Raw genomic sequence first — 141,946 nt, 5'->3', positions numbered from 1 at the left:
CTCTGCTGTTGTTTCAAACGGCCACCTTTTCCCTCTCACTCTCTCTCCATCCCTGTTTTATTCAAACTTTCCCCCGTTCAGTGTCTCCCCCTTCTCAATATACTCTTACTATTCCATTCCTCGGCTGCCTCATGTGAAAGAGGTGCAGAGCTCTCAAATATTCCAAAGGATGTGGATTCCTCAACTATTCCCTAGTATTTCACTCAAACTTCTGTTGTTGTTTAACACTGCCATTTCCCCTTCAATTTTTTGCATCTTTGCTTAAACTTTTGTTTCAAACCACCACCCTCCCTCCCTCAGTGTCTGTCCTTCTCTTCTTGCTTCCATGCCACAGCCCTGCTTTTGTGGAATAAATCTTCACTTTTGCTCCCTTATCCTGCCCTGACTTCATCCATATCTACCACCAAGATGAGGCACTACAAATCCTCCAATGGCCGTGCGGTAACATTCTTACATTTTTATTACATGAAGCAGAGGTTTTCAACCCTTTTGAGTCCACGGCTCCCTTGACCAACTACATTCTTTCTGCGGCACCCCTGTGGGGCTCAGGAGCCCAGTTATGTCCCTCCTTGCCTGCAGAGCTGACAGCTCCTCACCCTTTTTCAAATGCCCTCCCTTGTGGAGTGCTCCTTCAGCCTCCTCTCCTCTCCCTTCTCCTTGGGAGTCCTCTGGGCGGCTGCTGCCGCTGGTCTCTGAGCTGCTCTCCCCTGCCCCAAAGACAGGTGCCTCCTCAGGTCACCCCACAGGGGCCTGGGAAGAGGATGCCCCCAGCCTTGGTGGCCTAATGGAGCCTGGCCAAAGGTGAACGTGAGGCTTCACAAGCCCTGGGGAGGCATAGATGCGAGAGGGCATCAGAGGAGGGAGGGAAGGAAAGAGGGACAGAGGCCAGGGTTGCTCACAGAACCCCTGACCATCATTCAAGGCACCCCAGGGTGGTCGAAAACCACTGACATAGAGATAAAAACAACCCTGAGAGTACACTGGGAGTGGCCGCTGGGACCGCATAACACCGGTCCTGAGAGATTTGCATTGGCTCCCAGTACGTTTCCGAGCACAATTCAAAGCCTTGGCGCTGACCTTTAAAGCCCTAAACAGCCTCCGTCCTGTATACCTGAAGGAGCGTCTGCACCCCCGGCATTCAGCCCAGACACTGAGGTCCAGCTTCAAGGGCCTTCCGGCGGTTCCCTCCCACGAGAACTGAGGTTACAGGGAACCAGGCAGAGGGCCCTCTCAGTGGTGGCGCCTGCCCTGTGGAACGCCCTGCAACCAGATGTCAAGGAAATAAGCAGCTATCTCATTTTTAAAAGACATCTGTAGGCAGCCCTGTTTAGGGAAGTTTTTAATATTTACCATATTTTTCGCCCCATAGGGCGCACCAGCCCATAGAGCACATCTAGTTTTTTATCCCCCCCCCAAGCGCGGGGCTGGGGCGGGGGAAGCCCGACCTTCCCCCGACCCCAGCCCCCAGAACAGGCTGCTATCCGCAAGCCGTGGGAGCCCGGCGGGAAGTTGCGCCGGTCTCCCCAGCCTTGCGGATATCTGCCCGAAGCCCGGGGCGTGCTCATCAGCGCGCCCCAGGCTTTGGGATGCAGGCAGCTCTCCGCAAGCGTTGGGAGACCGGCGCGACTTCCCGCCGGGCTCCCACGGCTTGCGGGAAGCTGCCCGAAGCCCGGGGTGCAGATAGCTTCCTGAAGCCTGGAGAGCGAGAGGGGTCGGTGCGCACTGACCCCTCTTGCTCTCCAGGTTTCAGCGAAAGCCTGCATTCGCCCCATAGGACGCACACACATTTCCCCTTCATTTTTGGAGGGGAAAAAGTGCGTCCTATAGGGTGAAAAATACTGTAATGCTGTACAGTGGTGCCCTGCAAGACGAATGCCTCGCAAGATGGAAAACTCGCTAGATGAAAGAGTTTTCCGTTTTGGAGGTGCTTCGCAAAACGAATCTCCTATGGGCTTGCTTCGCAAGACGACAATGTCTTGCGAGTTCCTGCGGTCCCCTCCCTTTTCTAAGCCACTTATCAGCTGATCCGATAAGCCGATAAGCCGCTAAAAGCGCTAATCCGCTAATCCGTCAATGGGCTTGCTTCGCAAGACGAAAAAACCGCTAGACGAAGAGAATCACAGAACGGATTCTTTTCGTCTTGCGAGGCACCACTGTATTGTTTTTAACACTCGATTGGGAGCCACCCAGAGCGGCTGGGGAAACTCAGCCAGATGGGCGGGCTATAAATAAATTATTATTATTATTATTATTATTATTATTATTATTATTATTACACCCACCCGTGGAGTCACTCATAAGTCACACGTGTTCTCTCTCTCTCTCTCTCTCTCTCTCTCACTCTCTCACTCTCTCGCTTACCAAGTAGAGCAGAAAGGTGTGAAGACCCGTTCCAAGTCCCACTGAGGACAGAATGCCTAAGCCTACCCAGTAGGCACACCATAAGAGCTTCTTCTCCAAATAATGCACATACTAAGAGAAAAGAGGGTGGGGGAGAGAGAATAAAAGGTTACACTTTCACAAGAAGGTGCAATGCTTATTAAATCCTTCTACAGCATGCCACTGAAAAGCAAGTAAAAACACACAGACATTTCGAAAAATTACTTTAAAACCAGTTTTAAGGATGTGTCATATGACTGGCGCTGCCTGAACGCCTGAGAAAGACAACCATTTCCATGGCGCCAAAAGGTCGGTGCTGGGTGGGTCTCCCTGGGGAGAGCACACCTTAAAGGGGATGGGGAGCTCTTATTGTGAGACAATAGCACACATCAAAAATAAAACAGAATTCTGTGCAGTTCAGAGAAAAGGAGGGCAGCGGCAAATTTAAAAACCTGCAGTGCACAATGCTTTGCCATTTGGTGCTAATGCAGAATTTTGAGTCCTGCCTGGGCTGGGAACCTCTTAAGGCAAGGGTGGGGAAGCTGTGGGCCCCTCCAGACATTGTTGACTCCAATTCCCATCACTCCCAACGTGGCAAAAGGTCAAGGATAATAGAGATTGCAGTCTGGCAACATCTGGAGAGCCACAGGTCCCCTAACCCCCACTTCAGGTGCTGACATCTGCTCCCAGAAAGCCAGATCTGGAGGAAGAACCAAAAAGCCAAAGGCCAGCACACAGAGAGGTGAACCTCACATGGGTGCTAGGAAAAGCAATTATTTTACTTATTTCTATATCAAAAATTCCAATTGCCCAACAGGTTTCAATTTCAGCATGCATATCATCAGAATGCAACTGTCACTTCTCTAAGTCCCTAACGGGACGTTTTTCAAAGTTTGATGTTTTATTATGTTTTCATAGGTGTTGGAAGCTGCCCAGAATGGCTGGGGAAACCCAGTCAGATGAGCAGGGTATAAATAATAAAATTATTGTTATTGTCAGGAGTCTGGCTGTTGGATCAGGCCAGTCAACTGCCTAGTCCAGAATCCTGTTCTCACAGTGGCCAGCCAAGAAAAACCCGCATACAGGACTTGAGCACCTTCTCCCTACTGGTGATTCCTAGAAAGTGGCCTTCGGGAGAAGTAGAACACAGCCATTGTGAATTTGGTGGGAGCAGATTCCATAGCTTTAACTGGGAGCACTATCACTTAGACAGAGAAGAAATTCCTTATTTGGAGGATACAAAGCGACTGTCTCTTCCACTGATGCCCATTGTCCAATTCTGGGCATTTTTTCTTTCTTTTTTTTAACCTGCTGGCCTACCGAGAGAACACATGCAAGCCCTCTGCACGTCCTGAAAGCGCTAGGCCCTGTTTGATATGTAGCGTTACCTGTTGATGTGCGCCTTCGATATAATACGCGGATGTAAGCAGTGCCAGCAGCAGTAAGAGAGACACCACGATCCTTCGGCGATGCCACAATCTTGGGAGGGGGGAAATAAATAAACTGCTCTTAGAATAGAAGGACCACACTGACACACACTGGTACCTCCCTCCCTGCCCCATTCATATTCATATTTCAGCCATAACAACAACAACAATTAAGGGAGCTGGGCATGTTTAGCCTGGAGAAGAGGAGGTTAAGAGGTGATATGATAGCCATGTTCAAATATATAAAAGGATGTCACATAGAGGAGGGAGAAAGGTTGTTTTCTGCTGCTCCAGAGAAGCGGACACGGAGCAATGGATCCAAACTACAAGAAAGAAGATTCCACCTAAACATTAGGAAGAACTTCCTGACAGTAAGAGCTGTTCGACAGTGGAATTTGCTGCCAAGGAGTGTGGTGGAGTCTCCTTCTTTGGAGGTCTTTAAGCAGAGGCTTGACAACCATATGTCAGGAGTGCTCTGATGGTGTTTCCTGCTTGGCAGGGGGTTGGACTCGATGGCCCTTGTGGTCTCTTCCAACTCTATGATTCTATTATTTTTATTATTATTAATACTCCACCCATCTGACTGAGTTGCCCCAGCCACTCTGGGCGGCTGAACCTGATAACCCCCCTCCCCCAGCGAGCCCATAGGAATATAGGAAGCTGCCTTGTATTGATCCAGACAAGCTATTCCTAAGAATTATAACGCAATATTCCAGAACAGGCTCCTGAGATCTTTCGAATTTGCAGGAGACACCCCCCCCCCAACAATTATGTACCATGACAAAGGTGCAGTTCTTTCGCCATGGGTTGGATCCTACCCCATTCCATTAGGTGCACCACATTCTAGCGTCAGGGGAAGGGAGAGAAAAAAATCTCCGACCTCTTGGACTAAATCAGGACACAATAAAATCTAGGCTTTGATAAAGGAGGTAAAGGCAGAGGGGAGGGGAGCTGGGGGTGGGGGCTAGTGAGTGCCTTTCAACTGGACCCAGACCCATTTGGGAGAGGAGGAGACACCCGATTTTGGGACCCCGTGGTTTAAGAGTAAAAAGTTAAGGAGAAGTAGGCCTTTACTTTATGGTCAATTCTTTCAAGTTTAATAATGTTTCCAGGAAAAAATACTGCAAGGTAATGAGTGGCTTCTTCCAGAGGACGATATCCAGGCGCGCTTCTCGTTCTCTCTTCTTCTGTTCGCTTGACGGAGAAGGCTCTGCAAAGAGGAAGGAGGGGGTGGAGGAAAAGGGGAGAGAGAAGAGCTATGAGAAACGGCAAGCATTGTCAGCCCTGTGAAAGATTTCACCCTCCGAGTGAAACGAGGAAATTCCCTTCTGGGTATGAACCCAATGTGAGGCCATCGACAGCCCTGGGGGATTCCTCACCCACCAGATGGTTGCTCAGCTGGTTGCTTGTTCCAAAAAGCAAAAGGGCTAATACAGGGGCGGAGAAGTGGAGGTCTTGGGGGTCAAATGCTAACCTCCAGATCATTCTGCCTGGCCGCTTGGAACTCTCTCAAAAGCACACCCCCAAATGGTCTTGCTCTCAGCCCTCCTTGAATGTTTTTGCCTGGCTGGAATGTGCCCTTGAACTCTGATCATGCTTCTTGTCTGCCTGCATAGCATGGACCATAGAGAGAGGTGTTTGTGGGAGCAGGTGGTATAGAAAAGCAAGAAGAGAACGCATTGCGCAAAATAAGACTGGCTAAGCAGCACTTCTTCAGCTTATATAACAAAAACAGGTTGCAGTGTTCAGCTTTTTTGGGCACAAAGTGCTATGTGACTTCATAGCCTGTAGCACCGAGTAGACACAGCCTGGTCCTGAAAGCCTTTTCAAATGGGTTTTCAAAATAGGCTTGTGGCTCGATTTGCATTTTATTGCAAAATGGGTAAGGAAGGGGGGGCGCTTTAGCTCAGTGGAGGAGCATCTGCTTTGCATGCAGGTTCAATTGCCGGAATCTCCAGGTAGGGCTGGAAAGACCTCTGCTTGACATCTTGGGAGAGCCCCTGCCAGCCAGTGTTGACAGAACTGAGCTAGAATCAACCCAGTGGCCTGAATCTGTGTCAGTCAGTTTGCCATGTTGCTGGACTCCAGCTCACATCAGCCTCAGAGGATGAGATAACATCAAAGACCCCAAAAACTGCTATCAAGTACAGCAGGACAGTGCTGAGATAAATCAGGGGTGGGGAATCTACCTGAAGTTTGATTTTATAGTTTTAACTGATTTCTTGTATTGCATCTTTATAGTTAAGCAGTACATCAATTACCTAAATAAGTAAAAGTAGGTCTAACACAAGCAATCAGAATGAAGTAACTCAACTGTCACCTCAGTAGTGTTCAGATCCTCTCAACTAAAAGTATCGAAGCTAATACAGATATTTACTGAAGTTTAAGATCTGAGAAATTTCCTCCTCCTGCCACATCCCAATTTCCTTTAGTGTCATGACCGTGGTGGGTGGGGCCAGAAGCAAAACAAACAAAAAAACAAAACAAAACCAGGGCAGAACAGCGATGAGACTCTTATATTTGCACAGTAGGCTACAATCCAACCATGCAAAAACAAAACTAAACTATGGTTTCTATACCCCCTCCCTCAATATACATGCAAGCAAGCAAGAGGCATTATCCCAGTTCACTGTCTCACCTGTGAAGTTTCCATTGTGCTGCTCTTTGCTCATTGCCATGCGCCTCAGGTCTGTTCCATTCTCTGCCATTTCATAGATCAGTCACTTATGGGGACCTACCTTCAAAAGAGACAAGACGCAAAACTCACAAAGCTGTTAAGCCAAAAGTTGCCTGACAGCAAAAACAAGACTCTAGCGTGAGATGATTCGGCCAGGAGTCCACATTTCCACTTGACACCCTCTCCAGAGCAAGGAATGTAGCTCAGTGGGGGAGCATTTGCACTGCGTTCAAAAGGTCTCTGATTCAATATCCAAAATCTCCATACAGGACCGGGAATTTCCCCAGCTTGAAACCCTGGAGAGACACTGCCAGTCAGTGTAGACAATACTGGGGTCGGTGGATCAGTGGCCTGTATAAGATGACTTCCTCTGTTCTGATTTAAATCAGCCCTTAATTCAGATCCGTGAGGACCGGCATCTTCTGCAAGCTCAATTGGGCTACATGTTATACATGGTAACCACCAGAGGGAGCCCTTATCCATATATTGTATGATCAAATATCCCAAGTCTCATCTGAAAAAGGGTCAGTGTAAAGGTGAGATACACTAGTCCTCATGACAGCACAAGACCACCTGGAGAAGTAAATGTAAGGCCAAAGTTCACTATGTTTCCCCAACTCATGCAGTGTCTAAACCGGGGTAGGCAACCTGGTTTAGGTTGGATCAAAGCAAAAAGAGCTTTGAGAAATGCAAACCGTCAGGTTTAAGGGAAGGGAAATGGACTTTCTGTTCAATGGTGCAGAAAAGAGGCAGGGTGCGCTTCTTCCTGGACTGATCCTTGGACTGCCACTTTGCCAGAGCAAAACCCTCCAGAGCAGCAGCAACAGCAGCCCAAACTAGCAAATTGCAGCTTTTCACAACACAGAATCATTTGCTGATGGGGGCTCTTAAAGTAGGGTTGCCATGTATTCTTTTTAGGGATCCCCCAAAATTGTGGAGCGTTTTTCTTAGGGAAACCCAGAAAACAAGTTGCAGAGTATCTTTTTTCAGACAAACCCCAAAAATGCAACCCCCCCAAACACCCCATGATTTTTCTATTGATTGCCTAAGATCTAAGACGTGGGTAGGCAAACTAAGGCCCGGGGGCAGGATCCCCCGATCTGGCCCAATCTCCTTCTCAATCCAGCCCGTGGACGGTCCAGGAATCGGCGTGTTTTTACATGAGTAGAATGTGTCCTTTTATTTAAAATGCATCTCTGGGTTATTTGTGGGGCATAGGAATTCATTCATCCCCCCCCCCAAAAAAAAATATATATATATAGTCCGGCCCACCACATGGTCTGAGGGATTGTGGACCGGCCCATGGCTGAAAAAGGTTGCTGACCCCTGGTCTAAACTTCAAATTCCCCAGCTCAGGCACTCTGATGGGAGTTGCACCCGAAGGAGTGCAGAAACTGGTGGAGGCTGAACTAAGGCTGAGAGCAGAAAGTCACACGAACCAACTACTTTCTGCAAAATCTGATCATATACACCAGAAAACACCTCCAGATCAAACTTCCCAAATCGAACGTCTTACTCCAACCACGACCTCAGGACTCTCTAAATCAAAGTCCTAATTTTGCGGGTGCCAATTGCCGTGCAACTTTCTGGTACACGGATAGCTGGCTTTATTCAACAGCCAAGATGTGCTATATCGGTGTGCAGGGAATCCCAGGTTGAAATCCCCACCGTGGACCTGTTGGGTGGCGGCGGGTAGTTCCACAAACAAGGCTGCCCTGAAAGAGTTTCTCGGGTGATGAGGACACCCAGAGGAGAGTCTCATTTCCTGACCTCAAAGACAGGCAAACATGCTAGTTTGCCTGGAAACAAGATTCCCTTTCTGCATCAAACATCTCCCGACTTTTCAGCTTTGCCTTCCAAATCCCTTCTGGTTGCTTCGGAAACCACTAAAAACAGAGAGCCGCAAGAGGATAATAGCTTTCCACGAGTAACCCATATTCAGGGCAAAGACTCGGGGGGGGGGGACCTTACTTGTAAGCATATTTCTATAGCATAGAATAGAATTTTATTATTACAGTCACAGACCAGTTCCGGCTCACTTACAATATCAGGAAAATCATAAAACACAACAGGAATACATTGAATTGCAATTGGGTATAACAGAGACAATTCAGGTATAGCGGCAATTAAAAATATACCGGTATATTAAATCTTGATCACTAAAATATAACCTGAAATTATCATTTAAAACCTTAATGATTTTGGTAGTACAGCTTGTTCCCTAAGTTTTATGGCAGTCGCACAGAATTTGGCCACCCTTAACGTGATCTCTAGATCCTTGTCCTCTACCATGAGTTTTAGACGTTGAAGTTCAGACCCATTTGGAGATTTCTGAATAACAGGAGTGATAAATACCGAGCGTATATCCCCGTAGAAACGGCAGCGTAACAAGACATGAGAGACAGTTTCTACCTCCATCAAGCTGCAGGGGCAGACTCGTTCCATGTATGGTTTACCCTCGAATCTGCCCTGCAATAAGGCAGATGGCAGCACGTTGAATCTAGTGAGGGTGAATGACCGTCTGTATTTAATTCTATAGCATTAAAAAAAAAAAAGCCCTGTCTTTCAGGGAATACGCATGGACTCATCCACCAGGGAACCCCTTTTCCACATTGCAGGGGGTTATTAGGAAAATTCCAGGGGAGGTGTGGGGGACCTGTGGCCCTCCAGATGTTGCTGGACTACAACTCCCATCATCCCTGCTGGCTGGGGCTAATGGAGTCCACAGGTCCCCCCCCTGAACAGGCTCCACTAGCCCTTCCCTTTGGCTCTGCACAGACCACCACCAGCAAGCACGTTATCTCCCATGCCATCTGTTCCACCAACGTTGGTCTTCTTTTATAGCAAGCTTATCCAAGCAAAGTTGAAAGAACCAAGTGGTTTACAGCAACTTAAAAAGCAGAATTTTCTTAGGAAACAAACCGTCTTATCACTAAATCCATGTTTATCACCAAAGCCACACTTTAAAACAAGCTGAAATACAAGTTCATTAAGAGAAACAAACCAACCAACCAACCAAGCAAGAAAACAAACAAACAAACAAACAAACCACCAACACCCCAACAATGTACTCCCTTCTCCCCCACACTCCCAGCAAACCGGAGGAACATTTCAGCACTTTCAGCGGCAAGACCCAAGCAGATCGAGCCCTAACCCTTAAAATTCCTAGGCATGTTTTTAGGTGCTTGGCTGACCAGGCAATTGAGGTCTCCTGCCATCCTTTCTGCCCCTGGAGTAAACAGGCAGACTTTTTAAAAACATAATTGCTGCATTATGAATATAACACCAGATAAATTCAACCCCAAACCGAATAAACCAATTTTCCCAACTGAGCCTTAATATACCTCTTTGTGCCTTTGCCCGTCTTGCTCTCAAAGGAACGAAACAGCCCAGGGTCTGTTAAGTGCTGAAGGAAAGTTCTACGAGTTCCAGAGAGAGAAACGAAGCCCACCCAGGACGCAGTGTAGAATGAACACCAGTTTTACAAGGTTGAGACATTAAGTTTCTTCAGACAAACTATTAGGGTGGTGTGGACAGGGTTTTTTTATTATTTAAAAAAATCCTTGTATATTTTTAGCACCATGAACACCCAAAAGGAAACATTCAATTAGAACAAAAATTTAGGACAAAAAATTAGGACATCCTTGAAAGGCACCCAAAAACTGGCACAACACAACTTAACGAAGAAGTTACTTTGGCAGCAAAGGGAGCGGAAGGGCTCTCTCTCTCTCTCTCTCTCTCTCTCTCTCTCAGGTACGGCTGAATGGCTGAACCCATCAAACAAAAGTGAGAATTGTAATGCCTCCCGGATGATTTTGGACTCCAAATCCCATCAGCCCAATGGTCAAGGAGCCGCACCATGTACTTAAAGGACATACAATCCCCATTTCAAGCGTGTGACACCCCTCAAAGAATTCTGGGATTCCCCTTCATAGAGTGCAATTCCCAGCATCCTGAACAAATTACAGTTCCCAGTATTCTTGGGGTTTTGTGGAGTGGCGGAGGGGAGAAGCCATGTGCTTTGAATGTGCACTGGATCACAGAATCGCACAATTGTAGGGTTAGAAGGGATCCTGAGGATCATCCAGTCCAAGCCCCTGCAACAGCAGCTGTCCCATATGGAGATTGAACCTGCAATCTTGCCTTCATCGGCACCGCGCTCTAGCCAGCTGAGCTATCCAGGCTGTGCTTTTAAGTGTGTGACGTGGGTCTTCTGGTAGTCCCAGAAACGCCAGAGGTTAATGCCCCCTGCTGTAAACAAGTCTATGTGCTTCCTTAAGGCAGGGCTGGGGGGGAGAGAGAAGGGCGGGGGAATTCTCCCCGAACACCCAGAGAGTCCTCTTGAAAATAGTGACAGAGCCATCTCCCTTGAAGAATGTAAAATCCAATCCCCTTAAGCTAAGTAACACTTTGAAAGGGCCTCAGGGATGTCAGATGTCCTTAGGGGATCTTTAGGGAGAGAGAACAGGTGGTCGTCTGGGCCCAAGATCAGCTGGCAGAGATGTTTAGCAACTGACGGGCTCATGTCCTGCTATGTTCATTCCCCCCCCCCCCCGAACTGTAACACAACCAAGAGACATGGCAACATAGTTTAAACATTACATTATATTTTAGTTACTGGAAAAGCAGGAGGACCCACAATCATTAGCTCATTGTACAAGCACCGATTGCACAACAGGACACATTCCCTGGGTGGCGCCTGCTTAATCTGGCCCAAATGGGGTGTCCTACTTTTTGTTTTTGTTTTTTATCAGGTCTGAAGCTGGCGGTTGTATGGGTGGGGCTGAGAGAATGGGATCCAGCTCTGGCAGGAGACAAGGAGGTCAGAAAGAGAAGGAAAGGTTAGTTTGTTTCCAAAGGGATTCAGCAAAAGCTATTCGCCTGGGATGAAATAAAGTTCACCTCAGGTGACCAGGTAAGCAAGCTTTTGTAAAACTGAAGAGGGCCGCTTCCTTCCCACTTTGGGCCTTTTGCTGTGACCAATGTTACGTAGATATATGGGGACTGGCAGGCTAGGAAACTTGAACTGGACTTTAAAGATGAACCCAAACAAAATGTGCCATGGAGTGCTCCTGTTCGGCCTTCCAGCAAGCCAGTCACACCCTTTCCCAAGATACTCCATTCCATTCCCCACAAGGCCAACTATCAGGAATGAGAGAAGTTATAGCCAACTGGAGGATGACACGTCCCCTGTCTCAGGGAAACGCGATATAACTTTAAGCATGGCAAAGGAACAACATGTTAGATTTCACAAACCCTTTGACCTCACATTATTCTTCAGGTTGTTGGTGTCACAGATGGTTTTCTTCAGCTCATCTCCAACTCAGAAGTTCACTTTCCCCAGTTCTCTCAAGAAACCATGTTTAAGACCTCGAGAAGATCTTTCCAGATTAGGCCAACGGGCCTTGTAGTTCCTACAGTGGCCAGAAATATGTTTATGGGAAGTCCACTGTGCTGTCATGTAACACACCTGTTGATGGACATAACCCCCCAAGCATTATGACCCAGATCCACAAGGCTGACCAGATCCTACCCTTGACCAACTTCCCGTGGGCCAAATCAGGCATCATTACGACATCAGGTGACAATTCCAAAGCGGTTTGCCAAAACCACCAAGCAGTTAGCTCCTTGGATGTTTGTTTGCAGGTGCGGTTTGGGTTCAGACTGGACCTGCGAGTGGGCAAAGCAGGGCTCACACACACCTTCAAAAGGGATGATAAAGCCGATCAGCTGGTCCGTGCTGACAGCGAGCTGCCCCAGCTCCACTGGTGCAGCTGATCTGAGAAGGACTTGCCTTCTGCGCCAATCAGCAAGCCCTGCTTGCAAAGGAACAACTTACATGCCCCCCCATCTGACACTGCACATGGCATCAGGCTGGAGACGGAGACAACGGAGAAACGGCCTCAAGGGCAGATTCATGCCCACACCTGGTCTAACTCCTTTTTTAGGAAAACACTGGCTCTCAGCTTAGCTTTCAGGATTGTGTCGAAAAGCTCAGCCAGATCAGACCGAAAGTTCACCTTCTCCAGTCTTTCACACCCAATCTGATGCCCTCCACAAGTGTTGCTGGAAATACAACTCCCATCATCCCTGGTTGCTGGGCATGCTAGCCAAAGCTGACATAGTCCAAAGCAGGCATCCCCAAACGGCCCTCCAGCTTTTTAGGGAAACCCCCCCAAAAAAAATTACAATTCCCATCATCCCTGACTACTGCTCTGGTTAGTTAGGGATGATGGGAGTTGTAGTCCCAAAAGAACTGGAGGGCCGAGTTGGGGGATGCCTGGTTCAAAGCATGTGGGGGTGGGGAGGCCCGTCTATTCCCTGTGGCAGAGTCTCCTTAAGGTCTCAGGAAGAACTTATTTCCAGGTTCCACTTCCTCCTGAGCTCCTTTCAGCTGGAAATGCCAAGGCTCTTCTGAATGCATAGCATAGCACAGCTACGATTCCCCTTCCCAGCTGCCTGGCTGCCCATTGACAAGCCTCCTATGACTTAGCAAAGGATCAACAGATACGTCTCCCCCCCCCCGTGGGCTTGGGGGGTTGCCAAGCCGTCCCATCAATCCACCCAACCTGTCCCCCCTCCCCTTCTTTCCCCGCCTTCACTCCCAAGCTTTGGGAAATCCCAGTTTGGAACCAGCTGCTGTCAAAAAATAGAATATTAAACCAGGGACACCGCCGGCCTGACTATTATACGCTGTTGTCAGGGGTTCAGGAGCAGAGGCGAGGGCAAGGGAGGAAACAGAGAGCGAGGGGAAGGAGTCCGAAGGAAAGATGAGCGATGACGACGACCCGAGGTCTCCGAGTCTGTCCAGTGAATTGGAAGATTCACAGAAAGGAGCGCCAGTGACCAGAGCAAGGGGGGAGCTTAGGGGGACACCCCAGGAAGAAGGGACAAGAGGGGGTTCAGAGAGCAGCAGTTGGAAATCGGGGCCAACGTCCCCAACAGAGCGCAGTGGGGAGGAAGGGCGCCAGGCATCGGGATCCGGCGGCTCGCCGCAGGGGGGAGGGCATGAGTCAGGAGTGGCCACGCCTCCATCGGAGAGCGAAGAAACGGTCAAGCGGAGAGTGGAAGGTTGGGCGCGCGCGCCAAGTTCAAATGCACAGGAAGGCGGCACAGTAAGCAGCCCGGAAAGGGAGCCAGGTCCTAAAGCCCGCCGCAAGGAGACAGAAGGGTCCGGGGGGTCAGCGTCAGAAGAGTCCCGGAAGGAAGAGACCACGGGGGGCAGAGGGACCCAGAGAAGAACGGTCAGGCGGAAAAGGTGGAGTAAGGCTAGGGTATTAAGTTGATGTACAGGAGGCGGGGACTCAGACGGAGCTTCGCCGGTCTAGCTTAGAAGACGTAGGGCTGCACGCTGCAGCTTGGAATTGGAAACTGTAACTTAATAAAGACTTTTATAAAGTGAACGCTGGCTAGCGTGATCCTCTGTGAGCTGGGATCTGGAAGCAGCCCTGACAGCTGTCCTTACTTGGCTGAACAAGAATAACCTGGAAAACTAACAAGGGGTGAAAAAATAATGGCCTGCTGTATCATTATCAGTGACGGCTAAAGCAGAGACACTCACTTTCATGGATTTATTTTCCCTTCCAGACTCAATAGTGGTGAGATTCCTCCGTTCCAGAGGCTGTTAGAAGGTTACACAGCAAATGCTTCATTCAACAGGCAGTGATGCGTCATTTGTAGCCAGACCATTGTTCCACCTAGCTTAACACTGTCTACCCCAGGGGGGTAGAGAACCTTCTTCAGGCCAAGGGCCACATTCCTTTCTGGGGACCTCCTCGGGGCCACATGCCAGAAGCATAAGCTTTACCTTTTGTCCAGTAAGCTAGTTTCAGCGCACACACTCCTTTCCAGGCAAGCAAGAGGAACGATCACAGACACATTCTAGCCAAAGAAAAACACTCAAGGAGGTCATGAAGCAGCACTGTTCTACACTCCTAGGTCTTTTGGCACTTCCACATAAGGCTGAGAGAGACTGCCAGCCCGTGTGGACAACACTGGGCTCGATGGACAAATGTATCTAAGGCAACTTCCTCTATTCCTAGGTATGACTGGTTGGCATGCAGGATTTCAGGCAAAAATATTTTTCCAGCCCCCCCTTTGGAAACGCCAGAAATTGGATTCGAGACCTACTTTATGCAAGCAGATGATCTATCAGCAAGAATGGCTCTTTTCCATGCTGAGATGTCCACCTGATGGGGCCATGGTCCAAATGAGTCACACTTAAATCATGTCCCAGGACTCACAAGCACGCACCAAGATATCGCTAATCTCCAAATGACTTTCTGCCCTGGCCTTACCTCCTTCCATTTCGAGTGGAAAATTCTGCCCCATCTCTACATCAACTGGATTTGACAACTGCTCTCAATGCAGAAGGGCTGCAGAACTGCCAGCCGTGAGCAGGAGGCTGTCCGTTGTGTCTCTGCATGAGTCACAGGAAGGAGGCGACGCATGAGCAATTGGACTCAACTGGGGTGAGGGTGTTGCCCAATTCCATTCTGCCCCTGCACTGGCTGTGAACAGATCATTCAATCACTTCTGATAGAGAAATATAGCCAGCCCTGAAGAGAATGCCTGCTGCTACATTTTCCCTACCCGCTACATTTGTGGGTTATGAAAGCTATGGTTAATGATTTACTGGGAACGTGCGGATTGCTTCTGTTCTGCTCCTCCTTGCTAGTGACTCAGAGCAACAAACCCCAGTTCTTAGAATCCTTAGTCCAGCATGACATCAAATCTGATTTGCTTTGCTCCAAACTAGGATGAAAAGTCATGGCTTACCAATGGTGGCTTGTAAAAGAAACCGCGACTTACGGTTTGGACCTAATGTGAGGCCGAGGACTTTGGTTTGCTGCTCTCATGTTGTAAGGGGAGGAGGGGGAAACGATGTAGAATTGATCAGCACGTTCAGAGGAAACCATTAACCATGGCTTAGCGCAAGGTGCAAATGCACCCAAGATCTCACTGTTTCGTGCTTGCCTCTTTCCAATCAATACTCCAAACGCAGCCCCCAGTTTTAAACCACAGAAGGAAAAATGAGGGCCTCAGCGAGCAAAAGCCAGTGAAACCCAGCTTCGAAACCAAGGGGCTAGTCTCTCGCTTCATCTCTAACCCTCCAACTCAGAGGAGGCTATATTTAGCTCACAAATTCTGCTCCTCGCAAGTCAGAAGCTTTAAAATCCATCACACTTTCCCCTTCTTCAACCCCCAGCAATTCTACCCGCCAGTCCTATGGCAACACATCTGCTCATGAATGAACATGGTGCCTCAGCAAAGGGAGAACGAAAACACACACACCAACCGGTGTTAGGAAATGCAAGGTCTCCTGTAGCTTTGATTCTCACTCTCATAAATGAGTTTGAAATGAAGTGAAGAAATCCTCACTACATCAATCAACTTTAAAGACTGACTGAATAACCTTTCCCCTTATTATGAATGGATTGGGGGGTGTTTGGGGGTGGGAGGAACTGGAATAAGCGTATAAATGACAAAGATATTATTAGAATGGGAAACAAAAGACGACCTAGTTAAAGCTTCAGTGACGCACTGGGCAATAGATATAGGACACAATATAGATCTTAACCTCTGGGAGGAACTTTGGAAAAGCGACTTGAAATTTACAGCATGTTATTCTTTGAAAGGGAAATATTTGAAAATGATTCATAGATGGTATTTAATTCCGAGTAGGTTGGCTAAGATTTACAAGACAGAATCAGATAAGTGTTGGAAGTGTAAAGATGTGGAGGGAATGTTCTTTCACATGTGGTGGACATGCAAAAAGGTAAAAGAGCATTGGGAAATGATTTACAATGAACTGAAAAAAATGTTTAAATTACTTTCCCCCCCAAAAACCCCAGAATCCTTTCTGCTGGGGATAACCCAGACTGAAATCCCCAGGTGTCAGAAAAGGTTAATTCATGTATTCAACAACTATGGCCCATGTTTTGTTAGCCCAAAATTGGAAAGTGAGAGGTCCCAACTAAAGAGAATAGGTAACTCAAGTTGACAGAATATGCATAACTTGCAGATTTAACATATAGAATAAGAAAGCAAGAAGAACATGTCTTTAAAGAAGAATGGAAAATGTTTATTGACTATATGGAAAATAACTGTACAGCTGAAAATGCCGGCAGGATTAACACAAATTCAACATTCAGCAGAGTAAATAATTCTTGATGAATGTAATAGTGGAAAATTGATTTGAATGGCTATTGTAAAATATGCAGGGATGAACCATGGTAAAATGAACCACGGAAAGAGAAGAAGAGAAGTCATTGGATATTTTAAAGTTTGCAAAATGTTTATTTGAAATTGTAAAGCAGAAAATGTAATAAATTTTTTTATTAAAAAGAGTATAAATGACAAAGTTTGGGATGCCATTTCTGAATCTTACAGAAAGCAGGAAGAATAACATAAGAGACTTACTGGAGCAGGATTACTGTTCTGTAAGTGATCTGTTAGCTACCCGGACAACACACACTTATAGTGAAGGTGCAGGATATAAATCACACTAATGCAGATGGGGCTGAACCTGAGGAAGATAGAGGCTCCCTTGGCCAAAAACACCCAGAACAGATCCACATCATATATTTAAAGCATACCCAACACACATTTAAAGCACATTACTTCCCCCAAAGAATTGTGGGAACTGCAGTTCCACCTCACAGAGCTACAGTTCCTAGCACCCTTCACCTACTACAGCTCCCAGTATACTTTTGCAGAAGTCACGTGCTTTAAATGTGTGTTGAATGTGCTTTGACTGTTTAGTGTGAATCGGCTCTTGGTGACTTTGGCAAGTTCCTACCTGAGGAGAGATCTGAACCGGCTCTTAGCTCACAATCACCACCACAATATTTTTAATAAACACAGAAAGCGCGCAGGAGGGAAATGGCAAGAATGAAGGAGTTAACAGATAGCAAGATACATCGTTAGTAGTAGTGGTATTAATTAAATTTGCGTACCACATTTCATCTGAAGCTCTCAGCATAAAAATATCAAACGAGAACACAAAATTAATAATAATAAGAATAAAAGCAATAATCCCCACCTACCCACAAACACATTTAAAAGGCCACAGAATATTCACTCAGCCAAAGGCCTAGTTATCGAGAAAGAACAGACAGAACCAGGTTATCTTTGAAACCTTTGAGTCTTAAAAGATTCAAAGTGAACCTTGTTCTCTGTGAAAAACCACACGAAGATCCAATATTAAGCCTTTTGGACTCTGTCTTGAGAGAGACTTTGTACCAACTTTGAGCAATTACTTTTTACAATTATATCCTCTCACTGGCGGCAGTGTATTTCGGATAGACAAAGCCAGCCTGTCAATTAACAAAGATAACAAGATCAATGAGAGAGATCCACAGCACACACAAACGTAAGCAATGGCTTATAGTCGATTTCTCACATTTTTAAACGCCACTTCCTGGCAAAACTCCCAAAGCGTTTTTCCACTTATACACACACTCACAGAAGTATAATGTGCAAAGCGTTAAGAGGTCAATGTTGTGGACAGAAGCATGTGGCCACAAAGGCAGAGGGCTGCCCCATTCAAATCTTGCCTTTGCCAGGTGACTAACAGAACACTCTCAGCTCTAGTTCTGCATCCACATACAGTGGTGCCTCGCAAGACGAAATTAATTCGTTCCGCGAGTTTTTTCGTCTAGCGAATTTTTCGTATTGCGAAGCACGGTATCGGAAAAGTTTTGAAAAAGCTTCAAAAATCACCAAAAACCTCAAAAAAGGCTACCACACCGCGTTCTATGAGTTGCTCCTCAAAGTCAAGTCGCAACTGTATTAACGGTGTTAAGAAAAAGGAAACAAACTTGCAAAAAACGCAAGACGTTTTTGTCTTGCGAAGCAAGCCCATAGGGAAATTCGTCTTGCGAAGCAGCTCAAAAACCGCAAAACCCTTTCGTCTAGCGAGTTTTTCGTCTTGTGAGGCTTTCGTCTTGCGGGGCACCACTGTACTGGGAAGAAGAAAGCTAACTAACTTTCAGGGCTGCTTTTTAGATTTTACAAACTGATCAAAGACTGAAATAATAGGACTACAGGGATATTGAGACAACTGCAGCAGGGGGTTTAGAAACACGGTATACACCCACAAATTGTACCTTTTAAAATAAATAGACAACAAAACTCATAAACAGAAAGTGATCTTGGAAAACCTTGTCTATTGAAACAGGCAGACTTCACTGTATGTTTTAACTGCTTTATACTGATAATTTTATTGCTTTCTTCATTTTGTAAACCGCTTTGAGGTTTTATTACAATTAAGCTGTATATAAATCTTGTGAAACAAAATAAACAGCCGGAAACAGTTTAAAAATACAGGAGGTTTTGACTTTGAACTTATCTTCCTTTTAATAATTTTGACCCTGTTTTGATGGCTAAAGTGAGGAACTTAGCTATATTTTCTGTGACGTCAGGGTTGGAGCCTGACAATCAAAAACAGAGAATTCATCTCAGTTTCCCAAGTGTAGAGAAAGTACTGAGATAAGCTTGGATATTATACCTAAAAAAATTACAGTACAGTGGTACCTCGGGTTACATACACTTCAGGTTACATACTGTCAGGGGTTCAGAAGCAGAGACGCAGAGAAGGGTGGAAACAGAGAGCGAGGGGGAGGAAGCCGAAGGGAGAATGAGTGATGATGACGACCCGAGATCTCCAAGCCTAAGCAGTGAGTCAGAGGACTCCCAAAAGGGAGCCCCAGTGAGCAGAGCAAGGGGGGGATCCGGGGGGACACCCCAGGAGGAAGGGAACAGAGGAGATTCAGAGAGCAGCAGCTGGAAGTCGGGACCCACGCTCATAACTGAGGGCGGCAGCAGCTGGAAGTCGGGACCCACGCTCAAGACTGAGAGCAGCAGGGAGGAAGGTAGCCAGGCATCGGGTTCCGGAGGCTGTCAGCAGGAGGGAGGGCACGAGTCAGGGGTGGTCACGCCCTCCTCAGAGAGCGAGGCAACGGTTAAGAGGAAAGTAGAGAGTTGGGCGCGCGCGCCAAGTTCAAATGCAGCGGAAGCTGGAGCAGTAAGCAGCCCGGAGAGTGAGCCAGGTCCTAAAGCCCGCCGCAAGGAGGCAGAAGGATCAGGGGGGTCAGCGTCAGAGGAGAGTAGAAGGGAGGAGGCCCAGGGGGGCAGAAGGACCCAGAGACGTAGGGAGAGGCGAAGGAGGTGGAGCAAGGCTAGGGTATTAAGCTGGTGTGCAAGAGGCGGGGACTCAGACGGGTCTTCGCCGACCTAGAGCAGAAGGTGTAGAGCTGCACGCTGCAGTTCGGAAATGAAACCTGTAACTCAATAAAGACTCTTTTAAAGTGGACGCTGTGTGGCGTGGTCCTATGTGAGCTGGGACCTGGTAGCAGCTCTGACAGTAAGACCCGTCTCTTTAAAGCTTCAGAAACCTGAAACCTCGCAGCGGGAGCAGAAGCCGCTAGGGGAGGAAGAGGGGTGTCTGTAAGCGAGCTCACAAAGGTTAGCAAGATGACGGAAGAACAGAGGATCTCCGCGCTGCAAGAGGCAGTGACCCAGTTGTCCTCAGAGGTATTGGCTTCCAAGAAACGGGAGGAGGAGACTACAGCCGCCTACAGAGACCTACACGCCAGGTTTGAAATGCTTGTTAAGCAAGGGCAACCGGGACCCAGACCGGAGGGCGTGGGATTGGCACGGAGAGCAGGAGGGCTTGTGGCTCACTTCGATGGGACTTTGCAACAGTACCCTAATTTTAGAGCAGACGTAATGTGCGCACTGCAACTGCTGGCAAAAGACTTTAGAGATGAGGAAGAGAAGGTGGGGTTCATATTGTCCCATTTGCATGGGGATGCCAAAGCCTGGCTGCGCAATTTGTGGAGGGATAAAGATCCGGCGCTTCAGAATGCAGATGCCTTTATCAAAGCGATGGATGCGTGTTTTTTGTCTACTATTGATGTGGATCTTGCCAGACGGGAGATTCATGGACTAAAACAAGGGAGGGCGAGCGTCCGGCAGTATCAAGCCCGATTTTTTGCGCTGGTCAGTGCTTTAGAATGGGATCGGGATTCGCCCCCTGTCAGAGACCTCTTCTGGGAGGGTCTAAGTTCAGCGGTTAAGGATGAAATTGCAAGGGGGGAGAGGCCCCGAAGCACGCAGGAGGTGGTCCAAAGGGCGCTGACTGTGGGGGTGAGGCTGGAAGAACGTCCATGGTGCAGAGATGAAGGACGTGGAGGGCGCGAAGCAGCGAGAAGTTTCTATTTCGTTCCGAGGGAAGCAGCGCGTGCGCAATCCACACCTCCGCCAGGAGGGGGAGGGGAACCGATGGAGGTTGGAGGTGCAAGGGCTCAGTCAGCAGCCAGAGCCCTAGCACCGGCAGCAGTGAAAGCGAAGCCTCCTAGAGGGAACAGGAAGTGTTACATCTGCGAGGATCCAGGCCATTTGGCGAAGGAGTGTCCCCGGAGGCTCCACAAGCACACTGCAGCCTCAGCAATGGTGACTGCAGCAACGCAGCAAGGAGAACCACAGCAGGGAAACGACGATGTCTGGCTGGAGACGGAGGCACTGGGGCCCAGCCAGACGCATCTGTGAAGCAGTCCCCAGCAATCTTGCAACCCACGGATCCCCTCCCACCCAAACCAGTAGTGCAGCTCACAGCATCTCTCCAGCTACCCGACGGCGTCACTATCGAAGTGCCGCTTTCTGTGGATTCTGGAAGCAACGCAGACTTTATAGCGCAGAGCTTTGTGGAGCAGCACGCTATACAGCTATTGCCTGCCACTCTGCCCCTGCAAGTCGTCACAGTGGATGGCAGAGAGTTGCTAGGGGGGCAGGTGGTGAAGCAGACGCCACCGATGGTGATGCGCCTTGGCAACCACAGGGAAGTCATCAGTTTTAATGTCACCCAACTGTCGGACACGCCCATTGTGTTGGGCATGAGTTGGCTGGACAGGCACAGTCCGACACTGGCTTGGTACCAGAGACAACTGATCTTCGGCTCCTCTTATTGCGCAGAACACTGCATCCTGCCCCGACGGGAGGGAGAGGAGGAGGAATCACAACTGCAGTTGGGAACGTTGCAAGCGGTCCCCCACAAATACGCGAGCTTTTTGGAGGTCTTCTGCGAGAAGGAGGCGGACAAGCTACCCCCTCACCGGCCATATGACTGCAAGATTGACCTCCTACCGGGGGCGACGCTGCCGAAGGGGCGGCTATACTCCATGTCTGAAGATGAAATGCAGGAACTCAAACAGTTCATCGAGCATAATCTGGAGCGTGGCTTCATCAGAGAGTCCAAGGCAGTGGGGGGCAGTCCCGTTTTCTTCGTGAAAAAGAAAGACACGCCCCAAAAAAGACTAGTTGTGGACTACCGCCTTTTGAACCAGATGACCAAACCGTCTGATTACCCCATGCCCAGGATTGACGACCTCCTCGCGACGGTGCGCAAGGGACGCGTGTTCACCAAGTTGGACCTGCGAGGGGCGTACAATCTCATCCGCATGCGGGAGGGCGATGAGTGGAAGACGGCCATGTTCACACCGCTGGGCACCTACGAATACAGAGTTATGCCCTTTGGATTACAAAATGGCTCTCACTGTTTTCAAGCTTTTATGCATCACGTGTTGGAGGGACTCCTCTACAAGACATGCGTCTGCTTCCTGGATGACATCCTGATTTTCTCTGACTCGCAGCAAGCTCACGACCGAGACGTGAGGGAGGTGCTCAGCAGGTTGCAACAACATAGACTGTACGCCAAGCTGGAGAAGTGCCAGTTCGACACGACGGAGGTGGATTTCCTGGGATACAAGTTGTCGGACAAGGGGATAGCCATGGACAGCACCAAGGTTCGTGCGGTATTGGATTGGAAAAGCCCGCGCAACCGGAAGGAGGTCCAGCGGTTTGTCGGCTTCGCCAACTTCTATCGCAAGTTTATCAAGGGGTTCGCGATGCAAACGGCAGCAATTACGGACACGCTCAGCTCCAAAAAAAAGAAATTCATCTGGACGGAGCAGGCGGAACAGTCCTTTCAAGCGCTCAAGCATCTCTTCGCATCGGAGAAGCAACTGCTGCATATCGACCCCAGTAAACCGTTGAGGGTAGAGACAGACGCGTCAGACAGAGCCGTGGGAGCTGTCCTGCTGCAGCGAGACCCGCAGGGGGTGTGGCGGCCGGGAGCGTTCTACTCCAGAAAGCTCAGCAAGTCGGAGCAGAACTACACCATCTGGGACAGGGAGTTGCTGGCCATTCATGCAGCTTTCAAGGCGTGGAGGCACTTCCTAATCGGCGCCAAGCACACGGTGCAGGTCTGCACGGACCACAAGAATCTGGAGCACTGGCGCACGGCTCAGTTCCTGAACCAGAGGCAGATACGTTGGGCGGAGTTCTTTGCTGACTTCAATTTCCGAATAGAGTACGTCCCAGGCGACACCAACATCATGGCGGATGCACTGTCCCGAAAACCGCAATACCTAGAAGAGGTGACGCCAGCGGCGGCCATGCACATCTTCGCACCGACGGCGTGGGCGTGTGCCTCAGCTACAGTAGACCTGGATGCGGTGCGACGTGCATTGCGGGACGACTCATTCGCGCAAGACAAGATGGCGGAACTGCTCAGAGGCACGGCTACCACGGACGAGTTCCAGGTGCGGGACGGCTTGCTCCTACGCAAAGGGGCTGTCTATGTACCAGGAGACGACCTTCGCGCCAAGGTACTGCAACAGTTGCACGACGCACCCACGGCCGGTCACTTTGGCACAGAGAAAACGATGGAATTAGTCGCGAGAGACTTCTGGTGGCCCAAGCTGAGAGGAGAGGTCGCGGACTACGTCGCGAGGTGCGACACCTGCCAGAGGGCCAAGCCGGTACACAGACCACCGGCGGGACTGTTAGAACCGCTGCAAACACCGTTTGAACCGTGGGAGAGGGTGGCCCTGGACTTTGTGACGGATTTACCCAACTCGAGAGGCAAGACAGCTGTGCTAGTGGTGGTGGACTTGTTCACCAAGATGGCACATTTCATTCCGTGTGCGAAGGTGGCCACGGCGGAACAAACCGCCAAACTGTTCATAGATCACGTGTTCAAAGTGCATGGCCTGCCACGGTCTATCCTGTCCGACCGCGGACGCCAGTTCATCTCGTCTTTCTGGCAGAAGCTGATGGGTTTTCTAAATGTCAAGGTCAATCTGGCATCAGCAAGACACCCGCAGACCAACGGGCAAGCAGAGAGGGTCAATGCCATCATGCAGCAGTACCTGAGATGCTATGCCAATCAACAGCCTGCGACGTGGGTGGATTACCTGCCGCTAGCCGAGTTCGCTTACAACAACACGAAGCACGTGTCCACAGGAGTGACGCCGTTCTTTGCCAACAATGGGAGGAATCCCAGAACCTTCCCGGGACTGGAGAGAGTGGGGGAAGGAGAACCACAGACGGCGGACGCGTTCGCGTCAGAGCTGCAGGCGGTCCACGATCAACTCAGACGGCAGCTGGAGCTAGCTAAGCACGCCTACAAGGTGCAAGCTGACAAGCACAGGCGGGTTGGCGAAGTGATCCAAGTGGGAGACTGGGTCTGGTTGGCAGCCCACGCAGTGCCGACCAGGTCGCTTGCCAAGAAGAAGTTGGGGCACAAGCAGATCGGTCCGTACCAAGTCGAAGCGCAGATCAACCCGGTAGCCTTCCGACTGGCGCTGCCGGAGGGTTCCAGAATGCATCCGGTGTTCCACAGGTCGGTGCTCACTCCCTACAAGGCACCTCACAGGTTCCAGGAGCCAGGGACGGCGCCAAGTCCGCTCCGGGAACGGACGGAGACGCGGGAGGTGAAGCACCAGGACCACATCAACGAGGTCACGGAGATTTTGGACTCCAGATGGGGGGAAGAGGGAGTCGAATACCTCTTAGCCAGAGAGGGCACCCGGGCCAGCGCCAATAGCTGGGTACCAGACTACGCTTTGGAGGAACCCCTGCTCAAGGACGAGTTTCATGCCCTCTTCCCACACAAACCCATGCCAGCGAGCTTCTTCGACGACTGGTTGTTCACACCCACACTTTCTTCCAGCACGTTCCATGGATTCGACTCAGAAGGGGAACCCGCACGGAGCACCCGTTCCCCAGAAGGTTCACCGGCAGGTTCGGCATCAGGCAACTCGTATTGGTGGGACGATCGACCAGAGGAGCGATGGCGCAGGAAGTGGCTGGAGATGCCAGGTCGAGCGACCGACGCAGAGACTGACATGGACGTGTTCGGGGAGGACCTCGGGTTCGAGCACGGCGGTACAGAGATGGAAGAGCAACAAGTCAACGTCGACGACCGCGAGGGGGAAGACTCGGAGGTCTTCAGTTGGCGGCCACCCACGGGGAGCGACCTGTATCCAGCATTCCCTCCCATGATGATGGAGCGCCCAGCACCCACACCTGACAGCGGGGAGGGGGGAAGGGGGGGCTTCGAGGGGGGGATGGATGTCAGGGGTTCAGAAGCAGAGACGCAGAGAAGGGTGGAAACAGAGAGCGAGGGGGAGGAAGCCGAAGGGAGAATGAGTGATGATGACGACCCGAGATCTCCAAGCCTAAGCAGTGAGTCAGAGGACTCCCAAAAGGGAGCCCCAGTGAGCAGAGCAAGGGGGGGATCCGGGGGGACACCCCAGGAGGAAGGGAACAGAGGAGATTCAGAGAGCAGCAGCTGGAAGTCGGGACCCACGCTCATAACTGAGGGCGGCAGCAGCTGGAAGTCGGGACCCACGCTCAAGACTGAGAGCAGCAGGGAGGAAGGTAGCCAGGCATCGGGTTCCGGAGGCTGTCAGCAGGAGGGAGGGCACGAGTCAGGGGTGGTCACGCCCTCCTCAGAGAGCGAGGCAACGGTTAAGAGGAAAGTAGAGAGTTGGGCGCGCGCGCCAAGTTCAAATGCAGCGGAAGCTGGAGCAGTAAGCAGCCCGGAGAGTGAGCCAGGTCCTAAAGCCCGCCGCAAGGAGGCAGAAGGATCAGGGGGGTCAGCGTCAGAGGAGAGTAGAAGGGAGGAGGCCCAGGGGGGCAGAAGGACCCAGAGACGTAGGGAGAGGCGAAGGAGGTGGAGCAAGGCTAGGGTATTAAGCTGGTGTGCAAGAGGCGGGGACTCAGACGGGTCTTCGCCGACCTAGAGCAGAAGGTGTAGAGCTGCACGCTGCAGTTCGGAAATGAAACCTGTAACTCAATAAAGACTCTTTTAAAGTGGACGCTGTGTGGCGTGGTCCTATGTGAGCTGGGACCTGGTAGCAGCTCTGACACATACGCTTCAGGTTACAGACTCCACTAACCCAGAAATAGTACCTTGGGTTAAGAACTTTGCTTCAGGATGAGAACAGGAATCGTGCTCTGGCGGTGTGGCGGCAGCAGGAGGTCCCATTAGTTAAAGTGGTGCCTCAGGTTAAGAACAGTTTCAGGTTAAGTACGGACCTCCAGAACGAATTAAGTACTTAACTCGAGGTACCACTGTATAAGACAGACTTCACCAATTTTGGACTACAACTCCATGTGCTGGCTGGGGCTGATGGGAGTTGTAGTCCAAAGCATCTGGAAGGGACCAGGTTGTCTGATATAGGATGAGCCCAGCTAGCATCTTGACTGAACCTATACATGAATGCTAAGTTGTACAATCATCAATGCCAAGAACCTCACAGCTTTTCTGCGAAAGTGTGCCAGCTTCCTGCCTCTCCAATACCCATCAGAAACATCTTCCATAAATCAGCATTACAGCCTGATCTTAACTGGACTCACAGGACTCCTTTCTTCGAAAGCAGGCTAAATCCAGAGGCTAGATGAGAACGATGCTAGATTCAGACACCAGAGGGAGCAACGGGAACACGGAGAGGGACTGTTCTGGTGTGAAGGTCTTGAAGAGCGATTCTACCTCAAACTGACCTTTTGAAAAAAGAGAGGGCTGCAGTCGAGCCTCAATTTGAAAACAACAACAATAAAAAAAGAATCTAACCACCGATTTCCTCGTTCTAAAGTTTCACTGCTAGCTTGCGAGACACTACCCAAACACTGTCAGCCAGGGCTGGGATCAGGGGAAAGCCAGAAAGAAAACTGATCTCTTTTATTACTACCAGAAACTGAGTCTGAAGGGCACTTCTGGCCTGTTGCTATTTTCGGCTGGGGTTCAAGTGCAAACAGGCAAGTCCAGGTTGCGCAACTGAAGGCGACCGGGAGGTCTTGAGCAACAAATCCGCTTCCCAAAAATTCGGGGCTTTTTGCAATAAGGAAAGTGATGGGAAAGTGTGGGGGTAATGCTTGCTTTGAAACAACATTGTCTAGCCTCCCTGCAAGCAAGTCAGAATGACATGAAGTCATGAGGAGGCACCCAAAGTATTATCTAAGGTGAGTGGGTAGAAAGGGGCATTAGCCTGGCTGCTCTTAACAGGGCAATAAGCTGTTGCCACCTCAGTGAAGTGAGGAAATCAACATTCCTGTGGGAATGTTGTGGCAATGGGAATGTGTGCGTGCGAGCATGTGTGTGACACACCCCAGAAACAAGTTGAATATTTTGTTCAGTAAACTGGGGACAAAGAAGAAGATAGAGAGGGTAGTAGCATCATCACTATCCCATCTGGGTGTTAACCAGAAGGTTGGTGGTTCGAGCCCACCCAGGGACAGCTGTGGGCAGGATTCCTGCATTTCAGGGGGTTAGCCAAATGACCCTATTGGTCCCATCCAACTCTACAATTCTATAAATCACTTTTGTAAGACTCCTAAGAAGAGACTGCCATTATCATGTTTCAACTTCACAAGAGATCTCAGGTGGCCAAAAGAGGGAATTTCAGCAGGTGCACATTTTCGAATCCTTAACAGTATTGTGGCATGACAAGCCAAGGCAGCAGAAATACTTACTTAAAAATAACAACACAGCAGCTATCCAGCTGCTCTCTCCCTGTGCCTCATGACCCACAGCCTATGTACGAGTGTCTGCAGGAATTTTTTGAGGCTGTGGGGAGTAAAACACTGAAACCCAGGGAGCGGGCTACACACGGTATCTGTATATTTTGCCTTGCATCTCAGGTTCTATAAATGCCAGAAGCTTACTCTTTTTTAAAGAAAGAAAGTGGTGAGCCTGGGGATAGAAATGAAAGCAGTGAGCCTGGTTCATGGAAGGGGAATTGCTGCCCCTCTTGCCCCACTAGCACCCCATGGCCTTATGGCTCCCCCCCATGTGACGGGAAAATAAGTGGAATTGTCTCCCAACGTGCATTCATACTTTCAGAAAACCAGTTGTCCAAAATTTTAGATCTTTAATAATTGGAAAGGCTGTTCTCTCCTTGATGACACTCTGACACAAGTTGCACCAAAGAAAAGCTCCTCTTTCCAACTGTTAGGTGACAACTGCAACTGGGTTTGGCTGCCCTACTAACACGCAAGTCCAAAACATTCATTTCCGTTAAGTAATCAATAATTGAAATCCTTCCCGCTCTACACTCAATTCTTCATACCAAACAGAAACGATGTCTCAGTATACACAAACACATGTGCCAATATTTCAATCCCTGCTGTTAATGTGTCTCTAACACTCTCAATGTTTAGTCGGTAAGCTCCTTGGGGCAAAGACCTGTCCCCTTTAAAATATCTACATACTCCAAAATACAGAAGATTAAATAAATAAGAGCTTCCATGAAGAGCCCATGGACATTGAGAAGATAATCGAATGTATATAAAATAAACCAAATTAAAGAAAAAACTGATGCTGTAACTGAGTAGAGACTCGGCTACCCGGGAGTAAGTCCCACTCAACTCTATGGGGCATACTCCTGAGTAAGCAAGCATAAGTTTGTACTACGAATCATACTCAGGGCGGACCCATTCGCTTTCAAGGAGATGACTTGCAGTACAAATCTATGCCTGTACACTAAGAAGTTCCACTGTCCTCAATGAGACTTAAGTCTGCAATCTTATACACACTTGGCATTAAGTCAGATACAAGCTTAAGTAGTTACTTAGATTTCAAATACAAGTTAATAGAGAGCTGGTCTTTATTTTTATTTATTTATATAAGAAGACTGCATCCAATCTTAGCCATGCTTGGATCAAGCACATTGAGATCAATGGACATGCCTAACGTGCATCCATTCATTTCACTGTGTCTACTCTGAGCAGAACTAACAGACAGAGCTAGTTGGATTCCAAGGCAGAATTTGAACCCGGCTCTTTATTTCTTTGTCTCACCCACCAACCACTGCCATTCACACTGGAGCCACAAGAAGGGCCCTTGCCTCAAAATGAAGAAGAGAGCTGGAAGAAGAAAGAGAAGCCCACCCCCATCCCCCAAACAACAGACGCTGCCCAGCTCCCGCCTACCTTCAGAGAAGACCCACTGAAATCAAAGGACACGACTAGCTCAGTCGGTCGAGCAAGAGGCTCTTAATCTCAGGGTCGTGGGTTCGAGCCTCGCATTGGGCAAGGGGGTTGGACTAGATGACCCTGGTGGTCCCTTCCAACTCGACAATTCTATCACTAACTCAGGTCCATTGGGTTGTATCCGGCGCTGACCTTTCTCAGGGTAGACCCATTGAGAGGGCGGGCTGAGAGCCCGCTGGTTCCAATGGGTCTACTCTGAGGAGAACTTGGGTTAGGCACAGCCCACGGGCAGCTCTGAAACCGAAGGAGGGAGAACCGTTTGAGAGGGGCAGCCTCCCCACCCCAAGACCACCGCCGGGGTCCCTCCCTGCCTTTCCTGACAGGATAATAAAAGCGCAGGAACGGGGGCGGGGGGGGGGGGAGAGACTCCGCGCTCGCCTTGCCTGCCCCGTGTCCCTCCGGGGGACCCGTAGGCAGCGTAGGCCGCCCCCCCCCTCAGACCCCCGCCGCTTACTTCGCTCGCTCTCTTCCCACAGGCGCGCGGCAGCCCCGGCTCCGTCCGGCTTCTTCCTCTCCTCCTCCGTCTTCGCCTCCTCCTCCTCCTGCCGCTCTTGATGTTACCTCCGGGCTTCGGGCCAACCCGGAAGTCGGGGGAGGGCTCTCCGCTCGGCCCCGCCCACCGACCGGAAAGCCGGTCTCTTCCTCGTCGCTTCCGGGCGCGGCGACGTCATTTCCTGCACGGCGCCGGTTGGCGGCGGCGGCGTCTCCTCACGCGCCTTCCTTTTTCGGATCTCGTCTTTCTCTTCTCAGCTTCATTACAGAGAAAGGAAATATTTTTTTAAAAAAGGGCGGGAGGGGGTTGGGAAGAGAGAAATGTAGACATCTATTTCAGTTGGCAAGCGCGCTTTCCGATTGGTCGGTGTATGTGTGGCGTCACGCAAAGGGGCGAAGCGATTGGCCGGCCGTCTTTTGACGTCGCCCACAGGCCGTTGGGAAGAGGGGGCGGGGCAGCCTTCGATAAAGGCACGCGCGGTGTTGCGATTGGCTGGCCGTGTTTGTGACGTCGACTGCCGGCCCGCATCGTGGCTCCTGCTCTGAGGCTGGTCGGCGGCGCGAGTGGCTGGTGAGGAGATGCGGAGGCGGCGGGAAGGGGGAGAGAAAGGGTGGAGAGGGTCCCAAGGAGCGCGCCTGTGACTCAGGTGAAGATTTATGCAAATATAGTGGGGAAGCCAAAGAAGTCAGTTCGGACTGCTAGGCCTCTCCGACTTAAAAAAAAAGAAAACTCACTTGCATCTGCAAATTTACTTTGATGCTGACCGAGAAAGATGGGGTCCTTGAATGAAAACTCGAGCCGATGGTATATTTATTAGTCTTATTTTTACTATTTTTAATTAATTTTCTATATCGCCCTTCACCCAAAGACAAAAGGGCGGTTTACAACTGAAATATACTCAGAGTCGAGAGTGGATTTCGTTCTCTTTATTCAGCTCATAGTGGGGAGGAGGAATGGAAGTTCCCCCAGAATGTCTGCTTTATATACATTATTTACACAATGGGCCCCACGTAATTGGCTAATTCCGGGATTCTCCTGTAGTCCAATCAGGTTGCGGATTCATAGGAACAAATGAAAACGCAGACCCATTGTAAAGGAATGGAAATTATTAACTTGGATCCATTCATTTCAGTGGGATCAGCCTCCTAGTTAGGTACAACCCATTTGATTTCTTCCACCCCTTTGTCCCACGATTTCAATACTTTATATAAGAGTTAACCTATATGAATTGAGGACCCTTGGCCTACAAACCCATCGCCTCCCCACCCCCCGCCTGAAAATATTCTGTGCTCCAGATGCTTTGGACTACAACTCCCAGCACCCCACCTGACCCATGGCAAGGGATGGTGGCAGTGGGAGCTTGCATCATCTAAAAGGCACCAGGTAGGTGAACGCTGGTTTACTCCCTAAGCTTTCAGTCTTTCCCAGATACAACTGCTTTGAACTTGGTACCTTCTGCATGGTTTTGTTGTCGTGAAGGCTGCAATTTCTATTTTCCTGAGCACTCCTAACATTCCTCTTGTCTTGTCGCTAGATGTACTATGGATTACCTTTCCAAGCCCGGTCTCTTCAGTATAATTGCTGGTGTTGCCTGTGGGGTATGCCTGGGCTGGAGCATTCGTGCCCGGTTCTTGCGACCATCCAAAGCCAGAATGACCCAGCTTGCCAATGAACTGGGCAATGAAGCCACTGTCATGGGCGAAAGCGGCGAATTCAAGATGGTGATTGTCGTCCGGAATGACCTGAAGATGCAGAAGGGCAAAGTGGCAGCCCAGTGCTCCCATGCGGCTGTCTCAGCCTACAAACAAATCCAGCGCCGAAACCCTGAACTCCTGAAGCAGTGGGAGTATTGCGGACAGCCCAAGGTGGTCCTCAAAGCTCCTGACGAGGAAACGTTGCTTCAGCTCCTGGGCGAGGCCAAAACGCTGGGCCTGACAGTGAGCTTAATCCAAGATGCGGGCCGTACGCAGATAGCCCCGGGTTCCCGGACTGTCCTCGGCATCGGACCGGGACCAGTGGAGGTTGTGGACAAAGTCTCTGGCCATTTAAAACTTTACTGAATACGGAGCATCTAGCCCAGAGATAATGATATCAACTATAGATTTAAAGCAAACAACCCCTTAAAAACAGTGATTATTGAGCAGGATCATGGTTTATTTTTCATTGCCTTTCAGTATTTGGAATACATAAAAATGCAACAGGTTATCTGTCCACGCTCTGCTTCTTTGTTGTCAGCTGGTTAAACATGATCCTTGAACTTACTGTCCCAGGAAATTGTTGATAGGAGGAAAAAAATTAAGGGCATGTATAGTAAGTACAGGGTGAAACCTGCTTCTCTGGGGCAGTCTGTGGATTTATTTATATTTTAAATAGAGAATTGGCTCTTTGAAAATGGTCGGTCTGAAGGGACAGTTCTTATGAATATGGACATTGTTCCTGGGATGAGGAACTTGTCACTCCTTAGGTTTTTCTGGACTCAAACTCCCATCCGCCTCATCCAGCACAACCAGTGGTTTGGGATGATGGGAGTTGTAGCCTCAGTTAGCCAGACCACACTTGTTTTAAAGACTCAAATCTGAGGTGAGGAGTGTAGAAGGTGGCCATCCTACAGAGTTCTTTAGTTGTCATTCACATATGCCTAAGTATGATCTGAAAAGAGTTAAAGGATATTCCAGCTGAGCAAAGACTTTGTCTGTGGCCTGGGGAGAGTTCCAAGGGCCAGATGGAGAGGCCTGAAGGGCCGCATTTATTGTTGCTGTCTTAGCAGCAGCATCCTGATATTTGCAGCAGCGTATCTTGCCTTCGTGACAAAACAAAATCCATCTGTTAGCTCAGTCTTCGATTTCAATGAAGCAGTAGCAGCACCTCTGCTGCTTGTAGCCGGACAAGATTTTTAACTTGCCTTTTATCACCCATTAGAACAGCCCTCTGAATTAGTAAAATGCAGGCAAGGAAAAACTGCAGGTTCTTAACCTTTGGGGGCTTAGCAGTGATTCTGTGTTAAGTGACTTGTGAGTGGATCTTTAGCAACAGAGCATGGAGAGCAACCAGAGCCATAGGCCAGGACTGTTGTTCCCCGACTGCTAGGAGGGCCCTAATTTCCCTGGAAGCAAACCGGAGGCACATTTCTACAGTCATTTCTACACTTGTCTTCATCTTCTCCTAGAAGAAATGAAGCACACTTCCTCCTCCACAGCTGCGGGCTCTTCATATAGTAACAGAGCAAACCTTTGCATATTTTCATGGAAGAAACCACAATGATGCCCAGCTGGGCCTCCAAATTCTGGGGACTGTTGATGATGCTGGGAATTGTAGCTCTGAGAGGGGTAAGCTACAGTTGCCAAGATTCTTTGGAGGAAGCTGTGTACTTTAAATCCATAGTGTGTACTCTGCCAGAGCAGTAGACCCAAACAACATGGTGGAATAAGTTTTCAAGGCCTGGCTGATCCCATTGTGGCATGATTTGGGAACTGGCAGCTCTAAGGCAATGGTGGTGGGGGCTTTTCCAGCCTAGGGGCCACATGCTTTCCAACAAGGGGATTTTTCAGCTTAGTTCTTTCTCTGACACCCAAGCAATCACTATCTGGTATATAATACAGTAAAAACCATCTTAACCTAAAACCAAAATTTATATATATGAAAATACAGAGATCAAGCAGGAACACGCAAACATATGGACAAACAGGCAGGTTTTCAATGGCTAATATAGTGTCAGCTGGAATTAGTGGGGAAGGGTGTTTCAGATATGGGGTGCCACTCTAGAAATGGCCTTGTCTGCTAATCTGTGCCCAAAAGAGGAACATTAAGAGTTAACACATAAAGCACATTAAGTCACTGTACTTGCCCGGCTCATGTGCTCAAGCCAGAAAAGCAAGTTGCTTTTTGGCATGAAAGAGGATTTATTCAACCATGCAGGCAAAGAGATGAATCAAGGGTGGAGTTAGCCTTTGAACTGGCAGTAGAGATGGATGTAGCAATGCAACTCCCCACCCCCTGCAGTTAAATGTACAGCTGTTACTTGGGAAAACACTAGTCACTAATACTGTGACTATGAATCCAAAACTCTATCTTTGTTATCTCCAGGGACACCCTAACGAGTTAATTAGCCACAAAGGCCAGGATAACTTTGCTATGATAGTTTATTGCAACTGCCTCATTGTGTTATTGGAAATCAATTAATGTTCTCCTTTTTAAAAACAAAACACCATCTCAGCAGTGCTGAGTACAAGATCAATGTGCTGGTGTAAGAATGCTGCACCAATTTCACGTACACTTAGCTCTGATTATCACTAACTGCAATGTTTGCGTTTTGTTGCTACTGAAGTTCCACCTTACAATTGCCCCCTTTTATAATACCTTCCAACTGAGATTTCACTTCATGCCTCTGCCAAAATGGGATTTAGTCCATGATGAAATTTGAGCCAAAATAAGTTTGTTAGCCTTTGATTTAAAAAGTACCCACAAAAGCCAAACTCTTAATTATTCCATCTTGCCACTTCCATTGGATGGCAGCAGCTCGAGGGTAGACAGTTTCACCATCAATCAGTTTGAAATCATGGAGAGTCACTACATGTCAGCATACTAGACAGTACTGCCATGTGTGTGTGTGTCACAGAACTTTCCCCCCGTATATGTGTGTGTGTATAAAGTAGAGCCCTGGAAGGATGGAGAGGGTAGCTTCTAACTCTAACCCTTCTCCATTCCCAAATGAGAATAGTGTCTATACATTTTGCCTCATATCTCAAGTTCTACAAATGCTATAAACTTGCTTTTTTAAAGAAAAAGCTGGAAATCTTGGGATTGTGGTCTATGCTTGGGGAGCGGACACAGCCCCCTTCTCCACCCCTGCTCTCTCGTGGACATCCATAGCTAGAGGGCCAATGGTCTGACGCAGTTTCAGAATTCAAGCCTTTTTATATGGACCCATGAGGACTAGAATCTTGCTTCGTTTCTAAGGGAAAGGCCGCAGGTCTGTGATATAGACTACCTGGATTTGAATGCCTCTAGGTTGCAGCCTTTCAGGTGCCCATGGGGGAATAAGCAGAGCAACTTCAAAAACATAGAGCTGTTCGGTTAGCAACTGCTGCTCCTTGAAATATCTATGCAAGAGCGCAAGTGATGCAACAGCATGTAAGTGACATGTTGTGATTGCACCTTCACAGCCTGTGATCAATGCCTGTTTATAAAAGGATGGAGAAACCTGAGCAGGTGCTGCCCTCTGGTGGACATTTCATCCAACAGCCGAAAACAAGTGTTTCTCTGTGTTGCAGAATTTTAATTTCATTCCTTGTTTAAAATTCCCCAGCATACTTTATTTGCAGAGCAGTCTAAGTTGCATAATTATGTGCAACAGTTTTTAACACCTCTCTGGTGTCAAATATATTTTCATAACTTTATGTCTCTTTTTAGTGCTATCTGATGCATATTTTATATGGGTTGCTTAAAGCAGAGATAGACAAAGATGGTAGATTCCTACCATCACTGGTCTAGCAGAGGTGGGGAACTTGTGGTTCACCAGATGTTGGATTCTCAACTCCCACTTTTTCTAACCATTGGTCACTCTAATTCGGGCTAATGGGACCTAGAGTCCAAAAACTGCTAGTCTTAATACTTAAACCAGCCAAGGCACACTCTAAGCTTCAGATGAGGCTCTGGGGGGAGCTCAGACACCACTCTTATGGCACAGTATGGAAGAAGTGTCTTATTTTAAGCATAAAATCTATTAAGGATATGATGGATTTGTATTGTTTATGGTGGAGTTCAAGGTGGTGGGCAATTGTTCTTTTGAGGAGGGACATTGCTGCTTTGTACATTTTAATATAGGAGACGCTCAGCAAAACATGCTTCCAAAAATTATGTGTGGTTCTATTCATACAGAACAGAGACTGACTTAATCTTTGCTTGCTGGAGAACCTGAGAATTGCAGTGTGTGTGTGTGTGTGTGTGCGTGCGCGCAAAGGATTGTCTACTTCAGCCACTTCTTGGAGGGAAGCTGTATTAACATGACAACATCAACATGGTTGTTGTGTAGCACAGTTGCCAACCAGCAAATAATCTTAAGATATGTCTACTTTTGAGTAGAGCAGGGTGAGGAACTGGATATGGCCAGTTGCATCTGCCTTAAGTTCTGCTGAGTAGAGCCATAGAAAGTGATGGAGGGAAGTTAACCATGCCTGTTAACTTTAATGGGTCTGAGAACTTATTTGAAAACATACCTATGGCAAGGTGTTGTTTTTTAAGAGTAATCAAGGCACACTCAAGTGACCTTTACAACAAAAAGGCAGGCTTGCAAGCTCTGGTACAGACAGGAGGAGTTTGGGTGGACCAATACTGGTTAAGATCACCAAAATGGATTTGTTGCAGGGAAAATATGTAATACAGGCAGCTTATTTTTCGTAGTTTGTTCTCGTAGCCGCTGCACTGAGAACCCTGTAGGCGTTTTGTAAGTGGCTATACAGTGGTGCCTTGCAAGACGAAAGTAATTCGTTCCGCGAGTTTTTTCGTCTAGCGAATTTTTCATCTTGTGAAGCACGGTGTCGGAAAAGTTTTGGAACAGCTTCAAAAATCACCAAAAACCTCAAAAAAGGCTACCACACCGCGTTCTATGAGTTGCTCCTCGAAGTCAAGTCGCAACTGTATTAACGGTGTTAAGAAAAAGGAAACAAACTTGCAAGACGTTTTTGACTTGCGAAGCAAGCCCATAGGGAAATTCGTCTTGCGAAGCAGCTCAAAAACCGCAAAACCCTTTCATCTAGCGAGTTTTTCGTCTTGCGAGGCATTCGTCTTGCGGGGCACCACTGTATCAGGCTTTATTTACTCTTGTCGCTTTTAAAATGGCAAAAGTCAGATTGTTACCTATATTGCAGTAAACCAGACAGGTGTTGCTTTGATTCTTGTCAGCACCCACTCCTCCTAAATATCTGCTCCAGGACCTAGAGAAGACCCAATCCAGGACAGCCCAGCGAGTTGCTAGGTGGTTTGGTCACATGCACCACCCCACCATGTGCAGGCAGAAACTGGACTCTTCCAAGCCAGCCAGCCTTGCCAAGCAAGTCTGGTCTTCCTCCAGCGGCTGGGATCATCATTTTGTACATGCAAACATGACAGTAATTCGAAGAGTGTTTGAACATTGAAGTCAATTTTATTTTGAAGCTAAATATATTAAGGCAACTTAACATACCTATAACATGATCTTTTTATTTTTTTTTATTTTTTGTCAGATTTAACTGGAAACACTCAAAAACTACAACCCTAAAGAGGTTTTCATCACCTGGTTAAAAGACGCTGTCGCTGGCCCAGCTGCAGCCACCTGTTGAAAAGTGCTATCATCTCTCCCCTTATTCCAGTATATAGTCCCCAAACATCTGCCTCACACACATCTCTGTCTCTCTCTCACACATAATCTCTTCAGTGCAAAGTCACCTGCCAATATAGTCTGGTCTCCATAGTAACAATTTGGTATTTTTGCTAAGTTGCTGGTCCCCTCTCCCGTTTGACCGTGAAAAGCACTAACCTTTCCGTGTTTTGCTTTTCAACCGAGCACATACATCGTAAAAAGAAGCTTGAAGAGAGATGCATACTGAAAAACTACCATAGAGCATGTCCACAGTCCAGTAATTTATTATTATTTTTCCAATTTGAGTCATTTTTAAATTGCACAAACAAAAAAATTGAACAGCAATTGGTTTTCTTTTCCCCCCTCCTGCTCTTCTGTTTGAATTCTCTCTCTCTTTTCCCCCCTTCTCTCTTCTGTACACTCAGGAAAAAAATATTGATCTTCAACACCACAATATCCAACATACACGAACCGCAGGGCAGGGTTAGGTCAAGTACACGCACACTTGGATTCATGGTGCTCCCTCCTTGTTCCTCAATGGAAAATAATAAAAAAATGGTCCCCACAAGAAAAGCACAGGGTATACAGTAGCACGACAGAAGGGTCATCATCCGTTTACGTATGGAGTGAACACACAATAGCATTTTCTCTAAGACTAAACTGGAAACCTGCATAGGTTAAAAAGGGGGGAACTCTACTAGGTTTGCCGCTGTTGTTTTTTAAATTCAGGAAAGGTTGTCTGTACTCATGTCTTTTATTTTTAAAGAGCTAAGCAATCCAAGCGGGCTAGGAGATGTTGGTTTAGTGTTCCAACTCCCAAATACAAATCCTTCTCTTGGTTTAAGCTTTTTCTGCCGCCACCCCCCCCCCTCTTCAGAATATACGACGAGACTTTTAAATGCATTTTCCCCCCCTTAGATAAGACGGTACATATTTGTAAAGCTGCTCACATACACTGAACTTTAGATTCGATAGTAGAGTTTAAACGTTTACAGAGTGCAAATTGGAAGAGTCACAAAGAGACCGGGGTTTAATGTCAAGAAGCAAGTCTTGCAAAAAAAAAAGAAAGAAAGAAACCAAAAAGGGGGGGGGAGTCCACTCAAATATTCCCATTTGGAAAGAAAAAAAAAGTCCTTTCTAAGTGACATGGAATGTGGAAAAAAGAAGGATTATGCTTAAATGGGACTGAAAAGGTTTGCGCTGGGGACGGGGAGAGAAACAAAAATACAGTCCTTCATAAAGTAAAGGTTATAAGGGGCACAAAGCTTTTTCCCTGTCGAGCTGAAGTGGGACGGTGGAGTTTCAACAGCAAATCGATGCTAGCTCCAAACAGACTTGCTTTTCTTACATGGTGTATCCGAAACCGGGCTGAGGCTGCCCATAGGGAGGGGCAGTGTAGCCGTAGCCAAAAGGTGCTTGTGGGGGGACTGCGACGCTGGGCCCAGCCGTCAACATCAGCTGGGGCTGGCCTAGGGGGGAAAGGAAGCGGGAAGAGGAAGAACAGTTAGTGAAAGAGTCAGCGCTCCATTCAACCCATGTTGAGAACCCCTACAATTATTTTTTATTTCATTTGTTTAATGAGAACTACCAACTCAAAACAGTTTACAAAAAGCAAGCAAGCAAGCACTGTTCTGAAGCAGCAGCATTCCTGGCTTCTAAATTATATGTCTGTGCAGACTTGCTGAAATAGAAGGCTTTATATACAGTATTGTGTATTATGCCTAGTGAGGGCGTCTTGCCTAATGTAGACAGGCAAGGAGTTCCACAATATAGATGCTGCCAGACTGAAAGGGGGTTTTTCTCTCACAAGTGTGGAAAGTGCTCAAAGTGGCGCTTGCGAAAGGGCTGAGTGGGCACATTTGGGGCAAGGCAGCCCTTCAAGGAAACTGCCATCAATTCCAGCCATCGTGAATTATCAGCATATACAGTGAAACCTTGGCTTTCGGACGTCTCCGTTGCTAAACGCTTCGGTTTTCGAACGGCGGAAACCCAGGAATAAGTGCTTCCATTTTCAAACACACCTCGGAAGTTGGAACGGCTTCCGCTGTTTGTATCTGTTGTTTTTCACAATTTTCTCTAATGAATTGGCAGACCACCCTTTGCGCCTCGGTTTTTGAATGTTTTGGAAGTCGAACCATCTTCTGGAATGGATTGCATTCAAAAACCGAGGTACCACTGTACCAGTATTTAGCTGCTGATGTATCACAATGTTGAAAACCAACTATCGCCCAGCCCTAGCACCTTCAGAGAGGGGATGCGTCTCCTGAAAATTGCCCCTCTTTCCTGCAAGCTTGTAAGACTGCTTCATTAATAGCAAAGTTTTAAATTTAAATCTGCTCAGTACCCTACAAATAAGTTTATTTGATTAGAATAAACTCAACATGGCAGCTCTAGGTATCTTCCAGAAGCGCAATGTACCAGGGCAGGGAACCTCAGGGGCCAAAAGAATATGGTCTCTGGCTGCCAGCTGCCGAACTTCCTTAAGTCCCGTTTTAGAACTAGCTGCTACAAAGTGTGCCCATTTCCTCCACCCAACTGCACATTAAGCCGCAGGTCGTTACCATAAACAATGGGCTGTGTTTCCGTTGCCTGCTCTTCCTCTTTCCTCAGAGACTCTGAGGCGTCCAGCTTGTCCACCTAGGAAGACAGAAGAACCCCAAAGAAATCAGGCAAGGCTGCGCTGCAGAACCTCAACTCCCGTTTTGTTTTCTGGCAGAGAAGTGGAAAAGCCTTCAAGGGGCGTGGAACGCAGTCAGAGGAACGAGGTCGCTCCCAAAATGAGGTTTCGGGGGCTGGTGGGCGTGGAGTTAACGCTGGGACTCTTACAAAGACCGCCTCAACTACATTGGACAGCCGTTTGGAGAAAAGACGTCAAGGAGGTTCTGCCGATAAACCTTCAGAACGGAGGGGAAAGCCTGACACCTACCGCCAAGTGGTTTTCCCAGTTATTCATTCCCCAAGCCTAGCCTGGACCTGTCAGGCTCATTGTCTCTAGAGGCTGCACTTGGGGGATCAAATGACCACATCCAGCAATAGGTTTCTAGGCAATTTGTCACACTGCCATCCAACCGATTTGCCACATCCCCAGCTTGCAACGTGACCTGCAATACCTGTCTATTGAGCCTCTACAGGCCCCACCTGGACTCTTACTACTGTGGCACAGGTTTGGGTGACATGAGAAGCACAGGCGCATCTCTTTAAAAACAACAGGGTTGCAGCCATTTGTTAAAAAGCAAGACTGGAGGACGTCTGTCTGCCATCCAAGCTTCTTGCTTCTCCATAGCATATGGCTGCCTTTGACAACCTGGTGCTCCTTGGGTTCTAAGGGACTACAACTCCTACCAGCCCCGGCCGGCAGGATGCGAGTTGGGAGTTCAAAACACCTGGTGCGCACTCAGGTTGGCAGAGGCTGATCATATACAGGAGAAAACAACCTTTACACTCTTCAGAAGTGGGGCAGGAGACACAGCAGAGCACTGGAACTGTGCCAGGTTGGAGGAAGGTTCAGCGCCCTCCCACCTCACCCCAACCTGAATGAGGTGCCCAGGATGGAGACATTTTTTGTTCAGCATCCAAAGGATCACAGCAGAACCTCCCACTAATCGGTGTGTTATAGGTGGATCGCAGAAGCATGATAACGGGTGAGTCCTAACTCCAGTGCCACAAATTACAAGACTACCTTCTATGATCTGGAAGTTACTCTTGGACCTGAGGAAGATGCCTTCCATCAGGTCAAACTGAATGTCCATCTGAGCACACATTGCCTCCTCTGACTGGCAGATGCTTTCGAAGGCCTTAGCCGGAGAGATCTTATCCTCACCTGTCACTACCTGATCCTTTCTGGTTTCCCCTTTTTAACGGGGAATGCTGGGAACAGGTTCTACATGCCAAGCAAGTGATTTGCTACTGAGCTGCAGCCCTCTCCTTACTGTTTAGTAAGACTGCTAAGAACTTAGGCCCTACTGGGTCAAGTTAATGGCCCACCTAGTCCAGAATCTTGTTCTCACTGCGGCCGACCAGATGCCAGTGGGAAAGCCGCAAGCAGGATTCAAGCAAGAGAGCCCTCTACCATCCTGCGGTTCCCAGCAAGTGATATTCAGAAGTGTGGCTACCTACAGCCGTGGAGGCAGAGCAGAGCCCCTATCACTAGGCTGGAATCCATCTCTAGAGTAATAGGGCCAGGTATGCAGTTTCCCCCACACCCCCTGGTTGGCTTCCCGACGAAACACAAGGGAGATTAGGAGAACACACAAGGGGGCGGGGGGAACAAATGTGGAGGGGGGGGGAGAGAGGCAAACGAGAGCATCCAGTCAACCTTTCTCAAGCTTCATAGCCTGCTCTCTGGGCGGATCGTGTTACCCCTACAAAAGACAACACTGCTCCTGCTGGGAAGCCTGCGGCGATGAGGAAGAACCAGAATAAGCTTGGGCTTGTGTGAGGTTACCGAAGCAAAGATCCAGACAGAGAAATGCAAGCTAAGCAGAAGAGGCAGAGTCTCCGCAAGGCCCAGGTCAGTTTCCGGACCAGACCGTTAAAAAAAACACACACCAAAAAAAACCCTGTCCATTAAAAATAAACTTTAAACTCTACTCAGGTGGCTCTTACTAAACACAAGGGTTTAGAATATACTCTGCAAGCTTGTTAAAAAAAAAAAAAGAGGGAAGGGGAGAGAAGCTGCTCTTTACATGAAAACCAAACTACTGGACACTCCCTGCTGATAGATTTCGTTAAGTGCACAGAACTGCATTTTTTTTAAAAGAAAGGCTTTTCCACGGAGACTGCGATAAAGCTGCAGAGGGGGGAGAAAGAGTAAAAAAGAAAAAAAGAAATCACATGCGGTCAATGTTTTATATATATATATTTATCTATATATTTTTGGTGCCATGTGTGTGATCATGGAAAAAAGGCAAAAGAACTGAAGCAGGGGAGTGAGGTTGGAAAGATGGCGGCCAGACAAGGCTCCCTTTCCCACCCCCACCTCCCCAAAAAAGTTCACGGCACGCAGCACCCCGCCCCCGCCCCTCCCCATCACCCACAGCAATGCGCTTTGCAGCTTCAGGGGAAAGTGAGATGTAACATCACAATGACTGTTGAACATGCTCAGTTCAAGAAAGCAAAACACTGCAGTTCATTAACCTTTTTTCACACCACACTTTTCTTTTGGGTTTTTTTTTCCAACCGACTCGACTTGCTAGCTGCTGAAGGACTTTTAGGGATAGCGTTTTAAGACACAGATCTGAAACAGGTTCCAGAAGCTGCCGCAGGGGGGTGCTCAAAAAAGGAAGAAGAGGCAGCTTTAAATCAACGTCTGATTCGCAGACTTTTTGGAAGATGGCTTTTTAGCATCCTCTAGAACCCACCAGCCAAACGGAAAGGGGTTTAACTTATGGGAAAGGAAGTTCTTTGAGCATCAATTCAGGTTTAAAGGAAATGCTGAGAACGTCTGGGAGGGTTTTTTTTTGTAAAGGTGAGAAGGGTTTAAAACCAAGAGGGCTTTGGCTCAGGGAACGAGCTTTGGGCTGGAAGAAGAGTCGGCTGGAAGTGGGAAAACTGGACGCTGAGTTGGAGGTGAGAAAAAAACACACCAGTCTTTAAGCAGCTAGCTGGAGCATTCTTTGGTTTTGCCTACTTTCAGCGAGACACATTAGTAAGACTCGAGGATCAGATGTTGGATCACAGTCCTTTCCAAGGAGGCAAAAAAGATATTGCATTAAATGAGGGAGAGGAACCCAGATTGCCAGCCTGATACTCTCTGGGGGTGGGGGGAGAGGGTGGCGCCACTAAAATGATTTGCAGCCACCTGCAGGGCAATTTATTTTGAAATGTTTCTTGGGGAGCAGGTTCCCAGGGCCTCGTGGTCTCTCTTCAAACTGTGATCCAACTGATTGCATCCAACCTTCCTGGGGGAGTCTATTAGCCAATTAGTGTCTACTGGTTGGTCCTACAGCTAATGACTATGGTTTTAATTTGCAGAGGCTTTAGTGAGATTTCTGTTCAAGGGGCTGGCGGGCAGAAAGCAGTAGCAGCAGTGTAGTAAAGGTAGGAAGGGGGGGAAGAGGGGGGAAAACTCATGCAGATATATATCCTTAGACTTAGGCCTCCAGACTTAAAGATGGAAAAGAATCAACTTTCACCTTTTCCTTTATTGTATCAACCTGCAAAGGAATTCAGAAGGTGCAGCTTAGAGGAAAAAAACTCACTCCATAATAGAGCATTTCTTTTTCTTTTAAAGGTAGATTAAGCAAAGAGCAAAGAAGGGTGGGGTGGGGGAGTTAAAACCTTAAAAAACCCAAAAACATATTGGAAGTTATCTGCTGCTGAAAGCCAAGTTGGGCTTCCGATTCCAAGGCCAGGCCAGGAATTATACACAATGTACAGAGTGCAAATGAGTGCAGGATGTTGCTATGCTAAGATCACTGCCCCCAGGTTAAAGGAACAAGGTTACTGCTGCCGCCACCGAAATTATTTCTTCCTTAACTCCTGCATGCTGGGTTCAAGTCCTTTTTTTGACCTGTGACCCTGTGTTTCTGAAAGGAACAGAGCCTTGTGGGCTAGGGCTGGGATCCAGTCTAAATAGTTCACATCCTAGCATACACAGAACCACCTAAGCTCAGCCTTGGTCACCCAGTTTTCTCACACTTTCAGGAGCAGCAGGAGTACGCTTCTAGGAGTTTTAACTGTTTTCGGAAGGTTATTCTAAACCGTTTTTAAAAAGGTTTATTGTTTTAGCATTGATACATTTGCCGCCCTGGACTCCTTTGGAGGAAAGTGTGGGATATAAATTCAATAACTAAAATAAAATACTCCCATTTAAACGATTATACGGCTACTGAGCAACTTTCATTGTTTTTAATCGAGAGCTATTTGCGGTGAGCACCACAAGCTTCTGGATAAATCTTTTGTACAGAGCGATCAACTCATGAATCATAGAATCATAGAGTTGGAATAGACCACAAGGGGGTTGGACTCGATGGCCCTTGTGGTCTATTCCGATTCTATGATTCTATATGCACCTTTCCATAAACACAGGAGTGCTGCTTGTGAGTTGGGGGATGGAGAGAGAATTCAGACTGCCTAGAACTAGGAAGGGCAACTGCTGGGGTCATTGAGGCACCATTCTTTCAGCGAAAGGATTGCTGAGCGTTGCTGAGATCACCCAAAACATTTTGGAACTCTTGAAACACTCAAATTTTAAGCTGGTGCTGCAACAAGCAAGTGGAAAGCCAGCCTCTCAAGCGATAACTCTTTGAAAGCATCACTTGGGCTCAGTCAAGAAGACCAGAAACCCATTTTCATAGCTTGACCAACAAGGGAGGTGGTCAATATGGCAAAGAGCAAATCACCTAGCGGGGACTGCAGCACTCGTTGCTGGACAGATTGTTCCTGAGTGGGCAAAGTTTCCGACCACCCCTGAAGAAGATCCACAGTGGATGATAGAAACAGACCCTTTCTGGCTTGGTACATACTTCTGCACCGGGATGTCAGCTCACGTAAGGAGGAATTGCAAAGATCTGGTTGCATCACAGTAATTGCAAATGCCAGCATATGCGGGAAACACGACGTTCAATCCTTCGTGGATTTAAGTCTTACGGATGAACCACTCTTCATTACCCCCAAAAGTGGCTTCCAACCTGCAGGAATTGGTCTTGCTAGATTGCTAGATTGATCAGGGGGCTCCAATTCCAGGCCCATCCTCCAAGCTCAGCAATGGTAGAAGTTGTGGCTGATTACACAGTATCACCTGCTCTGGTCATGGACCTGATCTGGGGCTGCTTCCTGGGAGGAACTGCTCTTTATCAAGACAGCCAGAACCTATTTAACTATGTTATAAAAACGGTGACTTGAAAAACTTGTGCTCAAGCTTGCTTTCCCCTCTTCCCTCCCATTCCCTTTTCCTCTTGTGCCATGTCTTACTGATCAGGGGGAAAAGTCTCAAGAAGAACAAGTGCCAACGAGGACAGAGACTGACGCTCCAAGAAGCACAACGCAGGGGTTAGTCGCACACATAACACACAACTGATTGTGTTCATGGGGAAACAGCACGGCAAGCAACCAGCAGGGAGGCCTCTGATTTATTGGGGTGGGTGGGCTCCGAGGCCCTCCTTACCTTGCTCAAATACTCCTTCATGACCTGGATGAAGTAAGGCATGGCAAAATCCATGATATTGTGCCTCCAGGCCGTCTCCAGGACAACATCTGGCCGAAGGAGGTCATAGCAGGTGAAGAGGCAGGCCCCGAAACACTCCCTCTTGCCCTCCTGCAGGAACCACTGCAACAACTCTTCCGCCAGCTCAGTGTCTTTGGACTCCGAAGCGTACTGCATGGCGTCCTGGGAGGGGAAGCAGGCGAAAAAAAATCAGAAAATGTGCCAAAAAAGAGGAAAAGAGAAGAATGTGTCAAGCAATGATTTGTAACTGCCCTACTGCTCAAGAGCGGCCTAGCCGGTGCCCACCTACATGTTTGGGGCTACAAATCCCATCAGCCCCAGCAATGTTTGGGACTACAAATCCCAACAGCTGTGTTGGGAGCTATAATCCAAAATATCAGAGTGGGGGGAAGGCTGCCCTCTCCACTGTGTGTTTTCCATCTGCAGTAGCTGCTACTAGGGCAACGTTTTCAAAAGGAATTATGTTACTAGGGATCTTCAGAATGTTCTTCACACGTTTATGAAAAACGCCTTTTTAAATGTTAGGACAGGAAGCGACTTTTTTTTCCTCCCCCAAAGTAGAATGCTATGATTTCCCAGAGAGGTTCAGCAGCCTAAGTTTGTTTCATGTCACATGCAGTTTTAGACGGCTATCAGCTTTATGTATTCCAAACTTGAGCTACTTTTACATGAATATGCGACTGATGAGCTGTTTGATGATGCCCCCTTTCTTCGTGTATTGCAGTTGTGGAATCTATCATATCTTTATTCTATTGTGTCTGATTTAGATGTTTAGTGACGTGAAGCTTCTCTGGAGCCTATTGGTGAAGGGTAGGGTACAAAGCGCTTGAACAGATGTATTTCACATGGATGTGTCGTCTGCTTCTTTAAGAACACTTGTTTTCCAACAGCTGGGTGAGCAGATCCAGTTACGTGAATCTGAATAATCCATACAATCTCGAAGGCAAGAAGCAAGAAGAGGAGGACAAACTCCATGTCATGGAGGGTTGCAAGCACAGATCGAAGGGCCTCGGAAACTCTTCTGCAAGCAAAACTGCTTTGCCCTCATCGCTGCCTCCTGGGTACCATGCTGGGCACCCTCCCGATACAGGCAGGCAGCGCTCACCCCACCAGCCCTGTCACCTTGTATAGCCTGTCTTTCTTGCACAGCTCCACACTCTGCTTCCAGCGGTTGTTGCCTTTGAAGAGATACGCAGCGATTCTCCTGAACTCAATCAGCTCGTGCTTCTCCAGGCGCTGAGCAAGGGAGATGTTGTCAAAGTTGTCATAGGCATCTATCGAGGTCCTGAGAGCCTGGACGGGAGGGAGAAGGTTTTAAAATGGCGCTTTCGGGCCAATGAAGGCAGGGTATAGGTATAAATATAATAAAATAATATCTCAGAGAAACAGAGGGTGTGGTTTCCAAGCAAAGATGGTATGGAAGTTTCTGATGCACAGAGACAGAATTGAAGAGGAGTTTTAGCATCCTGAGAACATGTGACACCCTGAAACCGTTCCTACCTGATAGTCTTCTTCTATAATGAAGAGGTTGTTCAGAGATTCGTTCACCGATTTGTTATTGTGGTTCTGAACGGAGCGCAAGTAGGGCTTCACCAGTGGAAGCTGTTTAACCTGTGAACAGGGATAGGAGGTTACTGCACGACCCAACCAAGCAGCCAGGGGCTATTTAATCATTTTTTTAACTGCCTTAAAGTTGGGGGGGGGGATCCTGGCCAATACACAAGTGGCTGTGCTCTGATCTGTGGCAAGGCCACTTCCAAATTAAGGAGGGGATGCAGATGGAAGTTTCCTCCAGAGAGGGATGACCCTACCTTGCTGAAGAAGTTGACCGCACGCGTGTGGTCCAGTCGGGGAGACAGAACCATCAGCAAGTCATTGAGCAGCAGAGGTTTGAACTCCAAGTAAAACTGGATCGCTTTGTAATACAGCTCCACGTTGGCCACCTGAGGGAAACAAAGGCGGGTTAACTGGCTCCCAAACATTTGCAAGGGTGGCAGGGAAAGCTTAAGGTCACAAAGGCGCAATTCTGGCTATCCCCGGCACAACCCCTCCTTCGTTCTGGCACAGTTCCCAACAGAAAGCCACTTGCTCATCCACCGCATCAGTGGTGCAGGATCATGAAGGTGCTTCCTGTTCCAACAGCCAAATCAGAACACCAACACAGATATAAAACCTACCAAGGGGAATTCACTGAGAAACAGGACAGTACCTTAGTGATGATGTCTTTGAACTGCCCTTCCTTCCAAGCATCTGTCGGGTGGTTCATCATGGTAATGATGGCGTTATCGTATTCTTCGTATTTGTCGTACAGGAAGACTAACTCGGCCCAAAGATGGGCTTGTTCAGCTGCCCTCAACACCTTCAAGAAATGAAAATGGTTTAGAATAGGTGCTCACAAACTATGGTCTGCAGGAGTCTGTCAGGTCAACCGCAGCATCTGTGAAGAACACTTAGAGCCTTGAATTGTATGGAATTCGAATTGTAATACAATATAGAAATCACACAGCATCTAGAGCAGTGCATCACAATTGCTACAAAAGGCAGAAAAATCATTAAGTGGTCCACCAGGACCCTGAACAACTTTCAGGTGATCCATGGAGGGTGGACCACTGGTTTAGTGTATTACAACCAGTCTAGAACAGGCTGAGAGACTTCCTAGCTTAGACTAGCACAGCATCTGTGTTCAACAATAACCAACCAGATGCCTCTGGGAAGCTCCGATGGCAGCCTTCCTCAGTTGGTCCTGACCAACTGGAATTCACAGGGAAGCAAACCCCGCCTCCCAGTGCCCAGAGCTACTTGGCCATTATCCTGTCTAATAGCCATCAACAGGTCTACCGCCCATTCAGTTTGCCTGACAGGCCCATGGAGAGCGCTGTTCTGCCACAAGTGTGCACTGTTGGAGCCACTGTTGCCTCTGGTGCTACTGAACTTCATTGTCTGAGCCAGAACGGTGGCAGCATTTGCTCCTTGACCACATGCTGCAGCGCCTCCCAAATTGCCTTGAGAAAGAGGGAGTGTATGAGCGAATTCTCCTCCACCTTGACGACGCTGTGAGGTGGGTTAGGCTAACAAGCAGCAACTGGCCCAAGGCCACCCTTATGGCTGAATGGGGACATATTACGAAGCTGCACTACCACCAGTTCAGACAAGATCTTTTGCTCAAGTTGTAGCCGCTCCCCATGGGCTCTAAGCAAGGAGGGGTCCCTCCCCAAATTGGAGCCAGGGCCTCTCTGTTCCTAGTTTAGCATAGTTCCCCCCCCAAAAAAAATGACTCCTGAATTTTTGATTTTTTTTTTAATATTGATGCTGCATTTTGTGTTGTCTTTTATGCTGTTTTTAAGTTGCATTTTAATCAATGTTTTATATTTGCTGTTAGCCGCCCTGAGCCTGGTTTTTAAACCAGGAAGGGTGGGGTATAAATAATAATAATAATAATAATAATAATAAATTATTATTAACTCACCAAAATGCTCAGCCGCAATCACTCTGCAAGGTAAGGTTCTGAATTTTTGCTTTTTAACTGGTGTTCTTATTACTGCACTGATCTACCTCTTACACGGCCACCCCCACCTGTTTTCTATTCCTCATATAATTTGCCATCTTGGGGACGGAGTTACCTTAGGAATGTTGACTCGCGACCAAAAGAGCTCCAGGTGTTCCCTCATTTTCTGTGGCTTGAATTTGGAGTAGAGGATGGCCAGCTCCGTGAACATTCCCATATGGGCCCGCTCCAGCCCCAGAGCCGATTCCAACATGGTGATCAGCTCCTCAAAGTAGCCACGGTCCTGGGGGTGAAAGAGTAACGAGTTAATGCTCAGCAATGGCCGCCTCCTTGAGCACCCCTTTACGGAGGCAAAGCTCTGCAGCACCACCAGCACTGCTTTTTCTTCCCCACCTCCCCATTACCTGGTAATAGTTGATGAGCTCCTCCAGTTCATCCGCATGCACAACAATGTGAAGGCCACACATCTGCGCCAGGCGGAACTCTTTCCCATCCACGCACGCAAAGCAGACCTGGAGGGGGGAAACGTCAAAGACCGAGCTTCAGTTACTTTCTCTCTCAGAGGAACTGGGGGGAGCAGGAAAGTCCTCCTCTAGGAACCCCTTTCTCCGCTGTTGCACTGAGCCAGCATCGTTCTCTAGATGATGCTAGACACGAATTGCCATTAGCTCAGGCTGGTGAGGCCAAGGATGATGGACCCATCTAACTCAGCATTGACTGTACTGACTGGCAGCAGCTCTCTAGGCCTTTTTCAGGCCTTCCCAGGCCTACCTGGAGATAGCAAGACTTGAACCTTTCTGTATGCAAAGCAGGTGCTCTACTAGTGAGCTACAGCTCTTCCTTTAAAACCAAAGCAAGGTTCCAGTCCTCATGGTTCTGAATCAAAGGCTGATTTAAACAGGAACAGAGGAAGCTGCTTTATACAGAACCTGAGCATTGGTCCATCTAGTTCAGTACTGCCTACACTGACTGGCAGCAGTTCGCCAGTGTTTCAGACAGAGGACATTCCCAGCCCTACCTGGAGATGCCAGGGATTGGAGCTGGGGTCTCTTCCCTGACACTATCATGTCTGACCAGGCCTCTCCCCTTCCATGAATCTCTCTACCCCCCCCCCCCTTTTAAAGCTACCTATCAAAGCCAGCAGGAACAAGCTCTGCATACTGCATGAAGCAAAGGGCTCACCTCCTTCCAAGTCCGAGTGCTGTTTGCTTTCCGGGCCCCGTCCACGGCTGCCTGATATTCGCCGAGGTGGACCAGCGTGGAAGCCAAGCGCCCAAAGTTGGAGACATTGTTATAGAGAAGCTTGGCTGCGTCATACATCTTCTCATCATAGCAACGGTCGCCAACCTAGAGAAGAAGACGGTGAAGAGAAAAAGTGCTTGATTTCATCCATCCAACCATGCTCATTCCGTACTCAAGCGTCCTCTCTTAAAATTGAGGTCACATCTCCCCTTACTACTTGTTCTCAATTATCTGAATACCCTTTCTCTGATTACACCCCCACCATGAAATGACTCAATTTTCTCTGTTTATCTTCAACTTCTCGTTATTTAGGCACCATCCATCCTCCCCCCCCCCAACCCTGCAAAGCAATGACAAGACAAGACTAAACTATCAGAATCATTTGACCATACGAAAGCATTTATCTAAGCTTTCTGAGTGGGGTGAACAGTTCCAATGAAATCTGAATGTTGGACCCATCAATTTGACAAAGTGCGGTGCCAGTTTGCCAGTTTTGTGAATGGGAATAGAGATTTGACCCACACAACGGTATGGCACAGCTACATTCTCACTGGCTCGATCTCAGTGGTATGCCCTCACACATAACACAGCTTAAATTACATTTCACGAGTTCTGGAAATTTGGAAACTCGTGATTGCCTGTATAAGCTTTCACTGCTCCACACACAGGTCTCTGTACACTTTTGTTCATTTGTGACTTAACGCCAATAAAACTGTATAATAACAAAGCAAAAAAACTCTACTGGACCAATTTAACAAAAAAGCCTGGCTTTCTTTCTACAAAAGCACATGCCCAAGTTTAGTTCCATTATTTCAGAAACCCATTTGTTCTGTTTTTGTTCCATTCTTTCTCCAAAGGGGCTCAGAGCAGTTTACATGGCTCCTACATGCTTTATCCCCACAACAGCCCTTTGACATAGTTGTCAACTTTTCCCTCTTCTTGCAAGGAATCCGATTCGGAATAATGGAATTTCCCTTAAAAAAACGGAAATGTTGACAGCTATGCCCTTTGAAGTAGGGCGGGCTGAGAGGTGGTGAGTGTCTTAAGGCCACCCCAGGGCAGTTTTAGGGCTGAGTGGGGATTCAAACCAGGTCCTCCCAGCCTTCAACACGCTAACCACTCCAAAGAAAACTTCTCAGATCCCATATAAAAATCATTTTGATACCTGAGATCCCCTCCCCCCCAAAATCTTTGTATCTAAAGTTGTAAAGACTATTTGGGGGGGGTATGTGGGGGGGGGAAGAAACCTCCAAAAAGCCCGACCCAACCCTTGCAAAGAGACAGGAGGAGCTGAACTAACCAAACTAAAACAAAACACCCCACACTTGAAATTCGCATTTAAAAGGCTGACGGAAGGACTCACTTGTTGAATGTGGGCATTGTTTGGCCCGTTGATGAATTCTTCCAGCTCGGCCAAACGGTTTGTTTTAGCAAGTGCGAAAATGAGTTCCGTCTCCACATAGGATTCCCGGGCCTTCCTGCGGGCCATCTGCAAGTATTTCACCAGCTCCTCCCAGTTTCCTAGGTTGGGGGGCGGAGAGAAGAGAAAGAAAGAAAAAAAAGTTCAAGGTCACATCATGCAGACAATCGGCAGCGTTGCCCAGTTAGGCTGAAAGACAGAGATCCTTCACTCCGTACTTATTACTCGACCGCACAGTCTCACTCGATGAGGAACGTCACTTTTTAGGAAAGGGAGGGGTGGACAACATCACGGCATGTGCGACTCTGGCAAAAAGCAAAAACAGGATGAGCCCCCCCCAGAACACCGATTAATTCGTACTTAGACTTGAGCTGCGTGCTGAGCTATTAGAGCAAAACACAGTCGCTCATTCTTGCTGGACAGAACACAAGCTTCCCAAAACTAGGGAAGAGGGGAGGGGGAAAAAAAAACCGGGTCAGCCAAACAATCCACTCCTTTGTCATCCGCCCCTTATACTGAGCAAGTCTGTTCAACGCATCTGGTAGAGGATAAATGTACTTTGCCAACCACTTGGGTATCTTGCCATCAGGGAGGGGGGGGCAGATCCTCATCTTTTCCTCTGCTACGGGTTTCAAAAACTGGGACCTGGAAGGGTGGAGGGGGAATAGACCCCTCTTGCAGTTATGGGAGGGGAGTCAAATGGGGGACAACCAATTGTTATGTTGGTACAAAGAAGTCTTCGTGTGATTGCTAGAATCCTGGAGAGGGGCTCTTTTACCCCTCGGCCTGGTCACCCTGAAGGAAGGTGACAAAAACTGGGGAACAGAGAGAAGAAAGCAAAGAGGCTCCTTTAACAGAAAGACAGTCAATGTTGCAGGATAACTATGCTTCGAATAGCTGCTTCCTGCAACAAGGAAGAGGGAGGCTTAATGCAGCCAGAGGGGGCGGGAATGGGAACACCCAGGAGGAAGGCACCTTATAATTATTTTAAATTTGAAGTTAAATTGTCAAAAATCTTTGAAACTCAAAAAATAAAAAGGCAAAGAAATTGGTGTAACGTGATGTATGAGCCAAGGCCACTGTCTCATAACTAGGAATTCCTCATCCAATAATGTTCTGCTTAAAATAATTTTCAGAAAGGAAGAGGAGGGCTGAGAGGGAAAGTTTCACGTGCGACTGGCTGCAATGCAAACCCTGCCTGATCCTGCCATTCTAGAGAAACTTGAAGGAAAGCAAAAACAGACCCCTCTCTCAAGGGCCCTATGCTGTGGAACAAAGTGCAATAGTCAGGTCAGATTCACATGTGCAATAGCCAGCTCTTTAAATCACTCTCTTGTGTTTCTGGGTTGTCATGGTGGAGCAGGGAGTGTGGAACCAGATCTAGCTGCCGGGATCCTCCAACACCCCACAGGGTGACTCCGCATGTGGGAAGGACCACTCACCCAACATCATAATAGTGGCAGGTGACTGAAACCTGTCAAAGTCCAAAGGAGGTTTTGGTAACCACCAGAGGACCAGCAGGTTACAGCAGCCTCCTCTGAAGGCTGGGGGTGCCCCTTTCAAAGAGGCTCCCCCTGGAACAACCAGCTGAGAATTGGTCACAGGGAGCCCCTTTCAAGTCTGGAGGGAGAAGTGCTCCTTTTTAAAAAAGAAAAAAAAGAGAGAGCATTTCCCCTCCACCTAGAAAACTGATTGCATTTAAAGCGCTTCTTTCAGTGCTTTGAATGCAAAGTGTTGTAGCCAATGCTACTCAGAATAGAACCAATGAAAATAATGGACATGACTAACTTGGTTCCATTTATTTCAACTCTTGAGTAAAACTTTGCTAGAGATAAGCTGCTTCCTCTAGAAAGAGGGGGGGGGGAATGTTTCAATTAAGGAAGTGCTCCCCTTGCACTGAGCAAGCAGTTTGTATTCAAAGTGCATTGAACCCAAGTGGCTTACTCCAGCCCACTGAGCTGAGCTAGGGAGTTCCCAAAGTGGAACTTCCTAAGGCAGTCAATACCAGCCGAGTGGCGGGACTTTGGCAATGCAGAGCTCTCTTTAAGGACTGTGCCTGCAGAGACCTGCCCTGCGCTTTGAAGCCCCAACAATCAGCTGATGGGGCTTCAAAGCACCTTGCAGCCACCAACTGTCAGCTGACTGGATGTGCCTGCAGACCCCTTCTGGGCCCAGCTGCAGCCTTACCTGCCCCTCATCTGACCTTGTGAGGTGAGGCAGGGCAGGGCTTTCTTTTCCAGCCGGAACTCACTGGAACTCAGTTCCAGCACCTCTCAGGCGGGCGCCATTCTCATTATGAGAGAACAAGGAAGGTGTTCATGGTGAGTTCTGGCACCTCTTTTTCTAGAACAAATAGTACTGGATATAGGGCAAAAGGGCTTGACTAGGCCAAAATGGTGTGGCGGACTTAATTAGGCCCACAGGTCAGAGGCTCCCCACCCTGTGTTGGAGCAGAAGTGGAGAGTTGATTGGAAAGGGAAGGGGGAATCAAACCTTGGCAACATTTTGCAATAAGGATGAGGAACCGGCAACCCTCTAGGTATGGGATTCCAGTTCTCACTAGTCCCAGCAAGCAGGCCAAAGTGGTGATGGGATCCACAGTTTCCCCATCACGGTACTGCCATCCTTGTCAGTGTTCTTCCAGCTGCCATAATTACACAGTGGTACTTCGGATTACATATGCTTCAGGTTACAGACTCCACTAACCCAGAAATAGTACCTTGGGTTAAGAACTTTGCTTCAGGATGAGAACAGAAATCGTGCTCCGGCGGTGCAGTGGCAGCAGGAAGCCCCATTAGCTGAAGTGGTGCTTCAGGTTAACAACAGTTTTAGGACCTCTGGAACGAATTAATTACTTAACCCGAGGTACCACTGTAACTGTGTTTACTGCAAGCCACATTAGGAGCAATGCTGGACTGAGAATGTGAGATGAAAAGCAGAAGGAATTAATTAATTCTTGAAAGAAAGGAAGGTCACCCAATGCATTTAAATTACGACTTCTGGGATGCGTCAAGCTTTTTACATTCACAGAAGTGCTTAGGTTACTGCAATCGCACCTGGGTGCTGCCTGTTCTGAAAGCTCCCAGGCTACTGAAAACAAAACTTTATATGGGGGTTCCCAAGCCTTACCGCTGGCATTCGCAGCCTGAACCACTTCCATGTATGAAGAAGGATCGTCCGCTTTGATGTAGGAGTCTATCGCTTCCTTAACCATCCCTTTCTGAAGCTGAGCTTTGGCAAGCTGGCTCCACACGGCTGGCTCATTGCAGCGCTCCGCAAACTCGTAGGCACGGTCTAAGTTGCCAATGTGTTCGATCAGAACCTAGAAAGTGGGGAGACGGAAACTAATAGCGTGCTTGTGGTAGGAATTTGCCAGTGCAAGAGTAGTTTGGCCAGAATTAAGCCTAGCATGTGCCTAGTTAGGCCTCCGAAAGCCTTCACACAAAGGATGACCAAGCCACTTCATCAGGAACTCTTAACATGAGGCGTCAGAAAAGCCCACTATAAATCTTTGCAGCTTCCCTCCAAGGGTCTATCTAGTATCCAGGGCTCCTGAGCTGCATATAAAAACCTGGGTCAGAACCCCTGAAGACTCTGGTGAACTGGAACACTTGAAACCTGGGCTGGATTCCCTTGACATGGAAGCGGCGCCGCCTTCAGCACAAATACATGGAGCAGTTTGGGGACACAAGCCAACACTCGGCTCCGTGAAAGAGAACCATACCCAGAATTCAGATACGTGGACACCCCGCATTACCTGCACTGCAGAGGTGTTGACATCAAACTTCCTGAAGATGGAGAAGGCCTCTTCAAAGAGTTCGTTGCTGATCGCGATGTTGGCAATATCGGGAGCATCATAGTTGTCCAGGCGGTTGATGTATTCCATGACTCGGGTCCGGTCGGCCTTGATGGCCGTCAGTATGAGGAGGTTCTGCAGATTCCTTTACAGGAAAAAGCAAGCAATACTAAAGCAAGGAATTAAGGCATCAGCAGCCATAATTCAAAATGACATAATAAAGGCTTGGAGTGAGTTCACAGGTTCAGTCCCAGATCTCTGTAGCTGAGAAGGGTTTTTGGCCCTCTGCTGAGGACCTTAGAAGTGTCCTTGGCAGCTGCTAACAGTAAGGGGCTCGATCAGGTGTGAGGAGCCTTTGTGCTCCCAGATGTTGCTGAACTACAACTCCCATAATCTCTGGTCATGCTTGCTAGGGCTGGTGGGAGTTGCAGTTCTGCATCATCTGGGAGCACAAGGGCTTCCAAACCTGGGCTACATAGACAAATAGTGTGACTTGGTATAATAATGAAGTGCCACTTAATATTCATTCAGCAATTATAAGGAATCAAGTCTTCCACTCTGGAACTCCCTGTCCATTGAGATTAGGCAGATGTCTTCAACGTACTCTTATTTATGGCACCTGCTAAAAAAAGCCCCTTACACTGCTAAAAATCTTATCCAGCAAGCTGCCTGCGCTTTTGAGGTTTTACTCACAAATTTCCAAGCATCTCCCCCAAATATTATTTGAAGCGCGAGGGTAAGATGTAAGACAGACAAACACAAGAGTACTGACCTGTGTTCGCTGAACACGGAATTATCAAGAACAATTTTCTCCAGCAGCTCAATGAGTTCATTGGGGAGGTCGGCGGTCATGAAAGCCTTGACTGTGACAGATACTTCTTCAGGGTCCTGAGTTTCAGAGAGAGCTGTCTGCACGACCTGATGAGAGAGGGAGGGATCTGAGCAATGGGTACCCACAGCTGGCAACTTGCTTGCCTATTGCTCACTTTCTTAAGTGTACACACAGCACAAGCAAAGGGGAACAGAGGGGAGCGCAAAGTACCTGGTCAATCAGGGGTCTCCGGTAAGGGTTGCTCTCCAGCAGCACACTGGCCCACAGCTCAGGGTCCTTGCGGCGCACCAAGTAACGCGAAAGGCTCTTGAAGAGGGAGTTCTCGTTGCAAACCTGGAATGCGAGAGGATAATATATTCAGGCAGGGAAACCGAGGTATTCTATTTTGAGGGGGAGGAAGAGAGAGAAAGCGTCAAGCGATCCGAGCCTTGATTTTACAGAGGTGAAAAGTTCTCAGTCAGTGCACAGCCTTTAGTCATTTGGGAGGGTCTAGAGTAGAACATGGGTTGGAACAGGCCAGTCCTGCCTGGGGGTGTCGGTTTCTGGCTACCACTCTTTGCTCTCTTTTTTTGTTCATGTCTTTTTATTGAATAGATTTCTGAACATACAAACAACAAGCATCATATCAGCTGCAATAGTGTTCACTGTGAAGTTTGGTAGATTAACTTAAGCAGTCTCCATGGGTGGATGGAGGAATAATAGAATCAGAGTTGAAAGGGTCTCCAAGGGTCATGGAGACAAACCCCCTGGGATGTAGGAATTACAGCTAAAGCACCTCTGACAGATAATCACTGAACCTCTGCTTAAAAATCTCCAATGAAGGAGCGCCCAGCACCTTCTGAGGGAGTCCATTCCACTGCCAAACAGTTCTTACTACCAGTTCTTCCTGATGTTTAGTTTCTTGTAACTTGAAGTCATTAGTTTGGGTCCTACCCTCTGGAGCAGCAAAAAACTAAACTAGTATGAAATAAAACCAAGCCAAAGTGTGTTGAAGTCATCTCTCTTTAACTTCCCAGCTAAAGCAATCTGCCAAATGTTTGCCTACCACCTCCATAATGTTAATCCTAGAACAGTTTTCCAGTGTTTCCTTACCAGCTGATGAGCCGCCGCCATAGCGAATACAACTCAGTCCTTTTAAGGAAAACTGCCGTTTTGATACAGACAGCAACACTGGTTGAGGAATACACTGAAACTTACAACCTGCTGTAAGTACAACCTTCAAATCGAGCCTTCCATTTTAAGTTCTGCTGCTTCTGAGTACATACAATGTGGAGAACTGCTTTGATACGTGTCCTGTTTTTTCATTAACATCATATCCAGCACCATTTCCTGACTCTGAAAGACACTACAAGAGCATCTTTCTAGCTAAGAGACTCATTGGGTTGGATACTCACATTAATTAGCTCCTGGTCGCATTGCCCACGCTCATAAGCGACGCAGGCCAGATGCGGGTCTCTCTTCTCGCAATACTTCCCCACCACCCGGCTGTCGTAGTAGGGGTTCTCGCGAAGGAACCTCTCGGGGTTGTTGTTACTGTCAATGTAGATTTTAGCCAGTGCATTGTGGGTGGCTGGTTCCTCGCAGCCCTCATGAATTCGGGCTTCCAGCCAGGGCAGGAGGAGTTTCAACCTTTAAAAAGGAAGGGGGGGGGAAGAGTCAATTGGTAATAAACTAACAACACAACAGAACAGAGTCACAACTCAAAAAAACAGGTTCAACATTCCTGGTTAGCAATACCGGGGAATATTGATGCCCCCACAAAAGAGAACACTATTCGCACAAGCTGCGTGAGGTTTACCTATTTCTTTTTTCTACTTCAGCAACAAGCTCATCCGTGGAGAACTGCCCTCTCACAACCAGGATCAGGCTCTTTATGACGTCTTCGGAGCAGTCCACGTCAAGCAAGCCCCCGATGACCACAGGGAGGCGACTCGGGTTCACCTGCAGCAGCGCCACCAAGATGTCATTAAAGCAGCGAAACCACAGTAAGACGCAACAGGGTCCAAACCTCACACGCCACCCACACGTTACTGCCCAAAACAAGCTTCAGCTCCCATAGTGGGACAGTGAAGGCTGCAACCCTGGAGGGCAGTTAAGCAACCATCCCCCCAGACCCTGCCAGAAGGTGCCCCCTTGTTCTGGGGTGATTTGGCTCTATCAGTGTACGAAGCCAACAGGGAGACCACCCCCAACCTTTGAGATACCCCCAATTACTTTTGATAATGCGGGTCGCTATATAAGAGGGGTTTGAAGCCAGTTAACTACAAGTTTTCAAGGTTGGATTCTGTACAGATGAGAAACCCAAGACAGCAGCCCAATGGGATTAAAGCCAGATCGCTGTTTGTTTATTTAAAGAAATACATACTGTTATTTCGTTTAAAAAAATATGCATCAAAGCGGCCTACGGCAATGATACATTAAAAAACATACAATAAAAGCCTTATTAAGACATCAGTTAATTATTGTGGAAAGATGCATGCACTGGCACGGTTATCATGCTAGACTATGGCCTGGTTGCCGGGGGGATAAAATGGGGCAGGGGAGAACTACGCATGCCACCTTGAGCTCTTCGCAGGAAAAGTGGGGTATCAATGTAATGAATGAAATAAATAATATTCTGAATTATCTGCATATGCGTGGTTGGATGGGAAAGTTTTCAGCAGGTGCTTAGAAGCTGAAAGAATCAGAGAATGCACCTGTTGAATTTCTATCGGCGCAGTATTCCACAGAACTGGGCTGATGACACTAAAGGCTCCATTTCTTGTTTTTAATCAGATGAGCCTCATCAAATCGGGGAGTGACTGATGAGCTAGATGATCTCATTGACTGAGCTGAAGTTTATGTGAGCACCACCATTTCTTGACTGCGTCAGTTTGTGACAAAATGCAGCCAGTGAGCCAAGGTGGCTAACCAAGGAAGGACTGATGGTTTTCAGGACTTATAACCACCTGCGTCTTACCTTCTGCACATAGATCTCAATGTATTTTTGGAGGTTGTTCCTGTACAAGTACAGCACTAGATCGTGCACAAAGTCAAAGCGGTCGCAAACGATGATCAGTGGGAGCTGGTCTGTCAGTTTTGCTTCCTGCAAAAAAAGGGGGTGGATGGGAGAGAAATCAAGGTTTGAATGAACTCCTTCCCCCACTACTTTCCTGAAGAGGGCAGTAACTGTGCTGTGAAAGGCAAGTTTGGCGAAATGAAGGCGTCACACACTCTGGGGACAGACAGGTTTCTATCCAAATTTAATCTAATGAGCTTATTTACAGGCTTGGTTCTTCTTTACAACCATACATGTCCCAAGGTCTTATCCTGCTCCAAGCTCCTGATTTATTATTTTTGTGGGTTGTTGTTGTTTTTTTTAAATCAGTCATCAAGTTTACAGCCACAGCTTCACACTTTGCAGGCAGTTTTACAAAAAGCACAAGACGCCAAAAGGATTACAAGCCTAGACTAGGCCTCAGCATTTGCCAACTGCTACAAGTTACACAGTGCGCAGGATCAACTCTGAGATTAAGGCTTGCGTGAATACCGAAGGGTGGTGTGCTTAGAGTACTAGAGCCCTTTCACCTTGCGCTTCCCAGTCATGCCTGCCTGATCCCCTCAGGCAAGTGAACAATTTCCAGGTAGCCAAATGGAGGAAGCTCTTGCAAATAGGAGAGACTGGATTCTTGCTTGCCTCCATCCTCCTGTTTGGGGCCATCAGCATGTATTGCAAAAACACCTTGATCTGAACGCAGTGTCTTCTAATCCTGTCTCTTAAAACAGGATCTGCTTACAGAGCTGGTCGGTGCCCATTGGGACTGGTGGGAGGACTAACAGCAGGTGGCGCCAGAGCCAGCAACAGCCACCTCATTCTAGTTTTGTCCCCATCCTCTTCCTTGCCAAGTTTTACAAGGGCAGCAACCCTCTTGAACGAGACCCATTGTGGGGACCTTAGGAACTCTTCCCCAGCTGAGGACGAGGGAAGCAATCCAAGGACAAGATGCAACCCAAATACACAGCAGAAGCAACTTGGAAAAAGTGGCCCACTTACAAGGGTCGCTATCGCCCCAGCTCAAGAAACCCTGTGCAGCTGTTGCAATTTGTTATGTGTGGGTATGAAATGCTACCCCTCCTCAGAGTAGACCAGTGGTTCCCAACCTTTTTTTTGGCCATGCCCCACCTAAACGTCTCTAAAATCCTGATTGCCACCCACCCACCACCCAGTGATATATAATTCTTATTATTCAAAAAGTGAACTCCTATTCACGTGGAGGAAGCCTAAAAGGCCATTAACTTGGTCTAAACAAGCTTCCAAATTAAACTGCCCCCCTGTGGGTCGTATGCCCCACGTTGGAAACCATGGGAATAGACCCAATGATGTTAATAGGAATGACTAGCTTGGTTCGTTAATTTCAATGGGTCCACCCTGTGCAGGATTTCGTTGAATCCAACTCTATGACTCCTAGTAATGAAATGATAGGTAGCGTTCTTCTCTGTGAATGACATTTGAAAGCAAGGTGTCAAGGTCACACACGCACGCACAAGAAAGGATTGTGTTCTAAAAGGAAAATTAAGCCACCACACACACAGTTTTTCCAAGGCTGCTAATCCCAGGATACAAGCCTCTACACTAAAAGTGGACACTGAAGGAGTTAACAGATCAGGGAGACTTCTATACTGGAAGGTTTACCTGGTACATGTCCTGAACATCCCACAGACACAAGGGACAGCACAAAAGACAACAGACCGATCAGGAAATGGTTGACTCACAAACACACACACGCAACTCAAAACCGCTGCTTATAAGCTAACTCTAAAGACAACTGCTAGATTACTTTACAAGGGTCCCAAAGCTTCTTCCTTTGCTCTAGCTCCCCACACCAACCCCACTAGCAAGATCTATTCCTCCCTAAGGGTTGTCCCCCATATTAGCCCCATTCAGAGTAGACCTATTGAAGTGGATGGATACAGCTAACCAGAGCTGCCACAAGTGTTGAGCAACTTTGGTTCAGGGCCAGGAGCGGGGAACCTCTGGCCCTCCAGGTGTTATTGGACTCCCATCACCCTGGATCAATAGCCCTACTGGCAGAGGCTGATGGGAGTTCTGCACCAGCAACAACTGGAGGGCCACAGGTCATGAAACCACAGAATTTCAGAGGTGCAAGGCACCCCACGTTTCATCTAGTCCAACCCCCTGCAATGAACTCAAGTATCCGTGACAGATGGCCAGCCAAGCTCTGCTTAAAAACCTCAAAGAGTCCACAACCTCCCGAGACCGTTCTACTGTCGAACAGCTCCTTTGCCTGGGATTTAGCCCTTTGCTCTGCCAAATTACCAAAAATCAATACTTAGCTGTACCTTCAGGTGGTGGCATTTTCACAGAATCACAGAACTGTGGCTGGAAGGGACCCCCGAGGGTTACCCAGTCCAACCCCCTGCAATGCAGGAATGTTTTTTAACAAAATGCACATGTTCTTTTAGGAATCAAAGACCTCTTATATTCCAATGGATTTATCAATGGCCTGAGCTGTGCTGTTATTTCCAATGGCCTCCACCACCAAAATAAGAATTAAAAACCACAAGCCGGTGATAAGCTGGCCTCGCTATGGGGAGCTGAGGTGGGAGCGCGGAGGATTCTCCTATCCTTTTTTTACCTTGAGGAAGTTCTTCACCCGCTCTGGGTCGTAGCAGTTGCTTTCCCTGCAAATTCTTTCCACCTCTTTAATCTGGCCTGTCTTGCAAGCAGCCTGGATGTATTTGAAGTGCACATCTGGGTCCTGGCTGAAGTTGACGATGGAGCCCAGGAAATAGAAGAGACCTATGTGGGGGGAGTGAAGAAGAGACTTTAAAATTAAATGTCAATGCCTTTTTTTAAAAAAAATATATCTGGATTTGAATTTCTGTGTGGTGGGTGGCTGGGGGAACAGTTGAGGAGGGGGTTCTTCAGCAAGAAGCAAAGAGTGGAAGAGGAACCTTCTTCGAGTTGTCCCCCAGAGTCTTAGAAAATGTACTGTACACTTTGTTGATTTTTAAATGTTTTTCTGTCATGTTTAGAAACTTAATTTATTGTTCCTTCAATTTTTGAAATGCTCTTTACAGTATGTGTGACTTTAAAGAGCACTTAATAAACTCTTGTTGTACCAAATTTGGCTTTGTTTGGACTTTTTTTTTTTACCATAGGAACGCATTAATTGAATTTCAATGCATTCCTATGGGATTTCGTGCTTCGCAAGACGAAAAATTCGCTAGATGAAAAAACTCGCGGAACGAATTAATTTCGTCTTGCAAGGCACCACTGTATGACCAGTTTGTGTAATACACGTACTTGCAGGACTGTGGGAAGACTAGTCTCTGTGTACAAGGAAGGTTCTTGCAGACTTCTGTGGAGGGCAAAGGAAGAGGAACCTTTCAAACTGAGCACCACATCCTCATCTGGGCCACATGCCAGGGGTGGGCAGAGCAACCATCCTAAGTTTTACCTTTGTGCACTAGGTTCATTACTGCAGACCCACACGCCCCGTCTGTTCTTGGGGTCCAAGCCCCATCTCACTCCAGCCACACACCCTCACATTCTTCACCAGCTCTGCTTTGCACCTCCTCAGGTGAACTTAGCCTGGCTGGAAATGTGCCCTTGAACTCTGATAGTGCCTCTTACTGGTGCTGGTTTTGACCCATAAAGCCCTTCACGGCCTAGGACCTCTCCCAGTATGCCCCACGGAGGACCTTAAGGTCCATAAGTAACACCCTAGATGTCCCAGGCCCTAAGGAAGTCAGATTAGCCTCAACCAGGGCCAGGGCCTTTTCTACACTGGTTCTGGCCTGGTGGAACGCTCTGCCTCATAGGACCAGGGCCCTGCGGGATCTGATTTCTTTCCACAGGGCCTGTAAGAAAGAGTTGTTCTGCCTGGCCTTTGGCTTGGAATCAACTTGATCCCCTCCCCCTCTTTCCTTTTTCCTTCTGCGATGGAACTCCTATTTGGGGACTTCCCTGGCTTTTTTTCTGGCCCACGTAGGACCAGTCTGGATAGTTGGCCTTGGTGAAGACTTGACGTTTTCATCCCCAAAAAAGTTTTTGATCTGAGTTCCTACTGAAATGAGGCTGCATTTTAATGTTGTGTTTTAATCTTGTTTTTAAGTTGTGTTTCAATCAGTTGTTTTTATACCTGGTGTTAGCCGCCCTGAGCCCGGTGTTGGCTGGGGAGGGCGGGGTATAAATATTTATTATTATTATTATTGCTCAGTCAGTTGGAGGATAGAGGTGTGTGTATGTGTTGTTTTATTTATTACATTCATATCCCAACTTTTCCTCCAAGCAGCTCAATGTGGTGTACCCGATTCTCTCCCTCCCAATTTTATCCTCATAAAAACCCTGTGAAGGAAGTTACGTTAGGGTGAGATGGAGTGACTGGCCCATCGCCTGGTGAGTTTCGTGGCTGAGCAGGGACACGAAACCTGGTCTCCCAGGTCCTAGTCAGACACCCTGATCACAGCACCACATTGGCACACCTTACTGTACAAAAGGAAACCTTTACATTCATTGCTCCATGCACTTTTGCCTCTGGCTCTGGACACCACTAAGCAAGTGGTCCCCCCAGGAAGGGATACAGCCCCCCAGGCTGAAACAGCTTCCTCATCCTGTGGCGAAGAGCCTGAGGTAGCCCCGTTGCCTTACCTTCAAAACTCTTGAAAGATTCGAAGAGTTCAATGAGGGACTGGGTCGAAAGCTGCTCGTGGTACTTTGAAGCAACCTGGACGCATATCTGCAAGTTCTGGCGGATGTTGGCCGAGAGCATCGCCCGGAGGCATTCGAGGGAGTCTTCCACCGAGAGGGAGCCAAAGTAGTTCACCAACCACTGCAGGTTAAAAGCAGGCAGTCAAAAAAAAAAAAATCTAACCCATGGTGATGTTCTAAGTCCCATTTGCACACAGCAAGCACCCAAAGCAGAGGACTTGAACTGGAGGAATCAGGAATCAGTGGTGGAAAGACTCATTTCAAAAGACAGCTGGTTTGGGACCCTGTACCTCGGGGTTGAGAAGGTGAGTGTGGACGACGGCCCGCTTGATGTCATACAAGTCGGTGAAGTGTTCCAGGGCCCTCTGGAGGAGGCCAGCTTTCTCGCACAGCTGGGCAATGTGGGCACGGTCGTAGTGGGTGAACATCTGGTTCCCTAGGATGGCATCAGCAACCTGGAAGGAAAGGGAGACTTGGCAGTCAAAAGGGAGGCTTCATTCTGCGCCTACGGCTTTGCCACCAGGTGTAAACTTTTAAGAGGCTATAAGGAAAGCCAGTGACATGGTACAGCAAGCCTCAAATATATTTCCTCCCATGTGCTCAGAGCATCCGTCGTCAGGCGTAAAAGCAGCCTGCTTGGAGAAGTAGGGATATTCCAGGCATTTCTATGTGGCGTCTGCTCTGAATTTCTCACTTAAGAAGGCTCACCAGGGCTGCCCATTCACAGCTTTAGAACAACACCACAACCACAACACCCCATTTTCAGAGGACTGTGTTTTGTGTCTTACCAGATTGATGCAGCCACCTCTGATATTTCTTAATGTTTTGTTTACAAATCAGAGCGCCGGACTGAAGAACTGTTTTGAGTTTCTATTGTTAACACATGTTGAGGCTCAAGAATGGCATACATGGTGCAGAAATATTCATTCCACAAATCAAGAAAGGGATGAGTATTTAGACAAGGTTTCTGGAGCCTTAACTCTCTTCATCCCTTGCTACTGACCACGCTTGCTGTGGCTGATGGGAGCTGTAGTTCAGGAACACCCAGAGGCCCAACAGTTCCCCGCACCCGATCTAGATGGTGCGGTTGCTTTGAAGCAACCCACCAACTACTGGATAAAGCGCAAGTTCAATCCCCGTTTGGGTTGTTCCTGCTGCATTTCAGAACCGCAACATGGGGAATATAATCACAGAAACAAGTGTGCCGGCCCCAGAGCTACTGAGCTTTAGTCCAGAACACCCACCTGGTTGCAAAGTTTTCATACCCACCAAAAAAGTACCTACCTGAGGGGCATGCATGAGGTTCATTTCAAGCAAGCGGGTTTGCAAAGGTCCCTCCGATGGGCGGTTGTTTTTCAGGGCATCCAATAAAAATGCTGTGCATTGCTGAATCAGGTTGTACTCCATGAACACATCCACTATCTGGAGGGGGAAGAGAAGGTTCGCTGTAGAGCTCACACTACTTAAAACTGCCCTGAGGTAGGGAATAAAGGACCGTACAATTTGTTTCCTGCAAAATCCTAACTAACTGTACGCGTTATCTCAATCAGAAGAAGCTGTCCATATCCCAAGGCTCTCAAGGAGCTGCTTCCAGTCATTAACACTGATGTAGCACAAATCTGCTGTTACTCACTCAAGGGCCTTGCAAAGGGTGGGCTGGAACGAGTGGTACTCCAGCTGTTGGGACTACAATTCCCATCATCCCCGACCATCAGCCATGCTGGCTGGGAATGATGGGATTTGAAGGCCAGCAGCATTGGGAAAGCCACATAGGTTGTGGCAGAGTCTCTTACCTGATCCTAGAAACCACAAATACCACCTCAAAGTCATTGCAAAAAAAATAATAATAATGTTCTGGAGGGACTGGGGAACTTACTCCATTTTTTTTAACCTTTTGCATGTTTAAACACCACTTTCCCACAAGAGCTAATATACACTATAGCACCAAGTATATAAACTATTGCTGCAATCAGACCTGGAGAACCACCCAGTTTCCAGTGTTCATTTGTAGCCTTTGGTATCTTCGCAACAGCCTTGATTTATCTCGAATTATGCTTGTGGAAAACAAGCTTTGGCCATAGAATCACTTCTTAAAATGACAAACCAAGTTATTCCTTGAATTTCTTACTCCAATGCCTCTCATCAAAAATTGACGCAAACACCTTTCTGGAGGGGCAATCGGTATTTTCAGGTCTCTAGAAGAAGAAAAAGAAAAAAAAAGAAAGGCATCTCCTTTTTTCTTCATGTTCAAGTTTTACTTACTTGGGTGATATCTGCAAGGGGTTCCTCATCCTGAACCAGCATTTGGGCAAACTGCTGTCCTTGGTCTGGGCTGATGCGCATCACATTCCTCAGGAGGAAGATCCAGTCAGGAGTGTAGCCAACCTACACACACACACACACACACACACACACACACACACGTGTACAGAGAGATATTTTGTGAACTTTTTAAAGAGCCAGCTATCCTGGCAACTTCCAACCAGTTCTTAAGATCTACAGATCTATTGCTGGAAGCTCATGTTCTATTACATACCCCTGAAATGCTACCCCAAAACTGAGCCTCAGAGGTGCAGGGAAGACCCTCTAGACCAGCCTCCTACTGCTATTTTCTGATTTGCCAAGGACTATTTCCAGCACAGTTGGTCTTTTATAGGAATGTCACCAATCCCATTTTAGGCTTTAAAGGTCTTGTTTATTGATTCAGGATGCTGCTTTGTTCATTACTGTTTGCTTTTTGCTTTTGCCTTTTTTTGCAAGATGTGCTTTGTGCTTTTTCCAAAAGAAAGGAAACGACCTAATATATTTGATACATAAACTAGAAATCAAACCACTCAGCCTAAGCTTCTACATCAGAAGGGCTTGTCTCCTCTGGCGCACCTCCTGGAAAGGGCTTCAGCCAAGTTCCGTGAGGAAGGTCCGTAGCTCAGGAGAGCCACTGCCAAGTCAGCACAGACAATACTGAGTTAGCTGGACCAGCAATCTGATTGGTGTAAGATAGCTTCCACTATTAAATCGCTACAGCCACCCAAACAGGCAAGCTCTGCTGGTGTTGCCGGTTCATCTTGTGGTTCTGACTTCCACAGCTAGTTTCTGATCTCTTGTGCATGCTGTATCACAGGCATGTCCAAAGTCAGAAGTATATGTCCCGGGGTAAAAAAGCTCAACACCACCTTTGGTGGGCTCTCATGAATGTTCACTTCATCATCAGACTTCCTGTTTAGCTGCGGACATTGTTGAAGCGCAGAAAAACCTCTCTGAAGTTTTCTGAGCAGCGTGGGGCTCCGGGCACCCCCGCTGTATCAGAACCCACTCCTCCTCTCTTTCCAAGGCAATAAAAGTTACTCAGTTTTTAGCTATTAAAAAATGGACACAGACAACTTTGAAACAGTTCACAGTAGTTGAAATAAAAATTAACCAGCAGCACTATGCCATAAAATGAAGAGTTGTTGAAATAAAAGGCTCACAAGACTAAACTGTCTGGGGCAAGGATAAATAATTTCTCTGCTAGATAGGCCACCCTGAGGACAGCATCCTATCACTGGGGCGACACTGAAGTAGTCCTATCCAAGGTGGAAATCCCCCTAAGCTCTGAGGGTGCTGGGAATGGCCAAAGGGAATCACCAGGGAACCTCACCCCATTGGTCGCTGCTGCCAGTCAGCAGAGCCCAAGCAGGGTTGGCAAAGCGAGCACCCCAACATGAACTCCAGTGCCCCCCTGGTTCCAGCCCAACAGCAAATCACCTTCTTTGCATACAGCACAATCTTCTGAACTTGTCCCGTTTCAGCAAAGCACTGGATCACTTTGCTGGGAACGTTAGCCCTTAGGTAGACGCTCAGAGCCAGTGTTGGGTCCACAGATTTCACCAGGTCCCCCAGTTCTTCGGAGCATTCCAGCTGTTTCCCCCGCAGAAACAAAAACGAACATTTCAACAGGTTAGAAAAGAGAAGCAAAATGACAAGGGCAGAGCTGCGAAATGTGCAAGATGGAATGGCTGGAGAAGAAACTCAGAGGGTCTCTTGCGCACCTATGACCACACACACACACACACCACTGCCTGCCAGCCACCTTGGGTCCTGTGAGTCATAGGAAACAGGGGTGGGTAAAGTGGGGGACCAATTGGGGTTCCCGACTCCAAATGGGTTACAACAAATTACCATTGTGAGAAAAGGATGTCACATTTTAAATTGTTGTGGCCTGTCTGGGGAACTTAGGGTGAAGGGCAGGTAATAAATCAAAACAACTAGATATTAACAGGATTTTTTAAAATTAAGCCGTTTATAAGTATTTAAAATAACGGCGAAGAAGGCTCCACACCTCCTTCTAAAGGAGGCAAACCAAAATGCAGAGCTTATAACTGGAGACAAAAGAGCCGGTAGAGGTCAAACAGTTCTACAGGGCACAGGTCCAGAAGGCTTTGGGGAAATGAAGGGGTAGAGAATCCAGTGCCCTGAGTTTATCTGGGAAGGTCCTGGCAAATGAACACAGTTTTCTTGTAACCAGCAATCTGAAGACAAGGTTGCTTTATATGCAATGTGGCACTATTAATTTTGATATTTGCCACAGCATGGATCTGTAGCTCACCAGCCCCTTAAGAGCAAACTCAACGCCCTCGTTTGCGGACAGCTGCTATTTGGGCTCAATGCACAACAGAGCCACTGAATTCAGTCTGCAGAAATGATGGATTTGGTGACTGGTAACCTCCTAAGTCACACCGCCCCCCCCAAAGCCCTTCAAAAAGATGCGATTTACCTTGTCTTCCTTCAGCCATTTCTCCAGGAGCTGCTTGCGTCCTTGCTGGAGCACCGGCCGGCAGAGTTCAAGCGACTCGTACTTGTTCAGCTGGCCCTGGTCTAGCAGGATACCAAAATACTGGAGCAGCGGAGAGGTCTGACCTGCCTGTGCTGGGACACTCTGGAAGCGGCGGATGGTGTCTGGGGTACGCAAGATCCCCTTTGGAAAAGAGAGGAGTAAATAAAATACATCACCTGTCCTTTAGGGGGCGTAATTTTTCACTATTTTACCCGACCTTAAGATTAAAGTTATGGACATGTGCCCTCATTTTCCAACCTATCAGCAGACACAGAACTGCTCTAGTGAACCAGGCACAATCAAGTTAGTGGAACTTGCTATTCCAGCTAACTTTTCATCTTGGGTTTTTGCAATGGTAAATGGGAATCGTTCCCAGAAAACGTGCTGTTCATAAAATCCCACAAATAGTGAGTTATTGCCACACAGATTCATACTACCTCACAGTCCCAGTTCCCCCAACTGGGCATTTAGATTATGAACACAAAGGTAGTTATATAGCTAGCTCTTTACAGATTGAGTAGACCCCATGCTTATAACTTTCTCCAGTTAGAACAAAAAGAAAAAAACACGCGTCTGTTTATAGCTACTTTCCATTTATGGCTCAGATGAATTGTGGTTGGTTTTTTGGTGTGTTTTTTTTACAAAAAATATTGTTTACTGCTTTTGATTGTTATCCACCTTTAATTTCTTCTGAAAAATAGGCAGAGTACACAAGGTTTTTGTTTGTTTTTTAAGTTACTATTTGCACAGCACTTTTAAAAGAAGAGGAGGACAGATCTCTGCCCCGAAGAGCATCCACTAGGGAAACAAGAGGATGGGGAAGGGTGTTGAGACAGGGCTGTGTGTGGTTGCCTCAGGTTACGGTACAGCAAGTGAATGGGAGAGTTTTGCCAAAGGAGTCACAGAAAAGGTGGGCTTTCAAAAGCAAAGGAAGAGGTGGCATTCATGCAGGTGGACTCAGTAGCCCAGGGTTGTAGGCAGGGTTTTTTTTGCTGGACCTCAACTCCCATCAGCCCCTGCATCTGCCAACAGAGATGCATGATGGGATTTGTAAACCGAAGACATCTGGACTATTGTGATTCTGTTTAGGATGGGCTAGCCATGTTCCTCTGCAACTTCATTCAGCTGCACAGATTTAGCCCCAATTGCTAGAGGAGCGTGACTCCTACCTGCTGGTGTATAATAGAAAGGGTGTAGTCTGTCATCCTAAATCCCGAAGCGGCAGCCCAGAATAACTCAAGCTGATATCTAATAGAGCACCTCCAGGGGTTGGGAGACAAGCCAATGTGAAGCAAGCATGCAGCCAGCAGTGACCGCAGCATCACACCCTGTGTGTGTGTGTTTCTGTGCTTAAGGAGCACCAAAGCCTGGGTGGCTTAAAAGCCGTTTGTCTATACCTTTGGGGCGTTTGCCGCCACCTTCGCTGCTTCTGAGTAGCTCCCCTGGGCAAAAAGCGCATTGAATTTCCGGGCAAAGAGCTCTTCGGCACCAGCAAGGTTGTTACGAACGGCCATTCGGAGAGCCAGGTCAGGGTTCTGCAGCACGTTGGTGATGTATGGGATGATGTTCTCTTCTTCCACGCACACAGACAGAACCTGCGTTGGAAATAGAAGATAGAGAGATTTCAGTAAGGCTTTCGACTAAGTCCCCCATGACAATGTCGCACAGAAGCTGGTAAAATATGGGCTGGATGATGTTACTGCTAGGTGAGTTTGTAGCTGGTTGACTGACCAAACCCAAAGAGTGCTCACTAATGGTTCCTTCTCCTGGGGGGAAATGTGGCAAGTGGGGTTGCCTCAGGGTTCTGTCCTGGACCCATTGTTATTAAACATCTTTAAAAATGACTTTGATGAAGGAATTGAGGGGATGCTCATCAAATTTGCAGATGGCATCAAACTGGAAAGGGTAGCTAATACTTCAGAAGACAGAATCAGGATTCAAGACCACCTTTTGGAGAACTGGGCCCAAACTAACGAAATTAATTTCAATATGGACAAATGTCAAGGTCCTACACATAGGCAAGAATAACCAGCTGCACAAATATAAGATATGGGACACAGGGTTGACAGCTACATGTGAAAAGCTATATGAGGACCTTAACAGACCACAAGCTTAGCATGAGTCAACAGTGTGATGCAGCAGCAAAAAAAGCTAATGCTATTCTAGGCTGCATCAACAGAAGTATACTGTCCAGATCAAGGGAAGTAATAGAACCACTCCATTCTGCCTTGATTAGAGCATATCTGGGGTACTGTGTCCAGTTCTGGGCACCAATTTTAAGTAGGATATTGACAAGCAATTCAGGAATTGCAACTAAAGAATCCCTGGCAGATGGCCATCCAACACATGCTTTAAAACCTCCAATAAAGAGATTCCACCATCTTCCAAGGAAATCTGTTGCACTATTGAATTACCATCTATAAGTTATTCCACGATCTCCTTTCTTGGAACTTGAAGTCATTGGTTTGGGTCCTACCCTCTGGAGCAGGAGAAAACATCCTTGCTCTATCTTCCATGTGACAGCATTTAAGGTATTTGAAGATTGCTCTCTTACCCCCTCTGAGTTCCCTCTTCTCCAGGCTAAACATTCCCAGCTCCCTCAAGTACCTGATTTCCAGACCCTTTAACATGGTAAAAGGTAAAGGTAAAGGACCCCTGGACGGTTAAGTCCAGTCAAAGGTGACTATGGAGTTGCGGCGCTCATCTCGCTTCAAGCCAAGGGAGCTGGTGTTTGTCTGCAGACAGCTTTCCAGGTCATGTGGCCAACATGACTAAACCACTCCTGGCATAACGGGACACCATGAAGGAAGCCAGAGCGCATGGAAACACTGTTTACCTTTCTGTCACAGAGGTACCTATTTATCTACTTGCACTGCTATGCTTTCGAACTGCTAGGTTGGCAGAAGCTGGGACAGAGCAATGGGAGCTCACCCCGTCACGCGGATTCAAACCGCCAACCTTCTGATCGGCAAGCCCAGAAAGCTAGCAGAAAGGAGAGGAAAGGGTGGGGAGAAGAATCGCTCTCCCTGATAGGTATTTCACTTCATACAGGAAGCATTCAAACCAATGCCTTCTTCACGTGCTGCCTGAAATGGTGTAGTTCAGAATTGCGCTGCTTCTTCTGTGCGTATATATAGAGCTGCTCTGAGTTGGGGAAGGGCTCCTTCTTCCCCTGTGTGAAGGGAATGAGTCACTGGCCTTTTAGGCTTTCGAGGCCCAAAGGGAAGAAGAGAAGAGCAAAGACTCTTCTGCCAACAGCAATGAATCATATACTCCCAGTCAGCTCGGAAGGACATCATGCCACAAATCTGGATGCCATATTTATATATACATGCATTTATTTACATGGTTTACCAAGGGGCATTGGGATCCCAGATGGAGGCCTGACATCCGGGTCAGATCAGATTTGCATAGCATTCCAAACCTCAGTAAGCATGCAAAAAACGCACTCTCCAGAATAGAGCATTCACAATGTGACAGCTGGTCAGGGCTGTAGCTCAGCACTCCCGGCTGCCCCCAGAGCCAGCGCGCAGGCAGCACAGTTTGCTAATGTTATGCAAGCTGGTATGGGGATTGCCATTTAAAAAATACTGATTTGTTTCCAAATTTCTCCATCAATAGCTACTTAGCCACAACAGCCAAATATGGGGATTGCATTTAGTATCCCACTGAAGAGACGATACAGAAAGATTTCAAGAAGTTCCTGCAGGTATATCCCCTTTGCTGTGGGAGACTAAGCATGGGTTGAATCAACCTTTAATTTCAACCAACTTGGGAAACCTTGTATTTTAAGATTTGAATTCCGACAAGTTTCCTAAGGGTCGTTCCCCCTCCACCCCCCAACCCACACGGAGAAAAACAAGCTGAAAGACTCAGGAATGCATAGCCCCCAGAGCCTAGGTCTGGCATCTTCCTGCAAGATTCTTTTTTAAAAAAGAAAAGGTATGGAGATGCAGGCTAACTCACCGAAGTTAAGATAGAAAAGTGCCACCACTGAAAAAATACTGATCTTTCAGAACTTGCTTCCAAGGGACAGTGTGCCAGGCACATCCCCAGACTAGATTTCATCATTTGCCCGAAACATTTATACCTCACTTTTCAGCCAAAAAACTCCCAGAGCAGCTTACAGCTTAATTTTTTAAATAAAGACAGTCCCTGCCCTATGGCTTACAAAGAAGCAACACAAAAGGAAAGGGGGATGGGGAGGAAGTGGGGTTAGGGAGCAAACTAGAACTAAACTAGGAACTAAAATCTCAATGTTACTAAGTTCTTACAACAACCCATTTGGATGAAAAAAGGCTGTTCAGTTAGAAAAACAGGAAGCGGTGGCCCCTTAGTGATAGCCTGGCAACCCAACCTTCCTAAAGTGGCAGCAATGCAACCAGAATCTGTTGACCTTACAAGGTAGGGCCTTGCTGGAACCTGTCCCTGCTGGCAGGGAGGCTCACAGGAGCCAAGCCAAAACCATCAGCACCAGAGCAAGTTGTCCAGTTCCTCTTCCTCACAGGGCAGCTGGATTCGAAAAATTCCCAAAAATCCCCAGAAAGGGCCCAGCCCAACTGGGAGAAAAGGAGAAGTTGGTGGGAGCCACAGTTCCTCGCCATCTACTTACTCTCCTCCCCACAGAAGGGCTGGAACCAACATCCCCCAAGCGAGAGAAGGGCCCCTAGACTTAGTTCACAAGTTTTTAACCACCAAGGCACAATTTGTGAGGACCCTGAATACTTAATACAACAGCCCAAGAACACCCAAGTGGGGTGGCTAGACAGCAGAACCCCATCAGGCTGCTTTGGACAAGTATCTTCCGCTTCAAAGCAGCAGTTTGGCATGGCAAACAGCTGTTTTCGTTACATGTGCTGAACTAGCTGGGTGGTCCTTTGCATCCTGGTCTAGGTTATGTGTGTGTGAGAGAGACAGAGAGAGAGAGAGAGCGTGCAGTTAAGAAGCTGGGAAACTTACCTGAATCAACTTAACAGGGCCCATAGTCCAACAACAGAAGACCTGTGCTGCAGGCAGGTGGCCCCAGTTTGAATTCCTGGCACCAGGACAATCAGTGGCTGGTGACAGGTAGGATTCTGCCCTAGAGAGCCACTGCCAGTCAGTGGGGGAATACTGAGGGGGATGGGCAGATTCCGATGCAACTCAGGCTCTAATACACAGAGGAAATGGCAAAGCTGCTGCATCCCAGCTGCCAGGGAAAGGCTTTTTCAGGGCCATAGCAGCTTAGTGGCAGATTAACGCAATCCGAGGAGAAGGGGGATGCTAGCTCTTTGAGAAAGCTGCTGGAATTCTAAGATTAAAGCAACCCCGACAGCAAACCAGTCCAAGTAGCCTTTGCCATTGGAACCATACCCAAGAAGGAACTTAAGACGAGTTTCACCTTAACAGGTTCAATCCTCAATGGCATCTCCAGGTAGGGCTGGGAATGTTCCCCTGCCTGAAATCCTGGAGAGCCACTGCCAGTCAGTGTAGACAACACTGAGCTGGGTGGACCAATAGTCTGACTCAGCACAAGGCAGCTTCCACGTTCCTTTTGCTCTCCGTACTTTCAAACTGTGTTGGTGGGCCAAGAGCTAGCAGGGTGGCCACACTTTAGAGCTTTCGACAGAGCTGTCCAATTAGGTAGAGGCTTGCGATGTGGCTTTCCAATCCTTTCAGAATTTGCGCGGTGCCAAAAAGCTGCGTGTAGGATTATCTTCAGAGAAACCACGGCAGTTCAGCAAAGAAGGTCTACCACTCATTGTAAGGGAATGAAAGTGGAGATGGAGGACTACTACACGAACACCCCAGAAGTGATGCGGCTCCTACAGTGCCCCATTTGTTCAAAGCCCATTTAAAAGTTGGGTAGACTAATCCGTCTAGGGCAATTAAAGACTGCAACCCTCTATTGGGTTAAGAAGCAGAATTAAAAGGCAGAGAAGCATGGGAACGGGAGGAGAAGAGGAACAACAACGATACATAAGATAGTACCTTTCACATTTTAGCGCTTTGAAGTCCTCCCAGATCCCTTGCAGGAGTACAATCATGGAGTTCCCAAAGGACGCCCAGATCTCTTGCTTCCCCATGCTTTTATTAACTCCTGGCTGCTTAAAAATGGGGTCTGTACCCTTATCACAAGGTTTGCCATTGAAATGAAGCCGAGGAATGCTAGGGTAGGGTAGCCTGCCTCCGCCATTACAATCAAAGTGGCAACAGATTAACACAACAAAGAGAATTCTGGCATGTGTGTGTGTGTTTCCAGAAGGACAACCAGAGCAAAAGGTGTGGCTTCTGGATGAGAGGGGTGTGGAGCCCCAGGCTACACTTCTGTGGTTTGTAGCAAATGCTAGTCCTACTCAGAGAAGAGCCATTCAAAATAATGGGTGCAACTGACTAGGTCCCCATTCATTTCAGCAGGTCTTTAGTGGGATAAGACCCTTTAAGTTCAGGGCCAGAGGTGGGAAATCTGTGGACCTCCAGACTCCCATCAGTCCCAGCTGGCATGGTCAGTGGTCAGGGATGATGGGAGATGTGGTCCAATAATATCTGGAGGGCCGCTGGTTCCCCCATGCTTGACCTGGGGGGGGGTCAATTCTCCCTGCACTAGATCCTCAAGCACCTGATATAGGACTGACTGGGAAGTCCCGGTTGCTGGCCGAAAAGTGACATCCCGCTGCAGACAGCACGTAGGGAACTCAAAGCAAATATCAGTGGTATGCCAAAGTTCTTTAAGGTCAGCAGCGTTAAACATTTCCAAGAGACTGCTCAGGCGGCAAACTCTGAACTTTCACCTACTAACGCTGAAATGCAACGCTTTGACCTGCTTTATGGAAGGGATGGCAGGTGGGAGTTTTGAGTGCCTGCACAGAATACTGCACCAAGACTCAGATGTTGAAGAGCATGTGAAGGTTGGAGAGAGAGAAAGAGGGAGAGAATCAAGCACAGCATCCACATTACATTTACCTACCTGGTCTTAACCTCGTAGTAAAGCCAGCTTCAAAGTCTGTGCAATGGGCTTAATGAAAACCATGGTCATCCAGATGTTCACGGACTACAACGCCCATCATCCCTGGTTGGTGGGAGCTGAAATCCAACAGCATCTGAAGGGCTGCAGGTTCTCCTTATCCCTACAACCTGAGTCTGACCTGAGCTCCTTTTTAGAGGAAGGGCAGGATATGAACACAATACAAATAAATAAAGAGAATTAAGATTTCATTACCTGTCCTTTTCTGTTGACGCCAATGATTCCAGCGGTAGCTTCATGGGGTGCGGTGACAAAGATGGTCTCCCCACTGATTCTGTTCATGTAGATGCAGGTTCCTGTTTCAAGGTCATACAGATGGATGTAGCCGTATTTTGTGATCAAGAAAACCACATCGTGCTTTTCGCTTATCTATAAGGGAGAAAGGTGGGGGGCAAAAATGAACAGAGACAGTCCTTTTAAGGTGCTCCACCATGTGCTGTGATCAATTGTATACACTCTTCATCAAGGCACAGAGCTTCAGTAGTAAGCGAAATTAAAGCTGCGTGCTAAGGGAATTTGAAGATATACATAATGCAAACTGAGCAAGTTAGCAAGCTGACCAATTCTGCATAAAATTCAAAGCCTTCCACTAGTCATGGTGAGAGCAAATACACAATGTCCTCTAGCCCAACAACGCGATATATTCACTCACCCTCTGGTTTCCCAGATTTTAGCAGGAATTGCCTAGAGGGGTTTAAGTGCTTCTTTGCAGCAATATAGACTATAAGATTAGGCTTGTATTCAACTAAATTATATGTCAAGGTTAAGTCTAAGTCATGTCAATTAATTTCAATGGGTCTACTCCTGGTCTACTCCATACTTTTTCCTGAAAACAGATTCTTGGGATACTGAACTCTGCAGCCATATTCACCCATATTGTTCTCCCACATATCCATGGTACACAAACACAGACCTGGCTGTAGTTTAGTACTGGCTACGAAATAAGTTGAATACATCAAGTATGAACTGTCCAAGTGCCAAAGAGCAGAGCAAGCTTCGCTAAGTAACGAGCTGCCTGACAAGCACTTACAAAAGCCAAAAATACCTGAACTTTCGTTCTATAAAAGGGAAGGCTAAGCAGCAATTAAAGGCAGCTTACACAGTTAAATCCAAGGCTTGGAAGTTGGCGGTATTAAGCTTCGCCATTCATCAGCATTTTTAAATGACTTATTTACAGATGACTCCCCACCACCACCACCACCCCCCCCCAAAAGTATGGGGAGTTAGAAAGCAAAAATTGCCCCTTGGTAATACCTGCATTGCAACTGGGAAGTCATTCTGTGCTTCAGGTGGGAAGAAGACATCCACAGCTTTCTTGGGGAAAGGCTGGTTTCCTGTGGGAGGGGTGCCAACTTCAATGATATGCAACTGCACGGGAGAGAAAGAGGATTGAATTGCATCTCCAAGCTTCCTTGGAAAGTTCCTCAAGCATTTTCATCATTCAGGCCTGCTATCTTACACGGCAGCAGCCACGGCGGGGGCAAATGCTTTCCAATACTCTGTTCCTTTCTCAAATAAAGGGGGAACACTCTGATTTAAGAGGGTCCAGGCTATAGCCCCGTTGACACCAGACTGAGGCCACTGAACTGTGCGAAAGATCAGCCAAGAGATGCTTGTTACTGCAAGGCCAATGTGGTGTGTGTGTCTTTTGCTGGAAGTCTCCTTGCTCCAGAGTACACCCAATATTCTCTGGAAGTGTCCTTCTGAAAATGCCTATAGCAGGGAACAGGAACATTTTTCAGGCAAAAGTGGGAATGGAAAGAAATGCAACTATGCACGGTAGCTGCACCCCAATTGTGCAAATGTCAAGAGGTTTCTACAGTACCCCCTCCCCCCAAGGAAGCAAGAGGCATCATCACAGTTGAAAGACACATTTCAGCCAGGGAAATACAATCAAGATTGGTTCAGGGCTGGACTGAGCATGAGCCCTAGGAAGAGACCTGAGGGCCAGATAGGGAAGTCTGGAGGGCCACAGCCTCAAGGCCTGAGGCTCCCCACTGTTCCACTATTGCTTCCCTTTTTCTCATATCTGCCAATTAGGCTCATTACACGCCATACCCAGAACCCTGTATTTGTGTCCCTTCCCTTTTACCTTGCCTCCTGCTTGTCCTCTCACTGCAAAACAGAAGAGGGTGGATTCTTCCGCATTGCCTTCCATCTTGAACTGCGCAAAGCTGGCCGCGTGACCCTCAATGGGCTGTGACACTTTCCTATCTACGGAATAAAGCTGCATGGCTCCTACTACACGGTTTTGCTTTATTAAAAAAAGAAAAGAGAAGAGAACACACATGAACATTCAACTCTGTAATATTATGATAACCATAAACCCTAATTAACTTGCTTAACACGCCAGCTACGCATATTTATGCAAGCCTAGGCATAGTCTATACAGACACAGGAAGTTTTTTGACTTGTGCATTTGTAGAGGGGCAGAAAGTCTGGTTTAAAAGTTTGGTTAACGGCATAATCTACAGCAGGAGAAGTGGTAGTCCCTTGGATTCTGTTACACTTGCAACATCCAGGCCAAATGTCAGGGGTGACAGAGTTGCAGGCCAGCAACATCAGGAGGGCTTCAGGTTGCCCACTGGCGACTTCACAGAACTCTCACTCCACCTGACCAGCTTGAGAGGAGAAAGTGAGGTCATTGGTCTGAATGGAATGAACTGCAGTTAAACCCTTTTCTCTGAAGAACTGTTTCCTGCAGTGATCACTCTATCTGCCCACTACTCAACAGTATGAGAAGAGCTGGTATCCAGGACCTAGATGTGCTCCCCCCCCCTTTACTCTTTTTGTAAAATGCTTTCGACCCAAGCCATTATTCTAAACTGCAAATTGCCCAGGTTGCTTTGGTAGAAAAGGAACATGTATTTAAACAAAACGGAAACTTGCATTTGGCTCCTCTAGTTTCCTCCTGTAGCGTGGGGATGAGGAACTGGATCTGGCTGGAGGGCTGGCCCCTGATTTCCTCCACCTCCCACTGGCAATATTTGGCAGGTGGGTGGAGTGCCAACCTGTCAATTACCTGACACCAGGTGACCAATTTCTGCACACACAATTTGAAGATAAAAAGACTGTCCTTTGCTGATTGCTGGGGTTTGCAGAGCACTGTGCAAGAGATTTGGTAGGTGTCATCTATCAGTACAACAGTGCCTACGCGCCCCCTTTTAGCCCTGTGGCATCTTTACCTGCCTTACACCTGACATATAAAGTCAGACGCAGAGCAGGTGGGCCTGGTCAAAACAGCAGGCCAAAAGGGGAGGCCTGGCAAGCCCAATACTTGAGCAGCAGTGATGAATCTCCCACCCCCTTCATTACACTCCTACAAGTCACTGTCACCCACAGCCTCCTTTTCACCAGGCTATGGAGGCAGGAATTTGCCCAGGAAAAGCTGAAGTATTGTTTTAGCCACAGGATAACAGACTTCAGCTGAACTGCATTATAACAAGTTTCTATTTAACAAACTCTACAGGCACCACTGAAAGGGACAATAGCTTACAAAAAACAAAACCCAGAAACACCAAGGTTATTTTTAATGAGAATGCAGTATGCTACGGCCATTAGGAATACTCCCCCATCTCATTGGCCCTGGTCAGGTTCAGGCTTGTGGTCTGGATTTTGTCACATTTTATCAAGACGCCTTTGCAGAGTGGCATCTAGTCACACTATTTCATCAGGGTAGATTAAATACTGTGACTTTATGCTGGGACAATGACCAGAATATCAACGTGGTATGCATTGGGGGTGGAAGGAAAGGGTGCCAGCTCTCCACAGAATGCAGACACACAGATTCCCCATTTAGCCACAAAAAAATTCAAAGGTCGTGTGCTTGCCCATTAGTAAAATGGAGAGGGTAGCAACCTGTGGTTGAGGCAATATGCCTCTGAATACCAGCTGTTGGGTATCGCAGGTAGGGAGAGTGCTGCTGTTGCGCTCAGGTTGTACCTGCGGGCTTCCCATGAACATCTGGATGGCCACTGTGAGAACAGAGCACAGGACTAGATGGGCATTTGTCCTGATCCAACAGGACTCTTCTGATGTTCCCTAGAGGGCGGGAACCACTCTGCCCATGCACTTTAGCACAGATTCTAGCTAAAGCCACAATTTCCACATATTTGGATACACATACGTCCACTTATACCGATGCATTACCTGTGCAGATATACCAGTCAAAAGCAACCATTTCTGCTTCGCATCCGTACGGTAGTTGATGATCTGGCAGCCGGCGAGGCTAGAATGGCGATCGAACATCTTGACCGGCTGAGACTCCCCTTCCATGCTCCAGTGGTACACAGCGCTGTCGGTGACCAGCGCAACCGTGTTCAGAGAAATCCACTTCCAAAAGGTGACGTCGTCCGTCATGGTGTGAGCTTTCATTTTGCTTTTCATTTCAATATTAAAGATCTGGAGGGTCTTCCCAGCTAGGGACACAATTTACAGGGAAATTAGCTGAAGCAGAAGCAGAGCTGGAGGGCCAAGGTGAGGGCTTAAAACGTCTGCACACACCACCTGACCCCTCAGGAAGTTTCATGCACTGCATTTAGTTGTGAAAAATAATAATTCTCAGTGGGCTGCTGCTTTTTAAAATAAAAAACAGACACCAACATTTTTAAAGCCACATCTACTACTCTTACACACAAGTTATTATTATAGAACCAATTGTTGAATGAATTGGTTATGGCTTCACAGCCGGGTATTGCAAACATGAATCTCGTTCATACCGAAGTCGAGATGTTTTGATTCTCATGCTAGGTTAAACTCATCCTTAACCCAAGAGGCGGATTTTAAAAAGAGACTTCTCACTTGAGAGATAAAAGTACACCACGGCATACAACGGGCAGTGCTACACACACATTTATGTCCGCATCGAGGACAAGTACAGGAGGAACACAAGACAGGTTTTCCACGTGAATAGGCAGTCACAAAGCGGACACTTTGTTAGGTCAGCTGCAAGTTTGGTTTTGATCGAACCAAAACGCTTAACAAAGTTTCTTTACTGTTGTGTACTGCAGATTATTTGGGTATGGGGGAAGATACGTGCACTACACACAGGGGTGGGTGGGAGAAGATGAGCTCACACAATGACAACCAGGCAGGCTTTGGCAGAGGGGGTGCTTCAAGTCTCAGGAGGAGTGGAAAAGGGGGGTGTGAATGTTCACATGTCAACGCTGGATCATGCCACCACCTCCGGCATTCTTACCACGAGTAAGGAATCAGTGCGGCACAGCTGACTTAAGTGCTGGTAATCTGGAGGAGGGCGGCTTGGGCCACCAAGCTCTCTGCGTGGTCTTTCCCACACCCTCCTCGCAAGGCTGTTGGGAGGGCAACACTGGGAACTACCACATGGACACTGCCCTGAGCTCCTTGGGGCGGATGGGAATGAAGCAGCAATGCCTTCAGTTCCCAGCAACACGCTTACCTGCAACCTCAGGTAGTGGAAACCAAGGGGGAAGGGCCTTCTCTGTGGTGGCACCTTTCCTATAGAATTGCCTCCCCTAAGAGCTCTGGAAAGCACCCAGTGCCCATGATGCTTCTGGCACACTTGACATACCTGGGCAACCAAGCCTTTCTGGTGTTTTAATATTGGTTCTTAACTGTGCCCTTTGAGTTATCAGTTGCAGTTATTTACAGCAAGTGGTTTTACTGGTTATTAATAATTTTATTATTTATACTCCGCCCAAGTGGCTGGGCTTCCCCAGCCACACTGGTTGTATCATATGGACCTGGACCAAGTTTTGAGATGGCTTGAAACAGGTGGCATATAAATACTTTTGTACTGTGATAAATAAAATAAGCAGTATACCATGGAATAGCTTCCATACATGTGGCTCTCAGACTAGTGCTGTTGAAAATGTCCAACAGCTTAGGGACAGAACACCCACATTGCATGTCAAAGGTCCCAGGTTCAATCCTTGGCATCTCTAGGTAGGGTCGGGAGAGACTCCTGCCTGAAACCCTGGAGAGCCACTGCCAGTTAGTGTTAGACAAAAAACTGACCAATGGGCTGCCTTGGTAGAAGACAGCTTCCTATGTCCCTAATGTGACAGGAAAGGGGAGGAGAGCAGGCAAAGAACCACAGAGGAAGCTCTAGAAAGGGCCAATGAAAGAGGCCTGTGGGACACTGTGGAAGGAAGCCAATACATTTTTCCTTTGGGTACTAACCACTGCCAGGAGTACAGCTTACTATCAAGACGTTGACCAAGGTTGGGAAGCAGAGGGGAGAAGCTAGTGAAGCATTATCTCCCAGCCCAGCCATGACAACTCTGCACCTCCCGCTCTGAGAACTAGAATTGCGCCAGGCAGAAAAGATTCATGGGTGTCATTAGAAGCAAAGACATGGGGGGGGGGGTTATTCCATTTAAACAGCTAGGGGAGAACGGTGTGTGTATTTCCTTCCTAAGGTTGTGGTTTTCTTACACAATCCAGAGGAACACAAAAACACAGAAGCTATGCAGGCCAGACTTTCAAAGCCATTAAAGAACTACGTTTCGGGGCTGAAGGATATGAGTCAACCATCCGCCAAGGGTCACCCATCTGCTCTGAGCTGGGCTTGGGTTGATGGTTAGTCTTCAAGACAACAGGTTAGGCTTGTTTCCTCGGGGTAGGGGAAAAAAGTGGCAAGGATGGGTGAGGGGACAGAACCAGGACTAGTTCAGTCAGTATTCCTTTCACTATGCAAACTTGGATTTAGAGGTTGGGGTTGGTAATCCAAGATAACATCAATTGGACAGCCAGGCTACGGCTTCAGTTTCGCCCCACATGGAGCACATGAAAAGCAAAAAGTAATACAGCCAGATATGGAATTGTAAGAGTCTCAGTCCTGTTTATAAAAAGCTTTATGCGTATCCAAGTTTACTGCTTCCAAGCAAGTGCATCTCTACAGCTCCAAGTAAAGATACTGCAGGTACAAGCATTTCGGGAATAGGATTTTGTTTTGGTTTTTTTCAAAATAAGAAAGAGGAGCTTTGAGAACAAGACTCCACAGCAGACAGAATATATAGGTCCTTGTCTACTCCTCCACCTTAATTATTCAGAGATGTGCCCCCGTTAAGCCTTTAAGCTGGTAAGCCTTCTGCATTCTCTTTTCATAAAACAGGACAAACACAAATACAATCTGAAACGGAGGTAACTCACCATCTGCACACACAAGAAAGCATTAGAAAGTGTGACAAAAATAGTGATACAACATTAAAGCCATCAGAAGAAAAAAAGAGGAAGCTATTGTAATGAGACAGTTGAGAGCTTACGTTTCTCCAGCAAATAAAAGAAATGAGGCAATATGCTGTCTTTTGGGGAGGGCAGATGAGCAGTGCTTTTTAAAAATAAAATTAAAAAGAACTTTGACCGTTTTGAGCAAAGGTGACTAGGCAGTTTGCATCTGGCACAAAGTTGGGACTTGTAAACCTAGGTAAGTTATATTTACCAGTGTAACAAGGAGGATACTATAACATTGTTTTGCCCTGTCTTTGAAAACTATGCCTCAGGAGAGATGGAACGTGGAAAAAGGGCAAGGAAATTGGTGCACCCCGTTAGGAGGAGGAGGTGAAGGACCACAGCTGAGTGGGAGATCATCAGCTTTGCATGCAGAAGGTCCCAGGCTTTATCCCCAGCAACTACAGCTGGGCTGGAAAAGGCTCCCTGCCTGAAACCTTGGAAAACTGGCAGTAAGTCAGCACTGAGAATACGGACCTAGACAGAGCAATGGTCTGACTTGACAGAAGGTAGCTTCCTATGTTCCTTATTAACTTGCTTAAGAGAACAAATGGGGTCCCTTTGCCAATTATGACATTGCTAATATTCTTACTCTGGTTTGTTTTTTTAAATGATAGCAAGGTTTTCTTTAAAAAATAAAAAGTGACAATGACTCCTGGTTTGAAAAACACACTAAGCCAAACTTTGGCTTAGATTTGGGCATCACAAGAGCAAATGGGCCAAGGAAGCACAAATCAGCTGTGAGCTCCTCTCCAGGAGCTCACATTTGCAGGTCACTGATGGTAACAACTGGATCCAGGATGAAATCACAGGGGTAATCACCACCGATAATGAGGTGGGATGCAGTTTAACTATGCTATTCTCTTCTCTCTTATTTCCCAGTTGCTAATTATTGTAAGCTCTCTTCAAAACTTTGGACTTACAGTGCTCTGGAAATGAACACAAGCACCGATCACGCCAGTTTTCCACATAACCACTAGCATAGGCACCATGAGAGATCAGGAATTCCAGACAGGCGAGCACATGAAATTCCTTTCCAGGAGAATGAGCAGGCTGGAGCAAACGGCAGAGAGCTCTCTGTTCCTCCCTTTGTTAACCTTCCCAGTGTCTAGTCTAGCTGCAGAGTAAGTGAAGCCCCTTTCCCCAACACTGACCCATGGTCAACCTTCTGGAAGCCATACCTCCAATTAGGTGCGATCAAAGGTGTGGTGAGAAATGCATCTCTCAAGGCTGCCTTCCAAAAGACTACCCACTAGCTCTTCCACACTATTTTAAATCTTATAAGTTCATTATTCAACTCAGCGTTTTTAAAAAAAAGTTTAAGGGGGACTTGAAACCCTTTTGGAACAATGGCAGCTTAACAGGGGAACCGCAGAAGTGGCAGTAATTTAAACCCTCTTTTTTTAATGACAAACTGGGGGGTTCATGAATCAAACAAAAATCTTTCAGGGAGCTGGGTACAACCCACGGGTTAGCCACTCTTGTTTAAATCATAAACGAGTTCCAGGGCTGTTCTATTACTTATCTCTCTAAGTTGTTCTGGGAGCCCTACTTTTGTTAAAAAGCAAAAAAGCCCTGTAAGTAAACTAAGAAGCATGCAACTATTTTTTTCCTTTTTTACTGGCTAGAAACTTTGGGGGCTTAGTAACAAGGCTCTTTTAGTTTAAACAGAGCTTTCGATGGAAGCCATACCACAAACCAGCCTTATATTGGGAAAAGCCATCAAGGATTTCACTAGCTCATCAACCTTGCTGGTTTTCAATAAATACTGTATATGTTTGGTAACCCACAGCTTCTCATAGTTGTAAGAATAGAAAATGTAGTAATGACAAAATAGTAAGGGCAACAAAAATCAGTACACATTTTGAAACTTAAAACACGTTTCTAAAAAGCCCAACTCCAATCCAGAAATACATTGAGAAAGATTTCCTGTACCTTTCAGGGCAATGACCTTGCTGGCGGGATTCATGATTGCACTGTCAGCTGAAATCGGCCGGCGAATGGGATTGCTGGGGTCATTCATGTCAATGATGACCACCTGGGCCTGCTCTCCAACTTTCTCTCGTATGCAGATGAACTTGTCAGACTCCATGGTCAGAGTGCTGAAACCAATGTTGGCCGGGTTAATGCCCAGGTTCTGGAGCTGGAAGGCAAACACACAAGAGAGTTCATTCAATTATTCATAGTCCCTTTACAATAGCCAACATCTCATAAAAACTCAATAGGGTTTATAATGCTCTGGGATTAGATTCCAAGCACTTCCATTTGGCCCATTACAGGGAGCCACTAAGAGCTCCATCCTGTATTCCCTTCAGATGTTGGCGAGAACTTCAGACGTTTATGGAATGTACCACAAAGCCACCTATGGCAATGAATAGTCCATAGCAATATGTAGGGCTCTTTCAGACAGCCTTCCATTGTTAATGCAATTGCCACCCGTCCCAGTATGCAGGCACAGAAATGCCTCAACACTATAAAACCTAAAGCCATCAATGGAACTCACAATTTAAGTTAAAGTCATGGGTACCACTCCTTAACTCTTTTGCTTACTACACTGTACACCAGTTTATATCAAAAGGAGTTTTGGTCAAAACAAGCACAAGCTACTGTAGGGGTAGCCAGTATGGTACCTGCAAGATGCTGGACCACAATTTGCATCACCCCCAGAATGAAGATACCAGGTCGCTTGCAGGGGCTGACTACCACCAGCATATAACAAACCCCCTGCTTGCAGGATTTCACTGGCTGCCATCTGCAAATTCAGCTGTGTTGGTACTAACATATAAGTCCCTATTACAGCTCAGAGATACAAACATATTAAGTCCCTATTTTGCAGCTGAAGACCAAGCTACAAGAGACCACCTTATTGCTTATGCACCCAGTAGATTTCTGTACATGTAACTCGAAACTTAAGCACCTTTAACTTCTGTGATTACAGCTTTGCGCAGGTGGGAATAAACAAACAAACAAACAAACAAACAAACAAATAGCACAGGAAACCCACTCTCCATTTATTTTCCACCAGCACCATGTGCTTGCCTGGCTTTGTAAAGGCAGAAGGAGAACTTGTCCTGAAGCTGGACAAGCAGCTCTCCATTTTTGGAGGGGGCAGTTCCAGGGAGTTCCTGGGTTTTTCACAAATTTGCTTATAGCATCTGACAGCCAAGTACCTAATCCCCATGGAAGATGCAAGTTACCTGTAGTCTCCTGTAAGTTCCAAAAATCTCAGAAGCCCACTATGTAGTAACTCTTAGACTGTCTGCTCCTGTTATGCAGAATAGCATTCCTTTCAAGGTCCAAGGTGCCCAGTGTTGCACTTTCCAGAAACAGATGTTCCAGCAGGCTTTTCCCAGCTGGATAAAAGGGTCTTTGCCATGAGAGTCTATTTTGTTTTGTTTTAGTTTTAATGTATCTGCTGCTTATTTGTGTTTTTAATGTGCATCACCCTAAGGCGGTTACATAGAAGGCAATCAATTAATCAGTGATAATAGTAATAATTCCCCCTGACGAGTGACCCCCCACTGATAGGGGCTGATGGGAGTTATAAGCGGAAGCATTTGGAGGGCACCATGTTGGCTAACCTGACCTTGTAAAGAATATCTGAACAGGCCTAGGGAACCTGGAGATAAAATCTTACTTTTAAATTTGTTATTTCGAAATGTATGTACCTTGCCCTGGGACCTTCTGGTGAAAAGTGGGTTATAAAACTGGTAAGTAACAAAATTCCTCAGTTTGTTTTTCAGAAAATGCACTGTTAGAAAGTTGAGCAATGGGAAAAGACATAATATTAGTCAGATCTAGAACCCAAGTTGCACCATAAACTTTCCCTAGGAAGCACATTAATGCACACAGCTCTTCAGACATGCTAAAAACCATCAATTAACCATTTCTTCATCTATTTAAGATCTGTACAATGTAAGGTTATATGCTACTGTAATCTCCTAACAAGTATTCCAATAAAAACAATTTCCAGGTAAAGTGCTGAATATAGCATTTAACCAATACCAAAAGAACTTTGATGTTTGTTGTACTGAATGTCAAACACACCCCATATCTAGGACACTGGGGATGGAGGGGGGGGATTCCCAGAAAGCCCACATCACTAGGCAGAATATAAATCTAATCTGCCCATGGCCCCTTTGGAGGTAGGGCTGGATACAAATTTAATAAGCAACACTAAAAATAAAATAATCCTATCTCCCCTTCTAAATACACAGCCACAAAAGAGGCTTTGCTGTGCTCCAGGGCACATTCCCCAGTTCAAATTGCATCCCTTATGTACTGTGCAGGTAAAGCTGTAATCCAGTGCACACCTGGTCAGGAGCAACCTCCAATGAACACAAAGATGAAGAGGGTTTTATAGTGCAACGGCATCTAAAACAGTTTCCTAGAAAGCCCTAGTGCTGCCCAGATGTTTTGAGCTTCAAACTCTCATCCTCCCTGACTATGGGCCATTTTGGCTGGGGCTGATGGGAGTTGTTGGAAACCAATAGCATTAGGAAGGCACCAGGTTGGGAGAAGGCTGGTCTAGAATAGGCATAGGCAACCTTCGTCCCTCCAGATGTTTTGGCCTACAACTCCCATGATCCTCAGCTAACAGGACCAGTGGTCAGGGATGATGGGAACTGTAGTCCAAAACATCTGCCTATGCCTGGTCTAGACCATAGTGCTCCACTTCCACACACCAGAATACGACCAAATAGCCATTTCTATTCAGCTCATGAAAACAGCTGCCAGGTCCCAAGGTCTTAAGATGACAGCAAGCCAGTTTTTCTCCAAAGGCATGAACAAAGCATGCAAATTAGTGCCTAGAAAGCTAGGCCAACATGGAAGGGTTTTAAGGGAAGGCTGGAGACAGAAGTGGGCATTGCAGCAACACTTGAACAGCCAGAGGAAATGCTGCAGGGGTTACGACACTAAGGCCTCTTCTTCAGCGGGTACTAACCGATTCTTTGAGGGATGCATTTGGCCTTGATGTTTGCACTAGTGTGTTGCACCAGCAACTGACAAGTGGGATTTGCAGGGAGAGCTAAAAAGGATTGCTCAACAGAAGCCTCATGTGCCTAATGCAAGCTGGGCAACCACCCTGGCCAATTAGTTTGTTGCTTTTTATTTGCCCAGGTCCCATCTACAAAGAATGCAGGGTCTCCAATTAGATAGAGAAACAGAGCATTATGCACGTGAACGAGTTTCAAGGTCAGCACTGAACTGTAGGATTTTTTTTTTTTTTTTAAGGTCTTGAAGCCCAATAACTGTGATGTAGTTCAAGGCCAGCAAGACTGCAAAATAAAGTTCTACAGAAGCTTCCTTCCTAGTTTTTCATTCCTGAGGGTAAATGTTTCTCCTGCATGGTTTTGGAACTGGGGGGTGGGGCACAATCATTCAGTGAAGCATGGTTGCTGTGGAACAAAACCAGGATAGGAAACATAATTGCTGGTCCTGCTTGCAGAGTGTTGAGAGCCCAAGGTACCTAGGAAAGTAAATGGCGAGTCCCAAAAGGCCTTCTGCTCCAGGGTGTAAAAAGTGGCAGTACTGACACAATGTTATTCAAACGTAATTAAATCACCTCTGCAACAACTGGAACTAAGCTCAAAGGCTTTGGGTGGTGTTAAGTTGTACTTGGGAGCAGACCCACTAAAATCAATGGAACTAACTTGCATATTACTTATTGCATTTATCTCACCTTTCCTTCGAGGAGCTTAAGTGGGCATACATCGTTCTCTTCCTCCCCATTATCTTCTCACAACTCTGAGATATGGGTTAGGCTGAGAGGCTGTGACTGGCCCTAGGTCACCCGGTGAGTTTTATGGCGGAGCAGTGATTTGAACCCCGGGCTCCCAGGTCCTAATCCAACACTCTATCCACTATGCCACACTGACTCTTGGTCGCATGCATTAATTTCAATGGGCAAAACTTAGTTGAATGCCACCCTTAAACTCTGGATGATAATAATAATAATAATAATGATAATAATTTTTATACCCCAGCCACTCTGGGCAGCTTCCAACCAAATGTTAAAAACAATACAGCATCAAACATTAAAAACTTCACTAAACAGGGCTGCCTTCAGTTATCTTTTAAAAGTAAAATAGTTGCTTATTGCCTTGACATCTGCTGGGAGGGCGTTCCACAGGGCAGGCGCCACTACCGAGAAGGCCCTCTGCCTGGTTCCCTGTAACCTCACTTCTCACAGCGAGGGAACTGCCAGAAGGCTCTGGGTGCTGGACCTCAGTGTCCAGGCTGGACGATGGGGGTGGAGATGCTCCTTCAGGTATACAGGACCAAGGCCGTTTAGGGCTTTAAAGGTCAGCACCAAGACTTTGAATTGTGCTCGGAAACGTACTGGGAGCCAATGAAGATCTTTCAGGAGCAGTGTTATATGGTCTTGGTGGCCACTCCCAGACAATAAGAACAAGTTTTCCCACTGCATATAATGAACGTGTAACCTAACATAAACACACACCCTCTAACATGGACTGCTTCTCCAACAGGTAAGTCCATGTAGAAATGGTCCCCTGAAAGTAGGAATGCATTTATACCCCAACTTTATCTCCAAGGAGCTCAAAGTGGCATACATGGTTCTCCTCCTCATTTAATCCTCACAACAATTCTCTGAGGTACATTAGTTGAGAGGGAGTGATTGGCCCATGGCCATTCACTCAGTTCTATGGCTGAGTGGGGATTTGAACCCTGGTTTCCCAAGTCCTGGTCCAGCACTCTAACCACTACTCCAAGCTGAAGAGACCAAGTTAACACTAACAACATTGCACAAGGGATGGGCAGAGCTCAAGCAAAGCCATTTAAGCAGCAATTACTAAGCAAACCGCATTTTCCTGTTTCAACTTGATTTTCACTTCTGCAGTGTGTTACAGGGAAATTTAAGGAGGCTGTGTGTGTGTCACACACAACTACGCTTCGTTTTCAAAAGCAACATGTTTGAGCCGCACTGTTATGTCTTATAACGGAGGGACTGAGTCAAATCCCTGTTTAACCAGCTGGGAAGCTCACGGGTAACCTGAGCAAGTCACTCTCTGCCCTCTCTACCTCAGGAGTTCTAGAGAGGATGCATATATACTTAACATTTGTATAGTACACACAAGGATCCAAAGAATTAAAAATGCTTCAAGAGCCCTGGAAAGTAAATTAGTATTATCCCCATAATACAGATGTGGTACCACTCAATGCCAGCTGCTGGGAAACACAAGCTGGTGCACTTCTCATTAGGGCACCTATCTGACCACTGTGAGACCGGGGTGAGAAGTGCTTTTGGCTTGATCCAGCAGGCTCTTATGTTCTTAGATGGGAAGCCATACTCTTGGCCTCAGTCCCCTGAAGGCAGGAATGGGGAACTCTTGGTCCTCCAGATGCTGCTGAACTTCTACTCCTATCAGCCCTCACAAGCATGGCCAGTGGCCAGGAATGATGGGAGCTGCAGCCCAGCAACTTCTGATGGGCCAAAGGTTCCACACACCTGCGCTAAGGCCACCTAGGTACAGCGTTTGAAACTCCCATTGTTCTAGGTGCATTTTGCGACAGGGAATTTCATTAGCGTGAACAGTTTCTGAACTCTGGGTGCAGTACTGCACCTAAGATTTCAGATTAAAACTGCAGGAGGACCTTTTTCTGCCTCCCCACTTCCAGCTACTCTCTGAAGACTGAAGAGACAAGACCCTCTTAAGAATATTAGGGGGTGGACTAGGACTAGACCATGTGAAAAATGAACACATTTTAGCTGCAGTTCGTTCATTTTCAGCTATGTATTCTGGTTGCACCCATAACCTAGGTTTAAGGTGCCAGAGCACCTAGCATTCATATCTCAATTTCTGCCTAGGTAACTACCCTATGGTAAAGGTGGTACTTCAAACCAGATTTGTACTTCAGTCTTAGTCACTACAGCAGGCCAGCCCTTGAGCAGTGGATCAGACTGCCCCAGCCTGATGTCCTCTCTAGGTGCTGTTGGACTTCAACTCTCATAAGCTCTAGCCAGCATGGCCAATGATCGGGGTGATGGGAGCTGGAGGAGCCCTACAGCAGCTGGAGTGCAGCTGCGTATGGGGAAAGCGAATGAAGACCATTCTGAACTCCTTGGGAGGAAATGAGAGACAGCCATGTTTAACCAGCAAGAGAGCCTAGAACGGTTAGCTCCTCTCTCTTTTTGAAAGGACAGCTCTTCTGCAGAGCTCTTCCCAAGGACTCTGTGCACTTTCAGTTCCTCACTTGTGCAACAGTGTAGTAAACTACCAAGAAAGAATGATTCATTCACAACAGCCAGATAAGGGGGAGCAAAGACTGGAAGCAAGAGTTTTGCAAGAGCCAGCCATTTTCACAGACACCTTCAGAAGTATAAAAGTTCTCTATTCTGCTCCTTAAGGTTAGCTCTTGGGGGCGGGGGAGGGGGGGCAGATGCTTTTCACAATCATTCCTGTGAAAACCTCATGGAACATCAAGAGGGTGTGAATTCCTTGTGTTCTACCCTGCCTTATTATCAGTGGCATTTCATCCGCCACAATAAAGGCTCCACCTTCCCAATTCAGCTGTGTCCTTCCTTGTAGCCTCCGATAAAGACAGGGTGTGCCACTCCTGTGCTTCTCTTCTGTAACGGGTGGAGAGTTACGTTGTGGAGCCGTAGGAGTCCCATGCGAGGCGACACACCAAAGACCCCACAAAGCCGTCCTGTTACTTTCCTCCTTACAACAGATACAGGGAACCTCAGGGTCAGGGGGTTGAATTTGGCCCTCTACGCTTCTCTATGTGGCCCCCAGAATTCTCCCTAGCTCACATCCCCTCATCAGGCCAACACTACCCCAGTCGTACTCTGCATCTGCATCCTCTAGGATGACTACAGTTCTGCGTCTTGAATGTGTCCTTGAACTGTGGCAATGCTTCTTGCTTGCCTGTATGGAGGACAGAGAGCGGTGTGCGCCTGTGTGTAGGGGGTATCAACAGCTCTGGCTTTTGCCTAGCTGGAATGTTACCCACTGTGCCCCAATTACTCCTAGCCCCATCCATTTTGTCTCCAGTGCTACTTCTACCCTTTAGAATATTTTTCTAAAGAGAATTGGGACCCCCAAACTGTAAAAGGTCCCCCAACCTCTGCTCTACCACAATGCACACACTTCTAAGGCTTGCTGGGTTGAAATTTCTCCCTAGATGTAAGTGGGTAGGCCCTAGCACAGAAATGGCAATAGCTCAATTCTGTCCAATGGTGACTGTTCTATTCAAAGCTACACCACATAAAACTCTGATGGGTTTATACTGCAGTACAAATAGCTGTTTAACAAAACAAGAGCTGTATTTGTTCTGCTATTTGGGGGAGAAATTCAAGAACATTCATTGCCTCTGGCGTGGAAGTATGGTTTTTATATAGAACAAGGACTATCGTAGGGGTGAGGGGAGAGAGAATATATGGCAATGACATGACAAACCCATCTCAGATCTGCATCACAGGGATAATCATCTGCTGTGCTTCAAGGATATCAAGCCCATTATCAGCTTTTTTACAGTCGGGGTGTTTCCGGTGCAAGAGCACCATATCTCTGAAGCAGGTCACCTATAACAGGGGCAGGCGCTAAAAGCTGCATCAGAAAACACATCCGAGTGAGAGGGAAGGTCAAAGTGAATGCGACTTACATGCCACATTTGCTGTGGTTTTGGATCTGCCAGGTTGAAAGATGAAGGGCAGATTTACTGCATTGATATAGTGTCCGTCTCCCATGGTCAAGGCAGCACACATGGTGTGCCTCCCTCCAGCCAAGTCTCACAACCTTTAAGGTAGGCGAGGCTGACGGACAGAAGACACCAAGCCATCCAGTGAGCCTCCCAGGTTTTCCGTGCCCCCAGTTCAATGCCCAACCAGAAGACTCCTTCCCAGCCTAACTCTACACCACCTTTTCCTCAGTTCACGCAGCAATTCTCGTCAGCCCCCAAATTAAGACATTTTAAACACAGTTTCATTCAGATTGCTCATTTCACGTCTTTATGTAAACCGGTGTAGAGGTTTAGATTGTTCTGTTATTACAGCAATTTATACACCGCCTTTCACTTCAAGAATATATATATACTGAGGTGGGTTCACAAACAAACAAAAGCTGACTGCAAAACAACAATAATAAAACCAACTGAAAGATTAAGTGTTTAATAAAACACCACCACATTGTCAGACACTACAGTAGCTAAAAGGGTAAACAATTGTACTTTCTATTCCACTGAGAATTAGTTTTATCCTTGCCAGCCCTGGAGGGCCACATCAGTGAACTTCATACATAGTCTTGCACCAGCTCAAACATGGATCTATTGGACCTAAGCAGAGCCAATACGAGTCACCACATCAACTAGAACAGAGGTCCACAGGGTTTACCTCGCCTGGACCGGTTCACTCCAGCAGATTCCCTCCGCGGGCTGGAGTGTGAGTGCATGTGTGTATGCACGCGATTTCCGGCATTTGCATTGACGCGATTTCTGGCGTCCGCACATGCGCAGATGCGATTTTCAGCGCCATGGAAGTGAGTCCCAGCACTGCACTGCGCCACTTTAGCACAGCACGCGGGGACTCGCCAAGCAGGCGGGTCATTTTGGGGACGGCTCGTGGGCTGGTTAAACAATCCCCGTGGGCCGCTTGTGGCCCATGGGCCTTAGGTTGCCTACCCCTGAACTAGAAGCATGTTGATTTTCTTTCTTTTTTTTTTAAGCTAGGCTTCTTAAGAATCTGAGAGCAGCCTCAAAGATCATGCCTCAGGAGCAGTAAGGTAGGCTGCCCACTTTGATATAACACAGAGAGAAGGGAAACTAATTCATGCACTGCTACGCCTTATCTTCCATTTCAGCTCCCCACAAGCGTCTTGTCTACAACTGCGCCGTCAAGTTCTGTTGTAAAGCCACACCTCTGCGAGTAACCATTCACAAGCTATTAGTAATGCACCACTCCCTTCGCTAAATCGACCATGCCAAACCAGCATTGCTATCCGGGCTCAAATGAAATATGCTGCCTTGAAATGCAACACTGCCTTAACCGTCTTTCGCTTTTTTATATTCTCGCTCATACTTTCAACGTGCTTCATTGACTGACTGACTCCACTTGGCCAAGGACTTGTCTGAGGAAAGTACTGTGTTTCAGAAACTGCCCTGTCCTGGGATTCATCAGATCTGCTGTTGAATCTGGTCTGGTGGCAGAAGTGCTTCTGGTGTAGGACTGCTCCTTACAAGGGCGAAGCAGTCAGAACCGCCACTCACACAGGCTGTGAATGTAACTTGAACTGTTGCCTGAACTTGCTTTTCCCTTCTCCCTCCTGTTCCTTTTTTCCTTGTGTGCCTGAGACCTTAGGACAGGGACCATCTCAGAACTGTTTTCTTTTTTTCTTTTTTGTAAACTTCTCTAAGAGCCATTTTGGCTCACAGGGCGGGGTACAATATCTGCCAGGAGTACTTCTTTCTTTAGATGCACACAATGGTTCTTTAGGCTGAAACAGGTGTGTGGGGAGTATTTGGTCTTCCCAGAGGTTGCTGAACTTTAACTCCCATCAGCCCTAGCAGGGCACAATCAATGGACAGGAATGATGGGAGTTGTAGTTCAGCAACATCTAGAAGGATAAATGTTCCCTGCACTTGTTCTGAAGGAAAAGAGTATGATTCCTGCACCACCTTTTTTAAAAAAAAGTTTGGTGTATACACTTTGTTAGCTTCACACAAGTCAATTTATCTGGGGTTTGTTGCAAGTGTGGAATACAAATCACATTATTAAAGAGATCTCATCTGCACCTGTCCCCCATCTCTTCTATGCTCTTTCCCAGCCTTTTAAAGGCTGAACTGGCTACACAAATTTATGGAAATCCATGTTTTATTAATCTCATTGGCTACTTATAACAGGCCAAAGTGTGGCAGATGGTAACAGTTATCTGAGCAAAGACCTAGCTTAGCCACAGCACTTAAGCAACAAAGCAAGGCAGATTTACCTTAATTATAGCCATCTGCTAGAATAAGCAATCCTGTCATTTTTTTGCAGAACCAATGTCAGGAGACACCCTTGGTCAATGGTGTTGGGACAAACAGCTGCAGGCAGCGACTGCAATCCATCACACAGGTGAGCAAGCTGAAGTTCCATCAATAAAAACACTTTTCCCCTCCAAATTAAGGATGAGAAACAAAGAACGCTCAGGATTCTATCAAATGCCCGCAAGCTCTGCACAAGCATATCTTAAGAATCATGGGTCCCAAGCCAGGGAAACAATATCCTTGGTGATCAAGATAACTGACTATATGCCTCATGGCTTTCTCATTTGGTCACAGCAGTATGTCTATCAAGAGCAGCTGCTGATCTCCTCACCATCTTAAGAGACTATGTCCCAAATGCTCCCTGGTTCTCTTTTTTCCCTTTTTGGAACAAAGGATACTGCTTTATACCAAATCACGCTGGTCCATCTAACTCAGTACAGTAGTACCTTGGTTCTTGAACTTAACCCATTCGACTCCCGAAACAGTTCGAAAACCAAAGTGCAGCTTCCGATTGACTGCAGAAGCTTCCTGCACTCAATCGGAAACCGCAGAAGCCATGTCGGACATACAGCTTCCGAAAAACGTTCGGCTGTTCGGGAACCAAGGAACCACTGTACTGTACTGTCCCCCCTCTCTCTCTCTCTCTCTCTCTCTCTCTCTCACACACACACACACACACACACACACACACAGACGGGATGAGGAATCTGTGGCCCTTCGGATGCTGATATACTCCAATTCCTATCATTCCATCCCTCACCATTAGCCTTGCTGGCCAGTACGAGTCCAACAGTATCTGGAGGGCCACCAAAATTTCTCCAAACCTATTTTATACGATCCACACATCCCATAACAAAGGCGAACTGAAGGGCAGCTGCTATTTTCATCATCTGTCTCTTCAGCTCCCTGAAAATCTCAAACCATTTATTTCTTTTAACCCTAAAGGGTTTTTGAAAAATGCTATCAACTGCACACATAATTACAAACTGCAGGCTAATACCAATCTGGCTACCTTGTTCCTTAATATACTTTTTTTAAAAAAACATGGTATTTTGCACATTAACATACACCAAACAGGTTGTGACCATGAATTGATCTTTAGCTGTGGTCTCAACCACTGAGCCTCTTGGGCTTGCTGATCAGAAGGTTGGCGGTTCGAATCCCCATGACGGAGTGAGCTCCCATTGCTTGGTCCCAGCTCCTGCCAACCTAGCAGTTCGAAAGCACATAAAAGTGCAAGTAGATAAATAGGTATTGCTCCGGTGGGAAGGTAAATGACATTTCAGTGCGCTGCTCTGGTTTCAGTGTTCTGTTGCACCAGAAGCAGCTTAAGTCATGCTGGCCACATGACCCAGAAAAACTGCGGACAAACGCCAGCTCCCTTGGCCTGTAAAGCGAGACCCAGAGTCGTCTGTGACTGGACTTAACTATCATGGGTCTTTACCTTTACCTTTATCACAATTACTATTTCCCACAGAAGTAGAATAAGAATAAGCCTATTCCGCCTGGTGAATCAGTGGCTGTCACCACTTAAGCCTGGTATTACCCATATCCATATAGAGGGCAAAAATTGAAGTATTTCTATGATGACAGCCCCACGCTAGAAGATGACAACAAAGACAGCATTCCACTAGCACTCGAGGGTGTCAGGCTTTCGAGTGGTGACACCACTTCCATACCATGGGCAGGTCTATACCATACATGTACATTTAAGCCTCCCCCTCCCGAAGAATCCCAGAAATTACATTTTCTCCTTACAAAGCTATAATTCCCAGCACCCTGAACAAGCTACAGTTCCCAGGATTATTTAGGGGAAAGCCCTGTGGTCTAAATTTATGGCGTGGATCTGTCCCATAGTTCTATTATGCTAGGAAGCATGCCCAAAATGTGTTTAGTGTTCACTATGTAACAAAAGAGATTTTATGGTTCTTCATTCTAGTGATGCATCACGGTTTTTGTTCTTAATGCTTGTGGACATATATTTTATAGAAGGTGAAGGATACAAGTTATGTACAAATGTGTGTGATACACACACACACACACGCGCTCGCTTGTTTTGCTGTAAGTATGCATTAAAAGCCAGAAAGGTTTCCCTAACCTCCCAGGAGGCCATTTTGTACCTACTCTGCTATTTGGATAATTACATTCCATTTACCTTTACTCTTGAGCAACACCTTGCTTAACACTATGTAACCAGCCTGGGAGCACCAAGCTTTATACCTGCTATAATGTAAGATGAAGAGCCCAGGACTATTTCCCTCAAACGCCATTAGAAGTGCTGTGGCAAGAGTGAATTATGAAGACCAATGTGTAAGGAAGGCATTTCTATCAATTAACCTCCGCAGATGACAATTAAGGAACAAAAGATGCTGACAACAGCAAGCCACTGGGTTTCTTCCAGGAGAAAAGTTGGCATATTTTGCTAGAAAAGCCTCTGAGCTGTCACCTTCCAGGAGGAAGTGACAATGCTGCATTCTCAGCATTTTTCGCCAGATTTCATAGCACACAACCGGATGCAGGCCATTGTTCTGTTACTGGAGAGAAAACTGGGCCCCGTCCTCCTGCAACATGTTTATCTTCCAAAGACTGCACAGTAGACACATTTTTTTGCACGCTGAAAGTTTCCCCTAACCTACTATGTTCCATACTTTTGGAACCTGGGGCACTTTCTTCCTGGATGAGAACAAGGCAGTTAAAATCCAGATTTTTTAACTCCATTCTCAGAACAAGCAGGAACCTCCTAACTGCAGGACGGGCCCCGTCAATGCCCCACCCTCCTCCTGGCCTCTGTCAGAGAGGTGGAGCAGGGATTTATTTTTTTGTTTGACACTGCGCCATATAAGGTACATTGTGTAAGCATTCCTGTATTCCCTTCTGTGTGTAAGCTGCAACAAATGCATTTTAACCCTCCTAAAGGAGGATGGGCACTGCCTATCTTTTTTTGGACAACGTAGTTCTTTTAATACTTAATTCACCTTCTGCAGGCAAAGGTATAGATTTCCGAACCATACAAGGGCTCCTACATTCCTTGCCTTTGCAAAGAGTCTCTTTCTGAACCTCTCTCTGCCCATTCTCACTCCTGCTTCTGCTCCTTTCTGCACATCTGCTGTTCTGCCTGCCCCCACTTTGGCCTGCGTTCAGGTCTCACCTGACTTCACACTTCCTCTTCACCTTCTGTTTCATTAGGAAAGCTCAACATGCGTTTTGGCTTCGTGTAACTGTTAACTTCTGTGGCTTGCATATGAACACCAGAAGCGCTTGCTGGATCAGGCCAATGGCCCACCCAGTCCAGGATCCTGTTCTCACAGGGGCCACCAGCTTGCAACCAGCAAACAGGACCCAAGCGCAAGAGCACACTCCTCTCCTGTAGCTTCCAGCAATTTGCCTTCAGAAGAGCATTACTGGACCCAGTGAACAACTTGCACCATTAATATACAGTCATACCTTGGGTTACAGACGCTTCAGGTTGCGCGTTTTCGGGTTACAGGTGCACCGAAACCCGGAAGTACTGGAACGGGTTACTTTCGGGTTTCGGTGCTTGCACATGTGCAGAAGCACTAAATCGCACTTTGCGCATGCACAGAAGTGCCAAAGCGCAACCCGCACATGTGCAGATGCGCCGATGCGGGTTGCGAATGCTGATGCGCCACTGTGGGTTGCGAACGCTGTGGATTGCAAACATGCCTCCTGCACGGATCACGTTCGCAACCCAAACGTCCACTGTAGTCGATAACGTCTGCAGAGATAGCTATTGGAAGAGCAGATATAAAGAGTGCTGCAGCATTTTGGAAGCTAACAAGGTTTACTTAATTCACTTCATAGCCCAAATTCTCCAAGCCGCCCTTCCCCAACCTAGAAATTTCCAGATGTTGGTGGACTCCCATCACCTCCAATGATCAGGGCAAGTGGGAGCTGAAAGTCCAGCCTCTGTCCACCTGCTACCCTCCAGATATTTTGTACTCCCATCCGCCTCAGCCAGCACAGCATGCTGGCTAGGCTGAAGGGGGTCGGAGTCCAAAATATCTGGATGACAGCAAGTTGGAAAAGGCTGTCGTAGTCCAACAGCATCTAAAGGCCATCCCAGGTTAGGAAATGTGGCTACAGAGGACACACTTTATGTAAAATAAGCTTTCCTGTACTGAAACTCACTTCAGGTGAATAACATCTCTGCACTTTATGCCCATACGTGTGTATTTTCGTTCCCACCAACAGAGGATGTTAAGTGATGCATCTGATGAAGTGGACCAGGGACGCTTATACTACATTATCTGTTGGTCATTTAAGGTGCCACAAGACTGTCATTAATATAGGGAGTCATAATATGAAGGTAAGAGAATAGTCAGGAAGAGTTTAGATGATCTCCAGAAGTAAGAAAGGTGCTGAACATGCCTGTATGTGTTCCACCACACAACAAGTGGGTGGCATGAAGAGCACAGCCAGCAATCTTAGATGGCAGATGATCCTGCTGCTAGTACCTTTCACTTTCCATAGCTCTTCTTGCGAGCGCCTTTTTGGATAAAAGGATCTCATAAAATAAGACATATGTCATTGTGAATTACTCGGGGGATGAACAACAAGATCAAGTGAATAAAATGTGAACTTTTCTGTGCCAAGTGACAGAATAGAGATTTGTCTCTATATTGTCAAGAATGGCCTTGACCAGCTAAGGTAAGACCAACCCACAGCCCTCCTCTGCAATATAAAGGCTACGACCCATAAAGCCTTTGACCCCAAATAGTTCCACATACAAGACTTCACCCACATTTTAAAGAAAGGTTCTGGAAAAGCTAGGTTGCAATCTGCTGCACATAAACCCATATTTTAAGAAATATGGGGAGGAAAACTGGAAAAGTCCATGGGGTGGGAGGTTTTTACCAGTGTCAGAAACTGGGATAGGAATGCCAGGAGCCATGTGATTCCTGGGACCTGGGTCTTTTGCTGTTGCACTACCCTGAAGACCCCCTGAATGACTCAGCCAGGCAAGTGGTGACTGGACTTCTCCATCCAGTTGCAAAAGGCTGGTTGCCAGTCGCAAAATGGGACTGGCGCCCGCTAATTTCGAAACCTGGTTTTTACTGAGGGATGAATGGGGAAAGGGTGAGGGCTTGTAAAACAGAGAAAAACTCATGAAGTTTTAGAATAATCGCAGTTATGTTTCAGAAGTATTGTTTTAAAAATATTGTTACAATAAATTCACACTACTGCAAAGCCATTATTAGTTATTTATATACTGCTTAATGCCAGTACATAAATATAAAAATAGTAACAAAATAGTATACAAAATTCTAAGTGGCTATAATTTGGAATCTAAAGGGGGCAGGAACTAGTAGTTTTCCTTCCAGTGCTGGGTGTATTTGATTTGACATATGGTTTGCATAAAAATAATAAACAGTAAGTTGTATTTCATGTTCTTGAAGCATGAAATACATATAAGGTCCCCTCAAAGTAATTACCAAAGGACAATACAGTGGTGCCTCGCAAGACGAAAAGAATCCGTTCCGCGAGTCTCTTCGTCTTGCGGTTTTTTCGTCTTGCGAAGCAAGCCCATTAGTGGCTTAGCGCTATTAGCGGCTTAGCGGATCAGCTGATAAGCGGCTTAGCGGATCAGCTGTTAAGCGGCTTAGGGTCAGCTGATAAGCGGCTTAGCGGCTTGGGAAAAAGGGGGGGAGGGGGAAAACCCCGCAGGAACTCGCAAGACATTTTCGTCTTGCGAAGCAAGCCCATAGGAAATTCGTTTTGCGAAGCACCTCCAAAACGGAAAACCCTTTCGTCTAGCGGGTTTCCGTCTTGCGAGGCATTCGTCTTGCAGGGCACCACTGTATAAAATATTTAAACAATTTAAAACAACACAGTTTAATGAAGTACTGCAGGTATTTTAGCTTTCCCCTCCCATGGCTTCAAAGAGCCTAGATTTTCAACAAGCAACAATGCTTGGACATAGTACTTGCACCCGCCTTTCAAAGGCTCTGGGAGAGGGCAAAGGTAGACAGTGTTCTTAAAGACTCACACCAAAGAAAATGACTTCAAGACGTGGGAAATGGATCAAGAGCGGTAATGTGTTTTATATTCGATTGGACATTAGACATTGTCATGATTTTTCTATTTACTCATAACAGCCTTGCAAGACTGTCAAAGAATAGAAGTTCAAATATTAACTCATCATTAACTCAAATATTAACCCTGGACATTGTTTTCCTTGCTATGTTATGTTTTGTTCTGCTGATGTGCAGAGTTGTTTGCATATGCTGAAAACAAAAATACGTTCTAGAAGCCTAGTTTTTTATATCTTTAATCCATAACTGCTTATGTTTCAAGAGTCATTAATAACTCTCCAGTGTATTATCATAAACCTAAAGCTCCCAGCTGTATAAACCAACTCCGTTAAGGTTACAGTATTCAGTCACCTACTGAACTACTAAATTTTTATCTAGTTTACCTGCTTGCACATGTCAGTGTCAGTCATTCGCGGCACACAGGAAGTCTGTGAGTGCAAAACCCTCTTCCTATTTAGAGACAATTTTCTGCCTCATAACTAGATGTGTGAGAAATTATGTAATGAATGTGGCTAAAAAGAGGCTACTGGACTGAGACTTGGATGGAACATTATAATATTTTATTGGATCCTCTGGAGACCAATTAAAAGCTTCCTGCCTGATCAATCTGTAGGTAGGTTTTTTGGGGGTAATTTGTCAGAGGCAACCACATAAATGGCTTGTCTTCTCAGATTTCTAGTTGCAAAGTGAAAACAGCTTAAAGTTCAACACGATAATCTCCAAACCACTTCTACAACTGTTCTGGACAGACTCTGTAGAACATGAACAACATATTCCTCCACACAAGGAGGCAGATGTACAGGAAGGTACCAAGTATACATGCAGATGGAGAGGTTTTTCCACAGCAGGTACACCGCGGAAAAGAGGCCAGTTTTCTTTTACACAGACCGTTTCATTGCCAGAGCAACAGACGGTTACCAAAGCCAACTGCCCATGCTGAAAGTGAGCAGGGATGCAGGTTTCATTTGTCACTTTGAGGCTCAAAGGAGGCAGACACGCATAGCCTGAATCTTGAATAATGCATCACTAGTCAGCGAACAGAGGCAGAGATATCCAGCAAATGGAGGAGACCCTACCTGCAGCACCTGACAATACCTTGCTTGAAATAACCCAGATACCAGTGCTGGCATCTCTGTCTGTGGGAATCCAAAAACATTTAATTCAAAACAACAGAGGGCAGAATTTAAATACAGAGGGGTTTACGGACTGCTCTCCCACATGAAGAAGTATTTATGTTTCCAGAGAACTCCAATATTCCCGGGATTCTTCTGGGAAAAGATTAATGATGGTGGACAAGATTCACAACAAACTACAGTGGTACCTCAGGTTACGAATTTAATTCGTTCCGGAGCTCCGTTCTTAACCTGAAACCATTCTTAACCTGAGGTGTGCTTTCGCTAATGGGGCCTCCCACTGCCACCACTCATCCTGGGGCAAAGCTCAGAACCCGAAGTACTACTTCCGGGTTAGCGGAGTTTGTAACCCAAGGTACCACTGTAGCTTTCTTCTGCAATGTGTAACAACAAATAAGTGTTTGGAGGGCTTGCAGCCTGTACAAGAGGGTTGGGGAACCTGCAGCCTTTGCTGGAGCAGACTGGCCAATGGTCAGGTCCAATGAGAATTTTAGTACAACATATCCAGAGGGCCACAGTTTTTCCCACCCCTTCCATACAGAGCAACAGTGAGGCTCAACAAGACTGGCCAATACAAACCAAGTGCATAGCTAGAATATGGCCCAGAATCCTCTGCAGCCTATGGGTGTTCCGCAGAAGACATGCTGTACAATCTCAGCAAACAAATGGTGCTCAAAGGCTTCCACTAAGCTAATAAGTTCGAGATCATACACCAAGCTGAGCTAAACTGTGTTACTGCCAGATACCAGTGCTGTTCCGTGACGTGGGGCAGAAAGATTTCCAACCTATGTTTTTCAGTAGAAATGTTTTATTTCCAAAAATGAATCATTCCACATTAGCAACAATGAACATCCTATAAAACTGGGTAGTTTTAGAAGCTGTGGTGTGCAATCCCCCCAATATTATAAAACTTAGGCAATGCCTATGTATTTAATGCAGAGAGCTTTGGACATGCTAAAATTATAGTGCACTTCTATGGAAATCTATTCAAAATGAAGCTCAACTTACTTGAGATCTACTTCCAGGTAAGTGTGAACAGAACTGAAGTCTTAGCATGTTAAGAATTCAGAGCCATCATTGTTTTTCTTGAGGTTCAACTAATGAACTTGCACTGAGTTGTCGTGTAATGTATTTTTTTAAAAAACAACAACCATTAACGCAAACTTCCACCCACCTGAGGACACTAAATGTTACTTGACGGCTTCTATTCCTTTTCCTCAAACCCCATCATCCTTCCAAGTTAGCATTTCCACATACTAGGAACTAAGCCTAAATTCTGTGCCATAAAGTTTAATTTCATCAGAAATGCCTTCCAAACGTGCAAAGCAACACAAAAGCCCTTGAATCCCATCTCTTTTTCATGGATGTTCAGAAGTGTCTGAACATCCATGTTTCCCCTTCTTTGCTGCTGTTTCAGTGTCACTTTCTGTTTTAGCTCCCAGCCTATCAGAGATCACATAGTGGATGCGACATCACAGCATGCATAACCAACCACTTTGCCCCACGCTGAACAGATGAGGGAGAAGAACACTTCCCCATTGCATGGCTGATGGAAGACAAGGCAGCATTGTTTCAGCCAACCAAGTCCAGTCTAGGCAATGCCTGGATGGGAAGACCATGCACCCTAAAACACCATGCACCACATCTAGGAGTTCCTTGGAAGAAAAGTGGGGTGTAAATGGAGGAATAAAACCATACCAGTTTGTTGTGCTGCATCAAGCTCAGCATAGCAAGAGGCATGCAGTACAGTGTTACCTTGGGTTAAGTACTTAATTCGTTCTGGAGGTCCGTTCTTAACCTGAAGCACCACTTTAGTTAATGGGGCCTCCTGCTGCCACCGGAGAACAATTTCTGTTCTCATCCTGAAGCAAAGTTCTTAACTTGAAGCAATATTTCTGGGTTAGCGGAGTCTGTAACCTGACGCGTATGTAACCTGAAGCATACGTAACCCGAGGTACCACTGTACAAGCAAAGGAGCATCCACAGTATGTGGTGCCCCAATAACATTTTACACCCTTTTGACCACTCCTAAAGAAATGGTTGCAAAAATTGCACCCCTCCACTTTTTTGTCAATGCCAAACAAATTAAATTATTACAAGTTGAAGTCTTGGGGAAAAAGGAGGGCATATGCCAAGCTTCCTTCTCTATCATCTTTTTAGCATTCAAAGGATTGAAGCAGAGTTACACCCTATTTCAGGGAAATCCCCCTGAAGGGGAACCCCACCTCAGGTTTCTGAAGGGCCTCCAAACAAAAGAAAACAGCTGCGATAACTTTGAGCAGAGCAAGAGCACTGCCTCTCGCCAACTTCATCTACATTTTGCCTTATCATCCTATGCAGTCTCCTTGGCAAGAACTTTGGCACCACACAAAAAGCATTTTCCAGAAACAGTTGCTTGCATACATTAACCAGGACCGGCCAGGTTTAAAAGGAGGCAGCCCTGAAGAGAGAAATACCCAGCGGCTTTCTCCCACAGCCATGATGGCATCAAAGCACTGCAGCTTAAAGCCTATCAACAAAGTGACATTTAAGGCAAATTTCAGGCAAAACTTTTATGTACAAACTCCAGGTCAAACCAAGGGAGTTTTCAACCAGGGCTCCAAAATTCATCAGGGACCAGGGTGGTCTAGCCCCCAAGACTACCAAGAGCTCCTCATTATGACAGAAGGAACGCCTGCAAAGTAAATGACAAGGAACCTGGCAGGATCCCAATCAGAAAGCACTTGCATGATCAAAAATGACGCAGGAAGGCAGGTTGTGCCCTTGCTGCAACATTCTCCTTAAGTGTCATACTTCTATCTTTTTCCCAAAGGAGTGGATGGTAACCATTTATGTACAGGAGAACAGTAAAGAGGTGAGACGAAGGTTGCCTCTGGTGTTGTGCCACCCATTAAGAATTACTCTCCTCTGCTGCACAGCAGCTCATGTTTCAGGATCCCATCACAGCGGGACAGAAAATACTGGGAAACTTGCATAGAGGCAGGATGAATATTCTTGGGAGAATGCCCAAGAGTCTATTCTGCCCTGTGCTGCAAGCACAGATTTTCTAAAGATGCAAAATTGCAAATCAAGCAATCTATCAGTACAATATAAGCAAGAGTCACAGAAATCTGCCGAGTGTGCATTTTCGGCAAAAATTCCAAAGAGGAACAGTGCAAAGGCTCTCTCCCAGGTTGTGCTGCCAAAAGTCTGTGCAGCAAGGAAGCCCGCAGGAGCGTGACTTGCGATCGCTTCTTTGCCTGGTTCTTCCTGACACAAGAGGCTAGAAGCCAATGCTCAACAGGAAGCAGGAAGCAGGATTAGGATTTTTTCTTTTTACAGAACAGCTACTCACATCAGAGATCTGTTCTTGCTGCCACTAAGTTCAGAGACATGTTCACAATAGACATGCAACATCTGAAAACCAGTTGCAAGTACAGTGGTACCTCGGTTTTCAAACAGCTTAGTTCACGAACAACTTGGAACCTGAACACTGCAAAACCGGAAGTAGGTGTTCTGGTTTTCAAACTTTTTTTCAGAAGCCAAACGTGCTCCATTTTGAGTCCCCCTGTGTTTCCTGTTTTGAGGCTTTTTCAGTTAATTTGTTTTTGTGACTTTGTGCTTTGTGGATCCCAGTTCAGCAACTGACTGATTGTGTGACTGCGGAGATGGATAAAAGCCCCCCATTCAAACAATGACTATCATCAGTGCAGGTAAGAAAATAAAATTTAATTTTTATCGTCTACAATACTATTTATTTTATAGTACAGTACATTGATTTGCTTTCATTTTATGGATCAATGGTCTCGTTAGATAGTAAAATTCATGTTAAATTGCTGTTTTAGGTGTTCTTTTTAAAAGTCTGGAACGGATTAATCCATTTTGCATTACAGTACTTTCTATGAGAAAGTGTGCCTTGGTTTAGGAACACTTTGGTTTTGGAACAGACTTCCGGAACGGATTAAGTTTGAGAACCAAGGTACCACTGTACTATGAGTAACGCTTGTCAAATTTCTTTTCTTATTTTCTTTCTTTTTCAAGGTGATCCCCCCACCCCATTTTGTTCAACCAAATTATTTGCAGGCAAACAAGGAACAAAGCATGTCAAACACCTTCCTCCCTCTCACCCCCCTCCTACTAAGCCACACATACTTCCCAGTAGGCACTACTGGAGGCAGAGATCCAGTGCCGCCCACACAATAAGGATTATATTATTCTTGTGAAGTGGCAACAGTAGGAACTGCAGCAGAAACCACTTAGCTAAGCTCCCCCTTCTCAATGCAAAGTTTGCATGTGTCAGATCTTAGGTCAGGCTGACATCTGAATGGCGGGCAAGAAGGCAGAGGGAAACCAGCCCAATAAAGCAATAGTGTGAATACAGAAGTTCTGATTTTAAGATAACAGAGCATTGAGCTCAAGCAATTTGAAGTGCCTGCTTGGAGGGAAGTGAACGACCAAGGTACAGGGGAAAATTCACCATCACTGAGCCATCTTTGCACATGTAAGAATGTGTAGGACGACAGCATCTACACATCAAGGGAATGCAACTCTTACTTGCTCACACACACCCAACTTCTCTACAGAAACTGAAGGCAGCAGATTCCTTGAGTAAAGCTGGGGAATGTTGCTGTAGAAGTGGATAACCTTTCCCCTAACAGGCAATGCTATTTCAACAGTTAGGAAAGCTGTGATTCAAGAGTAGCAGTGTGTTTGTTCCTTCCACTTCAGGAACTCAAAGGACCATTTCCTGGGGTGATTGGGGTGCACTTTGTAGGCAGATACCTGCACAGTCACTGCTACAACCTTCAGCTCCACCCACAGAAAGATGAGTACTGCCTTTCTCAACCTTCATCACAAAGAGAAGGAATCCTCAAATGCATCTGACCGATCTAGCTCCAATCGCCTGGATTCCACTCCTGCACTCTATATACCTGCCACAAGCCGCACCAACATTTGTCTCTACCTTTTATGCACACCTCAAAGTGACTGGATATTGCACACCTGGTCCCACTATGACCTTGGATTACCCATCACATTATACCACAGAATTCCTTTAGTTCCAAATACTTTGTCATTAAGTTCAGCCTAACTTAACACCCACCCCCGGAGGTCAACCAAACCCTACTGCCCTAGCACCTGTTTTAAACTCCTTACAGTTTCTCACTATCAGCTGGGACATGATCCCTAAGGGAAACACGGGATAGAGCTTGAAAAACGTAAGAAACATGTGCCAGTTGAATTATCGGCTCACTCTCACTTCAACCGTCCATGCATACCCAACATTCCTTTTGGGCTTCCCCTGCAGAGTTATTTGCAACATTACCGAATCTTGACCCACTATACAGATCTCTCTCCCCTGAAATCTGCATCATCAATCACTCACATCATCTCCTGTCTGGTTCTAGTCGCATAATTCTTCCAGAACAACTCTGCAGTCAGCAGTCACACAAATCATTAACCAGAAACCAATCGACCCCCTGACCTATCACTACAGGTCAGGTTCTTGCTCGCATCAAGCCCCTGTATTAGCCTAGCAAGTTAATCTACATTAAGGCATGTATACCACACCCAATTAAGCATCAGAATAATTCCTCTTGGCTTTTTTCTTTTCTCTAACCCTGCCAAATCCATCACATGGAGAAACAGCCACCTCCCTCTCACACAGGTGCATCTCCCCTTCAAATTAGTCCAGGGCTACTTCCACCCACACTATATGCCCAAACATTAATGCCAGCCACTTTGAAGAACCTCCCTAAGTTTCACCCGCCCCACCCTCTTAGTCTCCAAACAGGACTGCCCCTCTCCACACACAAACACTTTAATCCCAATCGCCTTTACTTCTTCTCTCCTCCATTATTTAAACCTTACTGTTGCTACTCTGGAGCCCCATCTCCTCCACATTACCTAGAATGCCTTTATAATCCCACTCACAGTCAGGCCTTCCCTCCCTTTCTAAATTACTCCAGGATCATCTTCCTTCCTGCCACACCATACAGAAACACCTGTTACTCCAAAAGCTTTTGTTCCACCCCACAATTCCTCCAAATGCTGCACAAACAGCACCTTCACTAACAGTTCCCTCTCTCCTACTTCATTATCTGAGGACCGCCTTCTCTCCTCCCTACCTGCAAGCCTCTAAACTCCCAGTCACTTTCAGTTTTCCACCTAAATGCCTCAGGCCCCCATCCTGCCTCCCAGCTCCTCTAAAGCCCCTGCCCCCATCTCGGTCTCATTCACCACCTCAACTCCTCAGTCACTCACTCCCTTCATTCATTTAGCAGAACTGGCTTTCCTCCTCTCCCAAAGGAATCACTCCCAACACTTCCTACCCCACACTGTCATACAGATGGCATCACTCCCTCCTCCTCCTGGAAGATCACAGAAACCGCCTCCTCTTTTCCTTACTCTCTACATATTGACACTTGTTTCCCCCTAACCTTCTCTAGAGCACCCCATCCTTTTAAACCGAGCCATTTTACCGCTGCCTCACTCTCAGCACCCTCTCTTTACAGAACGAAACTACCACACAAATTGCTTTCCTACACACACTTCCAGATAACCCCATGACCTTCCTTCCCTGTGCAAAGTTAGGCACACACCCCTCTTGCTTCCAACCCTCCTTTAATCCCAGTCACCTGCCTTCCCAGCTCCCCACAGCCTTCCTAGCCTCCGAGTACCCAAGACCTAAGACCCTACAACACACGTGTGTGCATACATTACACAAACTCACATGTACTTCACTCTTCCAAATACCCCCTTTTATCTCAGCCCCTCCCCACTTCCAGCAGCCCTTTCACACACACATTCTTTCCCCCATTGATCCTGACCTTCAGTGTAACACCCACCCACCTCACTTGCTTTCCCTTAAATTCTTCAAATACCCCCTTTTAATCTCAGTCAGGGCCTCCCTTCCACTCATCTCAGCTATCACACAGATGGGTACTCTAGAGAGGAAAGAGTTAAAACCTGCCTTCATACATGTATTATGTACACACATGCCTCCCCTCCCCCAAGGAACCCCTTTAACCATAGTTTTCCCTGCCTACTTCTACCAGCCCTCTCTCAACCACCACAGATGACTCCCCCCTTCATATTTATCTCAGACAATCAGGCAGCTCTGGCCTCTGCCCCTCCACCCAGCCATTATTTAGGAAACCCAGTTTAACCATAGCTTCTCCTGCCTCCTCCTACCAGTCCTCTCTCTCAGCTATCACACAGATGTCCCCTCCCTCCTTCATACATAAATACACCTTACCAGTACAACTCCTGCTTTCCACCCACCCCAAATACCTTCAATGAACTTCCTTTAGGCCTATTTCCTCAGCTACCTCTCCCTACCCTTATATCAAAGACCAAACTTCATTCATATCACACACACAAAAAAGACACTTGCCTCCCCTCCCAATGGCTCCAGTGAACCCCCTTTAACTCTTGCTTCGCCCCGACTTCCACCCCCTTCCACTATCACACAGACCCCTCCCCCATTATATATATGCACTGAATTACATATATAATACAAACAACTAGCTTGCCAGCCCTTCCAGAGACGTCCTTTAATCTTAACTTCCCCCACACTCACCTCCCAGCAGCCCTATCTCTCTCTCTCAACTGGTATTTGGAAGCATGTTGATTTACACATATCAGTTAACTCCGCATTAATGTAACGTTTTTTAAAAATATGCAACTGTGCGTCTTTGTAATATTTTGTTCAAGTTGCCTGCTGATGCTTCCAGTTTCTGCGAACCACTTAAGAGGCGTTTTTAATATGTTAAGCTGTATAGAAATGAAATAATCCAACGCACAAATCTTTCTCCCCCCCCCCTTCTCCTCAAGCCCAGGAGCTCCCTCCCTTTCCCCAAGTCCTCCACCTGACCCCTTTCCCACCTGCCCCAGCTCCTAAACCAGGACCCACCTCCCTTCGCCCCCATTCCCCGACCCCCCTCCTCCTCTGTCCCCCAAGGCCTAAACTGTCACACACGGACAGCCCCCTCCCCCCTCTCTCTCTCGGCCCCGCTTCCAAGCCCAGGCCTTCCTGACCCTCCCTCAGCCATTCCCCACAGACACGACCCTCTTCCGCACCCCCCCACGGGGTTTATTTCTGGAGACTCACCTGCAGGTGCTCCTGGAAGCGGATGGGCAGGATTTGAGCCATGGCGCCCGAGGCGTTGTTGGGGTTTTGGGGCTCCAGCCCGGCGTTTGGGCGGGGGACCTAGTCTCTCCACAGGAAAAAAGAAACACGGGAGGAGGAGGGGGGGTTGAGAGAAAAGAAGCCGACGGCGAGGCGAGCCAAGGACCCGGGAAGGGGGAAAGGGCGGCTCTCAATGGCGGGGAAAGCAGAGAGGGAGAAGACGGTGGGAGGCCGCCGCGAGCGATCCGGAAACAGCCGCCGCTCGCTCGGCGGAAGGACACACCACTTTCCTCCTCAAGGGAAGGGAGAGCAACGGCCGGGCGGCGCAGGAACAGTCACGGCGGCGGCGGCGGCTCCCTCCGCCTTATCCTCCTCCTCACCTGCCGCCAATTAGCGCAGCGGCGGAAGGATCAGAACGCCGCCCACGCAAAAGAATCAATGAGAAGCGCGGAAGGATACGCGAAACCGGAAGGGACTTTTTTCTCCCTCTCTCTCTCTCGATGTGTCTTTCTCTAGCCAAGCTTTCGCCCCCCTCCCCTCTCGCTCTCTCCTGAGCCCCGCCTACTTCGGCGCTACGTCTCTCCCCCCTTTTTTTGCCACATCATGCGACCTGGGCGGAGGGGTGGCGTCACTTCCGCTCTCGCGCCCCACAGTCATTACCACCTGGGATCCTTGCCCCGTGATCACATGATTGGGGGGAGGAAGAAGGTGCTTCTCTCTCGGTAGACTTTCTAGGCAGAGGAGGAGGAGGAAGTTCACCTTGTTCCCCTCCGCATTCTCTTTCTCGGGTATTAAAATAGTCCCTGGTGAGAGGGGATGCTCAGAACGCTCCATGGCGTAGGTGGTTACGGCGCCTGCGCGGAAAAGAGCTGCTTACGGTTTTCCGCGGGTTCGAATCCCGGCCTTGGCACGCAGAGTGGAGATGACCTTGGACTGGTAACCTTGTTCCACAGGTTAATGCATAGAGAAAGGAGAATGAGACTTGAGGGAGGCTGTGCAAATACTTAATAAAATCAGCTGTCAGCTATATCAGAATAGGTCTCTGGGCAGGTTACATTGTAAAAATTAAATAAAAATGAATCTTAAAAAATGAACAATGTTAGTAAATATATCATGTATGAAACAAAGTGAGAATATTCAGCCCGAGGGCCACATTTTCTTGTGGGGGCCACATGGCACTAATGGGTGGAGCAACAAATGCAAATTGACCTTTTTGTAACCTCAAAGTTCTACCAATTTTACTTTCTCTCTGTTTTTCAAATTTTTCAGTTCACCCCATTGCTATCCCAACTTTGGGCTGTATTCTTCTCAAACCTGCGGGGGAAAACCCTATTACATACATTACTTTGCAATGAATTTTCCCTGATATAATGCATTTTGGGGAGTTTTTTCACTAACATGAAGCATTTGAGAGTGCACTTTCTCCCTAATATATGTATGATTTGGGGGGGGGGGGAATGAATTGCAAAATTCAAAGAGGGGATCTAGAAGGAAACACACATTCCTGTTCACGTATTTGGTTCAGGGAATGGAAATCAGGTGGGTAGGTGTTCCAATGTGAAGCAAACAAATTTCTCCCCTCCCTAGGATTTGTCCCATTTTGTAAATGTCAGCCACCCAATTAGCCAAAAGAGATACTCCTTGACTCCAGGCAATCAGGAAATGACTATTGCAATCCCCAAGGTTTTGCCCACCCATGGTTGGGCTTGGGATGTTTTTGAGGCTTACTGTTACCTTCCAATGCATTGCTCCTAAACAAGCAGTGTGAGAGGAGAGCCATTTCTCAAAAGACTTCCATGATAGCCTTATCTACTTTAATCCAAAGGCATGCCATTGTAAAAATAGAAAACTGTGGATGAAAATAGATTAACCGGGAGGTGGAATTGCTCTGTTCCCGCCCCCCTCCCAAAGCCAGCATAGATCTCCTGAAATGTATGAACCCCTTCAAAGAACTTACCAGGGATTTTTTTTTGGGGGGGTGTTGTAATTAAATAGATATATTGAACCACGACTATTACATTGCAAATGTTTAAGCATTACAAGTGTGGACCTGTGCTGTAACAAACTGCTGCAGTGTGGGGCGCTTTGGTTCAAGGCTTCCCCCATCTAATGTTTCCCACCCAATGAGAACATGCCAGAGCTAGGCAGCAGGCACAAATTCAGTAAATAAATAACATTACAGCCTGGATTTTTTAAAAATAAATTTATTCGGGCAGAAGCTTTATGAACCAGTCTCCTCCAGGTGTGTTTGTTAGGATGGCCAATGGTAGCTTTGGGCTAATAGAAGCTGCTCTGCAGGTGCAAAGGAGGTCAGTGTTGATTTCTGCAAATCCCTCCTATCCAATGCAGTGCACATACACCCCACCCCTCACAGGAGCATAGTGCATAAAGGTAAAGGGACCCCTGACCATTAGGTCCAGTTGCAGATGACTCTGGGGTTGCGGCGCTCATCTCGCTTTATTGGCCAAGGGACCCGGCGTACAGCTTCCGGGTCATGTGGCCAGCATGACTAAGCCACTTCTGGCGAACCAGAGCAGCGCACGGAAACGCCGTTTACCTTCCCGCCGAAGCGGTACCTATTTATCTACTTGCACTTTGACGTGCTTTCGAACTGCTAGGTTGGCAGGAGCAGGGACCGAGCAACGGGAGCTCACCCTGTTGCGGGGATTCGAACCACCAACCTTCTGATCAGCAAGCCCAAGGCTCAGTGGTTTAACCCACAGTGCCACCCACGTCCTAGTGCATAGTATATAGTATAGAGCAGCAGGGATGAAGAACCTTGGGGCTGGGGGCCAAATGTGGTCCTCCACATCTCTTTCTGGCCCTTGGGACTCTCCCCAAGCCATACTCCTGACCAGTGTCTGCTTTTCATCCTCCTTGAGTATTCTTGCCTGGCTAGAATGTGTCTGAACTGTGACAATGGCTCTTCCCTGCTTGGAGGATTGAAGAAACTGGCCTGCTGTTGTACAAAAGTTTGCATTTGTTCCTCCACACACTTTTGCTTCTGGCCCTGCAGAACCCTGGCATCTGGCCCTCGAAAGATGGTGCAGCAAGGAATATAGCCCGTCATTTCCCCAAGGAAATCCAGCAGAGCCTCTCCTTATGTTCTTAAAAAGGCCACACAAAGGAATGGCACAGACTAACCACAATGGTGGGCTGCACAAACACACGCCCTTGCTATAGGTAACCCTGCAGAAAAATGGAAGACAATGGGGACCAGTATCTTTAACTCAACTTGAAGGTCCAAAAGGAGGAATAGCAGATCCATCCAAGATTGATATCAACCCTGAAGATTCATTGCACACAGACATACACTCAAAAAACTCAATTTTAGCTGTCAGATCTTTATAACAAAGGTACAAAAAACATTTCTTACTCAACAAAAGGGGTGGTTATTTTACAACCAAGAATACACACACACACACACACACACACACACACACACAAACAAGTATATACAATATCACAATGAATATATTCTTTCAAAGGCTGAATAAAAGCTTTATAACTTCTTGCTTGAACAGTTCACCCAATGTGAGTGTGCTTTTTTAGAAAAAGGTTGCAATGTCATAGGCCACTTTCCAAGCCCAATACCAATAGATGAAGAGTGCTTGGAAGCAGCACAGGTAAGAACCATAAATATTTTTAATGCACTCGTTTTTAAAAGGTGGCTCCCCGCCAGGGTTTTGTCAAGTGGCCTTCTCTTCTGATCGCAAAACAACGCCAACAGTTTGATCAATTTTGACATGGAAAACTGTAAAGCAGCTTTTGCAGGGGGAAAGTCCTTGCAAAAGAGACAAAGAGGAGGAGGGCATATGAGAGAGGGAAGTGTGAGAGTCTCTGTATGAGAGAGGAAGGTTTGTGTGTGGTGTAGGAGAGACAAGAGAAGCCGGGGGCTTGTTTGAAGTGTAGTTTGTAGTGTAGTTGCCTCCTTAAAAGATAACTGATTTGGCCTCAACACCTTCAGAGGGGTCTCACCCATGACACGGCAACCACCACAGCTCGCTTGCAGGCATTTACAAGCATTTCTGAGCTACGAGCAGACATGGCATCCTCTCAGCCTCCAAGGCAACCCGCTGGGACTCTCTAACTAGAGCTGTCCCTTTGCGGCTGGTCCTTATATACACAGTGATGTAGCTCCACCCACCCGTGGTATCAGGTGACAGCTTGGGCTCCCCTGGGTCCTTCCTTCCCACCATCTCCATTCCCCCAGCTCTATCTGTGTAAATTCAGGTAAAACAAGTGTACATTGTGGGTGGCAGGGATGGAGGATTGCTGCCGGTTCAAGTTTCCTTGGAAGAGGTATTTAATTCCTGCATTCTCTGCTGCTTCCTTTCTAAGAACCGTGCCCTAGCATCACTTATGGATTGGTTATCATTCCTCTTCTCCATGTTCTTTGCAGACTTGTCTGTCGCTTTTTCTAAAAGGGAAAGGGGAAAACCACACACTGGAAATCAATATTGCAAAATGAAGGATTTCTATTACTACTACTACTATCATTTATAAATTTATATACTGATTATGTGCCAATATGGCTTCTGTGCTGTTTACCACTATAAAATCAATCCATAATTAAACTGCACAATAGCATTAAAACATCCTAAATTAAAAAAATGATTCTTTTCGCTGTATATGTTTAAAAAAAGTAAAAATTAAAACAACAAGATCACCAGCTCACTTAAACAGGTGTGTTTTGAGGATCCGGCAGAATGCCAATAATGATAGGGCCACTCATATATCAGCAGGGAGGGCATTTCACAACTCCGGTGGGGGGAAAAACGCCTCTCTGTTACTACAAGCTGATAATCATAAGGCCAAGGCAGAACTAACAGGGTTAGAGAACATTTCTCAGCCCAAGAGTCACATTCCCTTTTGGGAGATGCTCTGTCCATGCACTTCAGCCTTTCCCAAATTAAAATCATAAAATAAAACTACCAACGAAAAGGGGTGATTGGTTATTTCTGCCTGGGGACAACTTTCTCTCCAGCTTTGGTTACAGTGAACCATGCAACAAACTACAGGCACAACAGATGAAAGATTGTCTATCCAGTCCAGTTTCAAAATCCAAAATGCCAGCCCTGGGCTCCTTTGGAAGGAAGGGATATCTATCTAATAAATACATGAAGTAGCCAATAAGATTTAAACAAAACAGCAGCACAGAACATCATTGCAACGGAAGGGAGAAGAGCCACTCAGCCAAACGTCTGGCCAAAGGGGTGCATTGTAAACAATCATCGAAAGGCACAGGAAAACAAGAAGCAAACTAATAATAATAATAATAAATTTATTTATTTATACCCTGCCCTCGCTGTCCAGAGCCAGGCTCATGGCGGCTAAAACCAGTAAAATTACAGTAAAAACATAAGGGGGGGGGGGAGAAACCAATTTAAAATACAGGTTAAAATGCAATTTAAAATGCATCCTCATTTCAAAAGTAGCCCATAGATCAAAACCATAAGGGGAGGGAAACAGAAGGGTCAGACTGAGCCCAAACCAAAGGCCAGGCGGAACAGCTCTGTCTTGCAGGCCCTGCGGAAAGATGCCAAGTCCCGCAGGGCCCTAGTCTCTTGTGACAGAGCGTTCCACCAAGTCGGGGCCAGTACTGAAAAGACCCTGGTCCTAGCTGAGACCAATCTAAGCACCTTGCGACTTGGGACCTCCAAAATGTTGTCATTTGTGGACCTTAAGGTCCTCCACGGGGCATACCAGGAGAGGCGGTCCCATAGGTACATGGGTCCTGTACTGAGTCAGACCCCGGTCCATCCAGCTCAGTAACGTCTACACTGACTAGCAGATGCTCTCTGCAGTTTCAATCAGAGGCTTCTCCCTGGCCCCACCTCATGCCTTGTGCTTGCAAGCCAGATACTCTGATACTGATTGCACAAGATGCAACTTTGGAGAGGATGCCATTCCACTCCACCGCCTGGGGCCACCACAGAGGAGGCCTTGTTTGAGCTTACCATTCCGCTTCTCGAGGTCCTCCTTGTTCCTCCATTTGGCCATCTCCTCCTCCGTCACCTCCTCCCGGGCCATGCTGCTCAGCTCGTAAGCGTCGATCTTGTGCAGCCGGGGCAGCAGGTCCTGAACCCACTCGTAGCGGACCGGACACACCATCCTGACGTAAACCTTGGAGGTCACGAGGACATCATGGAAGAGGATCCATTCCAGCTGGGCTTCCTGATCACGGAGCTGTGGGAGACATGTGTGCTTTCCAAGTTATCAGAAATACTTCGTACAAGAGGAGCTTCCTTTCAGGAAGGAGATGGTTATCAATGGCCACTAGCTATGATGGCTATGCTCTGCCCCAAGTTCTTCCTGAGCTACATTGCCCATCATTCCTGATCCCTGACACAGCTGGCTGGGGCTGATGGGAGCTGGAATGCAGCAAGTCCTTCTCCCCCTCTCAAAATAACAGAACCCAAACAGGGCCATCTGAACGCCCGAAGTTTCAGGAAGGCAAAAGGAAGCAGTTCTTTGCATACCTGATGGAGCATCTCCACCCCCATCGTTCTACCTGGACACTGAGGTCCAGCGCCAAGGGCCTTCTGGGGAGAAGCCAAGTTACAGGGAACCAGGCAGAGGGCCTTCCCAGTAGTGGCACCCACCCTGTGGAACACCCTCCCACCAGATGTCAAAGAGAACAACAACGACCAGACTTTTGGAAGACATCTGAAGGCAGCCCTGTTTAGGGAAGCTTTTAATGTTTGATGGACTACTGTATTTTAATATTTTGTTGGGAGTCTCCCGGAGTGGCTGGGGAAACCCAGCCAGATGGGCAGGATATAAATTATTATTATTATTATTATTATTATTATTATTATTATTATTAAACTAAAATAGTGGAATTGACTCCTGCAGGAGGGCAGGGCTAGCACACCGATTTGGATGGCTTTAGAAGAGGATTGTACAAATTCACCGAGGACAAGGCTATCCATGGCTACTAACCACAATGGCTCTGCTCTGCTGCCAGGGCTGGAGTTGGCAATGTTTCTGAATGCCAGCTGCTGGAAAGCCCAGGAGGGGAGAGTTGCCCTTTTGCTCAGATCCTGCCTGTGGCCTTCCCAAAGGCATCTGGTTGACCACTGTGAGAACAGGATGCTAGCACAGATGGGCCACTGGCCTGATCCTGCAGGCTCATCTCATGTTCTTAAAGAAATGTAAAGGTAAAGGGAGCCCTGACCATTAGGTCCAGTCGCAGACGACTCTGGGATTGCGGCGCTCATCTCGCTTTATTGGCCGAGGGAGCCGGCGTACAGCTTCCGGGTCACGTGGCCAGCAGGACTAAGCCACTTCTGGCGAAACCAGAGCAGCGCACAGAAACGCCGTTTACCTTCCCGCCAGAGTGGTACCTATTTATCTACTTGCACTTTGATGTGCTTTTGAACTGCTAGGTTGGCAGGAGCAGGGACCGAGCAACAGGAGCTCACCCAGTCGCGGGGATTCGAACCGCCGACCTTCTGATCGGCAAGTCTGATCAAACCGCCACCTGCATTGCTCTTTAAAGAAAGGTACACCCCGGTAAAAACTGCAGAGTTAAGCATGTACTGCACTGGCAGCTTCCCGACTTCCTGTCTTAAGGGAAATCCTTGTTATATCCACCTAGCTATCAAGGAACCCCTGTGCGTCTGGCCACAGGACCCCTGCCTGCATGATGAACGACACTGCCGTAGCTCAGTGGAAGAACGCCTGCTTTGCCTGCAGAAGGTCCCAGGTTCAATCCCTGGTGTCCCCAAGCTAGGTGGGCAAGAGACCCCTGGTCTGAAACCCTGGAGAGTTTGCTGCCGGTCAGGTCTGACTCGGTGAAAAGCTTAATAATAATAATAATAATAATAATAATAATAATAATAATAATAACTTTTATTTATACCCGCCCTCCCCGGCCAGAGCCAGGCTCAGGGCAGCTAACAACAGTAACATTACAGTAAAAACATAATAGGGGAAAAGAAAAAAGAAAAAAAACAATTTTAAATACAGGTTATAAGGTGTAAGTTGCCTCGTGCCAAGTCAGACCACTGGTCCACCTCAGTATTGTCTCCCTTGACTGGCAATGGCTCTCCGGGGGTTTCAAGCAGGAAAACATTCCCAGCCCTGTCCAGGGATGCAATTGGGGACTGAACCTGGGACCTTTCTCTTTAAAAGACTATTTACCTATACCATCAAATAAAGCCAGGAATGCAGAGAATCTGCTTGGCTGGGCTTACTTCTTAATCTACAGAAAGGTTCAACCATTCCATCCCCCCCCCTCCCCAGCAATTATTAACAGAGGGGGGGATCTTACGGCGGACGAAGGGTGAATGTAGACGGTGCTCCCGTGACCGTCCATGGTACAGAACGACTTGCCTATGGATCTAAGGGCAAAAAACACAAGAAGAGGTTGACGCAGACTTTCCAAAAACCAGCCCGTACCGCACCACCCACTGAAAGGGACGACCACATTTCCTCGACTATTTGACGATAGTCTTTGACTTGGGACTCTGGTCATTTTAACCCCAGCGCAACTGTACTCATTCTACAAGTTTTATGTAGCTTTGTTTCCCCCTCTTTTAATTTTCCACCTGCTGTTATAATTGTCCTATCTGTTTTATTTACACTACAAAATGAATCACAGAGTTGGAAGGGGACCCTGAGGATCATCTAGTCCAACCCGCTGCAATGCTCAGCTGGTTAGAGCGTGGTGCTGATAATGCCAAGGTTGCCGGTTTGATCCCCGTATGGGACAGCGGCATATTCTATAACCATAGAATCGTCCCTTCCAACTCTACAATTCTACGACTCTATGAGCTTGTAGTCTTAACCTCCAATAACATGCTTACTGACAGAGCACGGCAGCCCTATAAGCCAGTGAACTCCCTTTACACAGTCTCCACTCAAAAACATCCCAGAGCCTTTACTCTGGTATGTTTAAATGTCCTTCCATCAGCAGTTCTGGAGGGGAGGTTCCAAAAGAACTTCCCTGTCGTCAACGTAAGGTAAAAGTAAAGGACCCCTAGACGGTTAAAGTCCAGTCGAGTTCGGCTATGGGGTGCAGCGCTCATCTCCGCTGACAGACAGCTTTTATGAGTCATGTGGCCAGCATGACGAAACCACTTCTGGCGCATGGAACACCGTGACAAGTGCCAGAGCACACAGAAAGGCCGTTTACCTTCCTGCCGCAGCGACACCTATTTATCTACCTACGCTGGTATGCTTTCGAACTTCAGGAGCTGGGACAAAGCAACAGGAATTCGCCCCATTGCACGGATTCAAAATGCCGACCTTCTGATCGGCAAGCCCAAGAGGCTCAGTGGTTTAGACCACAACACCACTCCTTTCCCCCATTAATGTAAATGTCCTTGTGAATCTAGAGAAGTAGAAATGGTAACTCATGTCCTTGTGTGTCGTTCTTTTTATCATGACACAGGTAATATTTTTACTGAAAATCCTTTTACGGAAATTCCCAGGATCATCATGAGCATTTTCTACATTTTTGCTCCTTTCGGATAAGAACGTACCCAGGGGGAGTGAAACATTGTGCAGCTGCGTGCAAAATTCAACTAATTTCAGCAAACTTAAAATCTCGTTTTCCATGCCTGGCGTCCTATAGTACTATACAGTTATTAGTAATTTTATGGCTATAGTTCTGCTTGCCATTATTTTCTGCAATTGTACATCATTTATTTCTGGATATTGGTAATTGACCGTAATAAGGAGATTGATTGTTGAACTCCTTACCTCCTGGCGATATTGGCAAAATAACCTGCACAGAGACATCTTCTCAGGATCTCATTCCTGGAGCCGTCAAAATGCTCTCTTGGAAAGTCTGCCAGCTAAAGAGAGAGAGAGAACCAAAAACTGCCTTACTCAATCTGATGGAAGGTCTTTCTACTCCATGGTGAGTCAACATGAGTCCTCCAACTCCCATCAGCCCCAGCCAGCCTGGTCAACCACCAGGGATCATGGGAGCTGTAGTCCATCAGCAGCTGGAGGGTGCCATGTTTGCTATGCTTGTTCCAGGTCAATCCTCTATTATTTATTTTTATTTATTTATTTAAGAAGTTTATATCCTCCCCCTTCCACCCAAAGGTATCCCAGGCGGCAAACCCACAAGAAAGCTAAGCCATCTTTCCCCAAACAATTCCAAGGCACATGCAGACTGGGAAAGATCTCTGCTTAAAAGCCGTGTTGGAAGAGGAAAATCTTCAGCTGGCACCAAAAAGACAACAGAGATGGCGTCTGTCTAATATTTAAAGGGGAGGAAACTCCAAAATAACACCAAAGGCGTGCTTCATATTTTGTGCGGAGTGAATCTCCTGATGGGATGGTATTTTCAGGAGGCCCTCACCTGCGGAGCGCAGTCATCAACTGGGCATATAAAGGGACGAGACAATCTTGCAGGGATCCTGACCTCAAGCTGTGCAGGGCTTAGTATACCCAAACCAGGTAACTGCAAGCTAGTGCCAGCCAGATTCCTCAGTCCACCCTCCATGGGCCAATTTTGACAGTAAGTAAAGAGTACAAGAGATAGTAAAATAAAATAAAAAGGTCTAAGTTCAATGAGGCTTGCATTAGCAGCTCTTGAAAGTAAGGAGCGGGGAACCTAAACGACAGCTGTGAAATCTCTGGTGTGTGTGAAACACTAAATTTGTGTTTTGGAATGACTGTTTTAGCAGGCAAAATCAAAGACAATCAGGAGTTTATTATGTCAGGGAAGGGTGCCAAGCATGAGCTTTGAAATAAAAAAAATTAAGGTTATATATATATATATATATATATATATATATATATATATATATATGCTTTCGTAGATTTTCACGGGTACAGGAATGCAGGTTTTGGTGTCTTCGGGTGTCTTCCCGTGTAAGAGTCGGGGTGTCTGGGCGACGTTTCGACGAGGTCTCACTCGTCATCTTCAGGCTGGTGCTTTCGGCTTCTTGTTACTGGAACAGAGCCTCTGTTCCAGTAACAAGAAGAACAGAGCCTCTGTTCCAGTAACAAGAAGCCGAAAGCACCAGCCTGAAGATGACGAGTGAGACCTCGTCGAAACGTCGCCCAGACACCCCGACTCTTACACGGGAAGACACCCGAAGACACCAAAACCTGCATATATATATATATATATATATATATATATATATATATATATATAACGTTCATAAATGTACCAAGCAAACACGTACATAAATATATAAACCACATGTCTGAAGCAGCACAGGAAAACAGCCCTGAAACCATTTTGACTCCCAAACTGACCAAATGATTTCTCTGCAAGGTCAAGGAAAATGGAAAAGTCTCCCCATTGTCTTTTCATTCACAAATCCTGTCTTAAGGGTATGTCTGTGTATGAATAGGGTGAGTCTGTGACCTGGCTCAGGAACTAAGTATTTATCATTACAAAAGACTGGCCAGGCTCCCCGGGGTATCCAGTCAAGTAGGCATTAACAGGTACCCTGCCAGACAGGAGGTAAAGAACGCACTCATATTTCTGTTGCAGACCACCCTTTCTGTGATATAGGTATGATGTTTCTGGGGGTGGTCTTGGACTCCAGGGCGGGCAATTTAAAATGTCTATATAAGGGCGGGCACACCTTGGTTCGGGGTCCTCCTCCTTCTCCTGCATGCGAAGGGGGCACCCTGTTGCAACAGTTCAATAAAGATCAGGCTTAATAGCTGCTTTGCTTCTCAATATTCTCTGGTTGGCCTCTGTTCTTATCTCCGACCGATGGAGAACCTTGTGTCCTCCATAAGGGAATAAGGGCAGATTTTCATTTATTAATGCTTTAAGAAGCGTAAGAGTCGTGCAGGATCAGGTCAAACGCCCATCTGGTCCAACACACTCTTCTCACTGTGCCAAGGGGAAATCTGCAAGCAGGAATCTTGACAGCAGCCGCTGAGAGCCTCCATGAATTTGTCTAACCTCTTAAAGCCATCCAAGTTGGGGGTCATCGCTGCCTATTGTGGGAGCGACTTCCACAGTGCTAACTGTGCACAGCTCCTTGGGGAAACCTCCCAAGGTCCCCTGCGTGACACTGGCCCCCCCCGCCCCGTCCCAAGACCCCCAGACCCCAATGTAGACCCACCTGCTTCAGCTTGCTGGTGATCTCCCAGAGCTGCCCTTCCACACTGAACGCCATCTTCAGTGCTCTCCAGTGGACCCAGTTATCCCGGCACCAAGCAGAAGGGGACTTGCTAAGCCAGAGGGAAATAAGCGAGATCAACAAAAGCTGTTGTTTTAAATGGAACATGGGGAGCTGCTTTCTGCAAAGCAAGATTCCTGTCCTCAAGGTTCCGAATTAAAGGCTGGTTTAATAAGAAAGGAAGCCGCCTTATACAAAGTTTATCTAGCTCAGTACTGTCTACACTGACTGGCAGTCTCTTCCCTACCAGGTGCCAGGATGTTTTCCTGGGCAGAAGATGTAGTAACGTGTGCGAGGAAATTAACATGTGTTCCTTCACCCTCTTTTCCTTCTGGCCCTGCCCACTGCTGATATCTGGCCCCTGCAATGTTGCCCAGAAGGGAATGTGGCCCCCAGGTCGGGCAAAGGACCCACACCCCTAATATCTACCCCTCGAAACCTTGAACTCAACCCTACTTACAACCCTCTGGCCATCTGCTATTCTGGCACAAGAGGAAAATTCTTCCGGATATTGCTGGACTACAACACCCATCGTCCTGGACCCAATAGTCGCACCAACAGGGGCTGATGGGAGTTGTAGTCTGACAACACCTGGAAGGTGTGATAGGAATTTTGAGGTCTTAGATATATGGTAATGTTCATAACCGCACGTACATAGATCAGCACAGGAAGACCGACCTGGAACCATTTTGATTCCTAAATTGAACAAATGTTTTCTCTGCAAGGTCAAAGTGGGAAACCTCCCCATTGTCTCTTTCCTCACAAATCCTGTTTTAAGGGTATGTCTGTGTTTGAATAGGGTGTGAGCCTGTGACCTGGCCCAGAAACTAAGTATTTATCACTACAAAAGACTGGCCAGGCTCCCCAGGCAATCCAGTCAAGTAACCTGCCAGACAGGAGATGAACAACGACAGGAGAAAAACAACGTTCAAATTTCTGTTTTAGACTGCCTTTTCTGTGATGCAGGTATGATGTATCTGGGGGGTGGTCTTAGGTTACACCCCTTCTGTGATGTATGTATGATGTTTCTGGGGGTGGTCTTGATCTACAGGGTGGCAATTTCAAAAGTCTTTATAAGGCCTTGCGCACCATTTTTCTGGGTTCCTCCTCCTCTCCTGCGGGTGAGGGAACCACCCTGTTGCAACAGATCAATAAAGATCAGGCTTACTAGCTGCTTTGCTTCTCAATATTCTCTGGTTGGCCTCTGTTATGCTCTCCCAACAATAGGGAACCTATGTAAGGACTCTATATGGGCTTTTGGATACCCCATAAGGGGAAAGGGCAATTTTTTGTTTACAGCACTGAGTACCTTGCTTTGCACTGTTCAAAGACATTCAGGAGAGTCGCAAAGTCGTTGCATCCTCCCGCTTGCAAAGACAGCTCTTGGTGTCGGAGCTCAGCTTCTTTCTGAGCCTCAGGATCACCTAAGGAAATACGGTGACAAATGTAAGGTAGTATTTCTTATGTTTATCCAGGATGGGAATAAGATGGAGATAGTAGCCAGGTTTCTGCAGCACACAGTGAGGATTCCCGAGTGGTTACACGAGTGCTAGATGCAGATTTTGCTGAGTGATTTCACTGTACAGAACCTTATTGTAATCTTGTTTATATGCCAATAAAGCTTTGAGAATTTGAGAAGTTGGATGAAGTTGGTCATCAATTCCTTTTATTCCAAATTTCCCAGAGCAATCTAATGCTTTTTGGGTACTTGCGGGCTTCTATCATCATTTCCTGGGTCAGGTGCAACAGGAAACAACGGTTGAGTAATCCAGGAAGACTTCTTTATTATTATTATTATTATTATTATTATTATTATTATTATTATTATCATCATCATCATTAGACATCCGAAAAAGGTCCGAGACAAAAGCTTAGCAGAACCTGTCATGAGAATTAGCAGTGGGGGAAACTGTGCCTCTGGGCATAAGCAGAGTGTTCTCCCAGTCACTGTTCAGTTGCTACAGCCCAGCTTCTGGCTAGGGAAAGGGGCTAGCTGTGGAGGCACAGGGCAGGTTTTCAAGTTTGGTTTTTTAAAGTGGGCACAGATAAATGATTAAGTAGCCCCCCACCCGCAGCAGCTCCCTTTCAAAGGCACCGCTAGCATGCACTGCTTTTGACTGCTGAGCCAAAGAAACCCAAAGTTAATGTGTTACAGAGATTACCCGGCACCACCAGCGAATGTGGGGAGGACCATCAAAGGACCTTTGTCCTCTAACAACAATCGTTCCTATTCAAGCATCACTCCCCAGCCCAGCCCTTTGCCTATTTTTTTCGTTTCCACAGCCGTTACAGGCCTCTGCCATAGCACAGAAAACAGATATTTCCCTCAGTGCTTCTCAGTCTAACCCACCTCGCAGGGCTGTGGTGGGGACTAAATAAGGAGGGAAACACGGGTGCCCCCTTGAGCTATCAGGTGTTGTTGACTCAAGTAGGACCTTCCACTCTCACAGACACAGCCCTTCTCTGTTTTCTTTCTCCATCTGATACTTAACATTCCATGCCTACTAAACATGCTCAGATTGGGCTAGGATTTTGGAGTGGGGTGTGGGCTCCTTGTCTTTTGTTTTAATAATAGCCTTTTGGACTTCCATAATCCCAAGAATTTCCCTGAACACACTACTATTAGTTAAATAATACTTTATTTATACCCCAGCCATCTGAGTGGCTCCCAACAGAATATTAATGATGATAATTAATAATAATAATAATAATAATAATAATAATAATAATAATAATACTAAAGCAATCAAACATCAAACATTAAAAGCTTCCCTAAACAGGGCTGCCTTCAGGTGTCTTCTAAAAGTCAGATAGTTGTTTATTTCCTTGACATCTGATGGGAGGGCATTCCACAGGGCAGGCGCCACCACTGAGAAGGCCCTCTGCTTGGTTCCCTGTGGCTTCACTTCTCGCAGTGAGGGAACCGCCAGAAGGCCCTTGGAGCTGGACCTCAGTGTCCGGGCTGGACGATGGGGGGAGGAGACGCTCCTTCAGGTATACTGAGCCGAGGTTGTTTAGGGCTTCAGAGGCCAGCACCAACACTTGTGTTCAGAAACGTATTGGGATCCAATGTAGGTCTTTCCGGACCGGTGCTATATGTTCTCTTGAGAAACCCTCTTGCTCTCAACTGCTGTTGGCACTCAACACACAAGTTCGCTATTAGGAGGGTGCCTTTTTAATTTTTTTAATTTGCAAGGCTAGACAGAAGTCACGTTTTCTTGATGCAAAAAAATGTGGGCTACCTAGATGCACAAACTTATCATTATCATCATGATCCAGAGTATAACAACCTCGGCTAAGGCCTCCGCAAGGAATGATCCTACCCTAAAAGGACCGTCTTCAGGGGAGGAAATGTGTGTTCTCTGGCTCCACAGCGGCCAACAGCGGCCACCCCTTCTCCCGTCCTACCTGGTCGAATGAACACTTTTTCCACTGACAGCATGGCTGCGATTGGAAGCATCAAGTCTTCGCAGCCTAGAGAGGCAGCCTTTATGACAGCACAAGTCAGGTTCGGAGGCAGGGGGAACCGCACCATGAACTCCCCCAGTTTGGTCACGTAGCCTCTCCTAAATTTTGGGGAGAGCGAGAAGATGGGTGGCGGGGGAAAAGGAATGAGGGCTAATCTGCAAATCTGGTTATCCTTCCGTTAGCCCTAGGCGTGTGATTCCATTTCACAAAGTGACATCAGAGCCGTCACGTGACCCACTGCATAAAGTAGCAAAATGACATCAGAGAAGTCAAAGCTCCGCCCACTTCTGCCCCAATCGTCATTTTATTTATTTACTCTACTACTGAGCTGCAACCCCCTCCCACCATATTCTTGGGAGCAGAAGAAATTAGTAGCAGAAAGAACTTTTAAGTCTGGACGCAGACACAGACTGTATATCAGGGCCTCCTATCTTTTTTACACCTGAGAGCACATTTGTATTTTTTTGTTAGAGGGGGATTTTCCACTGGTGGCAGATGACATAGACTGTGACACCATGAGACTGGTGTAAAACCAAATTAAATAAAGGTTTATTACAAAACAACAAACAGCAAAGCTTGTGGGTGTTTTTTTTCTGCAGGCAGAGTTCAAACTGCAGCTTTTCTCCTTCTGTAGTCATGACCAGCTGCAACCAATCTGCCCAAAGCTCCCATAAACAGTTCTTAAAGGTACAAACATATTTACTGTTTCTATACAGAATGATTCCCAACATTTTTGAGCAAGTGCACCACTCCCTCTGGTCATTTCTCACCCGCCCCCCACTCCTCCAGATCCCAATCCCAACCCACACACAACCCACCCACACCCCAACACACACACAATTCGCTTCACCAAGAGATCTGGGGAACAGTCGTCAGATTCAGCAAAATGAAACCAAGCTGTGAAAAGTGCATTGGAGCTGAAAGAGGAAGTGGGAAAGAGAGTCACTCTTCCAACTTCCTCCTTCAGCTCTATGAACTACAGTGGTGCCTCGCAAGGCGAAATTAATTCGTTCTGCAAGTCTCTTCGTCTTGCGAGTTTTTCGTCTTGCGATGCACGGTTTCCCATAGGAATGCATTGAAAATCAATTAATGCGTTCCTAGGGAAACCGCCTTCAGACCAGGTCCGGGGACAGTCTGTCCCCGGACCTCTTCTGAAGGCTGGGGGGGGGGACAAGGGCTTTTCTTCCCACCCCCAGCATTTTAAAAAACCCGGGACAGCGGAGGACTTCTCCGCTGTCCGGGCGATCTTAAAATGCTGGCGGGCGGCATTTTAAAATCGCCCCGGACAGCGGAGGACTTCTCCGCTGTCCGGGGCGATTTAAAAGCCCCTGGGAAGGCAGGCAGGGGGGACAAAGACTTTCGCCCCCCGCCCGCCTTCAGAAGGTGTTCCCGCCCCGCTTCGGAACAGCGTTCCGAAGTGGGGCGGCTGGGGCAGGTGTTCCCGCCCCCCCCCCCCGCTTCGGAACAGCGTTTTAAAATGCTGGGGGTCGGGAGCGAACGCTTCGCTCCTGACCCCCAGCATTTTAAAATCTCCCCGGGACACGGGGAGATTTTAAAATGCTGGCGGGCGGCAGCTCCCAACCCCCAGCATTTTAAAATCTCCCCGGGACAGGGGGAGATTTTAAAATGCTGGGGTCGGCAGCGAACGCTTTGCTCCCGCCCGCCAGCATTTTAAGATCGCCCGGGGCAGGCGGGGGGAAGGCAGGCGGGGGGGGGAGCAAAGACTTTTGCCCCCCGCCGGCCTTCAGAAGAGGTCCTCTTCTGAAGGCCGGCTGTGGGCGAAAGTCTTTGCTCCCGACCGCCAGCATTTCCCTATGGGCTTTCGTCTTGCGATGCAAGCCCATAGGGAAATTCGTCTTGCGAAGCGCCTCCAAAACAGAAAACCCTTTCGTCTTGCGGGTTTTCCGTCTTGCGAGGCATTCGTCTTGCGGGGTACCACTGTATTCAAAAGAGGGGGGAAAATAACCACACTCACCACCCCACAACTAAAGGGACACTTGAGCAGGGTGGGGGTGCCCAAAGGCTTCCTGGGTGGCAGAGGAAGACTTCACGGGTGCTATTGCACAATCCAGGTGGCCCCTGTACAAAATATGCTCTGTTTTAATCTACTGTTGTTGTTTCAATAATAATAATAATAATAATAATAATAATAATAATAATAATAATAATAATTTATTATTTATACCCCGCCCATCTGGCTGGGTTTCCCCAGCCATTCTGGGCGGCTCCCAACAGATAAATATTTTTATTGATTTTTAATTTCAAGCCACACAGGGAATAAGAGCTTAGTAGTTTTTTCAAAAAGAAGAAGAAAATATCAGCTGATGGCTGTAATATGAGATGTTCCAGTAAATAGTTCTATGTGTCAATGGAGAGTGAAAACCGGCAATCTCTTGTTTTTACTGATTTGTAAGGTGCATGGGAGGTAAACATAATTTAAGAAAATTACAGGGAAAATAAATGTACAGTGTGTACACAGGTGCTTAAACTTACCGGTCAATAGCGCTGCATTGATAAAGCTCCTTGAGAGCTTCCAGAATACGTCTCTCTTCCGGGCGATCCAAATAAGGAAATCTAAACAGAAAATGGGGGGAATCAAGTCACCAAAGGTTGCGGGATTCCTTAAAAAGAAGTGAAGCAACAAGATCGCCAATCCTCTTCCCTTCCCCACCCCTGCGACTCCCCGTTCAGCTTGTTGGGCAGGATGGGCACCTGATGACATCGTGGATAGCAAGGCACTTCAAGGTCAGGATGACAGAGGTCAAGCTGGTTCGCCTGATCTCTGGAACCATGTGGTCGGGCATACACTGCTCCCAGAATTCCTTGCTGTACACCCGGTAGCACTTCCCAGAAGATGTCCGTCCGGCTCGGCCAGCTCGCTGCATTGCTTCGCTCCTGAAAAGAGGATCATTAACTAACGATTATCAATATATTGGCGGCTAACTAAATAACTTAGGCTTCAAATATGTGAAAGACCGCCTCCTTCCCCACAAGCCCTCTCAAGTGTTAAGCTCAGCAGAGGGGCCCTCTTGGCAGCAACAGAAAATTATTGTTTTGACTGCAGACAATGCACAGCCCCACGCTACCGTATTTTTCGCTCTATAAGACGCACCAGACCATAAGACGCACCTAGTTTTTGGAGGAGGAAAACAAGGAAAAAAATATTCTGAATCCCAGAAGCCAGAACAGCAAGAGGGATTGCTGCACAGCAATCTGTCTCGCTATTCTGGCTTCTGGGATAGCTGCACAGCCTGCATTCGCTCCATAAGACGTACACACATTTCCCCTTACTTTTTAGGAGGGAAAAAGTGTGTCTTATAGAGCAAAAAATACGGTACTTCAAAGAACAGAATTTCGAAAGAGAAAACAACAGGGTTCCCTTTCCGTGTAAAACATGGGTAGGCAAACAAAGGCCCGGGGGCCAGATCCTGCCCAATCGCCTTCTAAATCTAGCCCGCGGACAGTCCAGGAATTAGCATGTTTTTACATGAGTAGAATGTGTGCTTTTATTTAAAATGCATCTTTGGGTTATTTGTGGGGCATAGGAATTCATACATTATTATTTTTTGCAAAATATAGTCCGGCCTCCCACAAGGTCTGAGGGACAGTGGACCGGCCCCCTGCTGAAAAAGATTGCTGACCCCTGGTGTAAAACAGGGTCCCCTCCTTGGCCGAGGGTTTTAAGCAAAGGATGAGCAGGTGTCTGACAGGGGCTCAGCAGTTGCAAGATTCCTGCCACTGACCAGAGGGTTGGATTGCATGACCTCAGAGATCCCTTCCGAAATTCTACAAAGCCAGGATAAAATGGAATGCAGGTCAAATGAATAGAGTTATATGTGTGATGTTAAATTAGTAACTAGCAGCAACATATCCAGCATTGCTTGAGAAGTCTAAAAAACTCATTTTTAAAAATCAAGGCAGTTGTAAAATCAGGGGTTAAGATCAGCACAGTTTCGAAAGGTTCCCATCCACCGTGCCCCCTGCTTAACTTTGCAAACGTGCTGGCAGTTTTACCGCCGCATGAAAATTTTGGTCATGGTACCTTAAGAGGTGTGTCTAAATGCATAGTTAGCAGACCCACAACTTTCCAAAATATATAACAGACACAAATATATTATAATATTTGTAATAATAATAATAGTTACTACCAACCAAAAACCTGAACCTGAATTTGCTTATTTCCTCCGCCCTCCCAGCCCATTTTCCTTTTGTGTCGTGCCTTTTTAGACTGTACGCCTGCTGGCAGGGGTGATCTTAAAAAAGATGGCTCTGGGGGCCTTCCTTTTGGCTGAAGAGCAGAATTATAACAAATAAATTAGCTGCAGCAGCCTGTGGAGAAATTACAGGTTCCATAAGAAAGGCTGTTTCTTCTAAAATGGTGAGAAACAAACCCCACAGTACCTCAAACTTACTTGGAAATGGGGACAACTTCCAGCGTGTCCAAGCCCACTCTCGGGTTGTGGTTTAACTGCTTCACAAACCCGCTGTCCACCACGTACCTTAAAGAGAAGCTCAAATGTGATCCATGCATTCAACCATCACAGCAGGCCTAATTTCACATCGGCCCCTTAAACCAGCAGTGGGGCACCTTTTGCAGCCTGAAGCCCAAATTCCCTCGTGGGCCTGCTTTTGGGGGTGGAGCCACATGTCACTAGTGGGTGGAGTCAGAGGCGAGCGGAGAAACAGAAGCGACTCTTAATTCTGTGCGGCAGGGACCTATCTGTACCATATACATCTAAAGCAGTATCCTGCCTCTTTAAACTGCCATGGCTTCTTCCCCCAAAGAATCCTGGGAGCTGTAGTTTCTTGAGGGTGCCAAGAGTTGTTAGGAGACTCCATCCCAGAGTGGTTTAACAAACGATCCCTCTTCCCTGGGAACTCTTTATTTATTTACTTGCAAATTTATAACCAGGGACGCGGGTGGCGCTGTGGGTTAAACCACAGAGCCTAGGACTTGCCAATCAGAAGGTCGGCAGTTCAAATCCCCGCGACGGGTTGCACTCCCATTGCTCGGTCCCAGCTCCTGCCAACCTAGCAGTTCGAAAGCACATCAAAGTGCAAGTAGATAAATAGGTACCGCTCCAGCGGGAAGGTAAACGGCATTTCTGTGCGCTGCTCTGGTTCGCCAGAAGCGGCTTAGTCATGCTGGCCACATGACCCGGAAGCTGTACACCAGCTCCCTCGCCCAGTAAAGCAAGATGAGCGCCGCAACCCCAGAGTCAGCCACGACTGGACCTAATGTTCAGGGGTCCCTTTACCTTTACTTTTAAATTTATAATAAAAAAATTCCTTCCAGTAGCACCTTAAAGACCAATTGAGTTAGTTCTTGGTATGAGCTTTCGTGTGCATGCACACTTCTTCAGATACGAAGATGCACACGAAAGCTCATACCAAGAACTAACTCAGTTGGTCTTTAAGGTGCTACTGGAAGGAATTTTTTTATTATAAATTTATAACCCATTTCGTAAAATGCGACAGCCAGTGTGGTATAGTTGTTAAGAGTCCTGGGCTACGGGTCCGAATCCCCACTTAGCCATGAACTTCACTGAGAGAACGTGGGCTAGTCATGGTCTCTCAGCATAACCTACCTCACAGGGTTGTTATGTGAATAAAATGGTGAAGGAAGAATCATGTGAGCTCGTAAGGGGGCGGAATTAATTTTGGCCTGCCATACATATCCAAGTCACCCACCCCTCTGTTCTCAGGCCTCTGCCTCATTCTCCTGGTCAAAAAATACCCAGAACAGCTAACCTGATTCCATCAATTGTCAGAGAAGTTGCGGCAATATTTGTGGCCACCACACACTTTCTGATTCCTGGAGGAGGAGGGAGGAATATTCTCCTTTGTTGATCTGGGGGGCGGAAAAGAGTTGTAGAGACCTTGAAACAGACGTCTGTCATTAGTTCTTCAAATGGGGTCATGGGGAGGAGAAATGAGGCTGTGCCTTTTTGCCCAGTCAACCTGGGTTTCAGCAAGGCACTGCCTGGACAGCTCCGAGTCCTAAGGACTAGCGACTTGGTTTGTTGGCTGGCTGGTTTGTAATGAAAGTTGAGGTTCTCACAAAGCAGAACTCAGACTCACCTGTTGGCATGGAGCCATATAATGGCAATATGAGCAAGCCTTCGACAGAGCGATCCCTTACATCGAATTGGTAATCGATGGACTCTGCCTTTTGGAAAAGCAACTCGCAGGTTTTCTCAATCTCGGATTGGCCTAAAAACAAAAAGAGAAACAAGGAGGTCTTATATGGGGGGGCAGAGGGAAGGCTCCCAAATTGCAAGCCTGTTTTCTAAAAAATTGTCCAGCTTTAGCCACGTTCTGCTCTGCGTTTGGAGCTACAGGGAACCAGGCAGAGGGCCTTCTCGGTAGTGGTGCCCACCCTGTGGAATGCCCTGTCAGATGTCAAGGAAATAAGCAACTGCAGTGGTACCTCGGGTTAAGTACTGAATTCGTTCCGGAGGTCCGTTCTTAACCTGAAACTGTTCTTAACCTGAAGCACCACTTTAGCTAATGGGGCCTCCCACTGCCACTATGCCACTGCCGCACGATTTCTGTTCTCATCCTGAAGCAAAGTTCTTAACCCGAGGTACTATTTCTGGGTTAACGGAGTCTGTAACCTGAAGCGTCTGTAACCCGAGGTACCACTGTATCCAACTTTTAAAAGACATCTGAAGGCAGCCCTGTTTAGGGAAGTTTTTAATGTTTAATACTGTATTGTGTTTTTAATATTTGATTGGGAGCTGCCCAGAGTGGCTGGGGAAACCCAGCCAGATGGGTGGGGTATAAATAAATTATTATTATTATTATTATTATTATATACACTCACTGCTGAAACGCAAGGGGCTCCATATGCACTGACACCCCACTGGCTTCTGAAGATGCACTTGTTTAAGCAGACACTCCCTTTGATCCCCTAACCTGGAGTCACCTGTTTTAATTCCTGTGCTGTTCTTTACAGGATAATTTTTTTGTGTATTTTAAATATGGATGTTTATATCTGAATGCCTGTGTAATGGGGTTTGTTTGGGGGTTTTTTTGCATGTTGCAAGCTGCTTATTTTTAGTCTTTTTCAGCATTAAGCTGTGCATGCTAATAAATAATGGGCTGTATTCCACACTAATCAAACTCAAGAGGAGACCCATTGAAATTGATTGACTAATGGAGGAAAATCTGCTTTCATGAGTCTACTCCGAGAAAAACTTAAGTCAGCTACAACGCAATAATATAAATAATAAAATTATAATATTCTGCTGCAGAGTGCAAAACCCGGGTCACTCAAGAGAATCCAATGAACTCATCGTCTGATGAGAGCCTGCTAGAACCCAGGTGCGCTTTTATTAATATCGTAATTTCACCATCAAAAGTGGTTATTCTGCATGGGAAATGCTCACCTGTTAGAAAAACCAGGATGTCTCCAGCTGAGCCGCTCAAGTGGATATCCAAGGTGACTTTTACAGTCTGAAACAAGCAACATTAATAAGATTAGGACTGGCTGAAAATAGATCCCCCTTTTCATGCAAAGTGTTTCCCTTCACACACACATGTACTCACAGACTTCCTCTGCTGTAAAAACCAATGTGCGGAAAGCTACACTTTGCCACCTGAGGCTTCAGGCTATGGGAAACCCACGCTTCTTTCACAGGCTCAGAAATGCTCTCCAGCAGCCTGGGGGAGCCCACAAACCCAACAGGAGCTGCTGAGAATTCAAAACCTGTTCCTAGCTGTATAAGCTCCACCCCTTGATCTGCATAGCCCCACCCCCAAGTTCTATTTTTCAGCCAGACCCCATCATAACTTAGAAGAGATGGAGAAATAATGCATTCATTGACACTTCAGAAGTCCTGGGATGCATCCTGCATTCACCAAGGCCACATTCACACATCTGCAGCTGTATATTATCACGTTAAAAGAGTCATAAAAAGGTCAAGGTAAAGGGACCCCTGACAATTAAGTCCAGTCGTGAACGACTCTGGGGTTGCAGCGCTCATCTCGCTTTACTGGCCGAGGGAGCCGGCATACAGCTTCCAGGTCATGCGGCCAGCATGACTAAGCCGCTTCTGGCGAACCAGAGCAGCGCACGGAAACGCCGTTTACCTTCCTGCCGGAGCGGAACCTATTTATCTACTTGCACTCTGACGTGCTTTCGAACTGCTAGGTTGGCAGGAGCGGGGACCGAGCAACGGGAGCTCACCCCGTTGCGGGGATTCGAACCACCGACCTTCTGATCGGCAAGCCCAAGGCTCAGTGGTTTAACCCACAGCGCCACCCGCGTCCCAAGAGTCATAGCTTTCCCCAAATAATTTTGGGAGCTGTAATTTGTTAAGGGTGCTGAAAGTTGTTAGGAAACCCCTATTCCCCACATAGAGCTACAATTTTATTTATTATCATTATTTATTAAGTTCCCAGGGTGGTTTAACAACCAATCCCTCTTCAGAGAGAACTCTGGGAATTGTAGCTCTGTGAGAGACTCCTAACAACTCTCAGCACCCTTAGCAAACTACAGCTCCCAGAATTCTTTAGGAGAAGCCATGGCTCTTTAAAGTGGTATCATAGTGTTTTAGATATACCAAGTCAGTGCAGGAAATGGCAAAAAGCCTTTGTAGGTCTAGCCATTTTCCTTGGTGACCCCGTGGAGGACCATAATGCAACGGTAAAACACTGAAAAGTTTAAAAGGTTAAAAAAAAGGTTTTAAATATTATTAGAATGAAGATTAAAACCTGTATAGGTAAACACTGAGAACGGCTGTTGAGCTCCCTTTGAAACTGATTTACAATTCTTGGGTCCCCAGAGAATAAAACAACACTAAAATGGGCCTTGCCCCCTGATAAATTAGATAGCGGCTGAACCAACACCACCACTACCACACAGAAAGAAAAACAGTTAAACCATTAAAAGAGCCTGCGGAGCTCAGCCAAGAACGACCTTTCTCGACGCCACCTTGGCTGGAAGTCCAGAGGCCCATAATGAAGAAAATGATGATTAGATGTGATTTTAATCCACTTCCAGAAAAGATTAACAGGCAAGGTGGGAGCAGCCAGAGGTTGTTAAGGCATTGGAAAAGGTGCTTTCCTCACCAGAACTGAACACAGAAAACAGCCATACCAGGTCAGAAAACAGCTCCATTTTGCTCAAGGTTGTCTACACTGCTTGCCAGTGGCCCTCCAGGATTTCAGACAGCAGGACGTTCCCAGTCCCTACCTGGAGATGCTGGGGTTGAACCTGGGACCTTTCCGCAAGCGAGGCCGGCGCTGCTTACTGCTGAGCCACAGACCTTCCCGATGCTACCAGCAAGTACCGTATTTTTCGCTCTATAGGACGCACTTTTCCCCCTCCAAAAATTAAGGGGAAATGTGTGTGTGTGTCCTATGGAGCGAATGCAGGCTCCTTGGCTTCAGCGATAGCAACGCGAAGCCTCCAAAGCGCAGAGGGACCTCGCGCTGCGCTCCAAAGGCTTCGGGTTCCTTTTGCTGAAGCCGGGAGAGCAAGACTCTCCTGGCTTCAGCAGAGAGGGAGAGCTGCGCAGCGCCCCGTCAGCAAAGCGGGAGGAGAAATGGAAGGGGCTCCGTTTCTCCTGCCGCTTCGCTGAAGGGGCGCTGAGCAGAGAGGGGGAGAATTTTTTTCCCTTGTTCTCCCCCTCTAAAACAAGGTGCGTCCTATGGTCAGGTGCGTCCTATAAAGCGAAAAATACGTTACCTCTGTAACATACGCAGAGCCGTCAGCATCCCTCGGGCCCACCAGACCACAGAACCTCTCCTCCACCGGATAGTTCCTTCCAGGAATGTCCACCACCGGGCAGTAATTGAAGAATTCAGAGAACCTGTCCGTGTCCAGTGTGGCCGACATCACCACCACTTTCAAGGGCCTTTCTCTCTCTGGCGGCTTCTTCCCTTGAAGCATTTGCTTCAGCAGGCCAAACAGGATATCCTGGAAGCGGGAGGGGAGCCAAGCATCTAGTCATCATTAAATTCCCAGGGATGAAATAAGAGGGTCTTCCAAGCCTTCTTCCACCCAGACACACAAAAAACCCACAGCCGGCTGGATCAGGCCAATAGCCCATCTAGTCCAGCATCCTGTTCTCACAGTGGCCAACCATTTGTCCACAGGGAACCCTCAAGCAGGATTTGAGCACAACAGCACTCTCTACCCTCTTGTGGGCTCCAGTAAGTGGCATTTGAAAGCACTGCTGCCTCCAGCCGTAGAGGCAGAACATAGCTATTGTGGCTAGTAGCCACCGATGGCTTTTGCCTCCGTCAATTTGTCAAGTCGTCTTTTAAAACCGTACAAGTTGGTGGACATCACTGTCTCCTGGGGAAGCGAGTTCCACAGTTTAACTGAGCACTACGTGAAGAAGCAATTTATTTTCCTCTATCCTGAATCTTTCATCTGCATTGGATGTCCACGAGGCCTACAGGGAACCAGGCAGAGGGCCTTCTCGGTGGTGGCGCCTGCCCTGTGGAACACCCTCCCACCAGATGTCAAAGAGAACAACAACTACCAGACTTTTAGAAGACATCTGAAGGCACCCCCTCTTTAGGGAAGCTTTTAATGTTTGATGCATTACTGTATTTTAATATTTTGTTGGAAACCGCCCAGAGTGGCTGGGGAAGCCCAGCCAGATGGGCGGAGTATAAATAATAAATTATTATTATTATTATTATTATTATTATTATTATTACGACTACTACTGCTACTGTTAGGGAGAAAAACCTTTCTCTAGCCACACCCTCCATGCATAATTTTACAAACGCCTATCATGCTTGCCTTTTCCCCAATCTAAAAAGCCCCAAATGCTTTCACCTGTCTCCCTAGGGGAGTTGCTCCCTCCCTTGGATCATTTTGGGTGCCATTTTCTGGCCCTTTTCCAACTCTACAATGTCCTTTTTTTGGAGGCGAGGCATCCAGAACCGTACACAGTGTCCCAAACTGTACACTTGCTTCCCCTGCCTAGTCTCCTGAAGGCGATTTCTAGGCGGCCAAGCGAGCATCTCTTTATAAGCCCATTCTGGCTTAGTTACTCACCGTGCTCAGACTCCGCTCGTGAGCTTCGTCAAGAATGACGATGCTGTATTTGGTGAGATGTGGATCTGCCAGTATCTGCCGCAAGAAGCAGCCGTCCGTCATGTATCGGATGGAAGTATCCTGTGCGGTTTCAAGATCAGGCATTTGGTTAGAGCACATGCGGAGAACCTTTCTCAACCCGAGGGCTGCATCGCTTCTGGGGGCATCGCATGCCAGTAGAGGGCGGGGCCAGAGGCAAAAGTGGGCGGAGCAACAAATGTACACAGTTGTCAGGATGCCGAAGCATAGGGATCCCCTAGCGAAGCCGCAGAGGAAGAAGGCTTGGACCCAGAAGATTGGTGGTAGGACACAGAAGAAAGATCAGAAGAGGGAGAAAACTAGAGGGTGGAAGACACAGGAGGCTTGAAGAAGAGCAGGGAGACCTCCAAGGACATGACTGGGTGCAGAGGGACACACTTGGAGCTCAGAATCTGAAGGAGAGGACAGACGCTGCAACAGCTTCACAGCCGCTTCCTGATCCCTCTGCCTTGAGCTCCCCTCCCCCTTTGACTCAGAGGTGGCGGGGGATACGAGATAAAGTTTGATAAGACTGATTCCGACTCGTACCTCCGAGACACATTCATCAAAGCGAACCTGATACCCCACGATGCTCCCTAAAGGGCAGTCCATCTCCTCCGCCACCCTCTGAGCCACGGACGTGGCAGCCACTCGCCGCGGTTGTGTCACGCCAATCGCCCCGTGCTTGGCAAAACCTACAAAAGGGACCAGAAGGACTTATGAAGTTGCACAGGAAGAGGAAAGAGACTGACTGGACTAACAACCCTTTAAAAAAAGAAAAAGCAGCAATTCATTATTTTATGTGGAATTGTCAGGATAAAGGACACAGACCCCTCTGGACAGAGAGACATGTGTAATCCAAATACATTGGTATCTCGGGTTAAGTACTTAATTCGTTCTGGAGGTCTGTTCTTAACCTGAAACTGTTCTTAACTTGAAGCACCACTTTAGCTAATGGGGCCTCCTGCTGCTGCTGCGCCGCCGGAGCACGATTTCTGTTCTCATCCTGAAGCAAAGTTCTTAGCCCGAGGTACTATTTCTGGGTTAGCAGAGTCTGTAACCTGAAGCGTATTTAACCTGAAGCGTATGTAACCCGAGGTAGCACTGTATTTTGCTCTATAACTCCCATTGGTTCCAGGAGGCACAGCCATGCTGCCTGGGGCTAATGGGATTGATATTCCAAAATGCAATAAAGGGAAAATAAATATAGTCACTGCTTTTACCATATAGAAAAATATATGGTTACCTTCTTCAAATAAGTATTTTGGAAGCTGGGTGGTTTTACCACTGCCTGTTTCGCCCGTCACTACAATAAATGAGTTATCTCGAACAGCCTCAACTAATTTCTTCCGGTATCTGCAGATTGGCAGAGAGGCAAAACCCAGATCATCTCTCCTTTCTCCTTGGTGCAATTTGGATTTTCGTTTCATCTGTACAACACAGCAGAGCTAAAGAGAGAGATATAAACACGCCATGATCAATGATTCAACTCCAGATGTCACCTGAAGGCCACAATTCTAAACAGACTTATTTGGGAGTAAGTCCCACTGAGCACAGGAGTATTGAGAGCTGTTTGTTTGTTTGCTGTTTATTACATTTATATCCCACCTTTCCTCCACAGAGCTCAAGCATGCTGAGTGGGGAAGTGGCACCTGCTAGATGTGTTTGTCAACAAGCTCAGAATCAGCTCAGTAAAAAAGAAAAAAGGGAGGCAGCCCTACACACAACCTCTAGCAGGAAGTGGCCTGATACAAATAGTTCACCAGAAGCAATGAGGAACTGACAACCCTCCAGATCTTAAAAGGTAAAGGGACCCCTGACCATTAGGCGACGCTAATCTCGCTTTATTGGTCGAAGGAGCTGGCATACAGCTTCCGGGTCATGTGGCCAGCATGACTAAGCCGCTTCTGGCGAACCAGAGCGGCGCACGGAAACGCCGTTTACCTTCCCGCCGAAGTGGTACCTATTTATCTACTTGCACTTTGACGTGCTTTCGAACTGCTAGGTTGGCAGGAGCAGGGACCGAGCAACAGGAGCTCACCCCGTCGCAGGGATTCAAACCGCCGACCTTCTGATCGGCAAGTCCTAGGCTCTGTGGTTTAACCCACAGTGCCACCCACGTCCCCCCAGATCTTACTGGGATACAGTTCCTTTTCCCCTCGGCCACTGACCATGCTGGCTGAGGCTGATGGGAGCTGGAGTCCAGCAACATCTGGAGCACCGCAGCTTCCACACGCCTGCTCTGGTTGGCAGCAGTTGCCTTAAGAGTCTCAGCTTGAGAAAGTCTGTCCCAGCCACGTCCGACCTGATCCGTTTTTTTTAAAAAAAAGGCAGATATTGAACCTGGGACTTTTAATAATTGCAATAACCCGCCCTTCACCATAAGGTCCCAGGGCGGATTACACAATATTGGCAACAGTTTTAAATCACAAAATGTGGCTCCTAAATTTAGAACATCTCCAGTGTTCTATATTCAGCAAAAGCCCCCCTTCCCATACCATTGAAGAGGGGAGAAACAGGAGCCCCCCCCCCTTCTCCCTCCCTGAGCTCACACACCTTCTGCAGGTAGAAAACCACGTGGCCCGGCTAGAGGCGACTCTTCCCCCCCTTGTTTTTCCTCTCCCAACTCAAAATCAGCAGGGAAGCGGCGCGCGCCTATGACGTTACTGTCCTCCCTGCACAAGCCACGCCCACCGCACCGAGCCACGCCTACCGCCTCATTTTCTTGCATCTTCCTGCTGGGACGTTAGCGAAGCTGCGGCTCTTGCGTGCTCGGCAATTGCACTTGCTTTGCAAGAATGGCCAGGCAACCCATAATATCCTGCTGGGATTTTGAATATCCTCTGCCCTTACTAGGATCTGCTTTGCACGCAGAAGATGCCCGGTTCAACCCCAAAGGCATCATCAGGCTGGAGTTGGGATGCCCCAGTCTGGAGACTCTGCCGGATTTACATACGGGCCGCGTGGGCTGTATCCCAGGGCCTCGTTATAATCTCTTGCCAAATTACTATTTTTTAGAAAACAGACTATTTTGTTGTTGTTTAGTCGTGTCCGACTCTTCGTGACCCCCTGGAACAGAGCACGCCAGGCACTCCTGTCTTCCACTGCCTCCCGCAGTTTGGTCAAACTCATGTTTGTAGCTTCGCAAACACTATCCAACCATCTCGTCCTCTGTCGTCCCCTTTTCCTTATGCCCTCCATCTTTCCCAACATCAAGGTCTTTTCCAGGGAGTCTTCTCTTCTCATGAGGTGACCAAAGTCTTGGAGCCTCAGCTTCAGCATCTGTCCTTCCAGTGAGCACTCAGGGCTGATTTCTTTCAGAATGGAGAGGTTTGATCTTCTTGCAGTCCATGGGACTCTCGAGTCTCCTGCAGCACCAGAATTCAAAAGCATCAATTCTTCGGCGATCAGCCTTCTTTATGGTCCAGCTCTCACTTCCATACATCACTACTGGGAAAACCATAGCTTTAACTATACTATTCTAGAGTATACTATACTAACTAGACTATTTTACAAAGCTATTATTCCCCTCTAAATGCTCTGTTTACTTTTATAAACTTACTGAAAGTTATAAATTTATCAACGATATGTTCATTGATGCTAAAATTTCAGCGAGGTTCTACTTCTGTTGAATAGGTAAACATAACATGAGGACGAAGTCTTACTTATGATGCTATTAATTAAGGTCTCCAAACTGCCTTAATCCCGGGCTGCCTGGAGAGAGGTGCTGCCAGATAGTGTAGACAGTATTGAGCTAGATGGATGTCATGATAATGTAACTGTTTAAAGTAGCTTCCTGTGCTCCTGTTTAAATCAGCTTTTAATGAAGAACCGCTCAGTCATTAGAGCATGAGACTCTGAATTTCAGGGTTGTGGTTTCAAGCGTCACCATTGGGCAAAAGATTCCTGCATTCAAGGGGTTTGGACTAGACAACCCTCGTGGCCCCTTCAATACAGTGGTGCCTCGCAAGACGAAAAGAATTCGTTCTGTGAGTCTTTTCATCTTGCAATGTTTTTCATCTTGCGAAGCATGGTCCGTTGCAACTGCACCTCTTCAAGCGGCTTTAAAAAAAAAGCGCAAGACGTTTTCGTCTTGCGAAGCAAGCCCATAGGAAAATTTGTCTAGCAAAGCAACGCAAAAACGGAAAACCCTTTCATCTAGTGAGTTTTTCGTCTTGCGAGGCATTCGTCTTGCGGGGCACCACTGTACTATGATCCTATGAAGACTGGAACCCTCTTATTTCTAAGGGAGAGGAAGTGTGCAGCCTTTTGTATGCAGAAGGTCCTGGGATCAATCCCAGCATCTGCAGGTAGGAGATTGCCATGCAGTTATTGCTGTGCAGCGATTCCAGGGATTACCTGAAGGTGGCAGACTAACAATACGAAACACAGAGGGGGGTGAGGTAACAGGACAGAGCATCACAAGAGACCTGCAGCTGGATCATGCCTGTGACCCAATTAGCACAGGGTCCTCTTCCCGCAATAGCCCACCAGGTGCCACGATGGGAAGCCCAAAACAGCACTCTCCCCAGTTGCAGTTCCCAGCAACTCCACGAATTTGTCCAATCCTCTTTTAAAGCCTGCTAACTTAGTAGCCATCATTGCCTCCTGTGGGGATGAGTTCTGTAGTTTAATAATAATAATAATAATAATAATAATAATAATAATAATAATAAATTTTATTTATATTCCGCCCTCCCCAGCCAGAGCCGGGCTCAGAGCGGCTAACAACAATAAAGGTAACACAATTTACAGAAAATCACAGTCAATTAATTAAAATACATTCTAAAATCAATTCAGAATCAAATTAATGGCAACCATTGGGCTAGAGTTCTATGAGGATTATAGAAGGAGGGGGGTCAGACTGTGCCACCAAAGGCCTGGTGGAACAGCTCTGTCTTGCAGGCCCTGCGGAAAGATGTCAAGTCCCGCAGTCCCCTAGTCTCTTGTGGCAGAGCGCTCCACCACATCGGGGCCACAGCCGAAAAAGCCCTGGCTCTGGTTGAGGCCAGCCTAACCTCCCTGTGGCCCGGGACCTCCAAGGTGTTTTTGTTTGAAGACCGTAAGGTCCTCTGTGGGACATACCAGGAGAGGCGGTCCCGTAGGTACGAGGGTCCTAGGCCGTATAGGGCTTTAAAGGTTTAAACCAGCACCTTCAACCTGATCCTGTACTCCAGCGGGAGCCAGTGCAGCTGGTATAGCACCGGGTGAATGTGATCCCACGGCGAGGACCCTGTAAGGAGTCTCGCCGCGGCATTCTGCACCTGCTGGAGTTTCTGGGTCAGTCTCAAAGGCAGCCCCACATAGAGTGAGTTACAAAGTCTGGAGGTGACCATCGCATGGATCACAGTGGCAAGGTCAGGGCGAGAGAGGCGCGCTCCCCTCCACCCCCACTTTTTTTGTGTCTGTAAAGCACAAAGGTAAGCACAGTCCCATAGCTGAAGGGAGATCCTCAGGTGCGCAGTGGGACCTCTCCCCACGAACCATCCCTGCCCCTAACAGATCTCACTCCTTTAGGTCAGGACTGGGCAGGCTGCAGATCTGTTCGAACGAAAGAAGAAGGTGCATCTTCTGTTCTTGTTTAAATCCAAACCATGAGGACTGGAATCTTGTTTTATTCTTAGAGGAACAGCCATAACTCCACAGTAGAACACCT

General features: G+C 47.1%; 4 protein-coding genes across 11 annotated transcripts in view; 1 reads left to right on the top strand and 3 right to left on the bottom strand.

Moving 5' to 3' along the window:
- The window catches only part of VMP1 (vacuole membrane protein 1), a 117,983-nt gene extending 88,558 nt beyond the window's left edge, over positions 1 to 29,425 (bottom strand). Inside the window, exons 1-5 of one of the 4 annotated variants that reach the window (XM_082201898.1) lie at positions 29,276 to 29,425; positions 6,445 to 6,544; positions 4,881 to 5,016; positions 3,768 to 3,858; positions 2,362 to 2,472 (exon numbers count right to left, since the gene is read on the bottom strand). In XM_082201898.1, coding sequence (XP_082058024.1) covers positions 2,362 to 2,472; positions 3,768 to 3,858; positions 4,881 to 5,016; positions 6,445 to 6,514 — 408 coding nt within the window. In that variant the 5' untranslated portion in view covers positions 6,515 to 6,544; positions 29,276 to 29,425. Of the gene's footprint in view, positions 1 to 2,361; positions 2,473 to 3,767; positions 3,859 to 4,880; positions 5,017 to 6,444; positions 6,545 to 14,613; positions 14,687 to 14,780; positions 14,800 to 28,761; positions 28,781 to 29,275 lie in introns of those variants that run through there. The other 3 variants (XM_082201901.1, XM_082201900.1, XM_082201899.1) reach the window with 3 other exon arrangements.
- Positions 29,426 to 29,865: 440 nt separating this feature from the next.
- Positions 29,866 to 31,517, top strand: PTRH2 (peptidyl-tRNA hydrolase 2). 3 transcript variants are annotated; one of them, XM_082201985.1, is made up of 3 exons: positions 29,914 to 30,118; positions 30,610 to 30,697; positions 30,849 to 31,517. In XM_082201985.1, the coding sequence occupies exons 2-3, from the start codon at positions 30,648 to 30,650 to the stop codon at positions 31,372 to 31,374; spliced, it is 576 nt and encodes a 191-aa protein (XP_082058111.1). In that variant the 5' UTR covers positions 29,914 to 30,118; positions 30,610 to 30,647; the 3' UTR covers positions 31,375 to 31,517. The 3 variants fall into 3 exon arrangements, with proteins under 3 accessions (XP_082058113.1, XP_082058111.1, XP_082058112.1); XM_082201987.1 differs by lacking the exons at positions 29,914 to 30,118; positions 30,610 to 30,697 and adding an exon at positions 29,866 to 29,884; XM_082201986.1 differs by lacking the exon at positions 30,610 to 30,697 and having other exon boundaries at positions 29,915 to 30,118.
- A 6,045-nt stretch (positions 31,518 to 37,562) lies between these two features.
- On the bottom strand, positions 37,563 to 110,047 carry CLTC (clathrin heavy chain). Of its 2 annotated transcripts, XM_082201651.1 has the most exons (33): positions 109,615 to 110,047; positions 84,287 to 84,494; positions 79,292 to 79,560; positions 77,235 to 77,396; positions 76,397 to 76,510; positions 75,338 to 75,511; positions 69,537 to 69,734; positions 68,080 to 68,280; positions 67,071 to 67,223; positions 65,589 to 65,711; positions 64,611 to 64,748; positions 63,617 to 63,781; positions 63,267 to 63,447; positions 61,249 to 61,412; positions 58,572 to 58,697; positions 57,411 to 57,553; positions 57,007 to 57,241; positions 55,823 to 55,945; positions 55,553 to 55,698; positions 54,742 to 54,925; positions 54,114 to 54,306; positions 50,928 to 51,085; positions 49,505 to 49,669; positions 48,727 to 48,834; positions 48,438 to 48,605; positions 47,027 to 47,176; positions 46,629 to 46,760; positions 46,318 to 46,428; positions 45,940 to 46,110; positions 44,758 to 44,979; positions 42,785 to 42,805; positions 39,212 to 39,287; positions 37,563 to 38,119 (listed from the first exon to the last, which is right to left on the bottom strand). In XM_082201651.1, exons 1-33 carry the CDS (start codon positions 109,654 to 109,656, stop codon positions 37,995 to 37,997), a joined length of 5,049 nt encoding a protein of 1,682 aa, XP_082057777.1. In that variant the 5' UTR covers positions 109,657 to 110,047; the 3' UTR covers positions 37,563 to 37,994. The 2 variants fall into 2 exon arrangements, with proteins under 2 accessions (XP_082057777.1, XP_082057778.1); XM_082201652.1 differs by lacking the exon at positions 42,785 to 42,805 and having other exon boundaries at positions 109,615 to 110,045.
- Positions 110,048 to 112,956: 2,909 nt separating this feature from the next.
- On the bottom strand, positions 112,957 to 138,949 carry DHX40 (DEAH-box helicase 40). Of its 2 annotated transcripts, XM_082201773.1 has the most exons (18): positions 138,847 to 138,949; positions 137,537 to 137,738; positions 136,840 to 136,985; positions 136,234 to 136,353; positions 134,908 to 135,138; positions 132,605 to 132,671; positions 131,295 to 131,426; positions 130,965 to 131,064; positions 129,626 to 129,712; positions 127,926 to 128,108; positions 127,707 to 127,787; positions 125,154 to 125,311; positions 123,055 to 123,169; positions 121,689 to 121,797; positions 119,344 to 119,438; positions 117,911 to 117,980; positions 115,593 to 115,821; positions 112,957 to 114,052 (listed from the first exon to the last, which is right to left on the bottom strand). In XM_082201773.1, the coding sequence occupies exons 2-18, from the start codon at positions 137,718 to 137,720 to the stop codon at positions 113,916 to 113,918; spliced, it is 2,244 nt and encodes a 747-aa protein (XP_082057899.1). In that variant the 5' UTR covers positions 137,721 to 137,738; positions 138,847 to 138,949; the 3' UTR covers positions 112,957 to 113,915. The 2 variants fall into 2 exon arrangements, with proteins under 2 accessions (XP_082057899.1, XP_082057900.1); XM_082201774.1 differs by lacking the exon at positions 115,593 to 115,821.
- Between the last annotated feature and the right edge of the window lie 2,997 nt (positions 138,950 to 141,946).

This window comes from Podarcis vaucheri (assembly GCF_965113315.1).
Source record: "Podarcis vaucheri genome assembly, chromosome: 15".
Taxonomy (NCBI): Eukaryota; Metazoa; Chordata; class Lepidosauria; order Squamata; family Lacertidae; genus Podarcis; species Podarcis vaucheri.
Note: the sequence above shows the minus strand (reverse complement) of the source record. Positions and strands in the feature narration are given on the sequence as shown.

What these genes read in the sequence shown, in the direction of transcription:
- CLTC (XM_082201651.1), bottom strand. Translation starts at nt 109,656, where the DNA reads ATGGCTCAAATCCTGCCCATCCGCTTCCAGGAGCACCTGCAG. An exon ending in TTGAGATCTATGTGCAGAAG is followed by an intron (nt 57,554 to 58,571) that starts GTAAGACGCAGG and finishes GCGCTGCTGCAG; the next exon opens with GTGAACCCGAGTCGCCTCCC. An exon ending in GCACTCGGACTTGGAAGGAG is followed by an intron (nt 48,835 to 49,504) that starts GTGAGCCCTTTG and finishes TCCCCCCTCCAG; the next exon opens with GTCTGCTTTGCGTGCGTGGA.
- PTRH2 (XM_082201985.1), top strand. Translation starts at nt 30,648, where the DNA reads ATGGCAAGGGATGGTGGCAGTGGGAGCTTGCATCATCTAAAAGGCACC. An exon ending in CATCATCTAAAAGGCACCAG is followed by an intron (nt 30,698 to 30,848) that starts GTAGGTGAACGC and finishes TCTTGTCGCTAG; the next exon opens with ATGTACTATGGATTACCTTT.
- DHX40 (XM_082201773.1), bottom strand. Translation starts at nt 137,720, where the DNA reads ATGAAACGAAAATCCAAATTGCACCAAGGAGAAAGGAGAGATGATCTG. An exon ending in CATCCTGGTTTTTCTAACAG is followed by an intron (nt 131,427 to 132,604) that starts GTGAGCATTTCC and finishes TTTTGTTTTTAG; the next exon opens with GCCAATCCGAGATTGAGAAA. An exon ending in TTTGCCAATATCGCCAGGAG is followed by an intron (nt 117,981 to 119,343) that starts GTAAGGAGTTCA and finishes TTTTGCCCTTAG; the next exon opens with ATCCATAGGCAAGTCGTTCT.